The sequence below is a fragment of the Harpia harpyja genome, chromosome 5, assembly GCF_026419915.1.
Source record: "Harpia harpyja isolate bHarHar1 chromosome 5, bHarHar1 primary haplotype, whole genome shotgun sequence".
NCBI lineage: Eukaryota > Metazoa > Chordata > Aves > Accipitriformes > Accipitridae > Harpia > Harpia harpyja.
This window is the reverse complement of record NC_068944.1, coordinates 46,750,652-46,894,830: the sequence shown is the minus strand read 5'-3', so window position 1 is coordinate 46,894,830 and position 144,179 is coordinate 46,750,652. Positions and strand designations below refer to the sequence as shown.

General features: G+C 39.8%; 2 protein-coding genes and 1 long non-coding RNA gene across 3 annotated transcripts; 1 reads left to right on the top strand and 2 right to left on the bottom strand.

The window, feature by feature from the left end:
* Nucleotides 1-71,972: 71,972 nt before the first annotated feature.
* On the bottom strand, nucleotides 71,973-77,052 carry LOC128142304 (uncharacterized). Its single transcript, XR_008235340.1, has 3 exons — nucleotides 76,485-77,052; nucleotides 74,944-75,096; nucleotides 71,973-72,319 (listed from the first exon to the last, which is right to left on the bottom strand). It is a non-coding gene; the product is annotated as an uncharacterized LOC128142304 (long non-coding RNA).
* A 1,856-nt stretch (nucleotides 77,053-78,908) lies between these two features.
* IL7 (interleukin 7) lies at nucleotides 78,909-89,162 on the top strand. The gene is made up of 5 exons (XM_052788467.1): nucleotides 78,909-79,335; nucleotides 82,200-82,342; nucleotides 85,636-85,722; nucleotides 86,502-86,654; nucleotides 88,112-89,162. The coding sequence occupies exons 1-5, from the start codon at nucleotides 79,326-79,328 to the stop codon at nucleotides 88,262-88,264; spliced, it is 546 nt and encodes a 181-aa protein (XP_052644427.1). The 5' UTR covers nucleotides 78,909-79,325; the 3' UTR covers nucleotides 88,265-89,162.
* A 2,831-nt stretch (nucleotides 89,163-91,993) lies between these two features.
* Nucleotides 91,994-129,831, bottom strand: ZC2HC1A (zinc finger C2HC-type containing 1A). Its single transcript, XM_052787476.1, has 10 exons — nucleotides 129,707-129,831; nucleotides 116,677-116,750; nucleotides 115,862-115,978; nucleotides 115,516-115,651; nucleotides 112,032-112,180; nucleotides 110,969-111,068; nucleotides 109,944-110,052; nucleotides 103,457-103,579; nucleotides 98,559-98,666; nucleotides 91,994-97,851 (listed from the first exon to the last, which is right to left on the bottom strand). The coding sequence occupies exons 1-10, from the start codon at nucleotides 129,720-129,722 to the stop codon at nucleotides 97,665-97,667; spliced, it is 1,119 nt and encodes a 372-aa protein (XP_052643436.1). The 5' UTR covers nucleotides 129,723-129,831; the 3' UTR covers nucleotides 91,994-97,664.
* Between the last annotated feature and the right edge of the window lie 14,348 nt (nucleotides 129,832-144,179).

The window sequence follows — 144,179 nt, the reverse complement described above, 5'->3', positions numbered from 1 at the left end:
CAAGCCTTAAAAGCTGATGCTGTATGCTAAATTTTAAATTACTCTCTCAAATCCACAGTGCAATTTAAATCCTACCTGCTTTTTACTATATTGAATTCTTTGATCGTGAGGAAGTCCAGTCAGTGTTTTATATTCTTCAGTTGTGTGATGTAATACAAGGAAGAATGCTTTCCTGAAGGACAAAAATTAGAGTTACGCAGTACACAACTTTCTAAAAAGATGTGCAACCATCATACTCTAGTAATCTTCCTGGTTTTGTCACCTTGTATATGTAGAAGATAGTAAGCATGGAGCCAATCACTTGGCTCAGCAATTGAGTCAATTATATAGATTTTGACTTAGCAGAGGTAGAATTCTCTTATGGGATTTCAGTCTTAAATGGCATCAGAGTGTGGATGTGAGAAGACTTCACCTCATTTACTTTCTAGACATTGAAAACTGAAAATCTGTTACTGATTCAGGGAAGTGAGAGGAGGGAGTGGAGAACTGCATTTCAGGGCAATTTTTCTTAAATCAGTCCAAGACCTAGAAACTTCTGCAGTTCTGCAATCCAGCAGAAGATTTGATTTTCAAAACTAGGCATGTCCATTATGAGCACAACAATTCATTCTGTCTGTGTGCCAGCAAATGTATTGCTAGCAGCATAATTAGGCTTTTAGTTACACAAACACCAATACATACATACAAAAGGAAGCTTGGGTTTGAAACCCTCTGTGTTCCCTAAAATATCTCCAGCTGTGATCAAATATATCTGTTTCTACCCGACATGAATATCCAGGTAATTTGCTTAATTTTTAGCTATATTCCTTCACAAAAGAAAATGTAACCTACTTTTTGAATCAGCTGTATTTTGCAGGTAATCCTGGAAAGAGGAAGCACATGATTTTACAAGTTCAGTAAAATCATGGGCCAAGAAATACACATTTTTACTCATAAATTCTTAATGAAATTCACAGCTTTCCACTTACTCCATAGTAACCTTGTTCTGGCTTGCATTTCTTTCCTTTCCAGGACAACTGTAATGTGCTCCACCCACCACCTCTCCTTCTTTGCCCATTGGCACACGGGAGAAGAAACAGGAGCCCTTTGGATCTGTATAACTGAACCCAAACAATTCACATTTCCCCGTCAACTGGAAATCTAGATGTTTTCATCTTCACAGCCATGAGGACATCATCCAGAGACACCCCTTTACAGAGCTGCCAGCGCCAAGAGCAGTAGGGCCTCTGCCCTGGGGAAGGAAACCACAGAAAGTTCCCCCAGGGCATACCATAGCTTCAGCAAAATTCTGCTCACTACGAGATGTTTTCATTGAATTATTCTCTGCTGAATGAATAAGCTTTCTCCAACAAATCATTTTTATCACAACTTGCACAACAACTGTAAGTGGAGTGCCTAGATCATTGTACTATGAAGAACCACACGATTAAGACCAGAAGGTTAAGGTATTTCAAACTTTAAATCCCATGCTTTTGAAGCTACATTTTAATTTATCTCTCTTGTGCTATCCTTACAGGGCAGAAGTTATCTAAAGATGCACTTCCACACTTCTAAATGTTTTCATGCTGATAATGACATTTACTCTGACCTGTAGAAAGGTACCATCTCTCTCAATTCCATTTTAACCTTTGAGCTGTCTAGGAATTTCTTTCTCTTTCTATTAAAATTTTGTAATAATAATAAAATTATTAAGAAATCTAAGGACAATGTTGCCACATTATTTTTATTTTATTTTTGAATTGCACAGTTCATAATCACTTAGCAGTAGTTAAGTGCAACCAGAGCAGGCTAGCAAACAGTACCACGGTTCACCAAGCAGCTAGATCATGCATCACTTTTATCTTTTGCAACAAGGATTGCCCTGTGTGCATTCCCTTTCTTTGCCTTCCTGTTACACACTTACTATTGCCCACAGGTATATTTGTTTAAACATGCATGTAAATTATACCTGCACAATTGGAAAATACCTATCTAGGGGGAATAGTCACTTTTGCCACTGTTTTCAAAGCAGCTACTTGACAGCAAAAGCTCACAGCCCTTGAGGTTATGACCTGTCTAGTGTGAAGGTGCTGGATGGCAGCAGCGACCATCTTTGACGAGGGAAGCTTCTGGCTTCATTTGCATCAAGTGCATTGGGAGGGAGAAGCTACTTTTATACACAGACAGAATCCTCACAGAATTTAGTTACACTTTGGCCAAAGATGATGTTTGTTCTCCCGCAGAACATTTATTAGTGTCCTTCAATGCTTTAAAATCCTTCCAAAGCAGCCTGCCCATAAGGTAAGGCAGTTGCCCAGGCGCAAACCACGGTTTCATTGCACTGCCTACAAACAAGCATTTGCATTGACTTCAGACGAGTCAGCTTGTACCAGAAAGAAGTACAACCATCTTTGCAGGTCAGTACTCGCAGCTATTGAAGTTAACATTGGCTCCCCATTTTTTTTCTTTTCTCTATGACAGCCTCATTGATGGAATATATATCTTAGTTTAAATACAGTCTGTGTTCATTCACGCAACTCTTTTCGCATGTTATTTCAACTAATTGAGACTTGACTATATATGTGTTTCCAGAATATCTAAATACATTCTGTCACCTAGGGTTACATTTCTCATATGTTCAATTGCTAATTAAAGCTAGAAGCCAAGATTGCTGCTTGTTCATTTTCTTTAAGCTTTAGAAATAAGAAGCAGAAATCAAGCAGTTTTTTTCAGGAACTGTTTCCTGGATAGGGACAGACTAGATATAAACCAAAAATGTATTTGATATAAATAATAGTTCAAAGTAGCCAACCCTAACCACAGTTTACCTATTCCTTTTTTGCTATATATCTCAGTAAGAGATATTTATCATGCCCCATTTTTATTCATATTAACATTGAAGACAGCTTATAAATATCTTGATTTCTCAGGATTTTAACTGTAGCAGCTACATAAGCACTGTAAGTTTTGTTGGTAGTAACAGCAAAAGGATTTTGGTGTTTACACTCCTACGGATTATGCTCTAATACACCTAGAATGCAAGCAGCCACTCATGTTTTAAATTAACTCTAAAAATTGGGATAGAATAGCAACAGTAAAGTGAATCATGCTGGTATAGTGACAGATTCCTTCCTTAAGATTTCCTCTTGATTCCTTCTTCATGCTCTTTATGAGTGCACCCCACTCACTTTATCTCTAGCTGTGATCTAAATTGTATCAATCAGAGAGGAATTCTTTTTAACATAGAGATTTTGCTTTCAGAATGTGCCATGTCTCTAAAGAGTGAGAACAGGGTATTATCACAAACCTAAAAACACCTGGCAGTACATTTCTCCCCTTTCACTTTAAATGGATAACTCAGAGGTTAATTTTCAAAGGGCCTGAACAATGCAGCTCCTGAGAAAGTCAAGCCTTTGTGAAAGCAGGTCCTAAGTCTTTCAGGAGACACATTTTGTTCTTTGCTAAACAAATATAACTTTCAGTAATACTACTTTTATTACCGATTCTAAATTGGGAATGTTTATTGACAAATCCAGTGTTTTCTCTGTAAACAAATATGACATTGCAACATCTGGTATACTATTAGGTCACCTAGTCCTCCACCGACTTGTTTAAAACAACATACTCTTGGTTTATACAGCTGTCCTTTGTTGTAATGCTGCCTTTAATAATAGCACATATATAGAATCTCTTCTGGCTACATCTTAGCTCTCAAAGCCATTCTAGGACCTTCATATTAACAATTTGCTTTGGTCGATAGCTCTGGTTGTTGTTTGAAATGGACTTTAGCTGGCAATACATGCCTTATCTTCTGGATGCTTTCAGAGTTGGGGTGTTTTTCTTAGAAATATAAGTCTTTGTCAAAGGTGGGTGTTTTTTCCAAATAACCATTCCCAACTTATATGCTTTAAAAAATAACATCTGATGTCTTTTTCTCAGACTGAAATTCTATTCATTTTCACAAATAACATGTGTTATCATTATTCTTCCTCTGACAAGCACTCTAATTCCCCTGTCATCTGTCCAGACTCTTGGATGAACATTCTGATACTTGTTTCTGTTGCACTTTTAGTCCGCTGCCAGCAGAAGTTTCAGGGTGAGGGGAAGAGGCTGAGCTCTTTCAGGAAATCTGAACATTTCTGGTACTACTTCTGTAGAAGTTTATGAATAACAATCAGGAAAGGCACTTGACAATTCCATGCAATTTGTATTTCAGCCTGGACCCACAATGGCCATTTCTCTATCCAAATCCATATGGCAGAACTCCAGTTAGAGCCTATCCTACAGAGCGAGTAGCCTAAACTTCCTCCAGACAAGCTAGATGTAGGGATAATATTCAGCGTTTGCTGTCTCTCATATTAAAAAAGCCACATAAATATTAAAAAATGTTGTGATGAATATTGGTAATGGAGTAATATCAAGGGCAGAAACACCAGCTACCTGTCTGTTTCTATTATGAGGAATAATGAGTGACTGCAAACAACAGAAGTCAAAGATTATAATCGTAAATGAAGAATAATTTTCTCAATATCAATCTGAGAGTGAAGGAAAGATTCTCGGTTGGGACCTTGTTGGCTGCTTCTACTGTGTCTTACTATTTCATCAGATTTTTGGAGGGTTTTTTCACAAGAGAAAATTCCATGGAAGAAAATAATGTCAAATAGCAAGGCTGGAAAGAATTAGGTTTTTAATACAGATTTGACTGAATAACCATCAGCTGCCATTCCGCTCTTGCTTTGGCTTTATTTTCAGGTTATGGTTTGCCTAAGTGAAATTTTAAAAAGTAAATAAATCTTCAAGAATGCATTCCCTTTATATGCTCATTTAATGCCTGTTTCTCAGAGTCAAGCCAGAATTTTATAGCCTGGTCCAACTTTTTCTTTACTTCTACACTTCCTGAATGACAACAGTACTTCTTTCTGGAGATTTTTGAACGTCCCATTAAAAAAAAAAATATCAGAACAGTGGTCATTGAACATATGGCTATCTATCTGGCTACACAAACATCTGCTCTAAGCGTAAGTAGTTGGGTGGTACTGACTGCTTATTAGAAGGGCTCCCTCACCCCTTTTTGAGAGTTGAAGTGGATATTGTCAGGACACAGCCCATGGCAGATCTTACAGAAGGCAAAGTTTCTGGACACAGGGTTACTTTTTTTCCCCATGGATGGTCAGTACTCTTCACAACAGTCTGCTGCCCAGACACTGTGAAGCGCGGTTACAGCTTAGGCTACAGAATCCCATGTTCCTGCTATGAACAAATGGATTCAACCTGGACCCCATGCCAGAAGTCTGCCATGAATTTCACTTGGCAGAGCCTTCTGGCAAGCCACCCTGGTCTTTGGTATTTTTGCAAAGTAAGCGATCAAGACCAGACATGACAACAGTGGTATGGAAGGTCGTTTTTGTAATATTTTTCTGTCTTCACTTTAGAAAGCAAGAAAAAAAGCCTGAATGTTTTTCAATTGGAAACTTTGTTTTCCACCTCACTGTTTAACCAGTTTAGTGTTTAACCAATTCCCACGATGATATATTACTCTCCCGTAACCATGCTCCCACATTTTTAATAACAAGGGCAAACACTGTTGTCTGTCTCACTCCCTCCTCCTTTTTTGCTAGTAATATGACTGGAGAGGAAATACAGAGAAAACAAATATGAAACACAGCATAAATAAAGGATAAAGATGTCATTACAGAAGGAAATGGTGACTTATGAGTTAGTCTGACAGAAACTGTAAACACAGAGCTTGGGTAGAACTTCATCCAGTTTTGGAAGGCTTAATTCAAGTCCTTACTAGTACATAATATTGTTAAACTTACTAATCCCTATATAATACATGTGGAAGCATTATTCCTCTTACAAAGGATAAATGCCTTGTTTGCATATTGTAGGTCATTTTCCCCTGAAAAGGCAATGCAAATACATATTCTGATAGTTTTAAAGGAGAACAGAAACAGTAGGAGAGGACATCAAATGGTTTGGATTAGGGATTGCGAAATGGAGTCTGTAAAAAAGCCCTTTTGTGTCTCTAATCCTCAGAGTTTATCCATGCAGCATAATTTGACATGTACGTGAAACATTTCAGATTGGCATTCAGAGCATCAGGCATTTAATGCAGCACCTTTTCTTTACTGAGAGTTAAAAGATTAAACCAAAATAGTTATTTATCATATGGGAGTATCACCCTGCATATTTTTCACTACAGTCAAGCTCTAGTATAATTCTCTCATACATGTCAGCATTTAGAACTTGAAATGTAAAATGGTGAAATAATTGAAACTTTTAATAGTTTAGTCTATAAAACACATAACCTGTAAAGAAAATAAAATTAAAAACAAGATAAAACAATTTTCTTTGCTTGCTCCAATTAGTAAGAATTGAAGAGACTGGAGGACAGAATTGGGATTGCTAAATCCCAGTGTTTAGATGTCAAGTTCCAAAATAAGTTAGAATTTATAACTGTTTAAAACATGACTCATAAGATGTGCAAGAGCATGCTTCCTTTTGCTCTAGTTAGATTAATTAAAGTTACATGGATCCTGCATCAACAAGAAACTACATAAGACATGCAACTTCATTTAGGTTATTAATAGTTCTACACAGATTAAAAAGAAAATGTTTTTATTTGGCTTGAACAACATCATTCTCTTCTCCTATGTAAATTAACATAATGCTATAGTACAAGACTTTAAATGGTAACCTATGTACTCAGACCAGAAGTCACATGAGACTCCTACTTACATGATCCACATCACCTGAAGCTAATGGGATGCAGTAGAGATTTAAGTTTGCATGGAACTGAATGCAGAAGCAAGCTCTTCATATTGAATATTTTTTGCTTTTTGTATAACAGCAGAAGATATTCCAGGCTCTTTAGATATTCACTACAAAATGTACTAAGCTAGACCATGCCACTGCTGCAAAAGTGAGTACAGCAGTAGAAATTCCCTCTCCTAGGATTGTGATTGTCATTGTTACTGATGATTCTTGTTCTTTGTGCAGGAATCATAATGCAGACGTAGGTTCAGCTTCACGATGCCAGCCATGCCTTCTCACATCATTCATGGCTTTCTCTGTGACAGAGGAAGAAGGAGGTGCCTATGAGTCTTGTTCTTCATGGTAATTTCGTTAGAGGCAAAACCCATCTAAGCGTTTCCCATTCTTTTAACCATTTACTCTTTCATAGAGAGAATGACATAAGCATAACTGAAGAGGACTGCAAAATGAATGAGTAAAATGAAGAAGAATGACTAGCTAGAAGTAAGCAAAGATGACAATTTTTTTTTTAACTGGAATAACCACTCGGAAAATGTTAACGTTAAACTGGAGCCTGAGCATGGGATCCACAAAGGTTAGCACACTGTACATGGATGCTTCTTGTAAGAGATGGGGGATTTGGAGAACCTTGCTTTTCTCCAGGTTTTGAATTCAAAGCTCTGTACAGGAAGGAGACATCTTCTCCTGCTGAAGATTTGAAAGCATGGACTTCCTTATCGAGATAATAAGTTCCTCCTTTTTGTCCAAAGCTCAAAAGAAAGAAAGATGCCGGTCTTTATACCAACAGTTCAGCAAATCAAATGTTCATTCACAAGTAGAGAAATCCCCTACTTGTCAGAAGAGGGCATTGAGCTCTGGGCTAACGGGGTGTCCTGTTCTGGACCACCCTCAGCTGCTCTTGTTAAAGCTCATCTATTTACTGCAAATTTCCACTGAGACAAAGAATGGATCATGAGTCATACATACAACTGGCTAGCTATCAGGCTGCAAAATTCTTGGCCTTCCATATTTTTGGCTCAATATTTTTGACACATGATACTGCTGTAAAACATAAAAACTGAAGGACATAGCTTCCCATAGCTCTATAATACAGGATCCCATTACTTTCTACAATGCTTACCATTGTTATTACAATCTTTAAAAAAAAAGAAGAACCAACCAAAGTACTATTTGCCCCTACAGTTGCCATCCAACATAAGGAAAATGATGCAACAGTCTTAAAGAGCAGAGTTCTAAGAGGACTAAGAGGAATTTTATTTGTATCTGTTGTTCAGAGTTGTACTCACAGTGCACCATTTTAAAGCCTTGTACGCTGGAGATCAGACATTTCCTAGAAGATCCAGAGAAGCGTCTGGTGGCTTCTCACATGCCTTCTGTTCTCAAGGTGCTTGTGATTGTGGGGAATTGAACACGAAGATTCAGATGGCACCTTTCAGTGCTATACTGAAAATGAGAATCACCTTCACTCAGAAAGGCAGCAAAAACACGTCTGGCAGCACTGATGGATTTTAAGGTCCTTGATCAAAATTTCATCTTGCTGTTTGCATTTCTGGCTCTGCAAAGAGTTTGTATTAATTGCCTGAATTTCAGTGTCATTTACATTGTAAACAACACATGAGATGCAGTTGGAAGATTATCACTCAGAATATAATAACGGTCCCAAAGAAGGCAAAAAAAAAAAGGCACAGGCTTTAGCATTACATTTTCACTGAGGGTACCCTGTTGGTTTTAATGATCTTTATAACCTCTCAGCATTAAAGAGAACACTGCCATAAGAATCATGTCAAATGATATAAAATATCCTTATGCTTAAAAAGTAGATTTGAGGAAGCTAAAAGAAACAGATTTTGGGTTTAATTCACTTCACTTTCCAGTGCAACAGAAATCTAAAGAACAGCAAATATCTATAATAAATGACAGTGGAAGTAGGAATTATTGGCATTGATTATGGAATGCAAAGTAAATCGCATTCTACTGCACTCTTGATCTTTTTTAGATATATCGACTGTAATTTGTATATACTACTCTTTTCCTCTAGTATAGTTCATTTTCTGTGGGTTTTTTTTTTTCCTGTTAAATGTGTTCTAGTTACCATTTCCATTGCAAAAGTCTATGTGTTTGTAGCCATACAAAATTACCAGTGATACATTTTGGGGGGGGGGAAAACAACAAAGAAACAAATGGTGTTTTGTCCACGCATATAACATGCAAGATTTTGCAGAAGAGGTAACTTCTTTGTTGCCATTTGGTTTTGGCATCTTTTATAATCTTCCTCCAAGCCCTAACCTCATTTAACATCAGCAAACACCATTTCTGCCTGTAAGCACTTAGTGCTATACAGAAGATTCCCTGACATCCTCCCAGAGCAAAGCTCCTTCCACAACCCTGCTGAACTCATGCCTCCACGCCAGCGTTCTCTAGCAGAGAATTTCTCGTGGTCATTCCCGTATCATGTCACAGATGACATCCTCACCAGAGCATGTCTAGATAATATCCTCCTGCTACTGGAAGAGTTTGCCTCTCTGTCCATCTTTTTTTTTACTTTGCTCTTGATAACATATTATATTAACAAGTGCTTTATTTTGCATTCATCTCCAATACCCTGATTTCTAAAGAAACAAAGATATCTCCATACAAAGATATGAACATACCACCACTGCTGCCAATACATGGTGCACTGGGATGAAAAATTAATCCCCAGTTATGACAACTACCGTGGTTAAACAACTTTTAGAGCTGTTTTAGTGACAATTAACAATCTGCCAGGTTTTGATCAACTGCAGCTTCTGAATAGATTTAAGCTCCTCAGTCTATATATCTTTTGGATCTTGCAGCAATTTAAATTCAAGGTGAGAGGGATATGAATAACAGAAGCAATCTGAACAAATGGCTGCAGCCTACTGATCAGTTGATGTTGAAATGTTACTTCCTGATGACTATCTCCACCTGATTATCAACTAAGTGGTGAACCAAAGCCACTTGTACCTGTTTTCACCTAACATAATGTAATTACAACTGAAGGTTCCACAGATTTAGACACAGGAAGGGAGAAAAAAATAAAGGCACTGTATCCACAGATAACCAGTTTCTAAAATTCTAAGTATTGACAACTCTTTATTGGCTGCCCTGAAATTAAAATATCATGCATCACAGGTGAGAGTCCACATGAGTTATTTTTAAGTTTTGTTCTAACTCTTCCTCTCAAAACTTCCTGTCAAACTTTTACTGTGAAGTTCTGAAGGAAAGATCCACATCCAAAAATTTATTTTTCATCCACTTGAGAAGGTTTTTACACCCTTTCTATCCATTTTCTCAAGAGGTACACTGTAGGATAATTTTAATCATGAATACTTCCTTCTGATCACTAGGAGGAGAAAAGCTTCACAGGGAAACAAATGAGGGATATAGATTATCAGGGTTAGAAGCAAACCCTAAGAGTTCTACAAAGTTCACCTCACATTTTGTGAAAGATTTTTTTTTTTTCATTCCTAAATCTCTCTATAAAGAAGGGAAAAGGAAACAGCAAAGTTGTGAAAGGAAAGCAGAATCTCAACCAAGTAGGTTTTTTAAATATAACTTAATTTTTCACATAGAGCAGACAATATTTAGGGAGATCAAGAAAAATGCCACTTTCACAGTAGCTTAATCTCAAAATTCTAGGGTCTTGCATCACAAGCTTTCTAGTCCTATGTACAGGTATTCGTTACCCAGTACTTCTGTCTTTAATTATTATTGAGCAATGATGGAAGATTTTTATGTAAGTTTTGAGCTAATTAGTACTTTTAGAAAAGGATTAGGTTTCACTTGGCTCAGGAATACATATTGGGATTTCTTTTTTCGTATTAAAAAAACCCCCAAATGTGCAGACAGAAGCCTTTGGCATCCATAGCTTTTCAATTGTTATCAAGGAACAAGGAAATATCAAGGAAGTTGGAGAATGAATCAAAGGAAATCATGTACACTATTGCATATATATGTATCATTCTGACTTTTCTGAAGGCAAAACAGGTGAATGCGTGTACAGTAGAAAGAGAACACAGTTTAGAAATATGCAGAATAACAGGTAAGTATGAATTTCTGAAAAACAAAGCAATGTATTGCCACAGTTATTTTTGCATTTATTTGAAATCAGGAGACAAAAGAAAGAACAAAGTATACACATTTGTAAGAAACATTCTGCCATGCAAAAAGATGGGTCTACCAAGCTGACAAGTAACATAGGAGAAGAGAGCTACAGATATGCATTAAAGAACAGGTTCAACAAAGACAACAGAAAGCTAGATTAAGGGATAGTGCTTCAGGGTTCTAGAAATCCTTACTTTTGTTATCAGGTACATAAATGATTTTTAAGAGGCTATACTTTCTAGACAAGTAAAATGCACTGATGGTCACTCACTGTGAAGTAATACGTTTGTGAATCAAACATGATAAAACCTGCAGAAACTTACATTTAAAAAGTGGCCATATACCAACTCATAAAAGATTGAGGTACTCTGAACTGTATTTCCCTGTAAAGCTAGTTAGGAAGCTTTTTGGTTTTTATTAAAGGATATTGCTTCTGAAAATATTAGAAAGCTTTCATCAAAAGAAAAATGCTTTAAGTAAATTCCTATGGGTACATGGTTGTCATATATTGAAATAGCCCATCTTTACGCCAACCAGCAGAAAAATTAACTGAATCAATAAAACTACAAGGCACTGTAACCTCTTGTTCTTAAGGGCTAGTTTCAGTTTATCAGAAAGTTAACAATGACAAAATGACGTGGAGTAGGTATGTGGAAAGGTCATGACATTTCATCAGAAGGAACCTGTTGTTCTAAGGCAATGGGGCCTGTAAATACATGCCATTGTGGGAATTTCTGCTACTCCAGTAGCTGCCAGTTTAGGAAATGTTCTTAAACTCTGTTAATCCCTATTCTAGTGTCATGGTTTAACCCCAGCCAGCAACTAAAAACACCACCCAGCCGCTCACTCACTTCCCCCCCCACCCAGTGGGATGGGGGAAAGAATCAGGAAAAAAAAGTTAAACTCGTGGGTTGAGATAAAGACAGTTTAATAGGACAGAAAGAAGATAAAAATGATAATAATAATAATAATAATAGAAGAATTGGAATATACAAAACAAGTGATGCACAATGCAATTGCTCACCACTTGCTCACCGATGCCCAGTTAGTTCCCAAGCAGCAATCCACCCCGCCAGGCCAACTCCCCCCAGTTTATATACTGGGCATGACATCACATGGTATGGAATACCCCTTTGGCCAGTTTGGGTCAGCTGTCCTGGCAGTGTCCCCTCCCAACTTCTTGTGCCCCTCCAGCCTTCTTGCTGGCTGGGCATGAGAAGCTGAAAAATCCTTGACTTAATATAAACACTACTTAGCAACAACTGAAAACATCAGTGTGTTATCAACATTCTTCTCATACTAAATCCAAACCATAACACTATACCAGCTACTAGAAAGAAAATTAACTCTATCCCAGCCAAAACCAGGACATCTCGTAAACCTGTTTCTATAAAAACAAGATTCTTACCGAAACATAATTTCAAAGAAATTGATCAATTTAGATTAGCAACACTAGCCCAGAAATCTTGTATTGCTGTCAAAACTTTATTTATTTTGTTTATTTGATTCCATGTTATTTCTGGAATGCAATTTTACATTACTACATGTGTATTTTAGTCCAGATGATAGAGCCTGATAACAAACAGATAAACCATTTATGAGGCTAAAAAGCCACATACCTTGTAATATAAGGTATTTTATTCTTTTCATTTCTTCCTTTCACACTCTTCAGAAATTTGGGAAAGTGTAGAATCATAAGAAGGGAAAATTTAATAGAGATCAAGTGGGCTGCAGGCAGGTTGACCAATGGCATAAAGTTTTTGCAAGGCAATGAAGGCCACTTGTCATGAACACTGAGGAGTGTTGCACTGTGGCATGCTCTGCTCAAGAACTCATTAAAACCCCACAAGATGTTTTTTCCCATACAGGGCAAAAAAAAAAGAAGAAAGGAGAAAAAAAAGCAAGCTCAGGTTAAAAAACAATTCTTCATTCCTGCTGATGAATAGGATTCCATAATGCTGCCCCTCTGTTTTTGATTTCTGTGCTTCCATGGATCTGTAAATGTAACTATTTGGGGAAGACCTGTGGCTAGCTCTTCAAAGCAGAAGTTACATTTCATTAGGGCTCAGGGAGAAATGCAGTCACCTTTAACAGAGGAAAAACGTGAACACGTATACAAAAGACACATGCGCCCCATTAATCGTGCTCTTTAAGGCATCAGGAGTTCTCTGTTGCATCTAGTACCAGCCATGGGGAAGGAGAAGGAGGTAGTGTGTGGCTCTAAACTCAGCTGGGCCTTGGGAGCCACTGCCTTGCACCACAACAGGCTCTCTCAGATGGTCTTACCTGGGCAGAGTAGTGGCTCTAGTGAGTTCCCTGCGGGCACCATGGCACAATTGCTCTCGTCCTGTTGAAGGTTACCATCAAGTCGGCACGGAGCGGTGCCCTAGTCCTGCTCCTGGCCAGGGTGCCAGCTCACACCAGTCTCCTCCTCCACAACACCCATGGGAACTCAGCGGAGGCTGGATCCTCTTTTCCCCTGGAGAAGCCATCTCTGGCTCCATGAGCAGCAGCCATTCCCACTAATTTCCTACAGGCATTCAGAAAACAAACTATTGCCCCCCCACTCAAATGGCAGTGTGGTGGTACTCAAAGCACATTACCTCTAGTGTTATGAATCAGCATACGATATGAAGGAGTTTATGGGGGTAAAAGAATATGGACAGATCTGCCACAAAAATTCACTTGTAGGTTAAGCAGGCAGAAGAAAATAGCGGATATAAGTGATAATTTTTTTAGAGGAAAATATATCATGCCACATCCAACAGCTCAAGAGAAGTGAGGCTACTGCAGCTCCATGTCCCCAGGTCCAACCAGCAGCGAGGCTGAAGAGGTATTCCCAGTAGGTGCCTGTACAAAGAGCACACATATACACCACATATATACACGGTTGGCCCCACAGATCACAGACAGGTGCTCAGAGCACCCACACGAACACAGACAGCACCAACAGCCTCACCCTGCTCCCTCTCTGGCTCACCAGGATGGAGCTCTACTAGTGAGAATATATATGTACACATATGTAAAAGGTGGATCCCTGCAGCAACTGGCCAGTAGCTGGGAGTAGGTACTCACACACATGCTCTCACTCCCAGAGCTGGCCCTTACAGACCCACTCACCCCCTTGGCTCCCAAGGCCACTTCACCCACTCACTGGCTCCATCTTCGTTGGTGATCATTCGCTCACTTGTACACCCACACTCACTGCAGTTGCTGCCCCATGAACACATGGGCCCTCCAACTCATGGTCTGGTTCCCATTGCTGCACTCAGACCCTCACGCACACACAGGCACACAGAACAGAAATGTCCAGGAAAGCATTAGAAAGGAATTTAGTAAGAAGATAGTACAGACTGCACTGATCAGGCACAGGGCACAGGCAGACAAGCAACAATATTAACTTTTTAAAATGTCAGGAAGTGTAATAGCAAGAATTCTACCTACACACTTCTGCAATTATTAGCAGTTCCAGTGATGGGCACATTAACTCATAAATTTAATGTATCTTTCCTTAAATAATTGGCCTTGCATGACTGATTTACTGAGTGAGGCCAATGCTATGGCTTAACACAGCTGCCTACAGACCAAGAATGGTAATCTCTGCCATATAACACATCACTTGCAAAAAAATGCCTACTGTTATCAGCTGAACTGGAGCACAGCTCTAATAGTTCAGAGTAGCTTTCCTGAAGGGAGAAAAACTAGTTCAGTAGAGGCAGGTGGAAATTTTGGAGAAAAGAATCAGGTTCTGCCAGCTTCCTATTGACAGCACAGTGCTCTGTAATTACTTTCATTGATCAGTGGGACTATTCATGCAGTAACATTCTTTGTGTAATGGAACAAAACTGGTTCCATGTAAATTCAAACTCAACACGGTTAAGGTGTACAATCTGGCTCATTTGTTTTGTAGCTACAACCCACTGGCTTTCTAAATTATTATGGAAGTATCAACAGCTGTTGTCTCCACCCAGCTATTCCACGTTGAGCTGGAATGCACACTAATCCATCAGTAATGAGAACCAACCCCTTCACACAATATGAATAAGCAAAGAAAATCTCATTGGAAAAACTGGATATGTAAAAAGATACTTAGTGATCAAAATATCCTGTGTCTTGGAAAAAATAATGCACAGATGATTCACATGAATGATCACCCTTGTGAAGAGGGGAAAAAAAAGAATGTTTTGTTTCTATGCTTTGTGTTTGAAAATCTTTGTGAGATTTGTGGACAGCTTCATCCATCCCCCTAGGGTGGAAAGGTATTAGCATTCACACACAAAAAAAGACAGCTACTAATATCTGAAACTCATAATTTCCTTCTGATCCTTAGTTGTCAAGGGACTTTACAGATAGTCCAAGACAGAAGGATGGTACAAGTGCAATGAAGAATCCTGCACTGCACAACAATTCACAGCAAAAACAGAGCTCTCACAAAAACATCTTTACAGTAATTGAAGGTGTGAAATAAAAGGAAAACCTGCACCTCTGATATTCAGCAGAAAGACTGTTCAAGTCCAGGTTCAGAAAAGTATTCAAGAATAATTTATTTTTGAAAGGACAAGGTTCTCTCAATTTCAGTTTTCAATATGTGTGCTATTCAGGTAGGAAAAGGGGGCAAAGAGCACCTAAAAACTGCCAGCAACCATTATCAGGACCATTGTTTGCTCTTGACAAGTCTTCTCTCAAGTCCATTTTTCTCTACTAAATTACATGAGTTAGAACTGAGGTGGGGGCTCTTTGACTGTCCTACTTCCTTCCACTGTAAGTCCCAAAGGTGGCTGCATAAAAATGTCGTCATCATCAGCAACAGCACCCAGCTCTGCACTTGAGTGTAGCTTTAAAGCCATAAACAAAATTTAATTTAGAAATTAAATTTAGAAATATGCAGCATTTGACAATAATTGGTAAGTATTGGGGTATTTGTGGCAGAATGCTTAAAGGGCCCTCAGTGACTTGGAACTGTGACAAATAGTCTTGAAGAGCCTTTGTTACAGCAACTCAAGTGAGATCTTACCACCCTCAGCTGTCTACCCCCTGCCTCTTCTGATGCAGCCACCTCCGTAGGACAAGGGCCAGCATACACACAGCCTGTTTCACCTGATCCATCCTCTGGATGTAACCCATCTCAGTTATTCACACCCCAAGCTGTGACAGTTGGGATGCAGGCACATGGTTGGAGAGAGAAAAAGGAAAGAAAGGAAGGTTCTGTAACAGCTTAAATTGCTGCAGCTTTTCAGCTCTGGGTTTGTGAGGGGTGATCCTCAGACATCAAACCCAGAGGTCTGTTAGTGACTTTGACAGGCTAAAAGGGGCCTTGTCTCTTAAAAGAAACATCAGTCCCATGTTAAGTGCCCACCATGCAATTTACAAAGAGATTTATATGAGTATCGATGAACAACTTATACAATAGGAAATACTGCAGAGAACAGTCCAACTATACTGACCTGACTACTTTCCCCACCACCACATTTTTCTCTATCAGTGATGGACTTTAGACATATTTAGCTTGGACATGAAGGGCCTTCAAGCACATGAAGGGCTGAACAAAAGTTGTATGGCGTTTTAAGGATGCCAATAGTGCCTGAAAAATTACCTTACACAACTAAAGTGGTTATTACATAAACAAAGGACTTCTGTAGATCTCAGCTGTGTGATCAGATTTCTAAACATTGTTTAAAGGTACAGATAAAATCCCTGACAGTGTTTAGAAAAGTGCCTGGGTTAAGTCATGTGTCTGATTTGTTTTGACTTTCTATGGAAATTCCCTTGGAAATCAATGGTAAATGCCTGCTTTACTCCAGCCACTTCAGATACACCATAAGCTGTCTTACTTTAGGCTTTGGGTACCTTTGTAAGATATTTCTTTGTAAATATGACCTGTTGGGGTTTTTACTTTCACCCTTATTAAGGTACAATTTCAAATCTTCATTAACAAGTTGGAAAGGAGCTCTTCAAGACCTTGGCGTATAATGCACATTCACTCTGTGTATTCATTTCCTGATAGTATTTTCATTTGAACTTCTGTGTATTTTCCTTTGAAGCATTTACATGTTGTCACTGCCTAACATACATATTCCGGTAGTGGTTAAGTACAATAAACAAAATCAGGGGATGTAGGTACCATATGCACTGTTTCAAAAAGCAGCCCATTCCCACTGAGATACCACCTTGAGACAAAGAGCGTGTAAGTGGAAATTGGAGGGAAATGATTTGTTGAGAGTCATATAAGACTTCACTGACAAAACACAGCTTCTAGCTTTTGGGTCTCCAGAAACTCTTCCCTGGTCTGTTCATCAGATTACTCAGTCTTCTCTTTATGGTATATTGAAAAGGATCATTTGTAATACACACAATCAGACCTAAATTTTAGTCATTAAAGTCAGAAATGTTGCATTAGTCTATCCCCAGCATGATTTGCTGGCAGTAAAAGAGGGGACTCACAAGATACACAAGAAGATGCCTGAGTGGACCTCAGAGAAAAGGGGTGGTAGCAACAGTCATTTTAAGTACAAGCTACAGCCAAGGTCACACTGATTCCTCCTGAGATAACTCCAGAACTGGAGGCAGTGCAGAGGCACCCAAGCTTACCACATGGAAATGCCCACAGACACATTGCAAATGGCAGGATTAGTCAGATACCTCTCCTTGTTGGCTCCTCCATCACTTGGAGAAGGAAGTTGTTATCAACACATTCCAGGAACCTCCTGGATTGCTTACGCCCTGCCATGTTGTCCCTCCAAGAGATATTGGAGTGGTTGAAGTCCCCCATGAGGACCAGGGCTTTTGAACATGAGGCTGCCTCTATCTGTCTATAGAGGGCCTCATCCACTCGGTCTTCCTGGCCAGGTGGCCTGTAACAGACCCCCACTTTAATGTCACCTGTCCCTGCCCTCCCTTTAATCCTGACCCATAAGCGCTTGGTTGGCTCCTCATCCATCCCCAGGCAGAGCTGCATGCACTCCAGCTGGTCACTGACATAGAGGGTAACACCACCTCCTTGTTGTCCTTGTCTCAAGTGGGTCAAATTGTAACCACTTTCTAGTTAAAAATGCATTATTGCAATAAAAACTTCTATTTTTGCCATGGTCTTCAAAATCTTGTTATTTGTTACTCACAATTTATGTCTATGGGTTCTAATGAAAAAATATGCAGACTAGCTACTCATTAACTCATCAGTAATCTCCTATAATACATACTAAGTTGAGGAACAGCTTCACATGATTTATGGTTGTATTACTTACAAAAAGTTCTAAGTGTATATAAAATGCATCTGATAATTGTAGTTAATGTTTTTCTATATACTGTCAGTTGTAACAGCCTTATGCTAACATTACATTATCCTGCAGTAAACACCAGGAACACAGCTAATGAACTTTTGCACTCTTTAAGCTTTAAGTTGTATTTCCAACCTGTTTGCAGGCCATGGAATAACAGATGAAGACAACAGAGTACATACTGCCTGCCTGGATTAGGAGGCTATCCTTGCACCAGATAAGGCAGGTAGGTGTAGATAGTTGTGTAGCATGGCTACTCAATATTGGACAGGGGCAATGGTAGTAGGTAAGCTAAAGCTCTCAAGCAAGTACATCTAGGCTGTGATTTAAACAATCGTCAGCCTGTTCTTGAAGCCAAATGTGTCTTTTCTTCTCCATGATGGAATCTTTAGCTGATAATTGGAGATAACGAAGGAGAAAGCGTGGATCCTTGCTACTCGATGCATGCACGTATAGCTGAGGCGGGGGACAATGGCATTATCCATCACATCTGCCCTTGTTGTGTTGATGATGATGGACAGGCATTTGGTTATGTAAGCTTTTCCAGAATTGCCCAGTTCTGCAAACTGCCATAGTGGTGGGATTTATGGCCAGTGCAAGCTAAAGCTGTCTATGAACAATACAGGGTCCTAAGTGCTTAGCTACAGGCACCACAAAACTGGCAGAGTGAGCGGCAGTGCAAGAGCTACATTAGCAAACAAGCAGGCACTAGCCCAATCCGTTATCCAGTATAAAAAGATGGACATGCAGATGTGGTCCAAATGACCACTGCTTACTGTCCATCGTTGCTAACAAAAGGAGGAGTGTCCCATAATCAGTGGTTAGAAGGATAAAGAGCAGTGAGTTACTAACTGTTCTTTGCTGCACCCAGCTGACACAGGGCAAGATGAAATGAATCCCTCAAGCTAGGCAAATTTATAAGAAAATTATTTCTGACTGCAAGACATCTGTGGCTGTAACTGTTCTGTGAACAGCAGTTTTTACAAAACATGTTTGAAATTACTGAGTAGGTTAGCAAGGCTATTTGGCCTCAGGTTTCAACAGAGGATTTTTAGCTGAATCACTGAACTGGTCTGCCAGTTTACTGACTCCATCCAGCATTTCAGTCCTCAATACATTCATAGGTAATGAATACCAAATGCTCAGAGCGAGACCAGCACAAACAACAGTAGGATGAAAACCGGAAAGTAGCAAAGCTAATTAGAGAACTAGGAACTTCTTACAAACTATTCCTAGGAAAGCTAAGAGCTTCAAAAGTCCCAAGATACCCACTGTCATCATCTGAGCATTGCTGATGCTTTCCAAACTGCCATTCTGTGGTCAGCAGTGCCAAACTGAGGGAGGTGTTCATGCTGCCTCACAGATCACTGCCTGCTCTGAACTCTTACCCTAGAGTAGAATGAGTTAAAACTTCCTTTTTCCACACAGGGGAAAGTCCAACATTGCAAAACATGGTCTTGTGATGATGCGGAATGAAAGAAATTATCTTCAGCTTTCCCTCTGAAATGAACATCCAAAAAATACTGGGGAAAAAGAGATTCATTATGGAGCTCTGAACATTCATTCTGACTTTTTGTATCATTTTTCCATTATTTGACAGCATGCCTCTCATGCATATTAAGCACCCAATGCTATTGCAGGCTTTTTATTTATGACAGTTAAAATGGTTAAAATAAGCTATGCTTTTGTTGTTTAAAAAAAAAGTCAAACCTTTAAGACAGCTGCTACCTAACAGTGATTGAAACATCTTCTTTTCTAGATCAAAATGTCTTTGTGTCAATATTGAAACAATTTTCACAAGCAAGAAACACTTTAGTGGTAAAAAAACCCAATGACTAAAACCATTTTTAAGGGATAGATATTGCAACAAAACCCAAAATGATGCGTAAGTTCTTTGAAGATCTGAGCCCACATTCTTAAGTTATGAATAGCTCAACCAGGAGCAGTTTTTCTTAGCAGTCCAAGTGTTTCTTTTCATCTTCTGTTTACGAAAGAAAAACAAAGGAAATTATTTGGCTGTCAAAACTTTTCCTTCTGTCTGGCTAGATGCCAAATTAGCAGTTACATGGTTTATAACTGTCATGAGATAGATTAGTAATGTGGATTAAAGTGAAGTCTGTCGTTCCTCCCTCCATTCACTCTGATGTGTTGAATTGACCTGACTTACATTATAAACTAATGATGGGCATTAGGGTTTATTAAGGAGGGACACTGAAGATATCCTGTATTTCTGTACTTCATGGAAAGAAGAGCTGCTGTAATACCATGTAATTTGATACACTAAGATTGTTAGAAACCAAATGTCAGAGAAAAGGAGAAAACACATCAGAAAATACTACACATTCATAAAATATTTGGTCCTTAATTCACTGACAACCTGTTTGTTTACTTCTTTGCATTGTAGACAACATCACAGGGTTTATTTCTCTCTCTGCATGCACACAAACACCCAACCACAGCCACACCCACACATGTTTTATAAAACTCCTCTTATTGATCTTCAATTTAGTGCCCTTTAATTTGTTATTGAATTTCACTAAAATATGCCAAAGTAAAAAGAAAAAAAAAAAAATTCTGAGCCCTTCATCGCTTGTAGTGTCTCAGTCAAGTGCTCTCTAATTCTTCTGTGCTCCAGGCTGAATAATACTGGCAATCTATTTTCAGTTTCTCATTGTAATATAATGATATTTTCCCCTACAGAGACCCATAATTCCTCTATTGTTCATCTAGGCTGTTATCTACAGGAGACTTCTTTTTAACCTGAGAAAGAGGAACTATTTTTGAGATAACTGATATTCAGTACCCGTGATTAGATGTAAACCAGATCAATGCAGCGATCATTAATGGTTACAAAGACACATTTTGAATCATAACAAAAGTTCACTAGAAAAACATAGAATAAATTAATTAATTCCTTATTTGTTTCTTGGAATTTTTGTTTGCCTTCAATAATAACAGAAAAGTCAAAGGAACCTAGAGACTTGTGGATGAAATAAAGTTGAGACCTGTCTTTGTTTTGGCTGTGCTTTCATCACTGCCTGTTTTGGTGATTTTGACCAAGTGACAATAGCATGCACTTGCATATAAATCCTCCAGACTTTCTAATCTAGATCCAATAGTACTATTTCCTTATGTCAGTCCTGTGAGTTTGGTTATTCAATATTTGTAAAGTTTTTTGTAGACAATTGCAACACCTAATCGTGCTTGCCTTGTCTGACTAACAGATATGTCATGAGCGACACTGGGCAGCCAAACGAAGCAAGTCATCTGCACAAGGTGTGAATGCCTTTTTCCACCACACACTGTGAGAAGAAGATGACAGATGCAAGGTTGTCTAATTTTCAAGCCTTATTGAGCTGAGAAGGAATCCCTTCAGAAAATGCCATCTCCTTCTCAAGTAGAAAACTGACATATCCAAGCCAGCCAGAACAGGGGGTGGAGACAGATAACTCCGTTTTCAGATTTTTTTACTGTCCTGAGAACTAGGGAAATGAACAATTTCTGTGACAAAGGAACAAACCCTTCATAAGAAGAGGTTGTGGAATAGGTTAAAACACACCACATGAACGAGATGTGTGGCTCATGGCTGTGATACAATATTCTTTGATGTGTCTCAACAAAATGTCTGAGTCATAACTGGGAACTGTGATGAATAACAAAGCAACAGCTAGAAAAGGTCATGAGAAAGGGAAAGAAACACATGGCTGGCTCTGGCAAAGTACTAATTCTGTCTCCCACTACAGACAGCCTCTATCTGCCTGTTCCTGAGGGTCTTTCACCCCAGTGCAAACCTCTTTAAGGCAACTAGACACTTTTACATCCTGAGTATTATTTTCTTCTAATAGCACCGGTATATACTGAGAAGGTGGGGTGAACTGCTCATGGCACCCAAACCTCTATTTCTTTTTTCAGTAAAAAGTCAAGCACTGCTATAGATGCTTTCCCTAGAAATAAATTCTGATGAAGGGTACCTTGCAGCATGAGTTACAGAAACGCTCTCATGGACAAGACCCAGGCTTGTCTGCTTGTTCTCTCCAGTCAACTAGTATAGCAAAGGGGGATGGAGAGGAAAAGAAATACGAGAGGGAAGAAATGCTCTCATGTCATAAAAAAAAAAAAAAAGAAGGCATGAGACTGTTCCTCGGTAAATCAGACAGAGAAAGCAAAGTGGTCACTGCCAAAACACATGAACCACGTTCCTTGCAGAGTGGCAGGGCAATGATACCTTCATTCATTGTGTGCCTGGGGACATCACAGCCAACAGCATGTTCCAGATTGATGGATTGTCCAGATACAAGATAAGTGCTTCTGTTAACACAGGGCTGCAGAAAAACTGGTGTATTATGTGTTCATCAAATTATCACAGGGTTTTTTGTAAAAAGAAAAATCACAGAGGTTGAATGGGAAGTCATAGTTTACTCTTTTTAAAAGTGTTATATAAAATATTAAAGCTTTTTTTTTTTTAAATTATTATTTTCTTGCTCAGTTTCATAGTAATCTATCACATCTTTAAACCAGGGCCAAAGCAGAGGCTGATTTATTCATGGATCAATAAAAATCAGATGCTTTTATAAATCATATCTTTTGCTGGAGAAAAAGCACCCTCGTAAGATTTTGAACACCTTTTGAGACAATATTGTTTCTTTTCAAAAGCAGAATACAAATGCAGACACTCAGAGTTTTGCAACATACCAACTTCCTGAGGTCTACTTTCTCCCACCTACAACTTATTTATAGAGAGGTCCAAGAGTGCAGATAGGGTTTTTGTATGAAAACTGCAACAGTTTAGTCCCAGATTATGATGCAGCTCAGAGATGACGCCCCCTGAATCAGTTTGTCCACAATAACCATTTTGCTTCTTTGAGCAAAATCCTTCTGAAAAAATCACCAGTAGTGACTTACTATCCCATCTTCTGGGTCAGCAACTCTCGCCAGTAACTTTTTAGGGATATTTATTAGGGATCCACGTCTCCTACGTCAACTCCAGAAAATGAACGGAGGAATGACAGGGCGGGGGAGATGGTTTGCAAACCTAGACAAGCTTATGGAAGATAACAGGGACTTTTAAAGCCATTCATATTCCTGTTTAAGCTGACTGAAAGTCTAGCCCAATGATTTTCAAGGATAGCCACCTGCAGCCATGAAGAATTTCATAAGTTTTACAGAATCACTAAACAGGTGCTATTAAAATTTCTAGAGCCCATTCACTGCAGTTTCTAGATTATGAACTTGATTTTCTTGCCTGTAAGCAAGCAGAGCCTTTCACCTTTCTCTGCCTCTATCACTCATTCCTGCCCTCCTTGCACATTTTGGTTAAGCATTGTTCTACCATTACTTGCTTGTCAGTTCTCCTTATTGCCCTCTGATCTCCTTCTGTGGCTCAGTTAACCTTCCTAGCATTTCATCAAATGAAGCACAGTGTCTCAACAGACAGACCCAGGCAGACAACTGGCAGACCCAGGGCCACCTGCTACAATGACAATTAATACTTTGTAGCACCTTTCATGCTTCACAAACCCAAATTAATATGCAAATTGTATATATGTGTGTGTATATATATATGGGTAAATGACATACGAAAACAATGCATGATATTTTGGGGTGGAACACAGAGAATGTGGTATTGAATTGAGGCATCACATAGAAATAAGGCAAAATCATGTTACTGCCCAATTTAGTATTTGACAATCACTAGTGCTCAGTATACGTGCCCCAATAAAACCTACTCTACAGCTATAACTGGCCCTAAAACATACTCTGTGCCTATGATGGTTTTCCCCAAACTTGCTGGTCCTCAGGCAACAAAAACAAGTAAGTAAAGCACTACTTTGCTTTCCTTGTAACCTAGGGAAGAAAATGCATCTGCAGAAAGCAAAATACCACAGTTTCAGAAGCTGTGGGTTGGGGCTTTCTGGTTTACGATACTGGCAATGAGCAGAAGTGGCTTTGCTTTACCTCTCAGTTAGCAAAGAATCTCCAGCAGCAACATTGCCTTTAGCATAGTGCTGACCTACAGATATACACTAACTTTAGTTCTGACACTGAAATGACTTATGGCAGTCAATGGGACTGCTTGTCAGTTGCTTACAATCACAAGTATCTAGGAGTCAGAGTAAAAAAGACCATGCAGGGATGACTACTGCTTTCCACTGCAGGAACTGCTTAAGTAAGCTTTGAAGACATTCTAGCCAGTGTGCTGGTCCACACCAAGCTTGCTTCGTTTGGAAGATTTGACGAATGTTGTTTCAAATCTCTATTGCTTCTATTCCTTTCAGGAGTTCTGATCCTATCACAGCAAGACCATGCCCAATGTGACAAATCTTGAGCCAGCATAGCAGATGTTCTTCACTGGATTCGAAGCCACCTTTGATCAAGCAGCATGGGTATTGTCAGAAAGAGAGTAAGCCTTCCAAGAGGACGAAGTTCACGTGTAATATCAGAACCACAAGCCAAAAGAACAATTCTGTTCTTGCCTCTACTCCTCAGCAAACTGATTTCCCTTAACAGTTATTACTGTTTTGCTGAATCTTAATTACAGGGCAAGTAGTTTGCAACATAGCTAAAGGAACACATATGGCTGATTAGTTTCTCCATATAAAAGTTAATAGCTTAGTCATTGCACAAGTTATTTTAGGGTAGCTGAATACCTAGATTCAAACATTTTCAGGAATGAGAGCCTGGCTACTACTCGTGGGATGATTTTTACTTGCAATCATCGTGACAACAGCTATTTGCAGGACAGTTTGTGAATCCTCAGCAACTTCAGACAGCCTGTATAAATGCTCTTAACTTCAAACAAGTCTCTGTTATTGAGTTATGTCTAAACCCTAGGAACTGCTGATAGCAGAGTATTTGCCATCGAGGAGCTAGGGCTGCTGCCTTGCCTCTTGCCAGCACTGCCACAGCCAGGGAAGCAAAACGGGACCCAGACTGCAATGCCAAATGGGAGAGTGAGAAAGGGACCGAGATACTTGTATGCATGTGTATCTGTTGGTGAACACACACATTGGACTTATTTGCCTCTAAACCAGTCTTTAGTGATTTAGTATTTCCAAGTTACACGCACTCATCCTGGACTTGCGTCACTAAAATAAACTGCTGGCAGAGGGACAGAATCAGGCCGGCATGAAAGCATGTTCCTAGCGCCAATATGCTCATTGACACACACAGTGTGTTCTCCACTGTCTACTATTTTTCCCATGGCTTGTTGGGATCTGTTTTTTATTAGAATGCAAGTTGCTATGGGCAAAGTGTGCATGTACTTGGCCATACCTACAGCATCCTGATCCTGGCTTGGAGCTTAATTGTTTTTGTTTTAAATCATGCATGATAAAATTAGTCACATAACCCAAGAGAACAAATATCACTAGGCATTTTCTAAACAACCCGCAGGTGGGAATTATTCATACAAACGATTTAGCAAGCATTCAGTACAAAATATTTGACAAAAATAAAAAGGCCTTATGTGTCGCTAACTATAGGCAAAGCTGTCCATGGCAAATTTAAACAGAAGTCTGTTTTGTGTGAAAAGGCTTTACTTCCAATTGCTTAGAACTTTTCTAAATGTTAACAGTTTTAAATGAAAGTTTTCTATTCTACCTATTAACTGAATTGTACCTTTCTTCCCCCTAACATTTCTGTCTGAATATTTCAACCATTTCTGAGAATGAGGTTGGGAGAAAAAAGAACCTCCTGTTTGGTCTCATATGAAAATATTTTAATACTATTCAGGGTTTTTCAGTTTGAAAGGGAACATCATGCTCTTTATCATGATCAAAAACCCAAATCAAAGACAGTTCTGCTAAGAAATATTTTGATGAAACCTATGCACATTGTGAATATTCTTTGAGTGTGTTTGTTCAATATATATTATTACTGTTAGAGAATTTAACCAGGGAAAATAAGTAAGTCATGTATCTTCGAAGTACATACACCTTGCTAATTATCAAAAATTAGGAGGATCCAAAGCATATTGTTAGAGCTAGTATGTTAGTGATTTGTATGTTAGTGACTACAGTGTATGTTAACAAGATCAGCTAACCCACAGTCTTGTAATATAAAATGAATGATCTTTCTTTTTGTCTTTTCCACAGAGGCAATTCCATATTCACAAACTTATTGGAAAATGTGGGCAAATCAATTTGTCTAAAGAAAAAGGTAGTCCAGCTCTATCCTGGTGGAGCTAGCATAGTCACTTACCTAAAAGTATAGTACAGTTATGAAAAAGGATCAATATACTTGTCTTCCGATCTCATGATCAAAATTGAAGGCATTTTCATTCCTCAGGAGGGCTTTGCTATATATTTCCTTAGTACAACTAGCAGCAATTAATGGATTTTACAAATTGCTATTTATGAACCTTGATATCGTGTTTCTTGTAACTCCTTCCCAGTCAAATCTATGATTAAAAGCAATCATGTCTGTCAACGCCTCATTGCATCTGACTCCTCCTCAGTAGGACACAATACCCAGAGGCCTGAATGTAAAGTTTGGGGCTACACCTACACCAGTAAATCAAATGAATTGCAAGCAACACCATGGCTTACATCCAAATGGCTGAATGCTTTTTTCCTTCCCATACCCTGTGCTATTCCTTTCCATGCGTGAGCAGAGAGATTCTTGGCATGAATATGGGCTAAAACTGTTCCTTGGAGCATGTTAACAATTTAAGAGAATAAACGATTCTGGGTAGTGCATAAGCCCAAGCATGGGCCATGCCAATTGTGCTGATAGAGAGGTAGCCCCTGTCCTGAGCATGAGCATAGCCCAAACCATAGATCACCCTTGCCAAACAGTTTCTGACTTACACCACATTTCTCTGCAGGGATGCGCACATCACTGCCTCCACACAACAGTTTCAGTGACTTGTGTTGCACTCAAAATTGTAGTTTATTTACAAGTCACAACCTAGCGAAGATGATTACCTATAGTAGAGTAAGATGTGTCTTCACTCCTAACATTTGTTACAAACATGATAAAGTTGTCACAGAAACTGACTTTATTCCTGATGATAGCTGAACCTGAAAGCAAGAAGCCTTCATGATTTAGACACGACTGGCAAAAGAAAGACACTAAGGCAGTATATATATATACTAGGGCACTATATAAATTTATATATCTTTTATTTTTATGTCTTTGTGTTATTTGCAACAAGATTTTACCTGCTTCTGAAAAAAAAAGGGTCCTGATTCTGATCTTACTGAACATGCAGGTTCATGCATTGCAATGACATAAAATATCAGGATTATAATTTCTAAAGTTTACGTAAGATAATTTCTAGAAGTGTTAATGAAAACGGTAGGACAGTTGTAGAACTAAAATTAGCATCTCAAGAACCACAGAATATACACAAAGAAATCAGAATTCTGTATTACATTCTTAACGTGAATGATGAATGACAAAGATCAGTAGAGTTCCAGATAATAGGTTTCCAGACACAATTCATTTCATGCAAAATATCATGAACAATGCAACTTAAATCCTCTGTCATTCTGGAGAGATGAGACAGTAGAGTTGGTTTGGTTTTAGGTATGTTTGTTTGCTGTACAATCTACTGTTGAAAGTTTGAGAGAGACACAGTGAGTCTATATTCAAGGCATGACAGAGCTGTATCAAGACCTAACAGTACCTTAAAGTCAAACTGTATTGTAGAAGGTCATCAAGGGTTGCATGGCCCTAAAGGGGACTTTAGGTGAAATCTCATTGCCTCACATACTTCGTAAGTCTAGCCCCAAGAACAATTCTATCAATCTTCCATAGTCTGCATTTTTTTTCCGGGCATGAGACATCACTTCTTGGTGCTTGGAGGACTCAGTAGAGGTGTTATAATTGAACTAAATGCTAGCAAAACAGATACAAAACACAAGTGACACAGAACTGACAGAAAAGTAGTTCTTCAGAGGAGACAGGCCACAGGAAAAGCAGAACATACTCTTTATTTCTTACCTAGTGTGGTGGGTTGACCCTGGCTGGACGCCAGGTGCCCACCAAAGCCATTCTATCACTCCCCCTCCTCAGCTGGACAGGGAAGAGAAAATATAACAAAGAGCTTGTGGGTTGAGATAAGGACAGGAGAGATCACTCACCAATTACCATCACAGGCAAAACAGACTCAGCTTGGGGGAAATTAATTTATTACAAATCAACCAGAGCAGGGTAATGAGAAATAAAACCAAAGCTCAGAACACCTTCCCTCCACCCCTTCCTTCTTCCCAGGCACAACTTCACTCCCGGATTCTCTACCAAGCCCTCCCAGCAGCACAGGGGGACAGGGATGGGGTTTACAGTCAGTTCATCACATGTTATTTTCTGCCACTTCATCCGCCTCAGGGGGAGGACTCATCACACTCTTCCCCTGCTCCAGCGTGGGGTCCCTCCCACGGGAGACAGTCCTCCACAAACTTCTCCAATATGGGTCCTTCCCACGGGCTGCAGTTCTTCATGAACTGCTCCAGCATGGGTCCTTTCCATGGTGTGCAGTCCTTCAGGAACAGACTGCTCCAGCGTGGGTCCCCCACGGGGTCACAAGTCCTGCCAGAAAACCTGCTCCGTGGGCTCCTCTCTCCACACAGATCCGCAGGTCCTGCCGGGAACTTGCTCCAGCGCGGGCTTCCCATGGGGTCACAGCCTCCTTCGGGCACACACCTGCTCCGGCGTGGGGTCCTCCACGGGCTGCAGGTGGATATCTGCTCCACCGTGGACCTCCATGGGCTGCAGGGGGACAGCCTGCCTCACCATGGTCTTCCCCACGGGCTGCAGGGGAATCTCTGCTCCGGCGCCTGGAGCACCTCCTCCCCCTCCTTCTTCACTGACCTGCGGGTCTGCAGGGTTGTTTCTCTTACATGTTCTCACTCCTCTCTCCGGCTGCCATTTCTGTCTGTCCCGCAACTTTTTTTTTCCTTCTTAAAAATGTTATCACAGGGGCGTTACCACTATCGCCGATTGGCTCGGCCTTGGCTGGCGGTGGGTCCGTCTTAGAGCCGGCTGGCATTGGCTTTGTCGGACACAGGGGAAGCTTCCAGCAGCTTCTTACAGAAGCCACCCCTGTAACCCCCCCCCCCCCCCGCTACCAAAACCTTGCCATACAAAGCCAATACACCTAGTGATTCCTGATCAAGAGGTTGTATCACAGAAGACAATTACAAAGGCAGTGAGGCTTTACAGATTTTATTACATTTCCTTCAGTAAAGACAGATTCCTTTCTTTTCTAGTTGCCAAATCACTGTAGACTTTGAAGTTCAGGTATAATCTGCCAAACATTCAGAATATACAGGCTCAGATACATATCTCCATAAAACTAACTGTTTATTTTATACTCTGGTATTCATAGGGAAAAAAAATCAGGACATTTTCAGAAATTTCTATTTCTGCTATGGGGACCAACCACAGAAAAGCTAAGAAACTCAACAATGATTCCCTTGGACACTGTCTGCTCTTTGCAAAGGTGAGCACTCAAAAAGATAGTTCATGAATGAGCCCAAATTCTTTATGTCTTCAGCAAGACTTCTTATTTTTTTAGGGCTTTTTTGGCTGGATTTTCTTGTACTCCTAAGAAGTTTTGAAGGTAAGAAAAAATAATAATAATAACTCCATATGCAACAGATAAGTGTCTGGGTTTGAAAAAATACTAGGGAATTTAAAATGTTTTTATGCTGTTAATATTAACATCAAATTACAGTATTATGAACTTCCTACATAATATTCAGTGCTACAATAGAAAAGATACTGTGTTCTTGGAGAGGTCTATTATTATCATAAAAAAAGCACATGCAATCATATGCAGCAGTTCTGAACACTACAATTTATTGGCCTTTATTCAGGATAAGACTGAAGTACATACCCACTAGGACAAAGCTTGAATGCTTTGCAGAGTGGCACTTCATTAAATTTGAGGAAAAGTGTAGCCTAGGGTTTTTTCGAATTCAAGAACTGTGCTACGAAAATTATTTTATTTTCCTTTAGCTGAATGGAGGAAAAACCACATGGAAGCTAGGATTTTCCTAGTTCATATAAACCATACATGAAAATATACGCTTTAGACTACATAATCTATTCTAAAACATACAAAGAAAAACATCTACGAGTATCTCGTTCTCTGTTGCTTTCCTCTCCTTTTTGCTTCCAAATACAATGTTTCAGTCAGGAGTTCTTTAGAAACTACCACAAAAAATCCTTTCGGGTTGGTGATGATTTGGCAATGCCTTAGTTCCCCATCTGGTTCAGCCTTTTTTTCTTATCTCAGAGCAGAATCACTAAGGTAAATTTCAATGCCATACTAACGCTCCCTGAGAGCACTCTGATAGTGCATATGTGACTAAATGACACATCTTACACTTTGCAAATTTCAAACTATGAGAACTAAAGGGATTTAATAGCATTTATCACCTGTTTAGAGGACTCCTTTTCTGTTTGTTCCCTCTTTCTAACCTTCCTTTCAATCCGTAAACCCATGCAGAATTGATAGATTGCAATTTTGCTCAGGAATATATCCATTGTTTTAGGAAAGAGTTATTTTTCAAAGCACTCATCCAGAAACTTGGCTGAGAGAAGCTGGATCACAATGGTACTCCAGGTCCCTTAGAACACTTCCCTTTTGTTCCAGAAAAGACAAGACACTAGAAAATATTTAATTAAAAACAAAACAAAAAAAACCACCAAAACCCCCCAAAACCCAAACCCTACATATGGCAAAGAAAAGCAAATAGACATTGGAATATTTCGCTTTTGTGAGTAATTATGTTCCTGAATTGGATACAAGTATGCTGAAGAGAGCAACTGGATGCTTGACTAGCTCTGGGTGTCCGGAATTAATGTCTTATTTCAGTTTGGGAGTGTAGTTCTGAAACAAATCTTCTGATCATCCCCACTTACCAGTTAGATTCGCACAGGGAGTGAGCTCTGAGTGCTCAGCCTCAATTCCTTTCAGATGAAACTAAACCAGAAGATGTGCTCCCACAGCATGCTCCTCCAAACCCTAAAATATGTAGTCCACAGCCTGTAAAGCTGTAAAGTAAACTTCCCTTAAAATACATATGGTATGAATGTCAGATCCTTAGCACACATTCATTGGCTCTCCAAATGCTTCTGTAGTGCTGTACTGATTGCCACTACAAACCTTGCCATTATGGCCACATTAGGATACAGTTTGTGCGCACAGTCATGAAATCTATTTGTGCAAATAAGAAAGACTTTTGCCTACGGCCATTCTGGGAAATCAGGTTCAATAAGTGCTCTTTCTCTGAAATAGTTACGCCCAGATGCTGCAGGTCAGTATTTAAAAGCATATGACAGAGACACTATAGCGGAGACCAATAAAGGCATAAACTTTGGGACTTTTTAATCTCAGAATGAAAATTTTAAGACCATTTTTTAATCTGTATATGAGGATGTGTCTAACAGAAATTACTGTGCTGAGATATTCAAAAGATGTCATCTTTGTCACAGTTTTCATTGTTGTTATATTGGTATGAGTAGCTGAATACTTACAACTATCTGCAATTGCAAATTGATGAACCAACAACCCATTTGATTAAAAAGACTATTTGCAGAGCTATTCACTGTGCTTCCATATGACTATAAAGGGAAAATCACAGCAAGTTACTGCAAACCTTGATCTAAATCTCCAGAAGCAATAAAATTCTTGTTTGTTGCCAAAACATGTGAACCCTGACATGAGGTACCTCAAGAACAGCATTTGGGACAAGTATATATTTATGAACACATGAGAATGATCAGAGAAAGCTGGATTAATTACTCTAGGAAAGCAGCAGTGTCTCATTATGTAAAGAAAGCAGAGTTTGGCATAAACAAGCATTTCTTCTTACAAAGAAATGGAAGATTTATGTGTGAGTTGTTTCAAAAGTTGAGGTCATGATAGTTGTATGTTATATTCCAGACATTTTTGTGAATAAAAAAGTATAGCTGTGCTGGTCTTAAAAAAGAAAGAAGTAGGTAAAAAATGGAGTCCACATTTTCACTGTCTTTGGGAAGCACACAGGTAAGAGCTAAAAATAGTTACTAATGAGAAAAGTTTTGTAAAAAGACTATTGCTCCTTGTGAAGAACAGAGATGGAAGACAGAACGGTATGACAGCATATCAATGTGCACAGCTAATTAGGAAGCATTTTTAAGTCAGGAAAACATCTTAAGAGTGGGAGGAAAAGTGTTGCTCTGCCGCAGAGTCTTCTCAGAGATGTAAAGCCCTAGATTTTTATGCAACAAATTATGAAGCAAGCAGTTAGTATACTGTAGAAATGAACCTGCATTTGTAGGAGGTTGAACAGGAAAGAATGTAATAGGTCTTTTTCTATACAAATATGGTGTATTTTTCCTTGCAGAAATTAATTTTGTAAAATAGGACTATAAATAGGTCTCTACGATGTTAGTATAGTGAAGTGATCACTGTTCCAGAGCCAGAGCTACAAAACTCAACAAAGAGTATGGTGTAGAGTACAACCAGAAGGATAGTTTACAATAGAAGAAATATGGTTTAATGTGACTGGCTTCTCCCTCTTTTTCAGAAGGATATGCTGAAATTATTTCAGACAAACTATATATATGAAGAAAGATCAGAACACTGAAGTACATTTGTCCTGGTTTCAGCTGGAATAACGTTAATTTTCTTCTTAGTAGCTGGTATACTGCTGTGTTTTGGATTTAGGATGAGCATAATGTTGATAACACACTGATGTTTTAGTTGTTGCTCAGCAGTGTTTATACCAAGTCAAGGACTTTTCAGGTTCTCATGCTGCCCTGCCAGCGGAGGCTGGGAGTGTACGAGAAGCTGGGAGGGGACACAGCCAGGACAGCTGACCTATGTTAGCGTCTTTGGAATATTGTTGTCTTTTTCCTCAGTGATGCTGTTGTATGGAAGCTGATCAAAGTAAAGAATAAACATAGGGTGATTACTCAAACTCTTGTGGCTTTGATGTTGGATTAGAACACAATTTCAGTGGCAGACACTATATAAGAAACACTGTTGTATACAGTGATTTTATCAAAATGGAGACAAAGACTCCAAAGGAGTCCCCGGAGGTCTTCAAAGAAGAAAAAATCTTTGTATTTTCAAACATACCAGATTTGTCTTTTTGATTACACTCTAAGGTTCATTTGATGTAGGCAGGTCCTACATTTGGCCCAGTAGACTGTAAAATCAGTTATACAAGAGTCCAGTCAGACCCTCAGGCACCAGAAAGCACATCAAGTTTGCTCCCTTAGCCTTGCTAGCTGCCTTTGTCCTCCATCCCCTCAATTTATTTGGGCTTTGTTTACATGAAAGTCTGTGATAGGGAGCATGTCACTTTATTGAAGTGATATTTAATAGATTAAAAAGATTAAATGGCATTTTGGTGAAGATGGCTTTGACGGCAATTCATATATGGTGACTGATCAGGATCAGGGTTTGGGAACAGAACTGGTGAAATAGCATGATTAAAAATGCTCCAAGGTGACTGGAATTATTAATTAAGGACTCACATTAAATTCAGCTTTCCCTGATACTGAAAAACATCAGTCTTTATGGAACTTTTTTGTTTGGTGGGCTTGCAGCTTTTTTCTTGCAACACTTTGTTGCTTTTAGGTTAAATACTTGCACTACAATATCCTAAGTTTATAATGGCATTCTGGAAGGAGAGCTGTCAGAAAAGCTAGGGCCGTTTGCTAGTTCAATGACAATATGTTTTGTTGAAAAGCCTTTTAGGAGTCTGTGGAAAACAGCATCACTTGTATCTGTTCTGCTAAGACCATAATTGTCTGTGTCCCACAATACTTTGTCCTTCAAGGCTCTAGTATGGTTAAGTCTGGGTGATGCATTTCCTCTTAAAACACAGCAATAGTCCAACAGTGGAGAAAAAAACTCCACCACTTTATCAAAGACATACTTAGAAATAAATATGACTTTTCAGAAATGCTGCAGAAGACTTAAGTGTAAAACTCAATTTAAACATAATCATAAAAAACCATATTCTTTATACTACACATTAATGATTAGCCAGTCAAAAACTTTAGCCTTGTTTGCTCCGAAGAAAAAGTACAGATTACTTCCAATATTTTGGCAATGCTTTTTAAGTACCATGTTTCACTTATTTTGGCAATGCTTTTTAAGCACCATGTTTCACTGTGTGAAAATAAGTTTCACATCAACAAAGCATTTATCACAGGTTCACCAGTACTGATTCCATATTGGTGATTTATACTTTTATATGAGACTAACTAATTGTTGCCATCTCACGTTTCATAAATATATGTAGGGTTAAAACTTCATGAGATAATTTTTCAGGTGATGTTTCAATTGGCCATGCAATGATATTATTACCCCTGGAGGTATTTAAAAGACATGTAGACATGGTACTTAGAGACATGGTTTAGTGGTGGTCTTGGCAGCATTAGGTGAACAGTTGGACTTGATGATCTTAAAGGTCTTTTCCAACCTAAATGATTCTATGATTCCATTGCCATAATGGCTTTGCAAAGGCAATCATTCTAAATGCTCCTTTCTGGAATTTCACTCTGACCAGAGTCCACAGTTAGGATTATTTGGTTAAAAAAAAAACAAAAAACCCAAATATTTTTCTCTTTGGATTCATTCCATGTGGAACAATTTTTGCTCATGAGGTCAGAGCAGCAGGAGAACTGTGGATCACAGGAGGATCACTCCGTCCACTGTGATACAGCAGCCCTGCTGATGGGGTGCAGAGACAGGTTGGAGCTCCCTGCTAAAATGGTGCACAGCTGAAGAAGCAGCATCAGAGCCTTTGCAGATGGAGTATCAGAGATCATGACATTGGCCACAGGAGTATTGCAGGAGCTGACTGCAATGCAGCTCCTCCACAGTGACCTCCGCAAGGCTATTTTATCCTACTTGGGAAAAAAAAAGAAAAAAAAATCACTCTTCATTCATATTGAATAAGATGGAGCCTTTTCATTTCTGATTCTCCAGATTTTCTATGTTCATTGTTTAAAATTGGTCACCCAGCACCAGCATATTTATAAAAACTGATTAATCACATCAATCTAGCAGTTGGTTTGTCTGTGATTCACAAGATAGGAAATTAAACTTGGCATAGTGAGTAAAATTTGATTGTTACTATTCCAATCATTAATTGTATTTCACTTGTTATTTTCATACTGTCAAAAATATATTCCAGTTTGTAATTAGTTTAATAGCTTTTGTTTATTCCATCATATCAAGTTTCCTCTTAATTTTAAAGAATGTTTACGTTTCCTAATCTGAAGACTATAATTTCATGATAGAATTACGATTACAGTGCTGCTAATCCTTTCCAAGGAAGTGTTTAATTATTTGGAGTGGATTGAACCAAGTGTTCTGGAAGAAAAACTGAGGACAGAGAATACAGTTATCACTTACTTACCTGATATTTTGGCATCAATATAGACTTCAGTTACTTATTCTGACCTGGATTCTCAAACAGTACTACAGATACAAAACATGCCTGATCACATACAGCCTGGATATTCCACATGCAGAAAGAGAAATTTAAATGTATAACCAGTTCCACACATGTACGCTGCCTACATACATCTGCAGTTACTTAGCCCTAATGTCCTGGTTTCAGCTGGGATAGAGTTAACTGTCTTCCTAGTAGCTGGTACAGTGCTATGTTTTGAGTTCAGTATGCAAAGAATGTTGATAACACTGATGTTTTCAGTTGTTGCTCAGTAGTGTTTAGACTAATGTCAAGGATTTTTCAGCTTCTCATGCCCAGCCAGTGAGAAAGCTGGAGGGGCACAAGAAGTTGGCACAGGACACAGCCAGGGCACCTGACCCAAACTGGCCAACGGGGTATTCCATACCATGTGACGTCCCATCCAGTATAGGAACGGGGAAGTGGGGGCAGGGATTCGCCGCTCGGGGACTGGCTGGGTGTCGGTCGGCGGGTGGTGAGCAATTGCACTGCGCATCATTTGTACATTCCAATCCTTTCATTATTGCTGTTGTCATTTTATTAGTGTTATCATTATCATTATTAGTTTCTTCTTTTCTGTTCTATTAAACCGTTCTTATCTCAACCCACGGGTTTTGCTTCTTTTCCCGATTTTCTCCCCCATCCCACTGGGTGGGGGGGAGTGAGTGAGCGGCTGCATGGTGTTTAGTTGCTGGCTGGGGTTAAACCACGACACCTAATCACATCAGTCTAAATCTACTTAGAAAATTACTTACCTTCTTGTGTTGCTTGTGCAAGCATAGGAAAATGCAGCTATAAATGTCCCCTTACCTCAGTAGTTTGGACACATGATATGCACTTACCATCTATTTTCCCACAATTTTTTTTGCACCTCAGTATGAAGTACAACTCTGTTACTTTAAGAGTCAATGTATTTTTCATACAAATATCATGCAAAAGCAAAATATTAAAGATATTTTATGAAGTCCCATCTTTAAAATGTAAGTGAAATTGGACAGATTGCAAAAAATTAAGTGAAAATATTGACAAATATTTCAGCTGTACGATATTAAAATTAATCCAGTGGAGCAGAATAAATTAGGATAGGAGCTTGATTATTACTCTCTGATAATTATTTATGAATGTTACATAACCTGTTATGTACAGGTGCCCTTAATACTTTTTAAGTATTCATCCAGCACCTCTAGCAGTTAACATGTTTTATAAGGAAGGGCAATCCCAAAGATTAAGTATCTTTACAATGGTTTCATTCTGCTGAAAAGAAATACAGTCTATGCTACTGTATGTCAAATGTTCATACCCAGTTAGGGTTCTAGTACTGGTGACTTCTGAGTTACCTCAGTTCTAGAAAGTTCATCCATTTCTTCCCCTCCTGCTCTGTGAGCTGTTTCAATGAAAGATATTGCTTCACCCTATAAACTCACCTTCTCTCTATAAATAACTTACAGGTACACACTGGATCTTATTAATTTCCTTTTTATAACAGAAAATATATATGAAAAACCTGGGTTTGCAAATTTAGCTTTATCTTGGATTAAACTGGTTAAAAATAATTTTCAAGTGGGCCCATTGCAAATACAAAGCGTTATCACTTAGCACACAAAGCAGCACAATCTTTCCTGAAAAAACATACAATTTTTATATAAGAAGGTAGCATTCATAGCACAGAACACAAATTATTGGAAATAAAGACAGTCAAACATGTACAAAGGAACTCCTACCTTCTGCATATTTAACTTTTGTGTCTTAAGCATCTCCTATGCAAATTCAATGGGTTCTCATGATCTCACTTAAACCCTGTTCTCTTATGGTCCAGGAGCACAAATTCCACCAACTTTGAAGTCAAAACATGTAAACCATCCAGCTTTTTGACATACTACTTTGTGCCACACTCAGTCTTTATGAACCCGTATACCTTTGAAATCATGATTTTGAAAGTTTTACTTTATGTGTTTATGGATAGGTACCTTCTCATAGTTACATTGGGAAAAGAATGGGCAGATTTATCTCTCCTAATTTTAACTGCTTCTAACTACCATTTAACTACCACTACTGCTACTTAGCCCTGCAGTTAAAGTCAGTCATCTGGAGTCAATGCAGAAGCCAAACACCTCCAAAGGAGTAATTTATCACTGGCTGTTTCATACAGTTCTTTTGGGCTGAGATGAATCAGCCTCTGATGGTGGTGGATTTTAGACAACTGGTCTAAGTTAGATGCCTAAGTTTCAGGTAACTGAATTTAGGTAAAATGAGGAGAACTTTAATTCTCTTTAACTTAATACTACAAGATCTTGGTTGATAATATCTAATATAAGTCAGCTCTTCCAATTGTTGAGGTTTCTGAATGTAAACAGTCTGAATTTATTTTGACCTCAGCATCTCCCACTGTCACATATTATAGACTGCTCAGATGAATGTGGTTCTGTTCTACTCTTAAAATATTCTTCAAAACCATTTTGCCATAGGGATATATAACCAATGTGGAAGTCATCTCGTTCCCCCTACTATTTCTCTTCCAGTACAACCTAGCCTATTGTTTTCATTTAAACAAGGCTGATGATTGTTAACTAAAGTGTCTGTAATGACTCAATACTATATCACCACTTCATTTAACAGACAGTGCTTAGATTAGCAACTACTGTTAAAGAGCCTTCATAACAACTATTGGTACTGTTACCTCCTCTGAAAGGCACCTTGTGTAGATCATGTATTGCATCTAAACATTCAAAATCTCTGAAATGGTACTAGGGAACCTGGAAAAGAATCTAGCCAATATAGCATAAACACTTACACATTGTTATTACATTTTAAAGTTTTTATCTCCAGCATCTACAGTTTCATGTAAGACATTCAGTGGGCACACTGACATTAACGTAGGTAGAATATAAATGTTTGCTAGACAATTCTTACAGTTTTCGTCTTATACATCAGATTATCCCCAACAGCATTTGCAAGGTGTAATGAATCACAGAGACTGAAGTGACTGCATAGTTGGGACAATAAGAGGAGGCAGGATCTGTGCAGATACCCCTGAAGTTATCATTAAAAAAGTGTTCATCATCAAAGAGGCTGACAAGTAATTGGAATGGGAAGGAAAATCAAAGCTAACTACTTCTATATGATCAGATGTAGAACTGAGTTTTTAAGGGATGACTTTAGTTGCTTAAATCTGCCCTTTTGGGCCTCTCAGCTTGGGCCTGTTGAGCTACAGGTTAAATATTGCTTTCTTGAGTTGGGGGTTTTGATGAAAACTGTCTTGGTCTTTTTGCATATCCTGGAAGTTTTACAATGTTTTGCTTTGCCCTGCGTGGGCTCATTCAACTCCTGAGCAAAATGTTAGTGTTTCCTGCAGCACAAACCAACCATAAGGACTAGTTAATGGGTTTGTACACAGTGTTTGAGATATTGAGAAGCAGGGAAAACCTACTCAGGTAGTTGCTATTGCTTATTGTATGCAACTACGTAGAAACTTAGCACAAGGTATTAAAAACAACTTTTGAAGTTATCATCCAAAACTATTAGCAAACAATTTTACAGGAAAGAAACATTACAAAGAGAACAAAAGGTAACCATTACTGACATCTTAGCAGCTATTCCTTGTTTTGCTGTGAGTGCACAAAGTGGCTAATAGCAGCCATCAAAGCAAAATTGCTGAAAGCATTATATTTTATAAATGTTATCCTATATGCTTGTTCAAAGTCTCAATAAGAGCTGGGCATTGTAACTGTGCTGAGATAGGGCATCACAGAATGGACTTGTACAAGTAATTTAAAACAACTGGGTGTTTATAACTACCTATCTGAAGCTGTAGCAGTAGCTGCTGGAGAAACACTGGACCGATTCTCCGAAGCCTTTCAGTCTTACTTTTGTTACTGACTTCCCATACAACATTGGTCAAGTTACTTCATTTTTCTCTGCTTTGAGTCCTCCCTCTGCAAAACAGAGCTAATCATGCCTATAACATGCTGTAAAGCATGTAAGCAAATGATGAACTGCTCACATGCATCATGCCAGATGTGGACAAACTGGCTTTCCTGGGGAGAGAAATGCTACAGAGATGCAACTGGTATTCTTGGGGAAGGTACATGCTAAGTCACTTCCACGCTCTGAGCTTGCAAGAGAACACTTTGTTAAGCTCAAATGGCATAATTTCCTTAAAGTTTCATGCAAATATGTGGACTTAGCCTTTTTGTGTAATTTCTTAGTCAAAAGCATCATGTTAAAGATGTTCTTCACTTCTACACTAGCCTTGGCGCATTGGAGTTCTGGTCTGGTTTTGCAATGAAGGCTTAAATCACATCAGTGTTCTTGGTAGTTGCAGGGATTGTTTACGTATCTTTCTAGTTTAGGCTGGTATGTAGTTATTGGCTACTGAAGCAGAATAAATACAAGCACCTGAAGAGGTGGTTTCTTCTGGTCCTGTCAGCACATGAGGAAAAATATGTAATTCATAAATGAAAGGTAGACCTGTCTTCCTAAAACTGAGAAATACAAAATTAAATGGAGATGTTTCTATTGATCTTAAGGCTGACTTGGAGGAGAAACTTTAAGGCATTTCAAAAGCTAATCAGAACATCAGAAAATGCTAAAATACTTCTAGCATCCACAGGATTAACATTACCATTAATTAACCTTTGCTGTATACACTGATAAATTATTCAGTCACTTAATGGCATTTAAATTTAAGTGCACTTGTATAGGTCCCTAGATTGTAGTTAGAGCTGGTTTAAAATGCAGGGTCTGAAATGCACTTAAGTGGAGCAGTGAACATCAATGAAATCTGAAAGCCTAAAACCATGCAAGAAGGCCTGCAGTTAGGCTGGGAGTTAGTGAGCAAAAGGGATGCTCTGCTTTCACACTTCTAGGCAAGATGCTAGCCATTTACAGAATGGCTTCCCAGCTCCTTTCAACTCTTGAAAGAGTAATGAACTCTTCTACAAGGAGAATTCATGGCCAAGAGTAGATACAGAGCTATGGAGGGACTACACTACTTTGGGTACCTCCGGAAGATGAGTGCCTCAACAGTACAAAGAAAAGAAGTGGTGTGACCTGAAGATACAAAACATACTATATAGGGACATTGTAAAAATGTGTTGAAACAATTTAATACACCTGAATGAACACACTGCCTTGCAATTTAGTGTCCTGATCATGCTTTCCCTCCCACCTGGGAGGCGTAGGGGCACAACATAACAGAGTGGAGCTCAATCAACCTTTTGCCTGTATATTTTTCTCTGATACAAACACTCTGCAAATTAAAGTCCCTATCTGCATTGCAGTTTCATGCTAGAACAGCAGATCCTGACTGAGACTCCTATGTTTATATACTATATTTTATTCAGCCACTTTTGTCTGGTTTACAAATAATTTGTAAAATCTAATGTTAGTCATGCTCCTAAAAATTGAATAGTACAGATACAGAATTTGGAAAACTAAGCTATGAGACTTCTGAAAGGAGAGTTAGTCACTTAAGAATGTGTTTGTTTGTCGTTTGGCTAAATCAGACCCAGACAATGTAACTATCACCATCTGGAAAGTATTACTATAATAAAAATAAATTTTAAAAAAAGAACTCCAGAGAAGTATATTTGAGTATGCACTGGCCTATATTGCTACTGAAACACTCAAATGAAAACTGTGGAACTAAATATCCATATAGGGTCATCCTGAAATTTGCAAGAGCATGGAGAAGCCTTCACTGAAGGAGTTCAATTTCTTTTGAAAGACAGTGTTGAAAACTCCAGCCAAGTTTTAAAATGGCTGGGTGAAACAGTCACAGTAACTGAATCTTTCTCCAGCATAAAAACTAGATGGCTTGTAATCCAGTATTACTGCATCTGGCCATATGTGCTGGATCATTAAAGGCAGCTAAATTAAACAGATAAGCAGGAAATCCAGACCGGCTTTACAAATCTAAAGTGCAATCAGCTACTCCCACAAAGCTAGTATAAGTGGCCCAGAGCTTAGCAATCTGAACTATGAAAAATGTTTATGCATCTTACTCATAAATTGTGCTTCACAGAATGCTGGGACATGGGAATAAAATGTGTTGCTTGTAGGTTTGTGACTTTGGGAGAACAAGTATTCTTACTCCATAATAAATATATATTTTTGAGTCTGCTCTTTAAAAGGCTAAATACATTAACAAGGAAATAAGGGCCATTACTGAAACAAATAGGGCGGTATGGACATGCAATACTAAAAACAATGGCAAAAGTACTGATGTAAGGTGAAAACTGAACTCTCACTTGTCTGGATCCAAAATTCTTGTAAGGGGATCATGCAAAACCTGAGCTTGTCACTTCTGAAAATCCAGTCATGCCTGCCCTACAAGAGAGTGGTCTGCAGCTTGAACCTGCCACAGCTGGGAACAGCCAGAATTTCAATAGTAGAGGAATGAGGTCCTCCCCGGGTCCTCAGAAAGTCAGGAACTCTCCACGGCTTCAAATGCTGTTCCTGCATGCAAAGGTTTCTTAGGAGAGCTGAGTTACACAACAGCCTTTACAGGCTGATCCTGGGAATCAGCCACAGAGATCAGCCTGAAAGGCTGAAGTTAGAGCTTGGTGAAAAAATGAAAAGTTTACCATAAAAAAAACCCCCAATGTTTGCATCAACTTAAAATTTTGAAGCTGCTTCTTGGTGGAACAAACCCCTCTCCACTTCATTTTGGGCCCCATTCTCTTTCTCATCCAACTCTGGAAGGAATGTCTTGCTTTTTTTCTCTGCAGCCACCAAAAAGTCCTCAGAACCTGGAATACTGTTCTTATTTCAGGTCATATCTGCAGTGACATCCCATGAAGGTCTTTTACCAAATGGCTAAGCAGAGATTTATATTCTATTACAGTACAGGGTATTCATGGAAATCAAGAAATATCAGTACTCTATTATTCAGTGATCTTTTTTTAAGGATATTAATGGAAGAAAAATATTAATTAATGGAAGAAGCACTATTTTTACCTAATTTAATGTACATTCAGCCAGGTAACATATCTAGGTGATATTTATCCAGAACGCGTGGTCTTGTTCAAATGGTCTGCTGAAAGCAGAACAAAACCTCTAAATCTGAGCCAAAAGTACACATTCTGAAGAAGAAACAGAAACCAAGCTGATTATTTAAAAGGTAGATGTTATATACTGGTATTTTTAACTGATCGTTATTTATTTTGCCTAGAAGCAAGCCTGCCATTTTCATACAGTTTGTTGGGGTTTTTTTAACAGTTTTATGCCACTGGGTAGTATCTACTGATGAAATGCAGTCAGAAGAGCTGTTTGTGTAATTGCACTTTCAGTGAAGCAGTTAAATCCTCTCCTTCAGCACTCGCTTGCTCTCACACCCACATACTCTTATTCGTATGCAGTGTCTTATCTGTTGCTGTCTGGCCTGTGAATTATGTGTCTGCTTTTACGTTTTCTGCCAGCGTTTGCTCATCACTGGTTGGTCATTTTTCACCTCCTGAGATACAGTCATCACAGTTACCAGTTGTACTTCCATGATAGAAAATGAAAAGTATGTCCCTCCACTTCAATATTTAACCCTGTTTGTGCTAAAAGAGGCTGAGGACTACTCTAGTCACAACATGGATTTTTTTCTAACTGAGATCAATCTGAAGCTGAAAAATTAGGTAATGTTTCATTAGTATTACATTACTAAAGTTACTAGAGGCAGCAGCAGTCCTGGCCTCCGTCCACAAAATACTGGGCCATAATAGATCACTGTGGGGTTAAGTCTGCTCTTCCATGTTATAGTACATAGCAGGCTGAGTAGGGGAGAGACAAATTAAATGGAGATGCACACAAGTGTGTGCAAATCAGAGAACACTGCAGGGCAGCAAATGGTTTCCTAAAAGGAGCAAGAGGCACTTAATCAGAGGGACCATGTGAGTGGCAGGAATTACTTGCTCCCTAAGCCAGGAGACGCAAGAGCATCTGGCTCCAACACCGTCATTAAGCCACCGTAACTCCCCCCGCATGCAGTGCAAAGAATCAGATACTGGTGGATTGACTGTCTTCCTGGTATTGCTGCCAAAAATACTTCAAGGGCATGTGTGAATAGAGGAAAAAACCCAACAGGTTGCTTTTCAGACTGAATTACTGGCACAAAGACACATGCATTTTAATGAAAATCCTGTTCACAGAACAGAGTGTTCAAGAAATTCAAATGCCTATGGGATTTCCAATAGCATATCTTACGGGGATTCCTCTATTTATTGTGACTTTTATTAAGAAATTAATTGCTGACAAATCTATCACACATCGTGGGCACAGATCTTCAGTCATCTTTGGCTGTGTGTTTTTACACAGTGCTTTGGTCTTGACAATATCAGAAAAGTCTCTAGGGGTGCCAGTGATAGTAATACTTATGCAAATTGCTTGGCCCCAACTGGATGTCAATGGTAAAAAGACAAGTTAACACTTTGCTAGTAAAAACACCACTATTCCTTACAAAGGAATAAACAGACTTAAATAATTATCCATTTACGAAGTGCTGAATCATGGACCCAGATATGCCAGAAACCTTGCCAGGATATGCTTCCCATCCTGTTTGTTTTTTTCAGTAGGCTTTAAGGGATTGATAGAAATGAGTACTTTCTCCAAATCATGGACTCTTTGGCAGCAGTCATTAGAAAAAGATTTATCACATGATAACAAACCTGTCTCCACTTAGGAAATTAGTTTGCCAGCCCCCTCCCCGCAGCAGCTCCCTGTCCCTCTGTGGTCTGACAGAGGTAGGACTCCAGCTTCAGAAGTGCGAAGCTGTCCAACCTGAACCGTGCCCAGCCCAAAACAAGAGCGGTGGGTATCTAAGTGGAGAGGAGGTGCTCACCGACACCAGTAGTACTGGTCATGGCTTCACCGCAATACCAGGAGAGCTGCAACCCAGCCAGACCCCAGGGGCAGCAACCCCCTAACTGGGGGTTTTCCCCTCTGGGGAAAAAACCCTCCTTGCCCAGCCAGGGCACTAGCAACCCCCTAACACAGGCGAAGCTGAGCTGATCAGAGGTGCAATTACATGGTCAAGTACCACGATGACGCTGCCCACACCTCAAGAGAGCTACAGGTTTTAGTAGGGCACGTGCTGGAAATCATCGCTCCTTGTTTCTAGCAGGCACTCAAGGAAGAACGGCACCTGCGGCAAAGTTGGGGGAATGCCAGACAGGACAACACTTCTGAAATGTCTCTGGTTAAAGTTTACTTTTATGACACAAAAGAAAAGAAGTAAAAAGTTGCTTTTCTGCAGACTTGAGCTAAATCACAAGAGGTTTGGCAGTTCGTTTCCCAGGAGGGCTCCAGGAACAATCAGTACATTTGCTGCTAGAAAGTATAAAAGGCAACATATTCCCAACTATGGTTACAATCCCTGAAATGGCTGTGCTGCCAGCAGTGATCTATAACCTCTGTATATTCAGTGTTTAAAGTGCCCTTTCTTTCATAAGAGCCAGAATTAGTGTGAGAATGTTAAGGCAAAGGCTACCTGGTATGAATTAAAGCCATATGCAAACAACATTGTAGAAATGAATATGCAAAAATTTATGTTCTTGTCTTGCAGTGTGCAGCACTGTAAGTATACATCTCTGACCTTGTAAGCCTGAATATGTACTGGAAGGTCAGTTGAGTAAAACAACTGTTGTAGAGCATGGGACAGTATCTTCTACTGCTTCAATATATAGTTGTGTAGCTAAATAGTGCTGCCAGTGGGACCCTGTTCTATAGAACCAAAACTAAATGCTGGGAGCAACCTGTGGACAAGACACCTCAGGTTTTGCCCAACTGACCTCTGCTGCCAACACTCTTCTGACCACAGACTCATTTTTTACTTTATGGAGAGAAAAGCATGCTAAATGAGGCATGCTCCTGGCAAGCAGACCTACTTTAAAACCTAGGAATCTCGGGGTTTACAAAGCAAAAGTCTAGACAAAGCTGGGAATTTTAATATGGCTTGAAAGTTCCAGAGGGGACACATATATGCCTTCTCTCCCATTCAGGACCTAAGAATATCTCCCATAGTCACAGTAAAAGGCCTTATTTTTTCACCTTCCAGCTTTTTGGAGTACAGATAGGCCACTTTTTAAACAACGCACATTTACATTTTGTGACGCTCTGATAAAACAAGACGTTCCATTCTAGTTATCTTTGTCAAATACTCGAGAAGAACGTCCTAAAATTTGAAAAGTTCTCCTCATTTGACACATGAATTTTCCTGAGGGCTGACAGATTTTTAGGACATGTCTTTTAAATGAGTACTCTATTGACAACTATCATCTTCTGCCATCTGCAATTTTGGAGGATGTGATTGAGTTCCAGTGCCCTTGAAGAGATGAAAAAAAGCTGTTTTTCTCTAGCTCTGGAGACTGAAACCACTGAAAGTACATGGCTCTCTAATGCAAGAGCCAATTTCTATAATGAATATCTAGAAAAAATAACCCCAAGCCTTTCATCACTTTGAATATATTCTAGAAAAAGCAAACCTAGTTTATTTCACACTTGTTATTTTGACTTCACAAACATTATGGGTTCAAAAAGTGGAGCAGGTGGGAAAATAGAAAAATTAGAGAACCCAAAAAGAAAAAAGAAACCACAGAAAACAAAGGTGACGGAATGTTCAGTTGTGCAAAAATCTAGAGAAAAGTGGAAACAACCTCTTCCCTACCCCAAAGGGCTGATTCCTGGTGCCTGGGTTTCTGTACCAATGGTGACCTTTCCAGCTTTGCAAGGGATGCTAACGCAGTCAGCCCTTGCCTTCCCCGTTACTCCGCAGCAGGAGTGACAGTCATGGGGGGCAGATGGTAACACACCTCGGGAGGCCTGTGGGCTGCCTTCGCATGGGAAAGCCCTCATCTCCTCCCCAGGGATGCCTCTCTCAGCTGGCACCCCTCTGAAGGGTCCCACTCTGCCTCCACATCAGTCCCCACCACTGCTGGAAGACTCTCAAATGCTTTGCTGGGGGCAGCTAGCAGGGTATCACCTCCAGGAGGTGAGCAAGGGGCAAAAGCTATTCCACATGAATAAGGCATAATTTCAGGTAAAGTCCTCTGTGCTGCTGAGTAAACAGCCTGGCTTACGCTGTGCAATTGCTTCCTGTCTCCCTGTGTGATAAGGATTGTGACAGTCCGTTGGGACAGTGACCCAAGGTCTTTTCCAATGCACAATGGAGAAGACAAACAAGAAACTGAAAGAGATTACATTTAATTTCCTAGCTGCTGCCAGAAATTGTGATCCAAGGTAAAAGACTATATGTGTGTGCATAGGTATACACGTATATATCCTCCATGCTATAGGGAGCAGTCAGTATCTAGCGTTCCCAGTAATTGCTGTTTCTGTTGGCTTTCAGGGCAAAAGCACCAGAAAGGAGAAGGCTCTGAAGCATAATTTTGGTCTGAGGGATGTAATTACATACTTTGACTTTTTCAAGTCAGTAGCTTTCTAGCAGCTTTTAGAAGCGCTATAAGTTAAATGCCAAATCAACAGCATACAGTTGTGGACATGCTCCTCTGAGAAGTGAAAGAAGCCCTTATTCCTGATCCACTTGATGTGACCAAAATGCAGAAAGTAGCTGCGCAAACTCTGTTAAACCACACTCATTCTTACAGAGAACCTTTAAATGGTCTATTACTTTTCATTACCTAAAATTATAAGGTTAAAATCACAGATGTAATAGGATTTGCCTGATTACTGAAAAATAACCTTTCTCAGGCAATCACAGAAGGTTTTGAAGAAATTATTACTGCAAATGCTATGTATGCTATTCTGCATTTCTATTTCAAGCTTTTTCATATAAATTGACTTTTATCATTTCCTTTTTTAAAAAAGTACATCAGGAGTCATGAATACTCTCAAATAACATGAAGGTATCTTTCATGTTTCAACTTTCACCTTTCAGCTACTCTTAAAAAGAGCAGAAAAAAATCTCTTGCACAATATTTAATTAAAATGTGACATTAATATTTAAAAACACAAACAGGAAAATACCCATTTCAGATTAAAATCCCACAGACTATTATAACTTTCTCTGATTCAACAAATATAAAATAGTGTAATATAAAATTAATTTCATGCAGCCAGATAAATCAATGTGTGCACGCTTACATGTTACTACATATACTATTACTACAGTTAAGCAAATGTTCACTTGAAACAAAGTATATGCCATATTATAAAAAAAATGTATGTACAAATGTGTGTATATACATTATGGTGGCATTAGTCATAGCTCTATAATAAAACTGAGCTGTATTTTGCATGAGAAGCAGGAATTCACCTAACCTTCAATACTCTGCAAAAGTAATTTCAGCCTGCAAACATCAGCCCGACAATCAAGAACTCACAGGCGAACTTTATATCAGGGATTCAGTTGACCCATCATTTATTTTCACTTCATCAGAATATTTTTCTTAATTTGCAGTAAGGATCCAAAACAAAGAGATATATTTCCAAACAAACAGATGAAGTAATTTTATACATCTTTACCAGCTATCTCCTTTTGTTATATGCATCAGTAAAGATGGCTTTCTGGCTTAAGATTGTTTTCACTAATCATTAACAAATGTCATCCTACCTAAGATGTTATTCACTAAATATGTACTTTAGAGTTTTCTAGGGAATATTTATTGGGAAATTTATTTAAAGCCATGCTTTTCAATAACATTTATTAATATGTACATCAATGAATTCAAGACTAACAAGGAATATTCTGCTGCAGTTTTCGTTACCTTTTTAAACTTTTGCCTATTAGTCCTCTTTTATTCCTGAATACATTAAAGCAATCTATTGAGTCATTATTTATACATTCCAGAAAAGCTTGTTTTCCCTTATCTCCTTTTGGATAAAAGCTTGTTTTCCTTACCCTTTTCAGATTCAGTGGAGATTTTTTTTTAATTTTAAGTTTACCTTAATTGTTCATTTCAAATTTTCAGATGACTTGTATTCAGTGTTATTACCTGTATTCACTTTTCAGATACTTTTACGCCATGCAGTCAAACAGTTTCCGATTGTATCGACACCATTGACAGGTATTGAAGTCCCGTTTGTTATCACAATGACCATTATTAGTTTGTACTATTCCTGTGAAAATTCCTGGAGGAAGCCCAGATTCTTTTGTTCCTATACACAGAGAAAAGAGAGGGGCTTTTCTGCTGTAGATCAACGGTAGTTTTTGAAGAGTTCACCAGTTTCAGTGTACAGACAAGATATTCTCTTCAACTCCCTTTCAGCCTTACTTTCTGTGGTTCTGTGTGTTAGCATCTGATTTTATGTAGGTATGTATATACATGTTCATAAATAATATATACAGACATTCCTTTGTATTTGGTTATTACTGTCATATAAAGAAGATAGAATATTTTACTTCAAATCCTGAATTTCTCTTATTTCATATAACCATACATCTCTATACCGCAACACAACTGTTTTTTAGTAGGTCTGTTTCCCTGGAAGGTAAACTGAGATAAATATTTTGGAATGATTCATCTATTTTTATACAGTAATGATGTTTTCCCTGTCAAATATTTTGCTTGTGGTAAGCTAACCATACGGGCTCTGAACAGTCAGTTCCTAAATTCTAATTGCTAAAAGGCACTGAATTTACACCATCCCCAGGCACCACCATGAAATCTATTTGCAACAGTATATATTTACTTTCTTTAGGAAATACAAATCTTTAGCTACGTATGCTCTTTGCAAATCCATATCGCCACAGGATTACGTACAGAAACACATTTTATTCTAGCAATGGGATACACTGATGGCTATGATGTAAGGCTCCATACAGTACTACCAGGAAGAGTTTGCTCAAAATTTACATTGCAGTTACACTGGCCTTCCACTAGATGCCAACGTATTACAGAAGATATTATAATGGCCGTCAAGTCATACCAATTCAAGAATAAGGAGAATAACATACATTTTTTCATATATGCTCTTGGCCTGAACTGGATTAAAACTTCTACAGTTAACACTCCATCAGATTTGTATGAGCTGCCAGTCCTTGCCACAGTCTTAACTGGAGTCCATTCTGACCAAATGTAATTTAAAGATTCTCTAAATTAAGTAAGTCTGGGTCTGTAAATTCAGCAGACACCTAACCAGACGGTGCTCTGGAGCCTTCTGAACAACCATCAACCTGCTTAGCGAGCCTGCGCAGAACTGGCACAGGCGATCATGTTTCCATTTAGCCCAAATTTTAGGTACCATTTGCTCTCATGGGATCGCTGGTGTGCCTTGCAAATCATGATGAACTCTATCCATCATACAGATAACCAGTGAATTGATGTTTGTCCAACACTATCCACATGCAGCACCACTGAGGGAACCTAAGACATTTCATACTGAGCATGAAATGTATTGTGGAAGTGATTACAGGCTTTGGTTCCACAATATTTCATTGTATTGGAAACTCCTAATTTAAGTACAACTCATAACCTTTCCTGAGGAGCCTACACACATGAAAGAAAGACTTACGATACCCCTTAGCAACTTGAAGCCTCCCGTTTGTCTTACAAAACCATGGCGCTGCCCTATTCTACAAATTGGATTTTAACTCTGCTACATGACTGGCAATAAACAGGTTGGGAACTACACTTTTGTTACAGACCAACCTCTGAAAGCTATGATGCAACCTTTACATTGGCTATGTCTGAAGACTTTAAAGAGCACAGTGCATGGCAAAGGCTCCGAAGTATTTGCCTGCCGATTGCCATTGCTTGGGGAGGTTACGTTGACACTGTCTCACCACCAGGACGTTAGCACTTCACAGCACTCCGCAATATTCAGCTGCCACATTCTCAGCCTCTGACTCCTCTGCTTAATTTGTTTTCTCTGGCTGGCTGTGACAGTGGCTGGCGGTGCCCAGGCTCCCCAGCAGCAGCAGCTCCCCAGTTGCTGGTGACCAGGAGCAGCATGGGGTCAGTGAGGAGATCCATGCACTGCGGGGGCTCGCTTCAGGGGAAGGGACCGCGCGTCCCACCTACCCCATCCCCAACCTGATGGCAATGGAGAAGTCACAACGTGTGAACTAGAGTGAGATCCCAGTTACGGGACCCGTGACACATGGGATGCTCTGCAGACATCAGAATGATCTGTACCAAAACGCTTTTAACTTAAGCTGCTTAACTGGAGTTACTTTTAACTCTACACTTTGGTTTCACAGAAGAATGCACTGTTCAGTTAGATTTCAAAGTCAGCGTGGGAGAGCTAGGCTACCTTCCCTCTTTGTATTCTGCTCACTATCCACCGTGCTGGGTATTTAGGCACTGCAATTTCATTTTTATATTGATTCAGCTATTTTCTTGGGAGTTCGCATCTTCTTATCTAGCAATGTTCTTCTTCCCCCCCCTTCAGTTTTATATGAGTTTCATTTGAATTCCTTTGAATGAGAGCACTGCATAACACAAATGAAGCCACAGTCTCATTAATACTTTTTAAAATAATGACTTATTGCAACCATAGTGTTTTGACTGGCTTTATAAGAGAAGTTTTAACAAACAAAAGAGAAAATCTGTAGTCAGATTGCAATCAGATTGTAATCTTGTATGATTGTAATCTTGTAAGGAAAACCAAGGAAAAGAGACAAGCTGCTAACAGGTATCTACTACTCTGGAAGTTTTCTCTCTCATTGTATAAACTTAGGATGCCTTTTTTATATGATATGCATTTTCTTTTTCTGTATAAAAATATGTACCACAGAGTTTGGGGTTCCTAAATTTCAAAGGTTAATCACCTATCCTACAGTACAATCATTTGCATTTACATAGTGAGCTGCTATAGTACTGTCGTCTGTACTATGATTACACCTACATCCATCAGAGATTCCTAATTTTCACTCTTCAGTTTAGCAAATATTATCTGTAACTATTTTTGATACCCACATATGTGATGGGAACAAGAAAAGCTTTTTGCAGAAGCAGACAAAAAGCTTACTTAAGATTTTTTAAGTGTAATACAATGATTAACAGAGCGCCTTGCAATATAGAGCAGACATAGAGATTTCTGTAGTATAATAATGAGAATATGAAATTTGGGATTATGTGCACAGTGGGAAAAATAGATATTGAAAGAAAAACAGCAAACATTTTAAACTAAAAGATTACTTTGAAACACTAACAGATAGCCAGCTTATTGGATTAAACTAACTGCAGCAGAGTTATTTTGTAGTTTCTGTAAATGAGATGTTCTGTGTAAGTATGCCTTTAGCCTTAGAGAAACAACAGCCCTGAGGCTGCACTTCACTCAGTGGGATAACAGATGACTTAAACATCCTCCTTCACTACCCTTAACTGTTGAGTAGGATAGCTTCCCGTCTGGCATAAAAAAACCTTCTTTCCCCATGGATCTGTTCTTTCACAAAGGTCAGCACAGCCTCTGCTTTGCCTTTGTCACTTAAAACAAAAAAGAAGTCAGTAAGTATACTGGTATATTCTCTAACCCTTGAGTTCCTAGGGGTTTTTTTGCCCTTCTTTCTTAAAGAAATGTGCTGAATATATTGCCTTAAAAAAAAAAAAAAAAAAAAAGAGAAAGATATTTCTCATTGAAAATGTTTGCTTTATGATTTTGTAATATTTATATAAAAGCAATCTTTCAAAAAAAACCATATTGGTATTTGGCAAGTATTTCTTCCCTTGCAAGACAGAAAGTTATTTTTACTTAACAATTAAGGCACTTGCTAAGGTGCTGCTTCAAAGATATTTCTTCCCACACAACTATTTTGTCATATGACTGCTAACATCAAAAAGAGAATAATGGTACTGCGCTGACTCTTAAGGGATGTTTTCAATAAAACAAGCTGGCTGAAGAAAAATCTGAGTGCCGCTTCAATTGTTGGGCACTAGATATTTTAAATGCATTTTGGTGCTATACAATGTTCCAGTTGTTTGCATTAGCTGTTAATATTAGCCTTGATTGTAAGTTTCAGCCACACATTACTTTGTGTCTGAGCTCTCTAGTGATGCACTTTGTCTTTTGAAGAATCAGTCATAATTTATACAGCATGCAAAGCTAACAGAGAAGCCTGAATTATAACCTTGCTCAGTGTAATTTGAAGGGACACTGTAAGCCACATGCAAATGTCAATATTATTCTCTATATGCAAATATTGCCTTTGTTTGCATAATCCTCAGGAGTATCATGTTTCAGTATTTGGCTGCTTCTGCCAGACCAAAAGGCAAAGTGGTGGAGAGACCAGCAGTAATGTATATTATGAGAAGCCTTTGGACAAAAAAAAGCTTTTTGGCCTTGGCAAAACCAAAATTACCAAAGTTAGTCTCTGGTTATGAGTAGGTCAGTTTTACGTATGGCAAGTGAAGTTTTCAGGAGTCAAACAAATGAGATACTGCCTTGCGCTTCACCCTCCTCCCACAGCCCCCGTTACTCTCAGGCCAAGTAAGAGGAAGACACGCTCACAATTCCACCTTAGGGCGTGATACGGCAAATCTTTGTACATCCACACACATACACACACCCCCGCAAATAAATAAAAATACTACTTTTCAATCCACAACATATCACCTGCCTTCAGTCAATTTTTTTCATTCATTCTTTTAACCAGCCATTGGGTCCATCAGACACCAGGCTCAGGCCAACACGACTGACTGCACACACAGGCAAACCCAGCACGGATCCTAGAGGCGAGGCAGCTTTCTCTCCACGCCAGTCTATGTACTGACCAGTTATTGTGCACAGTAATCAAGGCGTTTTGCCTCCTGAGTGAACTGTGAGCGTTGTACTTTCTCTCTTCCACACACACATACATGCCAAATCCTGAAATCCTTCCACTTCATGCCCGAAGAAGAATGGTTTTTGGTTTGTAACATCCAGTGATGCAATAAACAATAGTTTTCACCGCAAAAATAAGACTGTTCTTGCTTAATATTGCTGACTTGAAAACAAAGGTACTTCTATACTTCACCCATTTAAAAGTTTTCCATAATTTCTCATTTTCTTTATGTACCTACAGGTTTTCATACTTGCAGACCTCTGCCTTTGATGTTGGATGCTTCTCTGACCCAGGAATCTCCCTGGAAAGGCTTCTTCACAGGCCTCCCTCCGCATACACCCTTGCTCAGTTAGCTCCACGTTTCCAGCATAGGATTCAGCTTAAGCTTCATGTGTTCAACCAGCTGTTCCAGCTGACCTTCTTAAGGGACACTTACTTGCCAGAGGACCTTTTCTAGCTGTAGTGGTTTTTAGTATCCCCAACTCTTCCTTCAGACATTTTTTTTGCAGTCGATTTCAAAACTCCGAGTCATTCCAAAATCCATTATCATCCACTAACTGATTTTATAAGTCTGGTTTTTTTCCATGTTGTACACGTACTCCAAGAAGAAGGCTCCAGTTAGTGGCTTTGTTGTTTTGTTTGTGTTTAAGTCAGTAGGAAGTACAGCTTTACACATCCAGCTCAATGATCCAAAAACTATTCTTACTTTTTATTGCACAGCGAGGTGCTGCATATTTTATTTCCAGTTTGACCCCCCAGCTTATTGCCTCGGATATGCAGCACAATAAACTACGCTTGCAGATAAGGAACTGCATTTTTTGCTAATTATCCAAACAGGGCTAATAGCAGTGAGACACTTGCATCTCTGCACTGCCATAGCAGAATTTCTTTGCACTGCTGATAATTCCTTGGCACAGTACACATGGAGTATACAGAAGAAAAAAAGGAGGAGGTGGTGGCGATTGCAGTTTGAGGGGATCAGAGCCGTTCCCTGGCTGTTCCCTGGCTGGGGTAGCGCGGCTGCTCTGGCGTGAGGGTGGGCAAAGCCCATACAGGAGCAGCTCGTTTCGTACGGCATTTGAGCTAAAACACTTGCTTTGTCAGAAGATAATGTAAGCGCTTCTGGTCGAGTTTAGGCTGTATAATTTGACAAGCTTTATTGCTAATATTTTAAAGACAGTTCTAGCTCCCTCTCGTGGACGATTTGCCACAGGCAACGTGTTCCCTATGAACCCCACATACTGGTCACACATTTATATATTCCTGGCCCTAGAGTTTATATACTAATAAGATAAACTCTTTTATTAAACAGATTAAAAGGATCTCACACTCTAATTTCTAAAAAAATAGTTCCTTTATCTGCACTACCTTCCTACACTAAACCACCCCATTCATCAGCACAATACTCCACTTCATCAGACTTCAGCAAAGATATACAAGGCTCCTTTCTCTCCTCAGTGCTTCCCCGACTCTGCCTGTGTGATATCCACCTTGCCACCCGACCTCTAGCTCCTGCTTGCACCGTACCTGAAGATGGAAGATGCTCTTCTTGCCACAGCTCTCCCTCGGCACTCAGCATCATGCCAAATGACTACCTCTAGCATAAACTGAACCAACTGAGCTCTTTTGAAGACAGTATTTATACTTCACTCCTGTGGTTGTTTTCTGAGCTGTTTCAAATTTTTTTTACAGTATCTCCTTCATAGCAGAGATATAAAATGTGAAACTGCAATCCGGTAAGAGAATAGCTGATGCGACATACAGAAGTAATACCGTTTCCCTGTTCTTCCTTCATATTTCCATTCAGCTCTCCATGGATGCATAAAATATGAAGATGACATCATCTTAGTAAGTGCTCATGTTTATTTGATGGTCCTTCATGATCTGAAGTCCTTTCTTTCCTTCATTAAACAGAAGAAAAAGCAAAGTGAAACAAGAACCAGGGGGAAAAAAAGCATCACCTAGACTTAAATCCTTACAAGATGCTCTCACATTGTGTATGACTGGTGAGAAAGTTCCTTGCTGTTTCATTTTTACATGACATTTTCTATGTGATATTTATATAGGGTATTAATTGATATGGCATATCAAAATAAGCAATATTTTCCACCACGTGTCATGTTCATCACTGCACTTAAAGTACAGACCACACGCAGGAAGTCAATTTTTTGTATGAAAACTATTTTTTAAAAAGGAAGTTGTACAGCCTTATAGATACAAAAAGTGATTGCATAACAGTAGTGTTCTGTAGCACTTAAAATGCCATTCACTACTCCTGCTGTTCATTGATAAACTAAACCAAGTAATTTTTATATGATGTGTTTTATTTTTGTCTATATAGTGGTAATAGATGCAACTGATATGTAAAAAACCCAAATACTCACAAGACTGTCATAAGAGAGGTGGATGGTTTTACACAGAAGCATCCCTTAGAAAAGGGTTACTTGCATTTTTCCCAGACTCCACTGGCCTCCACTGAAGCACTGAAATTGTTCCAGCGCAGTGAAATGCTGTATTTCACCTCCACGGCTGCAAAGAGAACAAATACAACAGCTGCTTCCTACGAAAGTGCAACCAAAATAAATAATACGGATGCTCCTGAAAAAAAACAGTGGACGCCTCCTATGCCTCCCACCTGTACTCTATGACTGAGTATGTCTATGGAGTCCCAATCCAATTCACAGCAGGGTACTTGACTATCCCAGGTTCAACTGTCTGGATAGCCTAATCTTTGCTAACTGTGTGAACGCTCATGCCAGCAATAAAGTAAATAATAATGCTGAGTACAATCTTGAGAGAATTTAATAATTTTGATTTGAAACTTCTGTACTGGTGAAATCTGACAGAAAGAATAAACATCTTTTGAAAATTCATGCTCCTCATAAACTGAAGATGATATGGTGGTAATATATCTTCTCTTACATTTCTCATGTGTCTTCTTTTCACTTCAATTTTCAGAAAAATAATGACTCCTTGTAAAGAATGTAATTTGCAATACCATCAATCTGCAGAAGTATAAATGAAGCTTAGCAAATAAGAACAACATACTTTCATTACAGTTCTTGTGACTGGTCTTTGAAATGCCTTATTTCAGTATTTTGAGGCAACTCACAATCAGCGAATTCACATCCACCAGGAATTTACCCTCCTACTCAGATGAACTGGAAGAAATAAGTGGCAAACACTGATTCTGCCAGTGTCGGTGGTGCTCAGCCAGCCAGAGCTCCCAGCAAAGATGACTTGCACAGAATTTTTTTTTTCTCCAGCAAAAGTATTTTTTAAAATATATTACAGGTTGAAAAAAACCAAAACAAAACAAAACCCCAAGTGTGCCTCCTTATTCTACCCTTGAACATAAACACAAAGTACATAATGCAAATTGTTCCACACATTAACTGAAATTTGCAAGAGGCTTACAGGAATGCCAAAACACATCTACGTGTTGTGTTAAAACCTCCAAAACTCTGATAAAATCATAACTTTAGGCTTGTTACCATCATTACAGGCCAAGATAATATTTTATTTGTACACAAGTAATCAAATTATATCTTAACTGCTTGTCTCTAGGCAACCATTGATTTTAAGATGAGTGATAAATTCTTGGGGACAAAGAATAAGCTAAATATAACCAGGAGTTACCACTTAGCTGTTTAAATAATCATTAAAATCAAGGAATCACTCTTTTCTCTCCCCAGAAAATGACTCTCTTTAACTCACAGCTCCAAAGAATCACAGCAAGTCTATTTATGCAGTTCTGCTAAATCAATCCCTGCTTTTAATTATGTAGGGGATATAAAAATGTTTGTATAAAAAAAAAAAAAAAAGAAAGTGAGTATGAGGGACGGACTTTAGTGCATTGCAAATCTTTTCTAAAGCTCAGGACTGAGAGGTGCTATTGGGCCATTTTACCATGTCTCCTACAACATTCTAGCAAGAGTATTTTGCATATTGTTACTACATTTTTTTTTTTGGTCTCTTCTTATCTCTGCCACAACATAACCTAAATGCTTCTTCTGGTGGAAACTGCTCAAGAAATGTGTTTTCTCCCTTGGTTAGCAGTCATCTTCCAGTGTCCAGCCTGAAGTTATTTGTAACCTATTGTGGTGGGTTGACCCTAGCTGGACGCCAGGTGCCCACCAAAGCCGTTCTATCACTCCCCCCCCCTCAGCTGGACAGGGAAGAGAAAATATAACAAAGGGCTCATGGGTCGAGATAAGGACAGGAGAGATCACTCACCAATTACCGTCACTCAATTTATTACCAGTCAACCAGAGCAGGGTAATGAGAAATAAAACCAAATCTCAGAACACCTTCCCTCCACCCCTTCCTTCTTCCCAGGCACAACTTCACTCCCGGATTCTCTACCTATCCACATCAGCGGCGCAGGGGGACAGGGAATCAGGTTTAAGGTCAGTTCATCACATGTTATTTCTGCCGCTTCATCCTCCTCAGGGGGAGGACTCATCACACTCGTCCCCTGCTCCAGCGTGGGGTCCCTCCCACGGGAGACAGTCCTCCACAAACTGCTCCAATGTGGGTCCTTCCCACAGGCTGCAGTTCTTCATGAACTGCTCCAGCATGGGTCCCTTCCACGGTGTGCAGTCCTTCAGGAGCACACTACTCCAGCGTGGGCCCCCCACGGGGTCACAAGTCCTGCCAGAAAACCTGCTCCGTGGGCTCCTCTCTCCACACAGATCCGCAGGTCCTGCCGGGAACTTGCTCCAGCGCGGGCTTCCCATGGGGTCACAGCCTCCTTCGGGCACACACCTGCTCCGGCGTGGGGTCCTCCATGGGCTGCAGGTGGATATCTGCTCCACCGTGGACCTCCATGGGCTGCAGGGGGACAGCCTGCCTCACCATGGTCTTCCCCACGGGCTGCAGGGGAATCTCTGCTCCGGCGCCTGGAGCACCTCCTCCCCCTCCTTCTTCACTGACCTGCGGGTCTGCAGGGTTGTTTCTCTTACATGTTCTCACTCCTCTCTCCGGCTGCCATTTCTGTCTGTCCCGCAACTTTTTTTTTCCTTCTTAAAAATGTTATCACAGGGGCGTTACCACTATCGCCGATTGGCTCGGCCTTGGCTGGCGGCGGGTCCGTCTTAGAGCCGGCTGGCATTGGCTCTGCCGGACACAGGGGAAGCTTCCAGCAGCTTCTTACAGAAGCCACCCCTGTAACCCACCCCACCCCACCCCACCCCCCCCCCCCCCCCGCTACCAAAACCTTGCCACACAAAGCCAATACACGTATTTACATGCATTTGTTCTGGCATCAATCACCCATTAGTTTATCTAGCTCTTTCCCATTGTGCTCAGTCTCCAGATTTACCTATGAGTAACAACCCCATTCTCTATCTTTGGTAGGCAAAAGAGATCAGCCTGTTAGCTTCCTTTTGCACCAGAGTATCTCTGGCCCCTAATTATCAAGTGTCTGCATCAGTTCTTGTCAGTTGTTATTTTTCTTGAATATGCTTCCATCTCCTTCTTCCAGATCTATATTTGAACAGCTCCTTACCACTAATATTTCCTCTCTTCACGGGAAACGTCTTTCCTGATGACCTGCCAACTATATCTGCCTAGAAGTGAGAAAGACATCTGGCATGATTATTCCTTAAAATAAGCCGAACAAGGTGGCAAGGAAACAAAAACAAACAGTCCTTCTACAGAACCCTTCAGACATCTGTACCAGTGAAAGAAATGTAGGAAACTGAATCGAAGACCCTGAACATGTTAAATATTAAGTGTGATGACCTATGCCAATTAGCATAACTAAGAATGGATGGGGTAATTCGTGCAGGCTGGATGTGCAGCAGAGTAAGCCTGGTCAGTAAGACAGCTGGTGTGGGGGAAGAGACATGCTGTTGCCTTGTGCCAGGGGAGCTCCCCCTTGGCACAGGGGTAGTGGAAGAGTGACCCATATAGTTGTCCAAAAATCTGTCTCCTAGTGTTGGGAAAAAAAAGCAAAATTCTATTAATGATTGCGGCGGGGGGGCGGGGGGCAGGGCGTGCAGGGAGCAGTTTGGCAGAGAAGGTGAAGAAAGGAGTGAGAGAAGGAGACTTCCAACCGTCAGCAGTGCTTCTAGGAGAATCAGCTGTGCATACATAGGCAGGCCAAGTAGCAGAATCATTACATGCTAGTTTAGCACTTCTAGGAAAAGAAGAAGAACAACAGTGGACACCAAGACAGAAGACACCAGTGTCAAGGAACTAATTATATTTCACTGGCAGAAAAGTAGTACACTCCAGAGAAAAATTAAAGCAATTACTCCATCTGAAAAAAAGAATGAGGAAACTTAAAAAGAAATCAGCTTGACAAAGTGGTGCGTCCTCAATTATCTGAACTCAAGAAGAAAGTATACAACAGGAAATGAATGAGGAGAAAAAAAAATTTTGAAGCATCAAGGACAGCATGAGGCTGTCCAAGGCACAAAGGCAGATCCAACAGGCAAAGGTCATAAAGGACAGATGAAAACACTCTGTCCACGCATATCCACACATGTTGTAAGGGGAAAAGCACAGAAAGAGATGGTACAGAAAAAGGCAATGTTTATTCATTGCCTGCTTTAGAGTCACATTCCCAAGTTTGTATTTTGCTTTTGTATTGGCTTACTCCTACCAGCTGCATATCTTTCACATCTTCCTATTGAAATGCTTATTTCTCTTCTCCTGCCCCCAGAACTACCTTAGCTCAAGGTTATTTTCAATATTTATCCTGTCCTCCAGCATGCATTATATCCCTTCCAGTTCCATGGCATCTGAGAACTCAATAACACACTCTCCAACACCTAGGCAAAACATGGGTTAGTATGCAACACAAACCAGACCCTTGCAAGACCCCACCCAGTATGTATTCTACTTCTTTGACAGTATTCTCAGTGGCAAGCTTGTTTGAAATCTGAATTCTAAGTCTTGCACCCAGCTAGTTATACATTCCCTTTGCCATATTTCTCTAGCTTATTTACTGTACAAGCATGTCATAACAACAGTATCAAAAGCCCTAATATGCCTAGATTAAATTCACTGCTTCCTCTCTGTCCTATCCTATCAAAGAAAGGAGTAATATTGGCTCAACACTACTTGTTGATTATAATTCATCTCATCTTGATCTTTCAAGTACTTACATGTATTTGGAATTTTATTGCAGAATTTATCTAGAAATTGGAGTTAGTTGACTGGTCTACACCCACCCCTTCTCTTCCTCCTTCCCTTCCCCCTCTTCCCTACTACAAGTAAGTACCACATCTGTTTTCTCAGTACTTTCCCTGTCTTCCAAGTTTGCAGAGAGTGCAAGGAGCTCTGATTTTCAAAGAACTTCAAACAATTTTAATTTGGGAGTGCCTAAAATGTTGGCTGACGCAACATCTTGCCTCTTCATTCCTGCTATGAATTGGATTACTGGAGAAGGACAATAGGTCTTAATAGTATAAATTACAGACATGCCTCCCTACAAAGGTTATTTCCAAATAGCTCAGAATCAGAGGCAGAATCAGAGGCAAACAATCAACCCACTGCTGAAATTAGACTGTTGGTATAAAGTCCAGAAGTTTGCACTTCACATACAGTAAAAAATTACAGGAATATGTTAAAATAATCAGTAAAAATTCTGTTTATCTTTTATGTAAGTGTGTATCAGATACCCTAGTTTAAAAAAATAGAAAGAAAGAAGACTGTGAACAGGAAGTGAAAAAGATTAATATAGTACAATATTATGTTTACAGTAATGAAGATCATAAAAAAAGACATGGATACTATATAATTTATTTCATGGCACATTTTTGTTTTCTCTCCTCATTTCTGAATGAAAGTACTTGATTAGGCAGATACTTCTAACCACTACGTCCCCAAAAGTAGACCACAACATAGCCTGAGAGAGTCTTGGCTGAAATCAAAGACAAGAAAGAAATCCGTATCTCATAACAGATGTCTAGTCTTTGACATATAAAATATTCTTTCTCCATGCTTGCTGATTCATTTCTTGACTCTCTTTCCTGCAAGTCTTAACTACTCAGTGTCACACCCTTCACTCGTACGTCTTTTGAAAAAGAACATCTTTTATCCAGTGCTAACATCTTGTCATCTTTCTCCCAAGAATTCACACTGAGAGACGCTGATCTTGCGGTATATCCAAGACTGAAAGAATCTGCTTTTGGTTTTTGCTTAACAAGCTAAAATCTATAAACAACTCTGGTACATGAGGTTGCACTGAAGTACCGAAATCCATTTTTATTTATGCATCTTTCTTCTCAGTGCAATTCTCTATTTTTTAATCCTTTATTTAAAGGAAGCTTGTCAGAGAAATCCTTTCCTGTTTAAGATGAATTTGGAGGATTAGAGCCTAGGGTCAGAAGGACAAGGACCCATCCTGCCACAGCCCAAGCATCCCTGCCTGGAACCTTGTTTTGCAAAGCTGGCGCAATACAAAGAACTTGAAGGGGGTTACGCTACTTCTTCTAGTTACTTGTAACAGCAGTGTTTGACCTCATCTCGGGAGAAAGTCCCCTGGAGTAATTTTACTGTTCCTCTTTCCTCTTTCTTTCTCCAGTGACGGGTTCAGAAATAAAGGGCTAGCCTACAGAAACTCTGGGTTTATATTGTCACCAGTTGTTAAGCCTGAAAAGTTGTTAAAAAATTCCACATCATTCAGACATGGCTATACCCAAAATCATGACAATAGAGGCAAAGACTCAGCACCTTGGAGTTTTACTCATATAAAATAATCCTCACTAATGAGGCTGGGGAAAAATCTATTTAAAATATATCTTATGTGTTAGACCACCACAATGCCATGTCATACCTCTGAAGATGATGAAGTCTAATAAAAAAAAAAAATCCTGAGAGTAGAGCTGATATGTGAAAGAGCAAATAAAATCATATAAAATTAATGGTTTGTTCAAGTTTGTTTAGTTGCTTTTTTTTTTATTGAGAAGGGAGCCTTGGGTGGCTGTAATTTTATTGCAGGGGGCGTTACCCTTATTTAATATTAGAATGGAAGTTCTCAAATGCTTTTATCACGCGGCTGTATCTCAACGGATATACAGAGCTCACTACTTCCATTTGCAGTCACAGAAGATCTGTATCTACCCTGCAGAACTGCATGAGATACCATCCTGTAAGCACTTAGTGTCTGGAGCAGCGCCTGCTCAACATGATCTGCCAGCTGTCGTAAGGCCACCAACAAGTGTTCTGCAGACCGGCAATTCCAAAACCCTTCAATGAACAAATATTTAGAGCATTCATGTCTGCAAAAATGTTTTCTTATTACATTTTTCAAACCCACAGAATAACATTCAGTGAGACATAAAGGCGGCAAAAGGGCTCCAGAAAACACCATTTCAACAGCAGTACTCCTTTTAAGCTCTGCAAAACTCATACATGCACGCTCATACAAACTCATACATGCTCATAAATGTAATCTATCATAATTTGTCAAGGCAACACAAACCTGGGGACAAAACTGTGAGCACACTATAGTGTCATTCACTTTTGACCTTTCCTGTTTAGAAAAGGGCAAACAACTGGTTCTGCTCAATTAGGAAAAACCACCACAAAGAATCATACAGCTCTGTTAGGACACTTCAGACATACCCCTAAGCCCTGCTCCTGCACAGAGTGGTGGTAGTACAGCATCACGTACAGAAAAACCCCACCCGCAAAGGCACAGGCACCAAACCATGCTTGGTTTTCTCCAGCTTTGCCTATCAAGTTGGCTGCAAACTGCAAGGTTTCGTAATTCTCTGTCTCATGTTGATTTCCTGATGTACAACGAAGTGGTGCAAGTTTGTATTAAAGCCACTCCTTCAGTCAAGGCACTGGGTTTCTTCCACCCAGCTGCTGATTTTCTCAGAACTTGGAGGAATTGCGTATCTTTGTGATTGCTGACTTGCTCCTCACACCAACCAATGAAACCAGCATTTTGGGATAAGAAGGTACAAATCCAATGAAAGCACTGCTGAAGAGGTAGTGTTAGGCTAAGAAGAGGAGGCTGCAGTGATGATGTAGTGAGTAGGGAAGGACTCCTTGAACTAAATGTATTTGCTCACAAGCCAAGTACTAACTGGCTCTAAATAAGCTCTCTTTTACTAAAGTACTGACAACAATTAAATATTTCCAAAATTGGTTTAAGTTGATTATAGTTCTAAGGTTTGGAAATCTTGGTTCTAACAATCTTACTCTATTGAGCCTTTGAAATTTTTTTCTCCTGACCACAAGAACTAATATCTCATTTATTGTCAGAGAAAAGGGATGATAATGGGGGTTGTCTAATTCTTATATAACCCTCTTACTAAAAAGGAAGGAGCTCTAAGGGAAAAAGTAAATATTATAGATGTTTTATAGTCTGAGACTACACACAAAATATTACTAGTACTCTGGCAGTTTTGGTTGCATATTGGTAATTGGTTTAAAACCAACTGTAGAATAACTTAAAAATACATTACATATATAAAATCCATAACAGGATTCTATGAAATAAGAAAGTAAAACCTGTGCTTTTTAAAAGACAGTGAAGGACACCTTTGTGATATTCAGACAGTAGGTATTGTTTATGGTCTAACTCTGAAAGAAGCTTACCAAACCTATGTCCAATAACTGCTGCATTATAGCATGACCTAGTGCTACACGGAAGTCAAGTATTTAATAAACGTTTGAATCACTAAAGTTTATAAAAGAAGATTTTACATCCTTCACTGCCAGCACTTCACACCCTCATATATCAAAACATTTAAAAAAAAAAATCATTAGGGCACCATTTCTCAGAGTAGCAGCCTGAATAGATTTGTAGACCAGAACTTTTAAGATTAATTAGGAAGACAGTAGGTATTCCAGAAACTGACCAACTTCTGCACAGGTTATTTTGTTTATTTTTTCTAATTGCATTCTTTCCAAGAATGCAGAATCTAGATCCAGAGGAGACACCTGTAAAATACGGCACATTAGGAAATTTGGTTCATTTAGAAGGAATTAATAGAATTTAAACTACTATGAAAATTCACCTAATCCATTTATGAAGCACATACAATTTCACATAGCTACATACAACAGGAGGTCAGACTGTAATAATCTCAAATAAACCAGCAGCTATAGGAATACTTACTAAAACTTCTGGAAGTACACAGCATGTCTGACCTTATTAAACTGGCATTCATTAATGATACGGCCTAAGCCAGTGATGAGCTACGTGGAAAGTTTCACACCCACTGCAGAGTACAAATTCGATGTGTAAAACATCAGCCACTTAAATTTCCAAATTGCTTAGACTACAGCTCCTGTTATCAGACCACAGTATTTGATGTAATCCCCCAAACATGTTTTGTAGCTAACAAAAAGGTAAACATGTCTACACAGAATTTAACTTTGCAGCCTACCTAGACTGCCAAGTTTCAGCTGGTGTGTGTTGGCCAAAATCTGTCACAATAAACAAGCATCCCATAACACATTTCTCCCAACCTCTGAGCTGGGCTCTACTCAACTGAATTAGGAGACAGAAGACAAGGACTCAGACCGACTGTCAGGCATTTGTGGCTTTGGAGATGAGACTGAAGATATATCCTAATTTTTGCAGGTCGCTGAATTTAGGCAACTTCCTTTGTGAAAAACTTACTCAGAATTCTCAAATGTGATTTCAGGCAAGATCAAAACTGCATTCATCTCTACCATAGAAGGGGGGTTGTCAAAGCAAAAAGCGTATTTGTTGAATAAGTCTTTTTTATGCTGACCTCAGAAGTTTTTGTTCTACAAAAGCATCTGAAATAACATGGCATATTGAGATGAACAATTATTCACTTCAATTAAAAAATATGAGGTGCTTTATGACCATCAGCATTACTCAATACCTAAGTGGCGGAGTTCAGAATTTTTTGGCTTACTGACCTGTTTAACTTGAAGCTAAACCAGAGATAATATATGCGTATCACAAATAATTCTGGTTTCTAACAGGTCTTCATATCCCATAATTATCTTCTACTTTGTGCAACTGTAGAGCATTACTTCTACCTAATGGGTCGTTTTCTTCAGGGCAAGAGGCAAATGACCTATTAGATAAAAAAATAATTATACCTGCATGCTTCTTTTTCCATGTCAAAGGAATGATCAGGAGGACACTTAGCAGTGGTAGTTCTGAGCAGGTAGCCACCACATTAATGGTTAGTGACAGTGGCACTTAGCTGAAGAAGTTAACTGCACAACAGTCACTGTGGTGCACGCCATTGGATTCAGTTAGCATTACACTTATCAGTTTATCACTCTATAAATCAAATAAACTATCTTTCAGCGTTGGCACTTCTACAGATACTTTTTTTGCATATCTTATTCAGAAGTATGTATCTCTGAAAGCAATCTGTATTCATGCCCCTACGAGGGCAAAACATTGATTGTCTCACAGATGGAACAGAAAGGGGAAAACAAACAAAATCTTCATTGGTTATTGAAAAGGAGGAAGGGAAATCAGATTGCTTTTTGATAAAGGACAAAACAAATAATAAATTACATGAGAAACATCATGCAAATGTTTCCATCATATGCAACACCATTGATGTTGGCCCTACCTATGAGGAGCAATGAATGAAGTGCTTTCCATGAGCCTTTGCCACATGCTTTCCACGCTGCTCCAAAGCAGAGGTCCTTCTTTCCCATCTGCTATGGGTTTGTGTGGCACAGCTTTTTTTTTTTGGTAGCGGGTGAGGGGCCGCAGGGACGGCTCCTGTGAGAAGCTGCTAGAAGCTCGCCCGGCTCCAGGTCGGACCCGCCTCTGGCCCAGGCCGACCCAGTCGGTGACGGTGGTAGCGCCTCTGGGAGAACAGATTTAAGAAGGGGAACCTGCAGCAGAGAGGCGAGTGGACTGTGAGAGGAAGGAACCCCTCTGCAGACACCGAGGTCAGTGAAGAAGGAGGGGAGGAGGTGAGTGGAGGAGGGGATGCCCCTGCAGCCCGTGGTGAGACGGCAGGCTGTCCCCCCCCAGCCCATGGAGGGGAGCGGATGCCCACGAAGATGGCCGTGACTCCATGGGAAAGCCCACGCTGGAGCAGCGCGTGACTGAAGATCGGCCCACAGAAAGGACCCACGCCAGGGAAGTTTGTGAGGAGCTGCAGCCCATGGGAAGGACTCACACTGGAGACGTTCGTGGAAGACTGTCTCCCGCGGGAGGGACCCCACGGCGGAGCAGGGGACGAGTGAGGAGTCCTCCTCCCCCTGAGGAGGAAGGATCGGCAGAGACAAGGTGCGGGGAGCTGACCCCAACCCCCATTCCCCGTCCCCCTGCACCGCCGGGGGGAGGAGGGAGAGAGAACCGGGAGTGGAGCTGCGCCGGGAAGGAGGGAGGGGTGGGGGGAAGGTGTTGTCAGGTTTGGTTTTTACTTCCTAATACCCTTGTTTTGTTTTGATTGGTAGTAAATTAGATTGATTTTGCTTCTTTCCCAAGTTGAGCCTGTCTTTTGCCTGTGACCATAAGTGGGGAGTGATCCCCCCCAGTCCTTCTCTCGACCCACGAGCCTTTCTTTCTATTTTCTCCTCATCCCACTGTGGCCAGGGCGGGGGGGGGAGTGAGCGAGCAGCTGCGTGGTGCTTTGTTGCCGGCTGGGCTTGAACCATGAGACCATCCTACTGCAGGCACCCTCTAACATTTGCACACACAGGCAGAGCCAGCAAACACAGACAGATATTTGCAAAAGCCAGCACAAACATGTGCTACAGCTGACAATCGTATCGAGTTTTAACTGGAATATTAAAAATGCTTTGTGAGAACCATGCCAAATTTTCTCCTGCTTGAGGGCAGCTAGCGTGAACAAGTTACATGTATCTTAACAAGTATTTTTCTTCAGCATTTGTCCTCCCTTCAGAAGTCAACCAGCCTGTTTTTACTTAACTTTTCCTCGAATAATCTGTCAATAATATCGTCAGGCTAGGAACAGATATGCCTTTTTTCAGTTTAAAAGTAAAGGGATACAAGAATAAAGCAGCAGCCAAGAAGCTGTTGGATTATCAATTTTACGTATCATTAAAACTAAGCATTACAGTTGTCCTGGGGGGGTTTTCCACCTTAAAAACTCTACTCCAGCCCACTTCCTCCCCTCCAAATAGCCTTGGAAGGGAAACAAAGACCTTCAAGCTTTTTTTGGTGAAAATATTTTTAGTAAGGAATGATTTATCCTGACAATAGTATGAAGCTAGAGGTGTCTTTCTTACTTTATTCACTTTTCCCATACCTGTATTGTGTAAATTTGTTTAATCTCCTAAGTCTTCAGCACTTATTACAGAGATATTCAAAAGTAAAAGCTGTAAGTGAATCCCAGTTGTCACTTCCAGGAGTACTTCCACATTGTAAGAAATGGACAATTTAATTTTAAAAAGCATGAACACTGTGGGGAGCACCAGAAGCCAGATCTCTGCTAGTGAGCAAGGCATCATATAAGCAATTTCATTCTCCTGGGGCCAAAGTATCCTGCATTCCTGGTTGCACCTCTAGCTTTTCCAGACTATCTAGCTTATAGCCTTGTGCCGGAAATCTCCACGGGGTCCATAAAATAGTGCAGTACAAGCTGCACCTTCTCATGTCGTACATGCTAGCAATGCCTTTCCAGCCTGCCCCCTTTTCAGGTACATCTCACACCTGACCTACTTACCATTTTGTTTAGCCGCTGACTCTGTTGGATTGACATGCAGCATGTGGCAGTCATTTTCACACGTAGCACAACCAAAGCCTGTCTCACCTCCAGAGCAACATGCAGAGAGCTGCCGGCTGGGGTGGAAGATGAGGGTGATTTCCAGCCTACCCACTTTTTCCCCTCCTCCTCCTCCCATTTGTCTCATGCCCCCGTTCAAACAGGACCAGTCAAATGTGGTGATGTAATTTAACAAGCAAAAACCTACATGGGAGCTGGCTGTGGCTGACACCCGTGGTGCCAGCTAGCACTGCACACATATGCATGGTTTTGTCATTTTCTTCTTAAACAAATACTTTTCTTGTTTGCTCTGAGTGCAGCAATGCCAACACACTGTAAGAGGTCAAGGTGCTGAGCGGTGGCTCAGGCCCCGACAGGCACACGTAAGCCTAGGATCTGAGCAGAGTTTCATCCCAGCTGTTACCCCTGGGGTTGTCAGCACAGGCAAGTCATGAACTGACCCCACCTCTGTCCCACCCAGCTGTCAGCCCATCTCCTGCCATGATAGCCAGGCTCTCACCTGTGTCTCAGGTTACCTCTGCAGAAGGAGTTTATCACCAGGCTGATTTCGCTCTGGCAGGCTTCCTAGAGACAGCTAGGAGAGCTGACTAAGGAAAAAGAAACAGGCTAGCCCTTGAGTTTACTCAAAAAGGATCTCCAACATTTTCAGAATTAGTCCTGCACAGGGAAAGTCATGCCCACTTCACCTTCTTGCTATTTTTTTTTTAAACACTATTTTAAAAGAAATATCAATCTGACATATTTATGCTCTTCAGTTCCTGTCTGTGGTGGGGCAAGTTAAGTATTCTCACAAAGTGTTTCTGGAGGGAAAAGCAAAATGCTGTAGCCTTCTACTCCCCTGTGCCCATAGATCATGCAGACAACCTGGGAAGGGAAGGTTGTCACACCCCAGCTCCCTGTGAACACCAGCCGCCTTATTCATATGGAGCCAGTTCCTTCTCAGCACTCTCAGGCTGCATTCCCGGTGCACGCCCTGGGTGCAAGGCTGAAAAGGGAGGGAAGGAATCCCTGAAAAATGAGTAAGTTTGTTTACCAGCTGGTCTGGCCCTGTCCTGCCTTTGCATACTCCCCCTGGTTCTTCCTAAGGCACGCATCCAAGCTGTGCTCCAGGGCTTAGTAGCAGTGACTGCAACCTTAGACAATCCTGAGCACTTTCTACTTTCCGGACCTGGAAGCTTTCTGAAATCCTTGTAGAAAAGGGGGAAGAATAGATTTAATTGGCACCAGAAGGACCTGGGAGGTAGGTATCCCACTGAATTCAGAGACCCAAGGGATGGAAGCAGGCATCCCATTTGATTCTCCACAGATGTGCCTCGGGGAAAATGCCTTGATCGCTTTCTGAAGCTCATGTTGGAAACACCTCCTGGGCAGGGAGCAGAAGGATGTCCTCCTGATCCCCCTCCCTGTTGGGGCTGCCCTGTCTTGGTCTGACCACAGCAATTTCTTGACTGCCTGGGTAGATCTCCATCTCGGCTTTAGACAAGCTTGAAAGGTCACTATAGGATGTAAGTTTCCTTGGCGGGCTCCTAGGTAATTTGCCTACCAAAAGTTACCAACAATGGACGACTTCTTTGCAGGGCAATGGCTAAGAAGTTATCTTTTGACAGAGTCAGTGAGAGGCAGGTTTCCAGCAGCTTAAGCCTGATTCCAGCAGGTTAAAGGTTATTCCAGGATTCTTCCTCAGTCTAGATGAACAGAAGACACTTGTTACAATGGGGAACACAGCCTTGTGCCGCACATGGACTCCAACCATTGTGAACAGGAAGGACAGAATAGGAAGAGGCTGATAATCTTTCAAGGAGCAAAAGTGGAAAAGCTGGTAATTTCTAGCTCTTCCCATACACTAGACAACTGTTAGTAACCTACATGCACACTAATATCCACATGCCAAAGCGCCCTGAGAACCTAGCCCACGACAGATCAGTCCTTGGGAGATGTAACTGATGGTGATGACAGTTCATATTGTTCTTTATATAATCCAGTTTCAATGGAGAATACTTCTGATATTTCAGTCCAAACTCTTTTTATAACGTTAGCTTTGCAGTCACATACGCACTGCTGTATCAGCTAAAATACTGCTGGTGAGACAGACTGGCTTTTTAACAATTTTGCAACCTGCTCACATAGTGCAGGTTTGTTTCTGCTATTTTACTCAGCCATGGTGAGGCAGCAGGAGAGGCCGCTGCTGCCAAGGGGTTCATGGTCACTGGCTGCTGTGGGGCCAATGGAGTTCTCCATGCCACACTGAGACCTCGAGTCCTACTTTCTATGTGTACATTCTCTGTTTACCATCTCCGAGTGCTAAGAGCCAAGGTGTTGCGGTTTATACAACAGAAAAGATTTTTTTTTCTTTTACCAGAATTAGAACATTTGGTACTTCCTTTGTGTCTTGTCTCCTAGAGACTCACTTCCCTAGAACCTCTTTTCCTAGAAACACACAAACCCAGGAAGTTCCCATGTCTTCTGCTTGCCAAACTAAGAGTAACAGTGGGCTCCGATTATAGACTAGAGGCTGTTCCCGCTGAAGAAGAGAGGTTTACATGCCAGGGAAATGGAGGGCACAGCAGTTTTAGTTTGTGCCCCAGGATCTGCAGCTAGAGGAAGCTGTCCATACAGCTCCTGAATGCCTCACTCCAAACCCACAGAAGCAAATGCCTGAAGTTTTGACACGTTAGTATATACACCAATAAGCACCCAGGGAAGACTTTTCACCCAGGTTCACAAGCTGTGTTATATGCACCACTGGGTAATGTTTGCATTCACATAAGACCCTTATAAGCAGAGCAGGGGACAAGGAATCTTGAGTTGGGGCAGGATAAGTGCAAGAAGGATGCCACACGGATTTGAGACTGGTATTTTGCCCAGGAGTACCCCAAGTAGGGGTGTACCAGCAGTACCAGAAATGCCTTAAGGGATCATAACAGAAGTGTGAGAACACTATGGCATGGGGATCTCTTTCTAGGGTGTTCCTCAGAAGCAAATGAGGACACCATATATGATGTCATGATGTCTGCAAGACTCTGCCTCCATGGAAGAAGATGTGGCTGTTCTACCACCTTATAAAACCACTCCTAATTTAGGGGCCCAGGTTGCCAGTAATGGACTAGCACTCCCAAAGAGGCCCATGTCCCCCTAATGCAACCCCCATTCATCTCCTTAAATGCCCCAGTCACACAGTCTTACCTAGACACATCTTTAGCTGCCTTGCTCGCAGCCGTGCCCTAATCTTAACCATACACAGAAAAAAGGCACTGCACTGTATCATCTGGGTCAGACAAGATAACAGACAACATTGGGTGTGACACACGCTGAAAATGCCACAGCTTCTCAGTACCCATATAAAAACACATCAAATAGAACAGGTGCCAAAATAGAACTCTGCCTGTGAAATGGCCTGTGAATTTTACTAGCAAGTTATTTTTCCTTCCAAAACTGTATGGCCCAGAAATCAAACAAGGAAGCCAGTGATAAGAAGTAAGAGATGTACGGTATATCTCTTCAATACTTCTAGAGAGGAAGGGGCTAAAAACTGCTGAAGTCAGGAAACCTTTACTATTGATTTACTAACCTTCATTAGCTGCATCTGCTATTGCTGTGGTTCCTTCAAAATTAAATGCCTTTTTATAGGAATCTACCTTGAAAGAGACTCAAATCTTCAATGCAAAGTGGGGCATTCTAGCATATGTTTCTGAAATCACAACAGCTTATTAAAGACTGATTAATTAGACAGTAGTAATTGTGGTGCGAGGCAAAGAGAGCCTGGGCAACCATGTTTAGCTTTGGTCCTTCACCATCATTTTGAAAAATGTGACTTGAATATTTTGAGAACAATTTCTGAATGTCATTTAAAACAATAAAAAAGCCACCATTGACCCTTCACTCATTTCTTCCTTTTAGTTTTAGAGTTTGCATCATTATTTGATCATTTTTTGTAGGTTATAACAATTTATAGCTCTTTACACATTTTCATTTCAGGTCACTTGCCATCTTTGAGAAGCCAGTGTTATTACCTCTGCTAAAGGAGAGAACATAAATCGAAGACACTGAAAGGCTCAAACACCACAGAACAAGAACACACGTGTCCATTCGCTGCTTCAAAGTCAGCCCTTTAAAATGCTTACAATAAAGCAAAACCCACAGTACCTGCACACTGTTCTTATGAAATACATTTGATAGGTCTTCATGTAATATTTAATTGTACTTTCTCTGAAAAAAAAAGAAATTCAAGTCTCAGCATGCACCAACTGTTTTGATTTGCCAAGTGGTGTTTATCAGGTAAGTTGCAGTAGCACATCATATTTTAATTGTAATTTTGCTTCCTTCTTAACTGCCCCTTCCGGCTCTAACCACGTGCGTATCTCACACACACTGCAAACAAGGGAGAAAAGTACATTTGTAATGAGGGTCTTCAAAGATAGAAATGTGTTTGGAATTATTTTAGAGTAACTCCAGACAGCAGCAAAATAAGTGTCAGAAATAAGTCAGAGCTTCAAAGTGGAGATGCTCTATTTTCAGCTGAGCTTCAAACTGCAAACTAATCTTTTGCTTAAAAATAAGCATGTAAGTTAGGCGTGCTGAAATCAGGGCTAAGCAGGCACATGCTTGCAGGATTAGGCCAACATTTACAGTAAGTGATCTCTGTTTTAAACAATTTCTTTGTATCGATTGATTTTTTTTAAAAATCAATTTTAAGAACAGACTTCCTCTTCAAGATAGTTTACTACCATGCAATAAATGCAGGTCCTTGGTAGTAAAGAGTGCATTTCGTAAGATTTTTTTATGTGCATGGATTTAAACACGTTGCTGGACCAAACAAGTCAAGTAAAAGTTGTAAAGACTGAGAAGGCATGGTTAGCAAAAGAAAAAAGCCCTGAAGTTCACAGAAGTCATCACATTTAAGTTTCTTTTCACACTTGGAGAAATGAATCAGCTTTTTGTTATGTACGAAAGATGCAGAAAATCCTCTCCTAAAATAAGCATTTATTCAGAGAAGGGATTTTACAAAAAAAAAAAAAAATCTTTCAGATGAAAAAAAAGTGTTTCAATGAATTTAGTAACACACCTAAACCCTTCGTCAGAATGGTTGTAGTGGGACACACACATTTATTAATATACATCCAAAGCAAAGAGAAAATAACTGTTAGCACCTTGCAATATATTTCCAAGATTTAAGACCTGAAACTTATTCCTTGGGTAGACTCTGGTTTTACAAAATTGCAGATATTTAATTTTACTCCCTGGCACAGTGGCTCCACTGAAGTTGCTGTCACCATCCAGGGTGACTCTGTGCTTGCTTTTAAAACCAGGGGGAAGACTCCCAGTTCTCTTAGAAAAAAAGAAAAAAAAAAAGGAAAAAAAAAAAGAAAAAAACAAAGAAAAAAGAAAAAAGGAAGGAGGAAAAGAAAGAAATGGAGTAACATTGCAGGGACAGTTTGCCATGGGTATTACTCACCAACCACATTTTCTTAAGATAAATAACGGGCAATGAAGGAGAGGAGAGGAGAGGAGAGGAGAGGAGAGGAGAGGAGAGGAGAGGAGAGGAGAGGAGAGGAGAGGAGAGGAGAGGAGAGGAGAGGAGAGGAGAGGAGAGGAGAGGAGAGGAGAGGAGAGGAGAGGAGAGGAGAGGAGAGGAGAGGAGAGGAGAGGAGAGGAGAGGAGAGAGGAGAAAATTAAAAAGAAAAGTTCAATAAATGCTTTTTTGTACTGGTATATGTAATATTGTAAAAAAAGAGCCACCACTGAAAGACATGTAAGTTCACACAAATCATAAAATATAATTGATTATAATTTTGGAAAAACACTCTTAAAAGCACAACACTAAAACCAAATGAACCTCAAAGACCCTGAAATGCAACGAAATTTTCATCATTTCAATATGGGTGAATATCTGCAAAGACCACTGCTGCTACCAAACCTCCCCCCCTCCCTGAAACTGCACTTTCTGAAGTAGGAAAAGCAAGAGAAAATGCATTGACAGGACCCCCCCCCCACCCCCTTCTTTCTTCTGTGGCTCACTAAAGCGGAAGCAGGATTTTCATAATTTGTCCTGGCTGAAATATGAATTTCTCCCACATTCGAGAGCCTCATCCGAGGCACCGAAACAGACAACAACTGGCTCGCAAACTTCCACTCGCTGAAGAGGACAACCCCACTAAAGCCTCTCACTGCCACCAAGTTGACGTAAGTGGACGATGTGACCCACGGGCACAGTAAGGGCTGGATTGCAGGCACACCCCGGGCACCAACAAATGGAGACCAGGAACAGTTTTCGTGCCCGAGGGATGCTGCCCAGGTGCCTGCCGAACGCCTTGCCAGCAGGGCAGCATGGCCGGGAGGAGGAGGAGGAGGGCTGCGTCTGCGCTCAGTGCCCAGCGATTGCCGCCCTTGCGTGCAGCCTGTCCCAGCACTGGGTGAGCGGGGATTGGAGCTCTTGGAGAAAGTGTCGAGGCTGCTCTGCTTCATTTAAAGATAGCTGTTTGGGAGTGCATTTCCGAAGCCGAGCCTTCTCATCGGTGAACTGACCTAGCACCCCTCTTCCTACCTGCAATCAAACCTCAATTACAATAATTCAACAGCAAGTAGGAGAGCTCTAACCCCAAGGAGGAGCAGTGAGACCCCAGAAGGTGGTGGCAAGGGCTGTTTCTTGCTCCTCAGGTTGAGCGTGCTGACCCACAGGCTGGAAGCCCAGAGGGCTACGAGGCTCCTCATGCTGCCGGACCAGCACGGGCAAAGCCTGACTTACACACAGGGCTCAGGGATGGATTCATGGCTGGGGACATGGGCAGTGCCCCTGGCAGCCAGGAGCGAGGAGCTTGATTCCCACTACTGCTGCCTTACGCCCCACCATCTCCTCAATGGTGGTAGTGCTGCTCTTAGGAACCTCCCCCTTCCCAGTGGTGGTTTATCAAAATCCCTTTATTTGGCATGTTGGTCTTGATAAAATCTTTATTGGCACCTTCCTGTACTGAGAGACAGGAAGGTAAAATAATTACCTCATTCTGTTGAAGAAATAAGCTTTTCCAGAGCTTGACAACAAAAATTTCCTGTGAGCTTCCCACACTTCCACAATTCTTATCTTAATAGTTTTCCAGAAAATTTGTTTTTATTTCCTAACCTCCATTGGGAAAATTACCTTGAATTCTCACCTAAAAAAGAGATATATGTATTACATTTGAGTGAATGTAAGATATAATTCTTCATTAAAAAACAGTGTAACAGTCAGTTCACGTCTTTTTCAGCACACACCCCAATGACAGGACAAATGATTTGTGCAGAAAAAGTAGCAACAATAATTCAACAAAATGGGTGTTCAGGTGCAATGACAAAATTAGGTCCTTTGGTCTTGCTTAAATGTGACAGAAGATTAGAACTTCCCAGACCCGAGTACCAACAGGAGTTCTGGGTGCACAATAAACTTAACTCCGAATCCCAGTTAAGTAGAGATCCTCTTGTGGTTTTGGGTTTTTTTGGACGGTGGGGTAGGAAGGAATATGTCTCTTCCTCTCCCCCGTCCCCCAGAGTTAGATGAGAATAATTTAAGTACCAGACACATTTATTCTTAAAAATAAGAACATCAATAACAGTGGCCATGCTTTCCTGAGTTCCACCAGTTTGTGACAACTGCAACACGCGTTTTACTCCAAAATAAAATAAAAAAATTACAACTTTTCAACTAATTTTATCCAAAAATACAATCATTCACTAATGGTACTATAAGTTTGCAAGCAGCCTAAAGTTGAATCTAAAGTCATGAGCAAAAGGTCTTTTCAAGATGACAAGCAACAGCTGCACAAAGACAGCAACATTCCCAGAAGTAATTAGACTTTTGAGGATTGACTCTTAACAAGAAATCATGTGCTTTGCAATCACGTAGCTACCCAGGAATATTGGTATTCTGGTGGAGGTTAATATGTAATTCCAAAATAGCTGTTTTTGTAAGAATAAATCTGACCAGGTCAAGAGACAATTGCATCTTTAAATTTAAACTTTTTTAGAGAAACTATCCCCGGAAAATGTACCGAACAGAATCATGGAATATGTTCATCCATGAACAGATAAAATTACTGGTGCCTTTCAGTTGTTAGCTATGCAATTTGCAGTACCTTCTTTTACAGTTTTAAAAGTTATTTTTGAAAGCAGTGTGAAAGAGAAAATGGCACACCTTTGCACTAATGCCCTGCATTAGACTACATCTTTCCAGAAGTCACTTATTTGTAAGTTTACTTAGTCAAATTATTTACATAGAAAAGCTAATATATCTAATATATCTCTTACTAAAACAGACAGCCCTATAAATTGTCACGGTATTAAAGAGAAGTGTGACACTCAATGCCTGGGAAATTCTACAGAAATATTTCAGTTTTATTCTCTCCCCAAAGGTTTCACCCACAGCCACAGTCAAGCTGCAGCTTAATTCAACTCCAGAGGGAGAGCTCTCTATTTACAGCTCAGCACCAACTGCATGTTGCAAAATGGGCAAACCGGTATCAGTCATTTAGAGTAGGTAAGTCTCAGATGGGATAAACTTTTATACCTTTAAGACTCCTTTTGTGAGTTCTTGATTAAAATGGGCTGTTAAGATGGTACTCATATAATCACTCTTAAATTCTTTCTTTTAGTATTTCAACTGGTTGGTGTCTGGTTTTTTCTTTAAAAAATAGGCAATTAACATCTGCTGAACATAGTCTTCTGAAGAGTTACATTTGATCTTTCTGCAGGCAGTCTTTTCAGAAAAAAAATCATTGCTAAATCACTAAAAGAAGTACTTGGAAAACAAAGTGCAGATAATGATTAAAAATATTTTAAAAAGCACATAAAAGTTACAGTCAAGCTTGAATATTTAAGCACCCTCCACACACAAATCCATCAAATAACATCTGTATCGTAAGTGTATGTCACAGTCCAGGGTTAGGTCACATAACAGGGAGTGATTGGGATCTAAATACATAATTAGGGCCAAAGTACAAATCACACCCTCTGTTTGTCACTTTGACTAAAGAAAAAGTTCCACATACATTCAAAAGACAGACTCTTCATCTTCTAAAAAAACAGCAGTCAAGACCCTGCCACTACCGAAGAAAAGAGCAAAACTACTATTAACACTCCAGCATCACCTTTCAGTCATGTTCCCATTAATGCATAAAGCTACTATGCTGACTTTTTCCATCAATCACGCTATTTTTTAAAAATGTAAATTAAAGCAATTATCAGTCTTCCTGTTGTTTCAGCCAGAAAACTAGCATAACCAAAGCAGCTGAAGAAATTTTCCTTTATACTTTACACCCTGACAATTTACTAGCATCTGCATAAAATACCTCATTTTGTGAGCATGCATGTACTACCATAACAAATTGGAAGACCTACTTGCCTAGAAGGAAAGTTGATCTTGTGGATACAGTTTTGCATGTCTGGACCTTTATAGTGCAGCTCTTTCAAAACCTTTGAGTTTTGAAAGTGCCAGTCTCTATGTACCAGACCCTAGAAACAGCTAGTCACAGATTTGCTTGCATTACACCAGGTACTATTCCCCACTAAAAAGAGGAGTCCTGTGGCATTCTCTGACCTGCACACACCAGCAAATTCAAATGTGCACGGAGGGATGTTTTCAGACAGTATTTGGCAGAAGAGGGAAAAGAAGACAATAAATGAGAAAAAGAGTGACAACTTAGGACACATGTAAGAACTAGATCATGTAGCTATTAGTGAGGCAAAATCCTTGTCCAAATTCAAGATCTGAGCCATTCATCACATCCAGCCTGGCACACATTAAGGGAACAAGCAAGGACAGGTGCTTGCTCTTTGTGTGGAGCTGTGTCGATATTGATCACTGTCCCTTGCCCAAACAGTACGGTAGTGATGCGGAATTATTACTAAAGTCAACCCATTCAAAGCCAAAGGGGTGGAAAAAACCCTCACTCTTGAATCCTGCCAGGAATCTCCTGAAGAAGGATTAATTTTTTTTCCAAAGAAAAACTCATGAGAAATGTATACCCAATCCAAAGCTGAGTGTAGTCCACAGACAAGTACAGAGGGCTAAGCACCTCCTCGTACATGAATGAAGCAGCACAATTCCAGTACGAGAGAACAGGAGGAAACCACCCTGAGCAGTCTACACCTTAGCCAGCTCCATATATCTGCTCCTTGATATTCACACCCCAGTATCTCTCCCCCCTTAGATAAGCACCCTTATGAGAAGGGAGAGGGGTTATGGAATCAGCTCTCTGTCTCATGCAGAGCAGCAAAAAGTGTAGAACTCAAAACTCAGAATGTTGGGTGGGAGCTGTGAAGGGGATGCTACGAAGACATTTCATACCTATTTTATTCCAAGCCTTTTCACCTGCACCAAAGCATCAATGTTCGCATTCTGAATTTACCTAGAAAACCACATCTAGCTACAGCTCTGTCTTTTAGAACTTGAGCTTCTTCTACCCTAAACCACCTTCCTGAGCCATTCACCGCCCTTTCTTAATCCTCTCGGATTTCTCAAGTTGAGCTGGGGGGGGGGGGGCAAAGTCTTCGGAAAACCATCCACCTTGCGCTTCTGACCCGACGCCAACAGCCTCAGGTAACCCCGGACCTGAGAAGGAGCCTTCTTGGCAGTCCCGCCTCCCACGACAGGGCACTGCGGAGCAGCTCAGAAACCAAGTCCCTCTCCTCCAAAAGAGCGACTCCAGAACGCGGTTGGGGCTTGATTTTTTTTTTTTTTTTTAAGGATTTCCTCCCCGCGGATGAGCGGCTCTTTCCACGCGCACTGCCAAGGTCCATCCTTCCCTCCCTGCCCGCGCACACGGCACTGGGCGTGTAGCCGGGGCTCTATGTAACCCCCGCCGGCACGGCACGGCCCCGCCACAGCCGCTCCGCTCCGCGCCGCCCGCGGGGATCCCGACGGCGCCCGCCGCTGTCGCCCTCCTCCGGGCGCGCCCCCCCCCCCGCCCCCGGCCCCGGTGGCGGGTCCCCGCCCGCCGCCGGTCCTCTCCGCCCGGCCCGGGACCCTTGCCGACCTCTCCGGTGGCGGAGCGGGGATGCCTCCTCCCCCGGAGGCCGGCCAGCCGCCCGCGCCCGCCTCGCCGCGCTGAGGCCGCGGAGCCCGGGGCCGCGGCGGTGAGTACCGCGGCCGCCGGCGGAGCAGAAAGTGAAAGTACCTGCCGCCGGCGGAAGCCCCATGGGAAAAGCAAAGCCCGGCCGGCCCGCAGCCGCGTCCCCCCCCGGCAGGCGGGCGGCGGGGGGCTGCTGAGCGCCGGCCGGCCGCCGCGGCTCCTCTCGCCCCCCCACCCTGCGCGGCGCTCCGCGGGCTGCGGGCACCATGGGCGAGACGGCGCCGCCACCATGACCGCGGAGCCGCCGGCGCAGCTCCCTGACACCCCCCCCGCGGACCATGTTCCATGGTAAGGAGCGCGCACCCCGCCGAGCCGCGCCGCGCCGCTCCGCGGGCGAGCAGAGCCGCGCGGGGCGCCCCGCTCCACCTGCGGCCGGGCCGGGCCGGGCTGGGCTCCGCCGCGGCGCTCCGCGACCCTCCGCGCCCGCGGCCGCGCTGGCTCCTCACCGGCTCCGCTGTCTCCGCGCTCCCGGCGCCGCCGCCGCCTCGCCTGCTGTGGCGGCGCGGTGCCGCCCGGTGCCCTTTTAAACCCGCGGTGACGGCCGGGGAAATTCCCAGGTTTGCTGCTTTTTTTTTTTTTCCCCTTTTCCCCCTCAGAATGAAAGTAAAAGCGCCCGGTTCCCATGCCGCCCGCTGTCGGGAAGCGGGTCGCGGGAGCGGCGGAGGCAGCGGGACGCCGCGGGGCGGGGGGGGAGCCGGGAGGAAGCATTGCTCGGCGCCGCTCCGCGGGCACCTGCCGGCCCGCGGGCCGCGCCCGGCGCAGGTGCCGCGCAGCGCCGGGGACGCCTCGCCCTCGGGCCGGCGGAGCGCCGTCCCCTCGCCCGGCGGGCGGCAGGGGGGACCCGCGGAGCCGCGGCGCTCCCGCCCGCGCCTCCGCACGGGTTGGGCGAGGCAGAGGGAGGAAACGCGGGCTCGTTAACCGCTCCCCTCGGGGACTGCGGGCTGCGGAGCGGGGCTGGGCGGCCGGGGCAGCGGGCGCCGCCGGCGGAGATGCGGGCGGGGGGGTGCGGGCGGCCCCGCAGGCGGGCTGCTGCAGGGAGCCCGCCGGGGCCGGGCGGGAACGCGCCTCCGGCGCGGGCGCGCCCGGAGTGCCGCTTCCAGGCTGCCTGCGCGGGAGGGGTTTTTCGATGGAAGAAACAAGAGGGGCTTTTTCGTGTTTGGAAATACTGGAATAGTGACTCTTCCCGGCTTTCCTGGGAGAATGTCTTGGGGCTTTCCAGAGACGACTTACGAGTTTTGGGGAGTTTACTGAAAGGATGGGGTATTACCAGTAAGACACGCTCCCTTTCTTCTGAAGCGCTGGTCGCGTGGAGCGCTATCAGTGCCGCTTCTTCTGAAGCTACCTAACTTTCAGAAAAATCCTTTCGCTCCTCAGTCCAAAGCTCGCGGAATTTTTTATGAGATTCGTCTAATGGGTTCCAGAGGACTCATTCAGGAATATCTGAGCAGGTTTCATCGCGATCCTGCGATGGGTCAAGGGACCTCGTGAGTGTGCAACATCTCTTTCAGAATTATCTGCTTTCATTCTGTGACTTCCTCATTTAAAAAAGATTCACAATCTGTACAATACGGAAAAAGTAAAAATAAAAGAAGTGACTTTACAGTTTTCCCCTATTATCTCCACTTGTTGCTGGACAAACCAAGTTTTAAGTAATGGAGTCTGTTAGATTGATTTTAATTTAGAAGATTGTTATTTGTGTCTTTTGAAGCATGTTTTTGAAGCAGCATATCCGAGTTGCTTCTATCACTGTTATTTGGAAACAAACAATGCAGTTCTTTTTTTGCACTGGAATCAAGAGGTGCAATGCTATACTGGGAAAATGTTGTCCTGTAATTGAGTTCTTGCATTTTTTTGTCAACTGCTTTTAAAATATTAAATCTCAGTTCTACAAACTGATAATTCGCTTGGCACAGATATAGTTAGCATAGAGATTTACAAAGGTAAAGCTCTGTGTAAGTCAGGTGTCCACTTGGAGCTTGAAGATCATGATAGATCCGCCTTACCTAGTTTTTATATTTACTACATGTAGGATCCATTTAGGATCCATTTAGCTCTTCAGGCTAGATTTTTTGAGATATTAATAGACCTCAGTTGATCGCTATATGAAAAGGTTGGAAAATTTGGTTTGCAGGCCAGCAAATTTCCCATTAAAATTTGGCAGGCAGCTTGCACAAGAAGAATTTTGGAATTCAGCTTGCACAGGTAAAAATTTTCCAGTCCTGTTTCTAGGACAGAGGTGTACACCACAGCAAGTTCTCAAGTAATCTATCAGAAAAGAAGGCTTTGGTAGTCAGGAAAAGTGGTAATGCGTTCTGCTTTGAAGCAGCAGTGTGCAGTGGGAGTCAGCTGGGATGGGCTGTGAGGGACTGTGTTCCTTTGAATGGCAGATGAGCGCATGGTGTGGCTGTGGTTCTTGCATCATGGAGGTTAGGTGGCTGCCCATCCTCACAGAACTCATATTTTCCTGGATGTCATGCAAGGACAGAAGACCAGGGTTCTGAGCAAAGCATGATGGTCCACTGAAGGGAGAAACGAAGTGAGGGGCAGTGAGATTTGCTCCAAAAATGGCAAAAAGTCTTGCAGAGAAGGTTGTGTTGCCGCCTTATCTCATGTTATGGCCTTTAGTATCCATTTGTACGTTTGGTCAGCCCAAAAATGTGTTTAAACACACTTTTGACGTAAAGATGTATTCATGGGCATTTGAAGAATTTATCACATGAAAAATGGACAATTAGGATGAGATTCAGCTGCAGATCAAGACACTTGAATGTCTACACCAATTCGACTAAGACACTTAACTTGTCTACATATGTACTAGGTGGTTACAGTCCAATTACGGTCAATGGAGAGACCTCGTCAACGCTTGCAGTGAAGCCTGGAGATGAATTCAGCCCAAGTAGACACCAAGTGGGTGGTCAGCTCAGTAGCTGTAGGCTCTTAACCATGCTGGCTAAATCATCCTTGAGTTTGAGGGAGTTTAGACACCCAAATAGCGCCTTATTCTGGAGCTGAATCATTCCCTCAAGGTACAAGTCATTTGGTTGTACAAAGATCCCTTTTAAACTATTTTAACAGATTACAGAATGTGTTTGTTAATACAGCATACAGTCTATGGCATTTATATGTACTTAACTGCTCTTGTTGTAATCCAGCCTTTTTTAGATCTATCTTTCGGGTTCTGCCACTGCTCCTTGTTCTGTCTCCAGTGAATTCATCTAGTTGTGCAATGGGAAATAAAACAACTGAAATCCGTGTGAAGTATGAGAATATACTAAGCCACGACGTCGATGAGCTGGTAGGTAATACCTCTTGGGCTTTCAAAAAATAGATGATAGCAAATAATAGTTAAAAAAAGCTCTAACGTTAATATACAATAAAAGACCAATTTTAAATCACCATTATCCTGGAATGGTGGCTTTATTTGAGGCAGTATGACAATTCAGTATCTTTAAGATCTCTGAAATATGTGGATGCTGCCTATTTGCATGTACAAATATGGTGATACAGGTATTTGTGCCTGTGCACCATGTAGTTAGACACATGTACCATTTGGCCCTAAATAGTATAGTACATTAAAAAGTACTCTTTTGTGAAGTAATTTCATGGCTACTTCTATTTATATCTTCTTACCAAGAGAAGAAAGCATTATACAATCTGTATTTTGTTCTACTAATTGTAGACTTCTTGACTGAAGTTTTGTTGTCCATTGAATACAAATGCACAGAGGCACAAAATCCATAGAACAATAACAGTTTATTTGTATTTTACCTATTAATCTGTCTTGTTTAGCCAACAATCAACTTTTCTAGATGGCAGCAGAGAAAAACTTAACTTTCTCAGTTGTAAATCTCCTCCATTATGGCTTTATCAGCCAGATTTATTACAACTTTGCAAAACGGTATCGTAACAGTTTACCAATCCATGCCCAACACCTACCTTCCAACTCTTCATCATGAATTATTAACAATTAAATTAATCTGTCAAGAACAATTTCATGGGAGAAAGCACTTTTCGTAGTTGGATTAGCAGAGGCATTTCTATGAAAATGGGATTTCTCTGAGCTTGTCACTAAATGAGAACTCACCATGCTGTTGCAGTCTTAAATCAAGATCTATTTGAATGAAATACAAACGATATACAGTGCTTTTCCAAAGGTGAAATCAGGAGCCATTGTATTTCTTCACACTTACAATCCATCACCATCCTTCAGAGCATTATGCCAGTGGTTTCCAACCTTTCTCTACCAAGACACATCAGCCTTCATCTGGAAACAAAATACCTTTAGGGTCAGGGAACGATCATTTAATCTTCAAAAACATTCTGATCATGTTGTGTTTGTTGAGATTATGAAGAGAGAAAGGTACTTGTCTGTAGATAAATGACCTTATCCTGAATAAGGCACCAAAGCTGGGGAAAATAATCACGGCCATATTAGAACAGATAAGTAGCCCCTCTAGTTTGTCACCTTATTTCTGACAAAAAGACAAGTGTTTCCTAGAGAACAAAAATAAACCATCTTGCTGAGTAGTTAAAAGATAGCTGACCTATAAGAGAAAACAAGATGACAGGACTAACAGCCTCTGTGAAGCAGATCCTGCCTGACATTTGGAGGCAGTTATGGAGATGACCAGTGGGTTATATACTAGACATCTGTAACTTAATATGATCTTTACTAATGCCTTTTTTGAGGCCAGGATTTCCCTTAGGTTGCTTTAGTCACAGCCAATTAACTGCCTTCAGAAATGTTATACATTATACTAAAGATGATCTGAGGAAGTCAGTGAGAACGGATAAATCCCTTAGCAGTTAGCAAAGGAAGCCACAGATATATAGGTTTTAGGGTGATGTCCTGGTTTCAGCTGGGATAGAGTTAACTGTCTTCCTAGTAGCTGGTACAGTGGGGAAGTGGGAGGGGGCAGGGATTCACCGCTCGGGGACTGGCTGGGTGTCGGTCGGCGGGTGGTGAGCAATTGCACTGTGCATCATTTGTACATTCCAATCCTTTCATTATTGCTGTTGTCATTTTATTAGTGTTATCATTATCATTATTAGTTTCTTCTTTTCTGTTCTATTAAACCGTTCTTATCTCAACCCACGGGTTTTGCTTCTTTTCCCGATTTTCTCCCCCATCCCACTGAGGGGGGGGGAGTGAGTGAGCGGCTGCGTGGTGTTTAGTTGCTGGCTGGGGTTAAACCACGACAGGTGATTATTTATTTATTTATTTATTTATTTCTAAATCTTGGTGCTGTGGGACTGCAGCAAAACTTCATTCTGTTGTGATACAAGCAGAGATGTGCATTATCTTCCAAACGTCCTTTTTTTTTTTTGTCAGTGAATATTTGACTCCCTAAACTCTTGGTTTTGAAAACACTTCCTGGATGAAGTTCTATTCATCTTGGGTGAACTTCTGAAATACAGGCAACGATACACAAAAATCTGCAGAAAACCTTCAAGAATTAAGTTGTCTAATGTGTTCATATGCATGCCTAAGCGAGGAGATCTAACACAATATTGTCATGAGCTGCCTTTTTTAAAGCCCTTCTGGTTGTATTAGGTTATCTGGATACAGGCTGAAGAAGAAAGCGAAGGAGTTTTGTTGAGTTGGGTTCAGTTGTCAATGACAAGTGTCAAAGTAGAAGAACCCCCCCCACACACATTGATAAAAGATTATGATCATGTAAAGGGAGCAAGTGATATTGCTTAGGACATCTTCTGTTAGTGCATATGCAAAGTGAGTGCTACAATCTGTTTAGATGCCTGGGGCGTGTACGTATTGAAACAAACATTGACAAGCATTGTATTTGGTGGCTGTGTACGATTTAAATATTCTTGTATGTTTTAAAATGCCAAAGAACCAAGTAGTTCAATAGAATATGGAGGTTTAAAATGAATAGATTTGTGTACAGGTCTGTGCTCCCCAGTACGAGAGAAATACAGAGCTACTGGAGAGAGTCCAGCAAAGGGCCACAAAGTTGATTTAAGGGACTGGAGCATCTGTCCAATAAAGAAAGGCTGAGAGAGCTGGGACTGTTCAGCCTGGAGAAGAGAAGGCTCAGCAGGATCTCACCAATGCCTATAAATACCTGAAGGGAAGGTGCAAAGAGGACAGAGCCAGGCTCTTTTCAGTGGTGCCCATGGCAGGACCAGTGACAGGAGGTTCCCTCTGAACATCAGGAAATGCTTTTTCACTGTGAGGGTGACCGAGCACTGGCACAGGTTGCCCAGGAATGCTGTGGAGTCTCCGTCCTTGGAGATATCCAAAAGCCATCTGGACATGGTCCTGGGCAGCCTGCTCTGGGTGTCCCTGCTTGAGCAGGAGGGTTGGACCAGATGACCTCCAGAGGTCCCTTCCAACCTCAACCATCCTGTGATACTATGTAATTCTGTGAATACCTTTAGAAATTGTAGCTGGATTGGGGTATTCTTTGCCTGCTTGCCAAAGAATAGCTCAGAATTGTACGCTGACCTTGCTACACATAAGGAGATGCTACAGAACAATTTAGTGTTGACGTCGCCAGCTGTTAGTGAGAAACTTGGCTCACTTGATTAAAAGTACTTCCATGTTTAAACATATATGATATTTTACAGGTAAATATGTCTGCAGAGTATCGTGACAGGTGCTGCAAGAATAAAAAACATGAAAATAGCAAACTGTTTTTCTGCAATGATACTCAGGTAAAATTTAACTTCTCAGAATTTACTTTAGAGAATACAAACTCAAATGGCTTCTTTGTACAGTCCAGTCCTGAATAACATATTGTGATAGAACGTAATACTACCTTTTAGTAGTCAAATCATGATATTCAGGGTTGTTCCTTTTTTGAATTTGGAATCACACAATTTGTCAAGTAAATTGATATTTTAAAAATTAAAATATTAAGCAATTCCATATCCAAGAAATGCTTTTTTTTTTTCTGCTATAAAGATTCTTTTATATTTTTAATCCAAAATAGTACAGAAAACTTACTGTATTTTGCCAATGGAAGTAAACATAAAAATTTTCCAACATCTGTTTTCATTTTTCCACAGAAAATCATATTAGCTAAGCTTTTCACTTCAGATCGGAAAGCTTGAATAGTTTGGGCAGATCTCAAATGACAGAAGGCACAATTGTCAGCTGTTGCTGCAAATTTTATCATGACTTGATAGAAGAACTGACTCCAAAAATCATTCACTGTTTTCCTAACTGCATCAGCTGATTTCATTATGGCTAATATTTCTCCCTAACATCCTTACGCTGTTACTATTACTACTACAAATTGATACTTTAAATATTTTGAAGAGATGGCAGGTAGGTCAGATTAGCCGTGTGTTTTATTGGAAAGGATTGGCACTATGAAAGCAAAAGAAACTAATGGTAACTGATGGAGCTTTTTTTTAAAGACAAACCAACATTATAAGGAACTAATGGTGCACAGACTTTTCAGGACATATTTGTCTTGCTCTCTTTACAGGAGATAGAATCACTACAGAGTATGGCATGCAACATGCTCAGATTCTTTCATAAGCAAAAAATCAGCAAAGACTTCAGATGGAAAGCAGCATTAGTCTCATGTGGGACATTACAGGTTCTACAGTGCAAATGTGAAAGACATAAAAAAGAAAAGGTGAGTGGTAGTGATGGTCTACAGTTTATTGGAAGTATTGTGACTTATTCCGTAGAGCTCTTCAACACAGACTATCATATCTACCTCTTAAAGGTACAACTATCATGCACATGTTATATGCATGATGAATTTTGCTCTGAATAGCATATGTCTTGTAGTAGACATTAAGCCCAGTGCAAAGACTATGACAAATGAACTGGAAGTCTATAGTGATGATACATACTCTGTTTCAGTACTGAAATACCCGAGTTAATTCTCCAGTAAAAGAAAAAGACCACACTTGTGCAAAGAAGGCCTTTAACTTCTCTAGTGTATAAAATCATAGTTGTTACTTCTCATCGGCGTTCTACCCTAAGATTAATGTTTAATTCGGTTTGTTTCAACAAACAATTAGTGGGAGTTTCTCTCCTTTCCGTAATCCCTTTGATCTTTATTTTAAGCGCAATATCTCAGATTCAACAAGAACAGTTACATATGAAAATATTTGAATTTTTAGTCATTGGCAGAATCTGCTCTTTGATGTGTCACTCAAATCTAGCGCAATGATCTACAGACTACCATAGCAAAGGAAGAGCGTTCTTCTAAGTGTGGCTCACAGTTAACTACTGAACACAAAAATATTGACCAACATCAAAAAGCCTCCCCATAGGCACCAAATGATATAATTCTTTATGACTGGCTTAAATAGTTGGATTGAAGGCTGCATTTAACTCATTCTTTTTCTCCTTGAAATGGAGAAACTCTTATAATCTAGGACCAGCTCTTCAGAGTAATGTTGGTTCTATATTTTGCTTAGCCACCTGTAGTGAATCCAACATTTGTCTTACCATAAAGGGTATCCCAGTTAAGTCATAGAAGTCAAAGAGTGTCACTCTTGAAACTCCCACCTAACCTCATGGATGTCTGGTTTTATTTAAAGACCAATTAAAGTCAGTTGGTAAAAATCATGAACAGTCATTGAATACGGACAAGAACCACGGTCATGTTGTCACTTGGTGAGATCCTGAACACTAGGCCACAGCACCAACCCCTGGGAACAGGTCTGTCTTGTTCCACCCATCTCAAGGTACCACAGATGCAGCCGCATCTTTTGAAATTTGGCTCACAATTTAATCGCCTTTATTTTTCCAGTCCTTCAAATAATGGAGAATAAATTTTAAACCACTGACAGAAGATGTACATGTTCTCAGTTGCACACACTGGTTTCATAATTGCTGTGTGCTGAAGCTGCATTCTCCCAGTCCAGTGGGCAGGGGTGGCAGCAGGGCTGTGCTCAGAGAGAGAATGTCAGAGTGATGCAGGCTGTGTACTGCCACGGCACGTTTTGTGCCTTAATTACCATGTAAGGCACCTCCATTATTTATTGAGATGTCAGGGGAATCAGTTTGTTTTAAAAGATGTCTATAGGAAAAGAATAAGCCCTTCTCAATTAACAATAACAAACTATTCTTTTTCAGGTTTGCACACAGGTAAATACACATAATAAAGAAGATACAGAAACAGGTGACCAGTCCAAAAAGAAATGTAACCAAGAATTTTGTGAACTGAAAGAAAATATATCTAGCCTTCGATCCTGCTGGAATAAATTTGAAAAAATAATTTCCAGGTGATTCTAGGTGAATCCTGCTCTTTTCTTTCGAAGTGGCATTACTTGGTATCTTTGCATTTTATATGCATTCTTCGAGTAACTCTCCTCGCTTATATGAACACTTTATGCCAGAATTCTGATGGAAAGCTACTGTACCTTGTTCCTGGAGATAGAATAAACAGAAACGGCTAAACCAAGCTGCTGAAGTCCAAGAAGTGGAAACAAAAGACTAGCGTTTGAAACAAAGAACTCTGCAGAAGGCTGTGTCCCACCTTCATGCTCTGGATTTTCTGATCTTTCAAGTCACTTTTTAATACTGTCATATGAAAGCAATCTACTTACACGTCTACAGCAATTTATAAAACCAGCTTAGAAGCTGCAGGTGAAGAAAGCAATATGGAAAAGTAGCTGGTTTCTTTGTATCTATGCAAAATGCATCAAGGACCAACAGGACTGATGTACCAAACAAGCAGCTGATCTTGTGGCTGTTCTGCTGATGCATTAATGTTTTCAGTGTGGGTATCTAATAGGTCTGCAAACCGATTTAAGTTTGGAAAAATAGGGAAAAGGTTAACTCTTTGAAAAACTTAGGAAGGGTACTGATTTTTGAGAGATGTAGCACACTTCTACCGGCTGAAGTAGAGGCGAGACAGCGAGAACTATGGAAGGTGAAAAAGGAGATGCCTGAATGTAAGTTTGTTCAGCTGACTGGGAACAGCACTAGCCTTATATATATGGTTATCCTAGAGTTAGCTGCAGGAGGAGCTAGAATTTCTTACCTTCAGATTGTGATTTCTTATATGCAATGATTTTATATAATGTGTTTAACATATTAGACAAACGTGACTTAAAATGTGTGAATATTTTCAGAGAATAATATATTGGCATTTAACTAATAAAGTGTTCATATTTAATTTTGGATAAATAGAAGTATTTTTATAGTTGTTTATAACTCTTGCAGTTTCTTACTTTGATATTGTAACTCCTTTGGTAATAAAATGTTTGTCTATGGAATTGGGCTGTTGAATTTTTGGGTGTCATTACTCCTTTTTTAAGCTTTTTTTCACAGCTAGTCATTAAAAGCACAGCAGGTAATGTAACCTCCAGCTGCTTGGGACTTCATGTTATAAAATACCTATCTCTTAGTTGCTTGTAACCTGGCCAATTTAGGTAAACATTTCCATACCAGGTATCTGCCTTGGACTAAATACTGTGGGAAATCTTTAGTTAAGTCAGCCTGTTGTTTCTTGGTTCAGAGTAAGGTAACATATTCTTTTATTTGTGCTAAAAGAAATTTTCCATGGAACTAGTATGAAAAATTTTTGGTATTCTGAACAAAGACCTGAAAAATTGCTTTTTTTGGTGGGATGTGCTTCAAAGAACTGTATAGGTCTCCTTTGAGTGAAATAAGATCACTGCACTGAATCCATGAAACCCAGTGTACCCTACTGCTAATGCTAAGGGAGGAGGTTAAGAGCAAAGCAAACATACTGTTATGCTTTCCTGCAATACAACCCCTCCAACCCCCCATCATTTGTGGTGAAGAGACTTTTTGAGGTAGGAGTAGTATCTTTGTCAAACTGTGATTGAGACTTTCACATATTCTCTTTAGCTCTTGATGTAAGAGATTGCAACTCTTAACTCCAAACAACACTGAAAAAAACCAAACCCAAACCCAACCCATAACTCTTACATAATAGGAAAGGGAAACAGATTTCCCAATATCATACTGCAGATAAGAGAATGTAACCACTATTGTAAAGACTTCTCTGGAAATCCCTTCTACTGAAAGAAGTCCCAGGAGTCTAAGGATTAAATTTGTCTCTGAGACTGAAGAACAGTTGCTTTTTTTTTTTTTTTTTTAAAAATTCAGGAACAGTTGAAAGCCAGGATTTACTTCCTAATAACCACTTGGCAAGGAAAGGTCAGTGGGAATTAAAAGAAAAACACACAGATGCAGTATTAGCTACTACAAATCTGGAAGTTCAGTCAGCTTAAATGACTTAAGCAGCAGCCCACAACTTAAATCTTGAGACAAATCAAGCGGTTTCAGGCCTATCCTGAGGAAAAGGCCAAGGTTAGATCCAGAGCAGAAATTCAAATTGAGTTGTTATGAAATTGTGGGGGTTTTCTGATTGCTTCTCTTAATATCCTGCCTGCCTGATTCTTGTTGCCAAATTTCTTGAGTCATCACTTATACGCAAAGACTAACTGCTAAATGCAGTGACTTGTGCTCTTTGATTTGTTCCTTCCATTTGAGAACCTTCTCTGGTCTCTCCTGAAATTACAAATGTGACAACAATAAACTGCTCTGCAGGAATGGTCAAAGGGATGAAAATCTTGCAGGGTATCACCACCACGCCTACACCTTGCCACTTCCGTTTATGTATTTATTTATTTGGCCACAGCAAAGAAGGAATATGAGTAGGTCAAAACCATGATTTAGAAACACATGGAATTAATGGGAAGGTGTCAAGGGAAAACAACTTAGGTATTTAAATTAGTAAAAAGAATTTTAGCACTGTTGTTGCAAGGGATTACGAGAAAGCAGAAAGGGGTGACCCCTGTGAGCAAGATAATGTTGCACATTTCTAACAGCAAGAATAAGTTAGGTGCTCTGTGGTTTATAATGAGAAGGAAGAACTTCTGGTGTTTAGGAAGCCAGATCAAGGAAGGCCACTGGAAGACAATGTTCAAATCTCACTTGACACCATCAAACAGGTGTGTACAGCTGTAGTTCTTTAGCTAAAGATGCAGCAGTGAGCCTCTCCTGGCTGGTTATATGTTTCCTTCCAGTTCCATCTCTTCAGCTTTGTGCTGAGCAAAAGAGATGTTGGCTTTATGACAGGTTTCATTCAGCAGCTACTTAGGCTTTCACTGGGGTTTATTTTGTTGTTTGTTTTTTTTTTTTTCTCCCGCTATCTGATTGGAATGGTTCATGGTAAACTAGAAAAAAAGAGGAAGCCAGCATGAGGAGTATCATGGAATCTCAGTGGTGACAAGAGATTTTGCAGACTCTTAGCACATAAATGAATTTCATCTGGAATGAAGGGAAAAATATCTGCCTTCCTCTGAAGAGGGTGTGGTGAAGTAAACAAAAGAGCCCAGTAGGAGGAACTTTCCCCTAAAAAGAGGAAAGAAAAGAGGAATTGGTCGCTACTCATCTGTATTTAACCGAAAAAATCAGGAACCCAAGCCCTTATTACAATTTCTGCTCACACCAGTGAACTTTACAGGAAAAATATAACTTCTGCTTTTTTTCCTGCTTAATCATTTCATCAACAAAACAGTGCTCTAATCTCATGAAGGAGAATAAACCCAGATCAAGCTCAGGTTATGTATTATACCTTACAGCCTTATTAAAAAAATCAGAATCATTTACTACAGGTATCACAGTGATAGGCTCTATATAAACTAAACTCTCCATATAGTTGGGAAAAAGAAGAGATACAGAGTTAACTTTATAAAAGCAGATCACACTGACTTAAATACCTGCTATAGCATATTTTTCAAGGTGACTGAGGAAACCAAATCTCATCTTGGAAGTCAATTAAAAAACCCTATCCTTTGAAAAGAATAACTAAGTGGTTCTCTCCCAACCACTAGATGACAGTGGATGGTCCTCACATCAGGTCTGGTGTACTTGAGACCAAAGACATCACAATATTTGTAAGGTTGAAATGATGTTACCGGTCCCTATGCTATTTTAAGACAATTTTACATTTGGCTACAAAAATGTGTGCATCACAAGAAGTTTTATTGGCATATTTGCTTTATTGTTAACAAGTGGCAAATTAGCATCAGGTGGTGATTTACATTTATTAATTAAAACAGAACTGACACTTTAAAATAAACATAATATACCAAATAAGATGCAAACCAACCCAGGAATTCTGAAAAAAACCACTGGATGGTCACAAACACAAATATTCAATGTACTGAGGGCCAAGGCAAACATAATAAATGCAATGCTGACAAAATTAATCACCTCAAACACAGGAATGAACACTTCATTTAAAAACATGGAACATTAATAAATAAACTTAGGAAGATACATACTAAGTATCATATGAAGGATGAACACCAAGAGTTGGAGCAATCGTATAAAGTAGGTATTGTAACAGTCTAGAATACTCAGCACTTTACAGATAGGACCCAAATCCATTCATGCTTCTGCCGGAAATCCAAATACAAATACAGAACTATGGTAAACCACGCACGACTATTAAGAACTTAAGTTCAATACTCAGCAATATTAAACTGAATATTTGATTTGCTGACTCAAAAGCTAATGTTCACATTGGAGAAATACATTTTTGCTATTGATTATTTTTGTAGAGAAGAAACACTAATTAAGAGAAAATCTGAAAAAGCTTTTTTCTCGCAACATGAAATGGAATGGAGCTAAGTAGGATCCTCCAGAAATGTGTATTCTGGAATGACATAACAAAAACAAACCCCCACTAAACTAGTACGCAAGAGTAATCTCTTCTATTGTGAATACTGGAAAGAAAATATCAACCAAGTTAACCGCTGAATACAGCTAGAGAATCTTTTACCTAACATTTCTTCCACCACCGCAATTAGGTTAACTCAAACCTTACTCAGTGGGTTGAAAAAAAACCAACCAACCAAACCAAACCAACCAGCAACAAAACCATCACAAGTTGGAATGAGCTGTACTTGAAAGACAATAAAACTATTTTCAGAGTCACCAAAACCAATTTCACCAAAGATGAAAATTCTACCCTGCCATACAACCCATATAATTATTCATAGCTTAATCAAACTGAAAAGAATTAAAGTTGCAAAAGTGCCAACATTAAAAAAAAAAGCTTGTGACAAGTTTGTTCTTTACATGTATACAAAGCCTATGTGATGGAAACTAGCACTTCTTGAGAACCTTGCAATAACATAGACAATACCATTTCATTTTATACTCAGACTAATTACATAGCCTACATCAGCACTGCTACATGCCTTGTTTATTAGCATTTAAACTACTGCAGTCATACCTCCTTCCACTGATTTGATAAGCGTGCGTCACGAAACGGTTCTCTTTGCACACTGCATTTCAGGCACTAACTCTCAGTTGCAATGGTGAATTAGGAGCTAGTCTCTCTCAGATGACAGAGAACTTCCATGACACTTGAAGACTGGGTCAGGTCTTAAAATACATTTTGGAGTTACTAGCCTGCGAACCTCGCTACCTGCGGCACTCGTGGAAGAGCCTGAGCAGCTGCTGCCTGCGGCACTGCAAGAACAGGTTCTGCACCCAGAGCACCATGGAGAGCTCCCCACGTGCCACCGCCTGCTTCCCAGCCAAGGTTGAGCCTTTCAAATCCACTCAGGGGAATTTAATGGCTCTTCGAGTGTCTTTGGCAAATTTGAAAATTTCTGCCTAAACGTTCACTTCATAGGTACAAGCTGAAACGGTGGTGAAGCACCTCCCCATGCCCACTTCTCTGGAGCGGTGTGTAAGACTGAGGGTATAATTATCCATACAACCATCTACTTAAGTTACTGTGTATTTAGAGATTCCAGTTCTGAACCTACCTAGGATGTGAGTACCATGCATAAATATAAACCTGTGTAAGATACATCATATAAAGATTAAGCCTTATGCTATGTTGGTTTTACTACTGAAGCTGGTTTTTTTTCGTAACTCCACTGCACTTTTACCAGTATAGTTCCAATGATCTTGCACTCCCTTCTGGCACAGAGGTATCCCTTGTGTAACAGATTTTCACAAAAGCAGAACGGGAATGCAAACACCCTCAGGCCAGACCTCAAAACCAGCCTTCTTGTTTCTTTATATGAAATTTTACCTTTGACTTTTTTCTGCCTTTTCTAATTGAATGGAAGAACCTCAGTAAGCACATTAGGAAGATCTAGTGGCAGACAGTAAACGAAAGTCTGTCAGAGGGTCAGACATTGGTATAGAAATCATTAAAACAATCACATCAATAAATTTCACTTTAGATGGACAGAAACTGCAATAGTCTACTGTCTCAGGATTCACAATCCTCCAGTAGCATTCAGTCCTGTTTTGTATCAACTCTGCTTTAGCAAAACCATTTTTTACATTTGTATAACTTACGAGTTCTCACAAAATACACGCGTGCGCTCACACGCACACCCTATACATATATATATTTACACACACACAGAGAACTGGAAAGACAGATGCAAAACAGAGTAATCATATCATCCTCGTTTTACACATAAAAGCCTAAATTCCTTAGAGTTCAAGTTAAATATCTGTCAACAAGGCATCCAGACAATGACACTAGCTAAGTTTAGACTCATCAGTGAAGTAGATCAGCAGTGCATAGTTCATCTAGGGGGTTTATCTTCACAATTACCAATATTTTGATTCTTAAGACATTTTGGAACACTCTTTTCAGTATATGTACCCATGTTTTTTCCTCCCATGAAAACCAAGGCATAAAGGCAGGGGGGAGGGTTAGGGCAAGTGGGTTTGGATGTAGGTGATTAATAAATTAAATTTGGGAACTTCCTGACACATCTAATATACCTAAAGATTCAAAATTCAGACTCCATCTCCCTTAACAGTTTCTTTTTTCTTTAAATATAACAAATTTGTTTCCCATATTCAGTTCTGCAGAGGCATTATGAAAACAAATCTATTTCCTAACAAACATTCCATTGAGATGGAATTACAGCAATCTGTGCTGATAATTTGTGTAATACCATCTATGGTCTGTAACATCAGAGACTTTAGAAACCCATGTCATTCAGTAACAGCTGATAAAGTGGAAATATACTAGGCCTCTGACAGTCTCACTATGCTGTAGTAAACTGCATAGTCAATTATATTTTCATTGTCTGTTTATATTTATTGTAGATTCAAAACACATACACATTATCCAATGTTACTATCAACAGTCATTTATGTTTCACTAGATCTTCTTGTAAGGCCAAATTAAAAGTTCAGGAAATCTTTTAAAAATTCTTCTTTCAGTTCAGGTTAATCCCCTGTCTAGTCCTTGCTATAAATCATAGAAGTGTAAATGAAGTAAATGATGTGTCACTTGAGTAATTTACTAAATGCTGCATTGGAAGCAAAGAGTTACACAAACAGCTCAAAAAGCAGAAATTACGGTAATTGTATGTGGATTGATCTGAAACTAGAAAACCTGCCACCTACATTTCGAAGGAGAAACAATGTTTTTTCTACAGTTACAGCAATCCTGGAAAACCTAGAAGGTATTTATTTCCTTACTAAACTTTCCCTTTGTAGAAAGCATTTTCAATAAATGGTAAAATGCATTTTTCCAGCAGAAACAAGAACTGGAAATTCATCATGTCAAAGGAATTAATTCCTCAGTAGATTCGCTAACTGATCAAACCTATTCTGGACTTGTATCTTTGCTGATGGACACTCAGCTTGCAATAATTCAGTCTGCAGACCTCCATGGCCCAAGTCCACAGCAAATTTTCTAAAGCAGGCTTATGTATGCAAAAGATGCAGGATTCCGATTTTTCCAAGTACAGATATGAATGTGCCAAAAATATGGATCCTAGAACCTAAACTACCTAGAACATAATTTGGCTAAGATTTGTCAGTTCTAATTATCATTACCAGTCATCCATCCTCAGTAGCCAGCTTATGCAAATTATAATAAAACAAGACTACACTGAATGAAGGATAATGTCTAAAAATAATTTTGTATAAAAAGTGTAAGACAATTCCACACCATTGAACTAATTCTAAAACATCAATAGTTTGTGGCCTGCAACATGACTACATCAAGTCTCTTTAAATCTCTCATCCTCCAAGACTGGTACCTGCTTTTGGAGATGCTTTTCCTCAATCATGCTTTCTTCAAAATTGGCCCCATTGATAGTAAACACAAGTTTTGAGAATGCAAACAATGATCATAGTACTATCATGGAACACTACATTATATTTTGCATAAGCTACAAAGAAACTATATTAATTGATACTAATGGTGTTTGTGAGCTGAAAGTAACAATTTCTGACAAAAAGAGTGTATTTATTGTGGGAAAGGCACAATTAAGTTATTTCAGATTGGTCTTTCACGCATAACTAAGATGGTGCCAGTACTTCAAAGCAAAACTTCACACAACAAATTACTACATTCAGATACAAGTTAGGTGATTCAGCTTGTGAACAGTTTTAATATCTTGTGTGATTTATAAAAAAAGACAACAACAACTTCCAGGGCCTGACCCTTCTTCCCAACGAATTAATGTGAAATCTGTTACTAACTTCAAGAGCCCGCTGTTCAGAGCCCAAGAACACACAAAATTGCAAAAAACCATGTAAGATATTAACACATAAACCTATGGAGCACAGTAACTCCATTATGCGGTCATATGTAACCTGTGCTATTTGCACAGGAACAAGAATAAAAAACAGTCACTACTTTAATCAAGTCCTACTGCTCTAATAGCATACATTTTTATGGAATTTTTTTTTTTTTTTGTATTGGATACATCAGGAAGGCTGTTTTCAAAATAAAAGCTCAACATTTAGGTAGGATAAGCATAGACTTTGTCTCTCATGAAATGAGGGAAGAGAAAAAAGGAGAGGGACCTTCGGAAACCTTTAAAGACAAAAAGCACAAAATGTGCTAGTCATGGTGGAGCACAGGAGGAGGAAGACTAGTATTTCTGAACAAAAGGAACTTAATAAAATGATGATACCGTATTTGTCCTTATAAATACATAAAAATATTAACAGGTTCTTATTAGAAAACAGAACATGGAAAGCCACAAACAAAAATCTTGCTTTTCTTCTTACATGTGAACACAATTCTCAGGTAGTTTTTCCACTTTGATTCTTTAAAAAAATCCTAGGAAGTAACTGTAAAGTCCAATTAGAAAATTACTGTTAAAGAGTTTAAAGGGATCCAGACTTTCTGCACTTTTAAGTAGGAATTTACAAGGAGTTGCTCCTGTTGTTTTCACTTAGAACATAGCATCTAAGTTACTGTCACATATGAAAGAAATGCCTCCACGGAGAAACTTTTGAAGCCCAAGTTCCTCATGGCTAGTTCCCTATGGGTATTATCCTACATAAGTGATGTAAATAATCCTTTATCTAGTAGGATTTACAAGAAAAATAACATTGAACCACTTCTGCTACCTAAGTTACTTAACACATTTTTACCTTAATTTTAAATATTTCCAACAGAGATTAAAGAGTATTTCCTTGAATGGCACAGTTTTAGGTACCTACTATTTTTATATACAGTATATATATTTGTTTATAAATAACCATGTAACCAGATTGCACTCAGAAAATTACAATATGATGTTTCAACATGTTTGCAGCATGAAGTCTAACTGGAAGGAGTGCTCTAGCTTTCCATGCAGCAGTACATAGCAGATGCTTCCAATTTCTCATTTTCTTTTTGCTTTTAAGAATGTGTTCACACAACCATTCTTCGAATTCCACACTCACAGCAAAACTTTGCCCATTCCACTGGATACCTTGTTCCACATTCATGGCAGAACTTTGATAACTGTACAGGTGAATTTCCTTCGCTGCTTTTTGAACTTCCTCCATTGACTGAGGATGTGTAGTCTCCACTGTCATACCCAATTTTACCGTCGGACCTGAAAATCCGTAGATAAAGAACATTCTCTGTAACTCAGTTCAGTACAACTTGATGCAAAATTATTCTAACCCTTGCAGTGAATTACTGCTATTGTTACTGTCATTTTCACACTTACACTTCCTATTTATAGTGGTATACCTTACAACTCTACCCAGACACCCCTACTTATCTCCAGATACCCACCTTACCTGCAAGAAAACAAAAAATGCCAAAATTTTAGGAGCAGAATCAAATATTTGATTCACTGGTCAGAATAACTGGAGTGTTTGAAAACTTAAAACTTAGTTTGTCAAAACAAGAAAGGCTAAAACAGCAATGAAATTTTTATCCTACTCTTTAAAAGGGCAGAGGGCAGACAATTTGTGTGCATAGCATGCAAATTTCATTCAATTTCAACTGCACCACTCACTTCCCATTTGAAAGACCATTCACTTATTTTTTCAACAGCTCCTAAGAGTTTTTTGACATTTCTAACACTGTCTTCTGTGCACATCTGAGAGAGCTGATGACAAAAGTGTTCTGTTAGACAATAAATATGCAAAATATACTGACTATCTTAAACATATGGCTATGTAGCTAAATAATATGGACAATGAGTTGTCTGTTAACTGCAGAGAACAGTATTTTCCCCAACTTCTTTTGTAGCAAGTACTCCCCTTTAATGAAGGTTCTATTGCTGACAAAATCCACAAAGTTAAAAGCTACCTTGAGTAACTGTCTGAATTGCTAGTTTTTCTTTTGTTTGTTAGAGCACCCGTACTCATGGTTCTTGCCACACTAGGAGGGGTTGATGTCCGTGTTTTTGTTGCGCCTCTAAAACAGAATAAATATCTGATGATTTATATACACACAGAAATATATACAAGAATATGCATTTACAAATGATATAAAAAAATGAGTTCAACAATCTACACATCAATTAATTGTATGAAAAATGTAACTTATTTCCTACCAAGAGCAGACAGAAGAGCTTTGGCATGAATTTACACGGTTTGGACTGAATATGACTTGAATCTCACAATGACAAGCTAAACGGAACAGCAAATCCCTTCCTGTGCATGTATTTACTTTCTATCACACCAAAATACAGGTAGATTCTGCACTACTGGTTGCTTAGTATGTTCTAATGCCTACCTTGACAGACTACAAGTCACTTTTTAGGAGTGGCAGGGCTTTCAGAGAAATTGAGAGCAGCTGACTGCAGGTCTTAATAGTTTAAAAAACAATGTAAAAAGGATACCATATTCTCAATACTTTGTGACCAATATGAAGTGAGTCACAAGACTTTTTCTTCATAGCCACAGACTTTATTTGGGATGCATACTTCTCAGGTAATGCTGTAGATCCTCTTTCTTCAAAGCATAAGTATTATATTTATAAATATATAGAAGCAGGAGAAAAAAGAAAGTCTACCCAGCTGGGCATTAGGGTCTGATTTTTTTTTCTAGCCTGTCAGTGTTCTTAAAGTTGGCTTCAATAGTACCACCACATAGCTGTGAAAGCTGCTTTCCTCAAGACTCATGGGTTTTATGAAAAGCCAGTATGCAATGAATAGCACATCCTAAACATACAGAACATCTCACTGCTTGCTTTGATGAGAACATCAGAACCCCCTGAAAAAAAAATTGAGTAGCACTAAGAAAAAGAGATAGGAAGGGACATCCTTTTATCATCAGAGACCAAGGACAGAATTTTTTGTCATTGCTCAAAAGAATTACCATTCACTGGGATTTCTTCTTCTTTGGCAAGACTTCAGTGACTATGACATCTTGTGCATGACCCACCAAGTTTTTGTGTCCTCATTCCTGAACACCGATGTATAAACGAAATTTAAGTTGGGACTGGGTCATGGGACATTAAAAAAAAAAAAAAATTAAAACAAGACTTCATTTAAAAAATTAGTCACCAAGAGCCCATTCAGCAACAAAAACCCAAAAGTGATTTTTTTTTTTTCTTCCCTTCAGATGAACCTAACTGCTCCTTTCAGCATTATAAACTTAGTCTTGGTTTGGTTTTCAAAGTATATATAAGGAAAAGCATTCAACTCCAGTAACTTCAAATGCAACACTGACAAAACTGAGGAACAACATAACAACTCCTGAATTTTAGACATGTTGCATAAAACATTTCTTCTTTCATGTTATGAGCATAGGCTAAAGATGGCTTTTCAGCTCCTTCCATCACTTAAACACTTCAGTAGCAAAGTGATCAAATCATTAAACACAAAAGTGGAAATTCGGAACTGAATTTAAGATTAAATCAAGTGAAATTATATCTAACTGAAGTATTCAAGTTTATCAAGAATGGCTTCTACATGCAACAGGTAGAGTGGAACCATCAAAGATTCTGGCTCACTGGGCAGAACACCAATGTTCAAACTTCTCCATTAGTTTTCCTGTCTGCCCTCCCATTTAGCAAGGAGATTCTAAAGATGGTTTTATTTAAAACTAATACTGTGCAGACTGAAAAACACTACCTAAGTTATATCAGAATTAAAACCTATCAAAAGTTATGTCAGTCTTTCAGGAGTTACAGAATTTCAGGATAGAAGTTCTAAATGTAACCTAAATTACACTGTTAGAAGTGTGCACAACAGTACAAATGCTAAATACTCTATCTTGTGTTATTTCCCCCATCTCATTTTAAACTGGACAGACAGACCTTTGCTTATAATTGAGTAACATTCATTAGAGCTCAATAGTGGAAAGAACATACTGGACTGTTACTTTACTTGTTATGGAAACTAGAAAAGCATATAAAGAAAAATTCAGCTGTAGACACAGAAAAGGTATGGATCATCATGGATCAGGGATGATCAGACAATAATGCAAAGAAGAGAACTGTGTCTCAATTTCTGTTTAGACAACTCCAAGTAATTTAAAACAATTTTTTCAAAAGTATTACTGACTCAGTTTTCTCTGGATTTTCAACTTTGGACCAACACACTACTTTTTCAAATCTAACAGCATTAATTTCTTAAACTGCAATTTTTTCAGGGTGAACTTTGAATCAATTGTTTTTGACCATAATGCTAGGAGTCCTAGATATTTGAAAGAAATTAACATGAAAAATTGTCCACTATTCTTTCCTGTATTTCAACTGTTCAATTCTCTAAAATAATGTATAATAAACCCTCATACTTTGAAAATTCACCTTATGCTTTAATACTAGGTGTATACTAGAGAAATTTCCCAGAAATCGATGTCTTAAAAACATGATTTGTATGGTGTCTAGTACAGCACACAGGCCACTGATTGAACCAGGGGGGGCAAAAAAAAAAAATATTGAAAAGCCACATTGAAAGTACAGTGTCCACCTGTCTATTGAGGGAGGCAGAGTCCCATGAACAGACAAAACATCATTCCTTAAAGGTTTAACAGGATGTCTTAATTCTGAAGTGTTTAAAAATAGCTTTCTACAAAATTTCTGAAGATTTTTTCCCCAATTAGTTTTCTAAAAACACAGAAAAAAACCAAATCTATTTTCAGACTAGAAACTTTAATGAGTCTTATAGTTAACTGCAACAATTTCTGCAACGATTTCTGCCATTTTTTATGAGTAAATCAACAGAAGTAGCAGGCTGCCACTGTCTACAACTTTATTCATCCCAGATCTAGACACATAATTAGCATCAGGTTTCATGTATATTTGATGACAAATCTTGAAATTGCATCCTTAAGTTGCAACCTGATCTCTAGAGACAGATGTCTTCCAACAAAGTCAGACATTCTTGATTATCTGAACTTTTGCCACCAAAGCTTGGTCTCCTCCGATCTGTCCAACCTCTGCCACTTCTATCTACTTGTCCAGTTCTGTTGTTTTTTTCAGTTTGATTGGATTTCTTTCTTTGTTTTGTTTTTGCAAAGCTATATGAATCCCTGTTCTAAGTTGTATCATGTGAAGTGTTAATGGAGCCTGACAGCAGATGAAGCTGTGTACCAATGCCACCTTGAACTCTTAAAATCTGGACATACCTTTAAAGATGTTTATTATCCATTCTCAATTTCAAAAGAAGTAACACTGAAGGTGACTTTCCTTCCTAAAGCAGCTCATGTTGTACATCTAGTTGAACTACCACCGTGCAAAATGAAAAACTGAAAAAAATTTGTAAAAGCAGCTTGTCTTTTCCTATTTATGAATTCACAATTTGGTTGGATTTTGTCATAAAATACTGAAATATCAAGCCTGCTTCCTGGACAGGGTGTTTCAGATATTCTTGACAGCTATCACTGTCACAACAGCTCATAGTTCTGTGCAGAATCATAAGTAAGTTCCTTATGACTAACAGCATGCATGCCAAAGTCCAGAAACCTTTGCTGTGAACTGTAACCATCCACATTGTTATACTGAATTTAACAATGGCCAGTAGCTATTCATTTGTCAAATGATGTTGGCCCACAAGATATTGAATAACCTCCTGCAAAGAAGGTACTTTTAATTCAGAAACTCAGTGGACATTTGAGTAAGAACAACAGTGATGTTATGAAGAGCAGAACAAGTGCCTATACTCTTAAAGAAGTTCTCTTAACAAGAAAAATCAAATCACTGCTCTATGGATAGGAGCTATTGTAAGCACGTTTAGTAACTCAGCCAAATTTTCAACATCTTAGTAATATATTATAAAATGAAAAACTGACCTAATTTTTGATGGTTCACAGGATTTATAGCTCTAACCAAACATGCAAAGGAACAACAACAACAAAAAAATTCTGTTTGTCTAAAGAGAGCTCCATCTCCTTTCATTCCTTTTGCTTCTTAAAGTAGAAACCCAAGTTCAAATATTCTGGGCCTGCCTCAAAGATGTTTCAGCTTTGGTTATGACACTAAAACAGCACTAAGAGATTTAGACACATTTCTACTATTTAAAGCATTACATTCCATGTATGTGCCACATAGTTCATTACTAATTTCTCTATTGCAATATACTGTAAGGTATTGTTTATGAAGAATCAGCCTATTTGAATTTGGCATCTTCCAAATTATATCAAAGGGTTAACTACAATACAGTATTTATTTCCTTTTTAAAAGATTGGAATACCCTTTCTTCCAAACTTAGATCTTAAATTTTCTGAATATTCAGAAGTCTTTATATGAGGTAAGTTGGACTTAAATAAAAGACTTTACCTCTCATTACAAAGTCTGCCTGGCTTACATTCTTGGACCACCAGAGCTATCTTACAGTAGGAAAGAGATAAATATTTGACTTTAAGAGAATAAAATTACTTTGTCATAAAACATTTGCCTGCAAGGCAGATATCTGTACAGCTATCAGGCTTAAATGCTTACTTCAGCTTTACATGATGCAAATTCAGTTTTATCTCAGGTTTACAAAGGTAGAAGTTCATTACTTAGTCCATAATCAATCAGTGACAGAGGAAATAAAATCTGAGAAAAGTCTTCATCCTTCCTGTCCTACTATGAGGCTGTTTACCTGGCATGAAATAGATACTTATACTAATTACATTATATACTTTTCTCCCACAGCATTTGTATTGAAGACATGCTGGGTAGCAGATGTCAGTCAAGGTCACACTTTTACTATTCCAATGCTTTGGAGGAACATTCTGCAAAACAGATAAACCACACTGATTTGTAATACTTACTTCTTTACAGGCAACAACTCATTTGGTCTTTTGATGGTACTGTCTGTTTTTGTATCAGTGTCATAATACCTTTGCACATCTCTTCCAGTTCGCAGTGGTGGGCCTAACTTGTCCATCTTACTACTAAAATATATAAAGGGGTACTCATAAGGAGATTGCTAGATTGCTATTCAAGTTATCGCAAAAAAAAAATTACTCACAGTTAAATGTTTACATTCCCAAAGAATTCCCATTGACTAAAAAAATGTACAAATCCAGCTTTAATAATCCACCAAACAAAAGGGTTCTTTGTCCTTTGAAGACAGGATTTCAGAGACTTATATTTGGATTAGGTTTCCACCGAATATTTCTTTTTTTATTCTTTTTTAAACCAAACAAAAAATCACTGCCAGTTATCCTCACAATCTGCACAATGCACTCACATTTGGCCTTTTTTCTCTTAAGAATAGCTTTCATAATATCAAACTTATCACATCTAGAAAAGGGGGCTCATAATTACAAGTCATAGTAACTGTGTTAAGATGTTAGAAAATAACAGATGTAAGTACAAGCCTCCTTAACTTTAGAATTGGCAGGAAGGAAAATTTTTCCTTTTTCACTTTTTTTTTTGTGAAGGCTGAACATTGTGCCCAGAGAGAATAACATGCCTTCCATTCTCTTTTCCTTTATGGAGAAGAGAAAAGAACATAGGAAAGCCTGAAAGAAAAACAACTTTGTTTTAATATAAAAAAATTCACTCACAATAGATGGTAGTACACACAAAGGCAATACTTTAATACTTTTTTTACTATTATGGATAAAATTACCAAACCAAAAAGAATAAACCAAAAAAATCAAATTTTAAAAACATTAATTAAATAAATAATAAGAAACCCTGAAATAAAACACACCACCATCCCTCCCACAGATCATCATAAGGAGAATTGTAGCTTTTGAGAAATCACAAATTATATTAGAAAAACTAGGTCTTCAAGTGAAGTTCTGCATTTTTATCATCTTAAACCATAGAGTAAAACCTGCACCTCTACCTCAATAATGTAACCGAAGTTTCTTCTTCTTACAAAAAGCCTAGTAACTTAAGCCTTAACTGGAAAGTGATGACACTTAAGAGTATTTTTATTGATCCTTCTGAAATTAAAGAACTATAAAGAAACAAACCAATCAAGATCAATGGAAATGTCTGGGTAGCTGAAGCTTAACTCTTCTTAAGCTTCTCACCCCTAAATGGAAGTCATAAAGAAAAAAGCAACCAAGCAAGACCAACAGAACACACACTCACACGGAGAGAAATAATTTCTTAGAACTACTCTGCAGTTTTCTGATTCTTGTCATACAACCTTAATAAACCACAAGGCCAGGAAAATTACTGAACAGCTAACTGTTGTCAAGGAAGCATATTATTTTCAATATAGCTAAAGCAAAGGCTCTTGTGTATCTCCAACACCCATATCATGCTACTTTTCATACTCCTTCTGTAGTAACATCATATTAAAAGGCACAGAACCTATAAAGTTTGCAACATAATTTGGTTTTGGGGAAGCTTCTGGTGTAAGCCTTGCAATCCACATTACATCTCTAAAGCATCAAAGGAAATCTCCCCATAAGGAACAAAAATTCAGCAATGCTAAATGATGTTCATTCATTACAAAGTCAGCAGGGAACACTGAGATTTTAGCCTTGTCAATTTAGCCCCAAATAATGCAGGCTGTAAGACAAGTTCCCCTTGAGTTCCTCTTCCCACTCCTTATCCCAAACAGATGTTCTAGTTCAAACTAATTAACTCAGGAAATGCTTAATCAATTCCTGTTTGACCAAATACACACTCTTTACATATTTCCCAAGGACTGAGAATTAAGACTGAGGTCTTTGACACTGCAAGACACATACTCCAATCTATCAAGATTTTCTTAGCTCTTTTCTGAACCTTTAACAATTTATCAACATAATCTGTGAACTCCAGGCACCTACAGCATAGAATACCAAAGACAATAACCTAGAAGCACTCATGATATTGCCAAAATAAAGAACTACAGTATTCTTCCACACTTAAAAAACAAAACCAAAAAAACCAAAGCGGACAGCCCTTTCATGTACTAATGAAAAAAAGCACAATCATAAGAATCTTCTGAAATGCAAAGACCACAAAGACAACTTCTTATTTACCCTGATTTCATTGAAAAAGCTGTGTAAGTTATAGTCTTAATGAAAGCAACAAGCTATTTTAAAAATATAATGTTTTTGAAGGCTACACATGCTGTATGGCAAATATATAAGTGGAATTTAAAATTTACTGATACTGATTAGGTGTGCCATTCATATTGCATTTCAGCTGTAAGACTGGACTGGATGTGTAACTAACAGACGTGATTCCCAGAAGGCATAACTTTGATCAGCTTAACATTAAATAGCATGTTTTATCACCAAAATAAAATCAAATTTACAAAGTAATTCCTAAGGATTCATCTGCCATATTCAAAAACATCACGTAATTTTCCAAGTCCCAGTAAAAAAAAAAAACAAACCTGTTCATAAATGAAACATGCATAGACAATTAATCTGTACATGCAAAAGATCCCTGGCTGGCCACAAACTGTGGTGTCAAGTTCTTCTAGGCAAAACAGTTTGCATGTGGGGGTGGAGTTTGCCTGTTTGCTTAGCCTTAGGATAGGAAGAACCACCTACCCAATTTTTTCTCCTGAAGATCTGATTATTCCTGACAGCTTACTAGAATTGCCCTACCCCTCGAGAAATGTAAGACAGTGCTAAACTCTGTACTCTTAAAAAACATGTATCAAACTTAGTATCTTAACATGATTCACTATCAAAATATAAGCCTAACTATAATTTATGTAGAATTAATTTTCCTTTTCCCAGTTCTTCAACATCAAAAAGATGAATCCTATTTTCACACAAGTGAACGAAGGTTTTCCTACTGACTACAGTAGAGTCTCACATGCTACTCTTGCACTCTCACTTGCTTCTCTAGGACTCAGAAATTATGCCCTTATGCTACACTTCCATTAATACTTAAAACTGGCTGTGCTCTTACTCCGTCCAGGCAGAAAAAGAAAACTCTTACAGCTGAGCTCAGCTGACACATCCTTATCTATGTGTACAAAGTAAGACTCACTAACGCTAACCTAGCTTATGTTGATGATTCTGTGGTGCGCTCTCTCAGTAGTCCTCTACTTGGGAAGCAGAAGAGGAGAATTCAAATTAAAAAATAGTATAGCAAAAATTACTTAAAATAAGGGAGTTCATAAAATTTGGTTGCATTTCTGCTCATACAAAATAAAAATTTTTACTGTGATATTGAAGTTGAACTTTACATGAAATGAAGTTCAAGAATCTTTCCTTTACAGAACTAAACACCTTAGGGACCCACTTCGTTTTAGCCTTCACCTTTCACACAAATGCACGAACAGCTTCACATGCCTGTCACAGCTTCAGGCAGCAGTTCAAGAGTGCCACCTAAAGAGCAAGAGGAAAACTGCACGCCTGTATATTTTAATGACTTCTGGCTGTCACATTAGCCAGCAGATAGTCATTTCTTGCCCCTTTGCACATCCATCACAGAGAACAGGTACCATGATTCTACAGAAAGAGGCAGTGCCTGATTAAATTGCCCCCACCAACATACGTATAAATCATCCTTGATATTGCACAATATAGTTGTAATTCTACTGTTAAGCCTTATTACCTCTCTGCCGAATCTGGAATTTACAACAATCTAGGCAAAAATGAAAGGTTTCACTTAATTAATATGTAAAAAACAACAAAAAAAATTACAGTTTGCCTTAGGGTAAACTGCAGGATCTCATTTCTCACAGCAAAAACTGGAATTTAACCTGGTCAAAATAGTGTGTAGACTTAAAATATTTGCCAAGAAGGAAAAAAAAAAAATAAAAATCACACGATTGCTTAACATTCCATTTGAGAGATTGCCCTTAAAACAATACATGTGCAACACTGCTCAGTAAATCAGTTAACTAACAACTCAGAAGGAAGAGCATGACATCTTACAGCATGAGCTCTGCCTGACTTAGGTACAACAGAATCCCAGATCTCACGCTACGGCTTGTCATTTTACTGGTTAAATCATAAACAGAGCAAAAGAAATACATCTTGTTTCATCCTAATGAAGGTAGTTTTTATGAAATTTTAAAAGCGTTTTTATTTTATAAAATAATTATAGCTGCAATTAGCTATAGCCTAAATTATAAGATGCTTTAATGTTTAAAATCTGTGTCACTACAGTATTAACTGTTCTCACTCTCTGACTTAGGATGTTGACTGTTAGTGTCTCAGTCCCTGCTCTGATAAAATTTTGTAGGTATTTGAACAGAACCCTACATATTTTCCCCTCGCACCCCAGTACTAAGGCTGAGATGATTAAGGCCAAAACTGTCACTAGTGACTGATCTGAGGCACCTAACTCCTCCATATTGTAACTGGTCCTACACCTCTTTACTTCAACATAACTCCTGACAAACTTGTTCTCAGAAGCAAATGAAAAGTAGCTAAAAGAAAAAGAAAGAATTGCTAGGTCTCAGGTATAACACTTAGGAAAGAGACACATTTAACAGCCATCTGTGAGAAGATCTGGTTAGTACGACCAGCAAGAAATCACAAGGACTGGCTGGCAAAGACAAGAATAAAACACAATTTTTTTAGAGCAGACAAATGAGAACGACTGCAAGCAGAAACACACTGACCACATCCGCACTCTTAAAAACTGGAAATTGTGTAGGCAATTAAATGAGTTTATGAACCAAGCTAACATTCACTGCCTCTCAGCAGAGATCATTATCTGAGAGCTATGCCAACCAGAAGTCATCTATTTGCAGTTAACAGCATGTGTGAACAGAGAGAACCTGTGCAAACATCTCTCCATATATTAACTGCTATTTGGCTTGGTCACATCACAATTCTTCCACCAGGCTTCAGAAGAGGAAATGGAAGACTACAGAATACAAAGCAGGAAGTCCAGTGAGCAACTGACTAGTAAAATTAAATAGAACTTCCTTCTTAACAAGTGAAGATCAAAACTTGTGGCCCTTCACAAACCAATACAGACTGCAATTAGAAATTCTATCAACAGGAAAAAGCCTTTCCCAGACAGCTGGGATTCACCACTGGCGTCAGAAACATGCCTTCAAATTATCTCAGCTGACTTTTTTTACTGTGGTTTGCAGATCTACTTGTTTGCCACTCATCAGTAGGTGTTAATTCAGCTGCTGAAAACAGAGAAATGCGATATAAAAAAAAAATCAGTCAGTGAATAACAGAGGGTAGGATTTTCTAACAGTCGAAGCATAGATGCCTACAAACAACAGTGAAGCTGACCTGTAGACCAAGGACTACTAGGACATGGAGGGGGGTGGAGGGGTGGAATTTCTGACAGCTTCATGGACACTGCCTCCGGTCTGTGTCTGAAAGACTTGGTATGAATGGGCAGAGCAAGGAGGGACAGAACTGCATCCTCATGCTACATGGTGTTAGGAGGGAGGTATGACAGAGCTGTAATTCATACTTGTGTGTAACTTGTAAGACTTAAGAGTGATAAACTAAAAATCACTAGTTTTGTGTAATTAATAAAGCTATCCATCCCCATGAGTTCTTTCATAACGTCCTTTTTCTTCCTCACAAACTTAAACCGTTGTTTTTCTCCACCATATACAGCCTTCACCAATCTGATACTCATTTTTGTAGGAGTAAGTTGTCTTCAATCACCAATGTTACAACTGCAGTCACTTTGTTGTATTTTTTATGTTTTCTATCAGTGCTCCTTGGTGCTCCTCAAACTATAAAATTGCACTACTTTTCCTCAATCTGTTCCATACATTTTTTCTTTGAGATAGTGTGCACTGACTACGCCCCCAGAAAAATACCAGTAACTGCCTTGATCACACTAGCACTTTCACTGAACTCTAGTAATCTATAACTACCACTTCTTGTTGCTGTTGTAGCGCACTGGTTTTCATTGCCTTATTTGTGCTCATTCATTTGTTGTCTCTTGAGTATTTTAAGACACGAAAGGGAAGAGGGAAAGTATCCACCCTTTTGCGCTAAGAGGGAAGATCCTGTCACAATTGGCTTGTGGTCTGTGGCAGAGGATTCTCTCTTATTTGCATGAAATTATGCCTGATGTTCTCTCCTTTTTTAAGTCTCTTCACTTTTACAAAGAAACAAAAGTATAGTTCCAACCAGTTTGCATATTCTGTTACTTTTTAATCTCCTTTCTATCTATTTCTACCACTGGACCTCCTTTGCTGTTATTCTAAACATTAGAAAATGCATCTTTGCCTACCTCAGTGTTCCTTAAACATTAATTGTGTTTATAAACAAAGGATAAATTCAAAACACTACACTTCTGAAGCTCACGGAAAAAAAATAATGTAAATGAAACAGACCGCAGAGACTTCTAGAACTAGCACAACATAAATATGAAATAAAGCATAAATAACAACATTAAATGGAAACTTACCCTGCTTGTGGGTTCACCATTCCCAATGAGTTTTTATGAGCTGGTGATAATGTTTGAATTTTGCTCCCACCGGATCCAGATGAAGATAGTGCTTTACTTGAAGAGGCACCTTGCAGTTGAAAGCAAGCATGGAGATACAATAAAATGTAAAATTTTGCTGCTGGAATGATACAATTCATTTTTTTAATTGTAAAATTCAAAACAAGAGTTTTAGAAATATTAAGATATGAACAAGTCAAGATACTAGAAAAAGCAAGTATGTCTCCAGAAATTTACAGAAAATATGCAATTTAGACATAATGTTCTATTCTAATAAAAAACACTGGATGTCAATTACTTTCTTCAGGAAGAAAAAAAAAAAACAAAGAAAGAAGTCTAGAATGTCCAAGTATGTACAAACAGGACACGTTTAATATCTGATGATATCTGAAATCACAGTAAGACCAGTGTTTGCATAATTATAACATACATGGCTTGACTACACATTTTCACCAATTCATGATCATACTCAGCATATAAATTAGTTACAGAATTGAGCAACAGAAGAATCTCTGGTGAGAGATCAGTATTTGATACAATTATGCCTTACTACACAGAATGATTTTGCAGGTTCAATTCAGAAAAAAACTAATTTGACCCAATATATAAAACAGAAGAGAATCCTATGGACTCAAGAGACTTGTTGGATAGATGCCAATCGGTGCCCCTTCCAACTTTACTTTAAACAAATTTTTACAAACCACTATATCAATTTCAACAATAATATATATAGCCATCATATATGCAAGTAAAAAAAATCAGGTCATAAAAACATCGATTAAAAAAAAAATTGTATTATGAAAAACAGACACCATCTCATCCACTCACGTAACACTGAACTATGAATTTTTTTACTTCGACGGTTTAAATCACTGGGCAATGCTGTAGAAATCCTTCCAGCTACTAAAATTACACTACTATTACTGCATAGTTTGAGAACTAATATTTAGAAAGTAAATGGAAAATTCATATCATGCATTTCATACCTACAACAGTTTTGCTAACACCACTTGGCTGTGGTAAGCGTGATGATGACGACGGTGTTGATCCTACAGAAGGCATCTTCTTAACTGCAGCAGGTTTGTACTGTAACAAAATACAACCTAGAAATTTAAGCAATTAAATCCAACCGTCTATATAACAAAATAGGTAGTTATCTCAGGTACAGTGGGAAAACAGACGACGATTACCTACCAGGTTAACTGTTTCTGGTATGGGATCATGCAAATGGTTTCCGCTAGTCTGCTTTCTTATACATACAGATGATACTAGTAGGAAAGTTTATCTAACTCAGTGGTTTTGTTTTTTTCATTTAACTGTATGTCTCTGTGTATTTTCCACGCTTCTACAGCCTTTCTCATCTTTTTCCATAGCTGTCTCACAAGATTAACACTATCACCTCGTTACCAGTTAATTTTAAAAAGAGTACTCAAGGGCAGGATCATTTTTGTCTTTCAAATCTTACTTTCACCTATGTGCTCTAGACCAGTCCCAGCACTGATTCAGAATATAGTGCAAGAATCACTACATAACTGCTTGTGTCTGTTTAACTCTTCACAGCTTCCAGAAAATGAAAACACACATACACTTTAATCCTTCATTTGTGCCCATCATAAGTTAACTACTGCAACTCTTACCTTAATATGCCTGAATTCCTCTAGGCCTCTAATTAGCCAAAATACTGCTGTCAGTCATCCTGTAGTCATGTACCTTTGTCCACTTAAGGAACAGTCTTGAATTGGATTCAGAAGACTTGTACAATAGAAATTCAACTTTCTTTACAAATATCGCATCTCTACTTTCTGCTGCTACCCCTACCTGTCATTTTCATGAATCTCTGAATTACATTTATGACTGTTTTTGGCTTTGCAACTGCTGCCATCTGATTTATGGATCTCTGCAACTCTTCTAAGAAAGCAAAAACCTCTTCCATGCTTAGTGTCTAATTCCATACTTGGTGTCTAATTTCAGTCTAGCGCAAATAATAAAATTACAGCTTGATTTGATGTCGAATGCAAGCTATGAGTTAATAAAAATGTTGTAGTTCACCTGTGTTCGAGTAGGAAGCTTCCCTTTGGTATCAGCTGCCAATTTTCCCTTATTAGTAATACGTGCTGCTTGTTCCTTACAGAAATTGATGTGTCTGTCAGCTGCATTTTCATTAAATCTCCTCTGACAATACGGACACTGAATGTAATCTTAAAAACATAAAAACCTAATATTAATAACATGTTTTACAAAATAAAGTGTTTTAAAGTTTTTTAAAGACCAGCCCCAGCCCCACCCCCAGAGAAGATTAAGGCCTCTTGAATCTGAAAATGAAATGCAGATTGCTGGGGAAAAGAATTGTCCACATGTAACACAAAAGATGTTTCTTGTTTGATGGATAAGAATGAGAAGAGCGGTTGAGGATCAGAAATAACCTAAGAAAAATCAGAAACACTTTGAGAGATGCTATTCAGCAGAGAAGCTGGCCAAAGAGGTATAGGGACATGGCAGGGATATCAGCTGGAAGGAAGTGGAGAAGAGAAGAGCCTAAACAAAAAAATTACAAACACAGTTCAGTTTGTTCAAGGTATGAAAATGCATTAAAACCTTACCCATACAAATAGCAAAAGATGATAAAATCTGTTTCCTCTGGCAATTTTGAAAGGACTGAGAAATACTAACTGTAATACTGGAAATTATCATTTAAAAAAAAAAATTGGAAATTTAACAAAAAAAAAAAAGAATCAGAGGAAATTCAGCCAAAATTAGGAGATATCTATAGAGACATGCAAAACAGGGTAATTGGTGGCTCTATTATTTTTCAAGCTTAATTTAGTCACATTACAAACAGTATTACTTGCAGAAAATATTATTACTAACATTGGGGAAAAAACAGAAAGGCTATGTAAATGTTTAAAATACTAAAAGATCTCTCACCTGTATGCTGGAAACATACCCCTTAAAATACACTGCCCTTGGAAAGTAAGATGTTTCAACTGCGGTTTCAGATAGATATTTTAGTGTCTAGAGACATGGATGTTGAATTCCCCAGATTACAGTATTCAAAACCATGTAAACATCAGCTTCAGAAGAGCTGGACACTGACAAAGCAGGTTTAATTAGTATGTTCCTAGGTTACTTTAGAAATGTATCAAAGAAAATGAGGAGAGATTCAACAGTCACTGCCTCCAAGATTAGTTAGGTATTATACAATCCAAAATAAGATTTGGATTACATGTTACTACTCCAAATGCAGCAGATCTGGCTTAAGTAGCTATACCTTTAAATTAACAATTTTGAGTAAGTCAAATGATGTAGTGGCCACCAAACCATGAACTGTGACCCAAGAAGTGTGAGGAAAGGACACAGGAAGAACACAGGAATCCTTCAGAGAAGTGACAGCATGGGAATCTCATGTGATAACAACAATGATTTTTAAATTAATTTACATAAACTCCACTGAACATAAACTGTACCTCGAGAGATAAGAAACTTGAAAGCAGAAGAACTATAGTATCTATGTAGTCAAATAAGACAGGCTCAAAGTTAAAAAAAGTATAAAAAAAAGCAATATAGATGAATAAAGCAGCCATGGAAGTCCCTAGCTAATAAGAAAAGACATTTCTATCTGGCATACAGCTCAGTTCCCACAGAAGACTTTCAAAGCCCACTAAAGTAAATGGATGAGACTGTAGAGGATTAATACATACTCTTTTAAGATTCGGGGATCGTATCTTCATCCTTTTGTAAATTGCTTAGCACCAGTCAGCCACCTGGCTATCTGGAAGTACGGTCTGTACTGTCCAGAAAAACTATTAGGATTCAATATAAGCTTTATAAAATATAAACTAATCAAAATAAGAGGGCAGTACACATATGCAATCAAGTTCAATGCAAGTGAGGTGACTTAAGGTCCTTCTTAATACCATGAGGCTATTCTGCACTTCTTCTAAGGAAAAGGTGGAACAGGAGATCAAAGAACCAGCAATACTGTTTGTTTGCAAACTCAAAGCATGCAATTAGGTAGGAAATATTAATACAGAACTCTCTCCTTTTAAAGGAAGAAGACTAGCAGCTAGTTAGAAGTAGGCACGCCAAAGACAGAGCTGAGTAAGAGAGGATGGATACACTCGATACCATGCATAATTCTCCCTCTCTCCTACACGTAAAGTGGAAAACGAGCAACAGTAGCTGCCCCTGCTTTATTTTTGTTCTGTTCTATTTGTGAGAAGAGAATCCACTGATCAATTGGTGCATCTTCTCTTCATTCCTGGTTCCCTCCTCCTAAGTCTTACCAGTCTGGCAGTAGGATGAAGCCAGGAGACTAAAACCAGTAAGACTCAGCTTGGAAAAAGTAAAAAACGGAAGGAAGAAAAACTGAGGCACAGTATCTTTCTCTTCCCTTTACGTCCTATCTGCTTTCAAGTGGGCTGAATAGAGTTACTTCCTTCGCTTCAAACTCATTTGCGGTCTCTGGAACAAAGGGAGCACCATTTTAGTAGCTTTTCCAAGCTAGATTTAGTTCTGGGCTCTTCTGCTTCTAATTCAGAACCTATACAACTAGATTATTAACAATCCTTTCCAGGATCAAGCCTTATGTTTCTTATCCACAGCATCAGCTATTGGTTTTACTTTACTTTAAAATGCATATGGCATTTCAAGATAGTGTGCACTGAATGCTGAATAATACAACTCCACTTCTTACTATGAACACACAATTACAATCCTAATACTGGACTAGCACGTCTCCTGTAGAGAAACAAGGTAGGGAACACTCACATCCTCACTTGACCACAGACAGGCAGAAGCAAACAGATGCTTTTTTCCATGTTTCCTAATCTTTCTGAAAACAGCCATTGAGCTGATCAAATTGGTTTAACTCTCAGGACAAGAGAAAGAAATATATCCTCCACCCTACTAACACATCACAGAAGTTAACTGAAAAGTGTATTTCCTTCTCACTCACATCAGACTGCTTCAACACTTTACCCAGCCTCAGTTCTGAAAGCATCCAAGGACTGTCACTCCCTTATTAATACAAATCCCACACATCTCACATATCCAAAACGCAAATACCCCCACCACATGAGGGAGGATCACGTACACACTACAGCATACACTGCATACATAAAACTAAATGTGAATTCAGCAAGAAATGGGAGAGACTACATTTGAAGAATGTAGTTGACATGCATTCCTACAATGTAAATAGGTTGTGGGTGTCCATCATTGGCAGCTAGTTAAAAAGGTAGTCTGCTCTTTCTGAGCAGTTCCACTGCTGTGGACAGAAACAAGGTGTTGAAACAATATGTCCAGCCTATGGTTTGTAAGACAGCAGCAAGCTGCAAGTTGGTCACAACAACCTTTCAACGCATTAAGAACAAACCCAGGCTCACAAACCAGCATCTGCATAGGGATAATCAGATAGGCATCTTCAAGAAGTTGTGAATACTGTATTCCAACAAATTCCTTTCCAATTCAAATTTTTACAAATTAAGTTTAAAAAAAAAAAAAAATCTTTAAAGAACTCAACTGTTTTACATACCAGGGTCATATGATGGCGGAGGTGGTGGAGGGAGTTTTCCACCATCTTTAAGATTAAGTCCTTTGGCTGCTCGTATAGTTGCTATAAATTCCTCGTGCTTTCGTCTCCAGTTGGAAGGTTTTTTGGGTGGTTCTGGCTAAGAAGCCAAAAAAGAAAGAGCTTTATATGTTTGAAGCTCTTCCTTCAACCTAAGTACGTGCCTTATTTTAGTATACAACATTATAGTTAGATTTCTTCCAGATCCTAGTTGATCTAATTATCACTAATTGCCAGCAGAAATAAGCCTTATTATAATGCATACATAGTTTGCCTAAAATGTTCATATGCAGAGTAAATTATAACATACCCGTGGCTTAAGAGGTTTTACTGTGGGAATGTCAGTTCCTTCTGCTCTCTGTCGGCTGGAATCGAATGTCTTCCTTTTCTTGGCAGAAGTTTTTTGGCAAATGGGACCATGCTTTTTCTACAAGCAGAAGAAAAACAAAAGGAGAATATAAAACTTAGTTTTGAAAACGTAAGTTATTAACATGTTATTTCCCTCTTTATGAATAAGATCAGACTGCTTTCACTCAAACATTTATGCCAAACATTACTTTTAAAATGGAAATACAGGAATTCACGAATGCATATACATGGTCACAAAAACTTGGGCAATGAAGAAAAAAAAAATAGGAGACATCTGTATTTGCTCCTTGCAAATAAAAAAAATGATGGCAGGCAGGCAGCATTTGCATTGAGTGGCAATACAAGTCAGAGGTGTCCGAAATCTATATTCATATTTAAGGACAGACCAATTGCTATTAAGACTGCAGAACACAGTATTTTGAAGATGGATAACAAAACACTTCATTTACTAGCTGAAATTGCATAATGCTAGGCCTTACATCTGCAGAGGCAAGGAATGATTCTGTGACCCTAGAGAAGATGCTTTTAGAAGCATGTATTTTCAGAAAGTGATGGGATGCTGAAATAAAACTAACCTCCTTCTAAGGAGCTTCAAAACTGAGACAACTGGAATCAATAATTATTTTGGGAAAAAAACCCACAAAACCTCCACAAAACCCAAGCATCTAGATTTACTTTATTTAGCTACAGTGACCATTGCTTAACTCTCATATCAACTTCTCAGATCTAAAAGCCAATAGTGCTCATACCACTTACCAGTGCTGCTGGAAAGAAAGTCCTTCCACAAATCCTACATGGCAACAGATCTCCAGTTTGCACTGTAACCTCACCTTAAAAAAAACCCACAAAACTTCTATAAGAAAATTTGTTTGAATTAATGATAAAAATTTCTTTCTGGATTGCTAACCTCATATACTTAGCAATAATAATAGTTGTTACTGTAAAAGTATACATTCTTTGAACTGTGACGAGACTATGCAGATCAAAAATGAAAAGATGATACACAAGTCCTTACACAATTTTGGAAGCAGTCAGGCCCAGTAACGTCACCATAAATTCTGATAGTTTACAATATGAAACTCTGCACCTTTAACAGGACGGCTGTATGTCAACATGCAAATGGCAGATTCCCTGTAAGTCACAATGACAACCCAAGCACACACCAAGAATAATGATATTTAGTGGGTATTTCTGTGTCTTTGGAAGAGAATCACATGTTACAGTATCAAATCTAAGTCACAGTCCACCACTTATTTTTCTCTACTAAGTTAAACTATTCCACTTTCTCTTGTAAAGAAGAAAAAAATCTTTAATGCTATTTTTACTATATATTTTGTTCAGATTATTACTGACAGTTTACAAAAGCATTTCTGATGTTGCTATTCAATCATTGGTAACAAAAATGTAAATGGTATACTTGACATACAACAGATTCACAGAACCAGATAAAAGACCAACAAATCAAAGTATCCAGGCCTATGCAAACAAATATATTCATATAGTATGTATTATGCAATGGAGTCATGGCATAGATAAGAAACTCCACAGGGTTTCCAAATAACAAGCATCTATTATATTTAGTACTGTAACAGAGTGATACAGGGATCTTTTCATATCACATATACATCAATAAAGAGGCAGTAAGTTTGGATTAAGTTTGAGACTTAGTAGTTGCTTTCTCTGTACTCAGTCTGACTACTGCAGACAATAAAGCTCCCTCTATTTATACAAAGTTGTTGTGGTTTAACCCCAGCCAGCAACTAAGCACCACACAGCTGCTCACTCGCTCCCCGCACCCAGTGGGGTGGGGGAAAGAATCGGAAGGGAAAAGGTAAAACTTGTGGGTTGAGATAAGAACAGTTTAACAGAACAGAAAGGAAGAAACTAATTATGATAATAATATCAATAATAAAATGACAATAATAATAAAAGGATTGGAATATACAAAACAAGTGATGGACAATGCAATTACTTACCACCCGCCAACCGATGCCCAGTCAGTGCCCGAGCAGCGATCCACCCCCCACAGCCAACTGCCCCCAGTTTATATACTAGACATGACGTCACATGGTATGGAATACCCTTTTGGCCAGTTTGGGTCAGCTGCCCTGGCTGTGTCGCCTCCCAACTCCTTGTGCCCCTCCAGCCTTCCTGCTGGCTGGGCATCAGAAGCTGAAAAATCCTTGACTTAGTCTAAACACTACTTAGCAACAACTGAAAACATCAGTGTGTTATCAACATTCTTCTCATACAGAATCCAAGGCATGACACTATGCCAGCTACTAGAAAGAAAATTAACTCTATCCCAGCCAAAACCAGGACAAAAGTTAAAACAAAAACACTTTGAATGGATTTGTATTTTAGGCAAACTAGTGCCTTAAACTAACGAAGTTATGAACATAGCAACGTTCAATGATTTGATTAGGCTTTTTTCCCAGTTCCCCAGTATCTAAACATACATACCTGTCAATTAGCTGTAGGACCAGTCCTAAAGACAATGGATAATTTAACAAAATGTTTCATGGCAAACAAATGTATATTCAGGCAGCCATGGTTCCCACTGAAAACCTTTTTTTTTTTTTTGCAAATGTAAAGATTAAAATTGAGTGAGGTTTCTAGTTCCAATACGTAACTATTAGGTCTATTTCTGCCTTTTTCAATTACTTGAATGAATTACTTCATCATCAGTATGTAACTACGTATAATGTATTAATTGTATGAATATACTAGAGAGCACAATCCATTTTAAGAAACACAAATCACATGAAGTGTTCTGCAGTTGAAAATATTTATGTTCATATCTTTAACTAACTTATACACCTCTTCCACATAGACATGAATAGGGCCTTGTCACAGCATAGCAGGAGTGTACTGACAGTAACTGAGTCTCACAACTGAAGTCATAATCAAGCTTCCTTTTGTGTCATCTAAACATATGTGTGTTTAGATGTATACAAGTAGGGGGAAGTAGGAAAGATAGAAAACACGCAGATAAATCTTGTTTTGCTTCTATTCTTGCATCTCAATTATACTTGCATGTTATCAACATTTACCAGGAACTTATTTTTTATTGTTAACTGTATTTTTTCAATCTCCATTTTAAACAATCATGTCTTAAAACTTTTCCATAGGTCTGTTTTCTTAAATCCACAAGCCTGAGCATAACATTGTGCTGGTTTTGGCTGGGGTAGAGTTAATTTTCTTCACAGTAGCTGGTATGGGGCTGTGTTTTGGATTTGTGCTGGCAACAGTGTTGATAACACAGGGACATGTTCCTTACTGCTGAGCAGTGCTTACACAGAGCCAAGGCCTTTTCTGCTCCTCACCCCACCCCACCAGCGAGGAGGGTGGGGGGGCACAAGGAGTTGGGAGGGGACACAGCTGGGACAGCTGACCCCAACTGACCAAAGGCATATTCCAGACCATATGACATCATGCTCAGCATATACAGCTGGGGGAAGAAGAAGGAAGGGGGGACATTCGGAGTGATGGCGTTTGGCTTCCCAAGTAACCGTTAGGCGTGATGGAGCCCTGCTTTCCTGGAGATGGCTGAACATCTGCCTGCCCATGGGAAGTGGTGAATTAATTCCTTGTTTTGCTTTGCTTCTGTGCATGGCTTTTGCTTTACCTATTAAACTGTCTTTATCTCAACCCATGAGTTTTCTCACTTTTACCCTTCTGATTCTCTCCCCCATCCCACTGTGGGGGAGTGAGCGAGCAGCTGTGCAGGGTTTAGTTGCCAGCTGGGGTTAAACCACAACAAACATTAATCACAAGTAATAACATGCACACTGGTCATACGTAGCTTAGATGGCTGGAACCTGCCCACACTATTTTCCTCAGGGGTAAGCAGCAATGGGTGTAAGCTTTGCTCAATTCTCCCACTCAAAAATACAAGGTATGCACAAATTTATTTTGTTTGTTTTATTACTTCATTCTTCAGTGTTCTCAGCACTCTTAATAATGCTAACAGACATCACTGCAAACTCACTTCTGCTAAACAGTTCATCTTCCTTTTATCTAATACAACCCTCAGCTTTGCAGACAAGTGAGAGAGGCATTTCATGAAAACACAAAGTGACACTGTGTCTTTAAGACATTAGCTGAAATAAATCAGAATTAGTTATCTTGAAATCAGGTGTATAGTATAAGATTAAGGATTTGACCAAAAGAATTATTCTTTCAAATATCTGCCTTAGTAAAAGAAGAAATGCTACATTTTCCACCATTTTCTTCCATTCACTGATCTCTGAAATTCAAGCTTGTGTTTAAATTCACCATTAAAAGAAGTAGACTTGATAGATGCTCACCTGATCAAGAAGTATTTACATACAACATACCAATGCATAACGAATGCCAATTAGCACTCACTGCAGCTACAGTTACAGTATTCCTACCCTCCTCTGCTGCTGGAAGGTACTCAATCACATTTGCCAACAGCTCCTCCCTCATAATACAAATCACTGACCCAAAACACAAAAGGAAGTTATTTTAAAAAATTAAAGTTCCTTAAGTTTTGTTGAAAATGGGAAGCCTACAGTCCTTTAGATTTGCACACTTATCTCTTCAGTCCTCTATGATTTTTTTCACCCTTAAAGTAAAAAAAAAAAAACCCACAACAAAACAAAACCTTAACATTTCTTTCTAGGAGCTCATGAGCCTTCCCTTACAGATGGGTTAGCAATGTCATCAACATGGAATCTCGTAATTTAAAAATAAAACATGGGAATAAAATTGTGAAAGTTGGAAAAGAGTTGGTTTTGTTTGGGTTTTGTTTGTTGGGGTTTTTTGTTTGGTTTTGGTTTTGTTTTTTTAAAAAGGCATTCATGCATGATATCTAGTGCAGTCAGTCATTGACTGACAGAGTTTTCTTCCTGAACAAAATTTAACAGAAATGGTTGTTAAACTAGGATGTATTTGGGGGGGAGGAGGTTAAAAAAAAAAAAAAAAGGAAACACTCAAATCAAGAAACAGAAGAAGGATTTGCTTGGCAAATGATTCTGAGAATAGAAACTGGTAGTAAGATGGTGTCATGGCAATTTTCTTCAGTCGTCTTTAAGTCTAGCAACCATGCAGGGATTACCATAATTTTGGTTATACATCACAGAAGACCCAAGATCCAGCAGCTACACTTCATTTTCCTTTTACCATCTTTAATACCGCTACTCACCAGCGGTTTACACACTTGTATTAAACATGAATGAATACAGTTAACTTGGAAAAGGATAAACATTATTATTACTGTTTATCTAACCTAAACACACTTAGGCAAAAGAGAAATATGTTCTAAATGGTTATGTGAATACTGAAGGAAGAAGCAGTATTTCTGCTGAAGTGATGCCAAAACTGATATACAGCTTTACACCCTATTCTCCTACTGTCTGCCTGAGACCAAGTCTCAAATAAAAACACAAAGTTCAACCTACTAAGATGCTGGGTATCTGAATTAAACAACTAGATTGGAAGTTTTATTAGCAGCACTACGATAATCTCATCCCTTGTGTTTCTAAACTGTCCCTGTGAGAGCTCCTCCTCCTCTAGCTTACTTCCAGAGTACAAGCACATTCCAAATTCTATTTTTCTACCTACACATAAGTTATTGCACACATTCCTTTTGAATATGGTCACAGTCCAGCTACCCATACTTTCTGATCTTGAAGTTGGAGCTTAGCTGTAAAGTTTGGGTGGACCTCAAAGTCTGACAGCATAGCTGTTGCAGTCAGTCTCCCAGACGTAGTCCAGTGCTTTCAATACTCTTACAGATGAGTTTAGACTTCCTTGAAACCTAGATTTTCAGGGAACAACTTTTTTTCTTTCTCTCCTCTCATGTTCAAATACAGCAACTGATTTACAGCGGAAAGTGCAAGCTGCCAGTTCTCAGATTTATCTTTCTCAGTAAGTGTGGATCCATCAATACATAGAAGTTTGATCTAGACACAGTCACAAGCATAATGCTAGCTCTTTCTGTCATGTTTACAAATTAAGCAGTTGTGTAAATAGACTCCACACCTAGAGGGAGCAGAAGTCTTCAGTATTGCTGAGCAGCTATTAACTGAAGTTTTATTACAGTTTTCTCTTTTGGAGAGCTTTGTATACCCAAATACATGTCTGCACCTAGATGTAAAGTGCAGAATGCTTCAAAGAAACAAGACTGCTCTTTGCCTCAGTAACAGTATTTTGTCATGTCTGACTGCCTTTCAAAACCTTTTATTTATCTGCAGCAGTACTAAATGACTTGGGCCAGACAACTGCGATTATCAGAACCATCAAGCCTCACTGAATTCAAACTTGCAGAAACACTGGTATGATTTCCAGCCTTGAGACTAGGTAACTATTTGAAACCAGCAAGTAATCTACAACTGCTTAAAGTTATTACTTGAAGAGTGCTTGCCAAATTCCTCTTCAAAATTGTATTTATTGCTTTTAACATAACTCCCCTCTTCTCTCCAAAAGCAAGGTATTTTCCACTTAAGAGTTCCATATACTTCAGGTACAAAAAAAAATGCAGAGCATCCCCACATTAATTGGAATCTGTATCATCAACCCACAGCATCTAGTTCTTTGGGGACTGTCAGTCTCCAACATTATGTCCACTATCAGTACTGACTGAGTTATATTTTTTAATCAACACATTAACTAATAATAGTCTGAAAAGACTAATGACAAATACTATAAACAAGAGTCACCTAAAAATGATACTGTTGCAGTGACATAGGTAGGGAACGCTTCTTTGAACAGCCAAATACCATTTCAAGCATTAATTTTTAAAGAGCAATTTTAAAGAGCATTAAATAAAATAATGAAAAGCTGAATGTACAAAAGTAGAAAAAAGTATACCAATAAAGGTGTAAGTTTTGCAAGTTTTCATTATTTTGCCAAAAGGAATTCTGAAATGCAAACGAAAGTCAGACAAATACAACATACTGCTTACCAACAGGGAGTAATTGCCATACTTTGGTAAAGTCTGCTTGATAACTGACAACATGCGTGATTTACCCCACCGAGCAAATCCCTTCTCACCTATGCTATTCAGCAGTTTGCCGAAGAGTTAGAGAAGAGGAAATCATAGTAAGCCTTGTCTCTTAGTATTCAACCATTCACGTACTTTGAAATTTTTATGCAATTAGGTTATTCGCAATTGTATAACAAATAGTAAGCCAATCTACTTTTATCTATCTACCCCTAATTTTAGAGGAAAGCCTCATGAATTCTCTTCTACTTCTGTATTGACAATGCAGTCTAATCTTGCATAAACCTGTCACTTCTGCTTCCAAAAAGATAACAAAAAGCAGGATAACTTCCATTCCTTCAAGCTGAAAAGCTTGAGTATGATTTTCATAGTACCTCTGCATGTTTTTAAGTCAGCTCTTCAGCCTGGCAATGCAAACGCATTATATTTGTCAAAATTACTGTTATTGCATTGAACACGAGTCTGATGATGGTGATTGTGGTACTACTTCCTTGAAAAGAACATAACAAGGAGAGTCCCATTGCCTCAAAGTGACAGCCTGGAGGAGGATTCTGTGAAGAAGTTTTTTTTTGTGACTGAGAAATGAATTGCGTGCAGTCAAGAATGGCTGTAATAGCAGCACACATACAACTCACATCATGGTGTACTCCCCTTTTCTAGAACTGTCCTTCTTTCCTCCCTTCCTCATATGAAGTGTAAGTTTTAATGTTAAAACATGCCAACGTCACACTACAGGTCCTTAAGAATAACCAGCTCTCCTGGACCCCCTCTCGGGCCTTAGCTCATAAGATTCTTCCAAGCAGATCCCTAAACAAGTCAAAGGCTGCTCTCCTTAAGTCCATGGTTGAGATCCTGCTTATTTGCCCAGCTCCCTCCTCTCAGGATTCTGAATTCAACCATCCCATGGTCACTGCAGTTAAGGCTGCTTCTGACCTTCACATCTCACACGTCTGTAGGTATTAATTCCAGCAGGAGCACCTCCCCTTGTCAGCTCCTTGATCACCTGGGTCAGGAATTTGTCATCAGTGCATACCAGAAGCCTCCTAGATTGCTTGTGCCTTGCTGATTTGTCCCTCCAGCAGGTCATCAGGTGGTTAAAGTATCTCATGAGGACCAGGGCCTGTGAATACAAGGCTCCTTCCAATTATTTGAAGGAGGCCTCATCTTCTCCCTGATCAGGTGGCTCGTAGCAGACAACCACAACAGCATTTCCCACGCTGGTCTGCCTGCTAACCCTGATCCATAAGCTCCCAGGGGGCTCCACAGCAAAGCTCTATGCATTCTTGCTGCTTTCCCACATAAAGGGCAACTTCCCCCCTTGCCATACAGCTGGTTCTTCCTGAAGAGCCTGTATTCATCCACCACAACACTGCAGTCCTGTGAGCTGTCCTACCACCTACGCATGATCCCAACAAGATCCTAGCCCTGCAACTACATGCAGCACTCAATTCCTCCCATTTGTTCCCATACTGTGAGCGTTAATGTACAGGCACTTTAAAGAGGCACTCAGTTGTGATGATTATCCAGAAAAATCTATGAGAGCTTCCCCTGTAATGCGGATGGAAGCACAACAAAACCGAAGGCAAATAAGCAGCACTATTCGATCGATCTGACTTCCAGATACATTATCTGATCTTTTGTTAATGAGCTTTAAGATCAATTAAAGCCACTAGAAAGCATGTGACCTGCAAAATCTGTGTACACGTTACACAATTCTGCTTTGGCATCATAAACTCACTATTCTCCTGCATCAGGCTACAAGCACCATGATGACTGTAAGCAGGCAGTCAAGCAAAGACTAGCCTTCTCACACTAGCCTTAGACCAAGACTGCTTTGCACCAGTGACCCCCAAAGCAATTCTGGACTTACGTACTCTTACTACCCAAATGTAAGTGGACAAAGCAATTCCAATCTAAATCTGCTTGCTTATCAGAATATTACTTGGCTAACAATAATGTGATAAAAACAATTTTGATAATAAACTTCACTTATAATATATTGATTCCTAGTCTGCCCCCTGCCCCCAGAATTTCTTTAAAAAGTAAGCCCACTTCTCACCCCCTCAACTGTTTAACATATTTCTGGAACTAGATTTTACTGAAATGCAACAACTGCTTTTGATAATAACCACATCAGCTGTGCATGTGCAGGCAAAATACATTCATCTTCCCACAATTTCAACCAATTCACTTACTAGATCAATCTAGTTTCTGCAATTTAAGTTAAAAATGAAAGAATTCTACAAAAACTATAGAACTAACAGATTTTACACCCTTTTCTAAGATGCTGAAGAAACTAGTCTGAAACACTCCAACTCCTGTCTACACGTATTTCACCTTTAAAGAAAAGGAAGATTTTGATAGTGCACTTCCCCTATCATATCAGCCTAAACCTAGCTTTCAGAATTTTTCCTTAAGTAAAACATTTAATTTCAATTTCTTCCCCCAAACATAAACATTAATCAAAAACAAAAACCATAATTGCCTTTGAAAAAGTAAATACCTTGACCACAATTACACAGTGTATTAAATGTCAAAATTAGATCACTTAACAGAGGTGCAAGTATGCCTAGTGAAACACAGCAGTTCAATGCAAAGTCATATTTATCACTGTGTTTTAATGGCTACCGGAGACAAACAACTTCTTAAAAGAATATACATTAATATTACTTTTGCATTTCAATCTTTAATAGTTTCCAACTTGCTGATTTAGGAACAGTCCTGTAAAATTAATTGTTCCTTCTGTTAGACAGATAAGATACCCCCCAAAAAAGCTGAAGTGTTCCAAAAACGCAGGAGCCTCTCTCAAATGGAGCTTAAGAAAATGGCTGCCAAAGTAAGGAAGCTGCTGCATGCATCCAGTGAGGCAAGACAAAGATGAACACTAAAGTGAAAGGAAGATTCACATTAATGTTATTTTTTGTTTTCAAAACTGAAATAATTTTCTACACTATTAGGAAAAAAAAGTAAGACTGGGCATTAGCTTATTCAGAAATTCTGTCAAAGCAAGCATAAGGACTTGCTTTCAACAGTCATGTTACTATATAAAATGCCAAACTAGAACACTTGCACTGTTTGGGGAGGAGTGGGGTGTCTCAGACATTATCAGTGCCAGTGAAGGGTCCAGGGACAAATGCTATTACAGCACAGATCTCAGCTCTCAGCAGAAGATCCTATACGGTGAGCCCTATTCTTATGAAACCTCGAGGGCACACCCAGACTCTCAGAGTCTAAATGCTTAATCACAGTAGTCCCTACTTGGCATCTGCAAGGGAAAGCTCTGAGTTTGAGACTGCAGGCTATTTCCTGACCAAGCAGCCACTCATCCCCTTCCAACCACAACCAGCCTTCCCCGGCTGCTAGAGCACAGGCTGAAGGAGAAGACTGGGTCTGGGTAAGCACTGCCATTACCTACCACAAAGAGCTGGACATTTGCCCTCAGATACAGCTGCCCCTCTGCCCTTTACTCCTTAGGCAGCAGCACTCCTGACCCACTGGGATGGGCTATGAACAAGTGTGGGAAGTGGCATTTAGTCGGCTCAAGCAGCTGTTGCCGGCATCTCCCAGAAAAAACAACAGACTGGAGAGAAGCCAATCAAATGCCACCATTGGACTGCTCCAGCTTATATGAAGTCAGGAATTCAGTGCTTGGATCCCCTCCTCCATCTCCTTCAAGCATGCCAATGTGACAGCTTTTTTCTTACCATGCAGCAGTGAAAGAAACAAGCACATGTTAACCCATCAAAAATGGTCCTGAGATTCAGCATATGGTGGACTACTCAGGAACGGATTTTTAAACTCACCTTAGAGAGCACTACATTTTCAGGGACAGACAGTCTATTGCTTTAAGTGTTTTCACGAGTAAATTTAATGAAAATTGAAAAACAGCACACAGGCTGCAAAGTAACAAACGCCGAGCTAATAACTTTAGATTTAACATCAAATTTGTCACTTGTAATGACAAGTGTGCACTGATTCCTTTTACAAAACTTTAAAAGTTATAGATTTGACTTTCAGTATCAATCTAGTAATATAACAATACAAATGAAATAATAAAGGAACAGACTTTAAAAAAGCAATAAAAGTAAATTTTAGAAGAAAATTAAGTCACACAGAAACCTGCTTTGCCATTTCACTGAACATTTAAACTTGCACAGAGAGAGAAAATGCAACTGCAACACTGGAAATATTATTTAGCTTTTTAAATGTCACTAATGCAGCTCCACAAGCCAACTAATACACATTCAACTCTCTGCATTATGGAAAGAATCATTATAAACTGGGTACAGTTCTTTCTTATTAATAGCAGGCTTAAATAAACAGAAATAAAACAGATCTTGCATCTATAATGCTGAGCTTCACAAAAGCAAAGCACCAGCTTCTGAGGGCGGAAAGTCCAGGCCAAGCATCCTGAGCCTGAGGGGGTCTTCCACAGTCATAAAAACACAGCAGCAGACTGCTGCCAAAAGACAAAGTCCTGCCCTCCACCATAATCATGTCCCTCACACACACACAACTGCCAGGACCTGCTGTACAAATCAGCTCTGGGAAATTATTTTCCTATGTGCTAATATAGAGAAGGAGCAGGCTGAGACAGATTTCAGAAGCAGCCCATACTTCCATGTCGGATGGATATGACTGTGCAACTGTGTTTCTAAACACAAATTTAATCTAAAATGGCAGCCAGCAACATTCTTCTGAGTTGCCAGTGGAGCAGTGACTGGAAAAAAGCATAATACCCAACGAAATAATTTATTATTGGTTTTGCGTACGTTTTTCCTGTCTTAGAGCCACCTTTCTACAGAAACTTCATCTGAGCCTAACCTAATGTGCATCAAGAGAGACAGCTTAAACTGAAAAACTGTAAATAAAAGAAAAACTACTTGCTTCAAATGTTTTGAAGCAAAAAAGGAAGTATTTTATGTTGTGGCAATTTGTTTAGAGAAAGAAAAATACAGCACAAAGTGACCCAGAAAAATGCAAAATACTATATTCTTCAGTTTCAAGAACTTTAGCATTCAAGGATGCTGGATAACGGTGTGGGATGAGAGTGTTTGCAATGGAAGGACATCTCAAGTTTTAGAAATGGCTAATTACCTGTGCTATTCTCAAATTAACGTCGAGTGTTCAGAAGGAACATTTCACATCACGGAAAAATGCTTCGATAAGCTCTAGGTTTTGAAAGTACTTTCAAGAAAAGGTTCACTGAGTAAACATGAGATTTCACCTATGATTTAGCAGCTCTTTCTCCCACCACTCCCCAGTACCTACTGAAACAAAATGTAAACCATTTCCAGCAAAGTCAGAAGCTGGACAAATTCTACTGCAAAAATGACATGTTTTTTCAGGCTTCTGCTGTTATCTGTACATCTACTTTCTTCCCACCCTCTGTTATGAAGGTGCTGGAGCTTATACAACACAGCTGGCATAGCTGGCCCCAGTAAGTTAGCTCATAGCCAAATCAATTGATGGATGGGCTGCAGATGACATGCAGTCCCAACTGCAGTCAAACACATAGCTCAGTCAAAATTAAAGCAAGTTTTCCCCTTCTGGACAGGCAACATATGATCGTCACAGGATTATCATGACAATCAGAGTACCTGATAAAGCATTATTTGATAAACACAGGGCACCACCTTTCAAATTTAAAAGGCATTAACAGTCAGCAAAGCATAACGAGTAAATCAAATGAAAGAGAACCTCTTGGGATTTTAATGCCAAATCATGTCCAAATTTATAGTCTTGATGAAGTCACTAGACATAAGAACAGTGTCTGATGACTGTAAAAAAGACAGGGTTTTGGTGAGAATTACTTCTGTTCTCCAACTGTCCTAGAAGGGATAAAGAACAAAGGCTAGTTTGTGCTCACTCCTATTTAAGCACTCAGTTACCTCTAGTGAAGCAGAGCACGGAAGACTTCACGAATGTTTTGTGATAGTTACTCAGAACACGTCTGTATTTTTTCCTAAGTAATATGGTTAAAGCAGCTTGCAAAACACAGTAATGACAGGCCTACCGAAATGCTCAGATAGCAAGCTGTAAATTCATAAACGCCAAGCTGGGATCTATGCTATGATGCATACTCTGGAGAGTCACGATATCTTCATTAGCGCAACTGGCACAGGATAAAGTTGCAAATACACTATCTGCAAATACATACCTAGTCTTCACCGCACCGAACACTTCCATAGCATTATAAGCGTATCCTTAGCCATCTGTTTGCAAAAAAAGGATGCCCGCACGACCCGATGCCGTCCCATCGTCTTCCCGCCCCCCCCCCCCCCCCCCCGGCAGGGCACTCGCCCCCAGCGGCGGATCACCGAGCAGGCTCACCGCGTTCCGAGTCCGGCCGCGGCAGGAAGGGGCCGGCGGAGAACGGCCACCACCCCGCAGCTCGGCTGCAGAGCCGAGCAGCTCCGCAGACAAAGCGCAGCGAGGCCGGCCCTGCCCGCCGCGCCTCCCCTCCCGCTCCGCGCCTCGCCCGGCGGCGGACCCCGGCCCGCCGGGCTCCGTGCAGGGGCCCGCTGCCTCCCGCCTTTGTTCGCCGCCCCAAAAGCACGCTACCCCCCTTCTGCGGCACTGGCGCTCCCCCCCGTCAGCCCCCAGCGCTCCTGGCCGCGGAGCGAGGCGAGGCCGCCGCGCCGCCTCAGGGGGCTCCGAGAGCGGGGAAGGCGGCGCCCGGGCCCCAGCTCCCACCGCCGCCACCGCCCAAGCACGCCCCGCCACAGCACAAAGGCAAGGCGCGGCCCGGCCCGCCCCAGGCGCCCGCCGGGTGCCCCCGGCGGAGGGAGGGGACGCCCCGCCGCTGCCTCTCACCTTCCAGCCCCTCCATGGCGCACCCCGACCACCGGCTGCAGCCCGAGCCCCAGCCCCGCCGCTGCTGTGGCAACGCCGCCACCTCCCGGCCCGCTAACAACCGCCGCTCCCATTGGCCGGGCGGCGCGGGCGGGCGGGCCCGGGCGGCCCCTCACGGCCGCAGCCCCGGGGCGGGCGGACCTGCCGCGGCCGCCGCCCCGCTTCTCTGCCAGCTTTCTTCCCTGCGCGCTCTGCCTCTGCGCTCCGGCCCCCAGCCCGCCCCGCCCTGCCTTACCGTCCCGCAAACCCGCTGCCCCCGGCAGCCGCCCAGCCGGGGCTCGGGGAGTCCCAAGCTCCGCCCCGCCCCGCCCGGGCCAGGGGGTGCCGCCCGCCCTTCGGCTGCGGCCCGCTGGGTCGGTCACCCCAAGGGAGCGGGGCAGCCGGTCTGAGCATCTTCCCGCAAGCCCCGGCCTTAGCCCAAGGCTGGCACAGTCCGACGAGTCGTACAGCGAGTACGTTGAGGTTCTGCTGCGATCAGGATCCGTCTCTTCCAAGAGCGGCGCTTGTACGTGAAGACCGAAGTAAAGGAAGGAGAAATACCCGTGCTGTTGAAAAAGCGGCAGAGCCGTCCGCCTCCGGGCGGGCGCGGGCAGGAGCTGAGATGGCGGCAGGGCCCCGCCGCCCTCAGGGCGCCTCTGGGCCGCGCGGGAGGGTGCTGGGGTGCAGCGCAGTGTAACGGGTGCTCCCTCGCTTGCGGGACAACCACGGGCAGGAGAAACTCAAAAAGTGGTTTTCAGGGTCGTGTCCTGGAAATAACCGCAGGTAATGGCCTCCTCCCCCTTTTTTCCTCCTGTTACTTTCTTAACGGAAAGAGATGCTGGTATAAAATTAATATCCGAGGGTATCTCCTGCTACAGGATAACGTTTCTTGAGTAATGGATGTTTTTGGAAAACAGTACTGCTAAATTGCTGTTGACTAATCAATATGAATAATGCTTGATACATACTGAAATTCTTCAGTTCCTTGTACAGGAGCTCCCCACATTTTTAGCAACAAAAGCATTTAAAGATTTTTTTTTTCTTCCAGACATTATTTTAGAATTAATCCTTAAGATCTTTTATTTGTCTTTCTTGTGGCAATATGCCATGAGCAGCTAATGAAGTTTTTCTATAAAAACTACAATAAATCTTAAAGAAATTACTACTGTCTTTACAGGCACATGCGAATCATTTCTCTTCATAGTCTAGACAGGTTGGTTGATACAGATTTGCTTGTCCATAGAATCACAGTTACTGTCCTAATCATGGTACATCTGGGAATGCAACTCAAAGAAAGCAAAGCAAATACATAAAACCTAAATTAAATCACAGATTATGATCATGTTGTCTTCTCTGCATCCCCTTAGCACAGGACAAGTAGATCCAGATGCTGCATGCCAAACAGCCAGCATGTAAACCATGATTAATATATGATTAAAATCATCCTTTGAGACCAAAAGCTTGAATATATATGGTTATTCTAGCTGCAATTTTTTTAGGTAGTTTAGAACCATACTAAAAATACATTTCAGATTTGCTTTTGATCTATAGAGCTTATGCTTATAAAATTACAGGCCATGCCAGAAGAAACTAGTTTGCCACCATGTTGCAGAGTCTTAAACTTTGCAAATTATCCATTAAATCTTTGACATAAAACTTAAATGAGCCCGTAGCTAGCAAGCATTTGCTGTTTAACTAACCATTGGGGTAGCGTATCAAAAGTGCATTTCCTTGTATGGTATTTCTGTACTTGGACTGCAAACTCAAAAACAGAGGCCTAGGATAATTTTATCTCTCAGCAGGCAAATCCTTTATAACAAAAACATAAACATAATTTTTATCTTGTGTTCTCAATTTAGCAAAGGGTTTCATATTAGAGGAGCGTTTCGTTTGGTTCGTTGTTTCTCTTTTAATTTGTGGTTATTTTTGTTAAAAACTGGGGCAGGATATAACTTCAGCTCACCTGTCTTTAAGTGTCCACAACGTGGTGCTCACATCTGAGCTACCTGTCAAGTTCCTCAATATAGTCTATAGAGATTTGTCTCTGTAGTTATATAGTCTACAGAATGATCAGAGCCCTGGAGCACCTCCCCTATGAAGACAGGCTGAGAGAGTTGGGGTTGTTCAGCCTGGAGAAGAGAAGGCTCCACGGAGACTTTAGAGCAGCCTTCCAGTACCTAAAGGGGGCCTACAAGAAAGCCAGAGAGGGACTTTTTACAAGGGCATGTAGTGATAGGACAAGGGGTAATGGCTTTAAACTGAAGAGGGTAGATTTAGATTAGATGTAAGGAAGAAGTTCTTCAGTGTGAGTGTAGTGAGGCACTGGAACAGGTTGCCCAGAGAAGTTGTGGATGCCCCCTCCCTGGAAGTGTTCAAGGCCAGGTTGGATGGGGCTTTGAGCAACCTGGTCTAGTGGGAAGGTGTCCCTGCCCATGGCAGGGGGGTTGGAACTAGATAATCTTTAAGGGCCCTTCCAACCCAAACCATTCTATGATTCTGTGATTGAGGGTGCAATCTGCCTGGCCAAATGTAACACCTGTTTCAAGATAAGAGACAAGTAAACAGTCAATGCCCGCATTAGAGTAGTCAAATCCTACTCTAGATTTCTTCAGGCTGAATCCTTTACTGAAAACAGACTTAATGCTTAGTTTTGCTCTGCAGGGGTGCCATTGATTGAATTTGTCATCCCATTACTCATCTAAGAAATGAAAGAAATAAGAGCTGGCTTATAAAACAAAAGGCAAGTGGGCATTCTGCTGCAAAGCTAAAAGGTTCTCCTGGCTCTTGTGGCTGGTGTATGAACATTCGTTGTGTAACTATGCATATGGACAGCATACCTTAAAAGACTCCTGATGCTGAAAAGTAGCTGTCTTTTAATTGTGGTGTCCGTGTGGAGAACAGCAGACTAGTCCTCTATTATCATAGCCACTGTGCTACATGAATGCCTTCATAATTTTTCCTCCATACTGAACAAAAACCCCAAGCCTATGTTATTCTGCTGTAGACCTACTAACCAAATGCAGGTCTGTTCTGCAATGACATTCTTATAACATTTAGGATATTTTTTTCCAAATTCTATGCTAAATGTATTAATTGCTAGTTTGCACCATGGATGCTTGTGCCAACATTGATTACTGGCTTAAATATTTTCCTTATTGTTTACCTCTGATCTATTTACAGGCAATTAGCATACATTCTATTTCAGTATTTGGCTTGTTAGCCTAAGCAAAACAGAGCTTTTCTCAACTGGCCTCAGAAACTATGCTTTCCATTTCCATAGTCATCATGGTACCCTTTATTTACACCTATTCCACGTTAGTTTATATTTCATAGATGATCAGCATCTTAAACTGTCCCTCAGAGGTGATCTTACTGCATTGCTTAGATTTCTCTGCCTCTGTGGGGAATATTTCTACTAATGCATCTTAGGTTACATTTGCTATGTTATGGTAAGCTTGTAGGCACCGTGTATATATTTAGCTCCTTTTCCATATCGGTTGTTTTGCAGGGGCAGCAATGATGATAGGAATTTTTGCCTCTAAAGAGTAATATAGTCTGAACACCTTCTGTTCAGAACCTTCAGTGTCTCTGAGAAGGACCAAGTAAATATAGCCCTGAACACAGAAGTCACATCTTCCTTGCTCATACTTGTTTTAAGGAATTGAAATACAAAACAAACATAGACGTGACTACCCGTGACCAAATTCCAGAAGGAATTCCAAAGAAGAGAGGTAAAAGGTAATCTGCAGTAAGCTCAGACATTAAGCAGGAGTATAGAGATGCCACTTAAGATTCAGACATAGTTTCCAAAAAGACTCAGATATTTTTCTGCTGGCCAGTAAAGAGACAGTTTTTCAGTTTTAGTTGGCAAAAAAGAAGAGTCTTCCCACAGGGATAAGTTGTGAGTGATAAGTTACGAGTTTGTGATAAATTACAAAGACCCATTTTCCCTACTGTTTGTGGGCATAGATAAAAGTTTCAGCTTAGTCTGGATCTTTGGTTGCATAAGACAACATATTCAAAAGTGCCTAGAGACATGGAATCTTGCTCTAAGGTTTGAAAGGGTCCTGAATTTCAAAACATGGGGAAGCAGTGATACCAAATCTTTCTGCCAGAATCTGTCAAGGCCTCTTGCAGAAGAACTGGAGGACTGTGCTCACAGGTCCCAGTTGTATTACTGATACGTAAGGTTGTCTCTTTGCCTGGGTGTGATGCTTGTGACTGGCAGAGCATGACTGGTCACACAACAAACTAACTCGAGCATCTCCTACGTGTGAGCCCTATTTGTCATGCAGCTCCTCGTGATAGAGAAACATGGATTTTTATCATCTGAAAGGCAGATAATGATTACAGGATATATTTAGTAAAATGCAATGGGGAGAGGATTCTGGCATTTAGAAACACTCATATGGCCAACAGTCACCTCAGGTAAGGATGTCTGCTGCGGGAAATGGGCTATGAGTCTTATAAACAGTTTAGACAGGCCAGTGGGAGCTGTGGAATAAATATGGCTTACTGTATATATCAATATAGAAAAACCCCTAAACTGAAGCACTCCAAATCATTAGTCACTTTAGAAATTGACTCCAGGATCTAGAGTTTGACAATACATTGCCCTGGATCTTTGCAAAGCTGTGCAAATCCTTCCTTTGAGGCAGAAGTGTCATAAAAGGACTAAGCCCTGTAAAATGATCAGAATTTCATTAACATTTCACATGCTCTTCTTCACCATTTGTATCCCTGTCACAATGACTAAAATTTTTATAGAAAATCAAAACCTGTTCACTATCTTTCATGTTAATAATGAACATTGGATAAAGAAGGATTTCCCAAAGTGGCATTTTAATTAATACACTTTGCACTGTAACTACCTTCTGGGAATTCAGATATGCTTGCACAGAGGGACTTTAAAATTTAAATATTCCTAATAAGCTTTTTCTTACAATTAACACTAATTGAAGACTACAGACAAGAATGATTACTTTACTTTCCTACTAAAATAATTCCTCGATTGACTTACTACAAGAGTGCCTTTTGTTCTTTTGTGAGTTATAGTCCCAATTTATATTCAGGATTGGAGTATTGTGGTTTTGCTATCAATCTTCTTAGCAACCCAGGTTTTTTTCAGTACACTTCTATAGTTTTGTTTGCTGTGGGACTCCCAAATTAGAACAATACCAGAGGCCACAATGAAAATTGGTGAGCAGTGCTGGAGTGAACCGTTTTTGCTCCCTCCAAACCTGAATTGCTCAATTTATAAAGCTGAGTGTAAACTGGAAGCGTTAGAGGAAATGAGATACGGTAATGCCCAAAACACAAATAAAAGAATAGTTTAAATTCTAGAATGCCATGCTGTTAGATGTATTTTCTTAAGCCAAGTAGCCAGTAATAGGAAGAGGCTGGGGACTGTGACTTTATCCGAGGCTGTAATTCTTCAGTTGGATAGCACACAACAAAAGAAAAACTGTTTTTTCCATCGGATGCTCGCTGCTGGAGTAATGACATACCTTCATGATCAGTAAGCCATCGCTGCCACCGAAACCGGTTGTCCTTCTCCAATGACCGTGGTTTCTCAGCTCTTCACTCTGACCTCCTTCTCCTCCTCCTTGTGCTGGCCCAGATGTTCATGTGCTCTGGTGGTTTGGGGACTTACCCAGCTCCAACACCCCCCTATCTAATCTATGCATCTTGCCAGCTACGTGAACCGCTGTGCCAGCACAGGGAAGGGTGTCTGCATCAAAACCAGAATGGGTAGCAAAAGTCTTTGGACAAGACAGAACTGACATTTCCATTGGTAGATATTGTTGGTTTAAAGAGCAGATAAAATCGGGAGTCACTTCAGCTCAGCCTGTTGGACACGACAAAATGTGGATATTTTTCTCCAACAATAAGCCTGGGGATTTGCAAAAAGACTGCAGGTTTCTAATCTCCCACCTCTGATGTTAAATATCCTTCCTGATCTCTGATTCTGTTTTTCAAATTAAAATCCCTTACCCATTAAAATGCTAAGGCTTTTTCTGATCCAGAAGCACAAAACCCCCAGCACTTAGAATACATCCCTGTGTGCAGGGTTGGGTTGTGCTGTCTCTAAGGTGTTACATGAAATCCTAATGGGTCCATTATACAAGTCTCACAGGAGCTAATTTTTTAAAATGATTTAAATAAGTTCAAATCCTTTAATGGTTTTGTAGCAGCCATTTTACAAACAGAAGGGACAAAATGAGGAAAGCAGGCGTTCCTGTTTGTTGCTTCTCAAGTGTGGCTGAAATATGAACTTTGGATGTTACCCTTTCTTCCTTCTGTTCTCATGAAATCCTGACATTTTGCTCCCCCAGACAGATGAATATTTAGAGGCTGCACCAAAACAGCAGCTGTAGAAAATGCTAAACTGTGAGAACAGTAGGAACTTCTGGAGAAGTAGGTTTCCCAAAATGTTTGTGCTTCTGCCAGACATGTTCTCCCATCAGCCTTCTTCCACTCCTCTAAGTACCCCAAACTGCCCAGAGCATGGGGGGAAAAACCAGAGCTCTGGAAGAGAGTGAGACCAAATCCTTGTTGTTCAGGGTATGGTGTCAGTCTCCTCTAATTAGGGTAACAGCTTTCTTCTGCAAACTAAGGTAACGCTTGTGGTATCTGTAGAGCTGTGGTACTGAGAAGCTGAAGTTTCAGGATTGAAGAAACAGGAGGATTATTAAGTTCTTTGCTTACATATTCCTCACATTTTACATATTTGCTTAGATTTTCTCTTTTAAAACAGGATTGGTTTTGTACCACCACCTCACTGCCCTAGCTGCACTTTTCTGTCTGAAGGAGATTTATTTACTTTGCATGATCCAGGACTCAAAAATTCAGTAATTTCAAATTTATGCATTAAGAATAAAATTCTGGTCTTTCATGACTCTGCATTTTTATGCTGAACTTTCAAATTACACAAGACACACAGTTTTTCTATATAATCTACTTCCAAGTACGGATTAGAGACATAGTTAAAGTTTCACTGCATGTAGTACCTCTGCTGTTTTCTTATTTCCATATATTGGCATTTGCAACCTATGTAACAGTCTTCAAATGTTGGGTGTTAGTTTTCACAGTTCTACTAGCAGGTTAGTTCTTAAAAAATGAGTGAGAAAATCAGAGTACAGAATATGTAAACCAAACAGATTGACTTTTAGTAAATCCCCTGCAGTGTTTGTGTTTCATTTCCAACACACTTCCATTCTTCAGCTTGTTGTTTTACGGCACAATCTTGTTTTCTAAGACACAGCACAAGCCACAGCTGAGAGATTACTGAGAAACAAAGCAATGCTACAAAGCTGATTTTGCAAAGCCATTTTATATGAGAGAGTTCCACAAAGCACTTTATGTGTTTCTCTTCTCTAAGTGCTTGCTTAGAAGATGGACTTTGCTGGGTAGGCTTGTAAAAATTGGTTGCATCTATGTATTGTATAAAAAAATTGACCACACAGCTGGTGAAATATTCTACTCTTCTGGAATTCTCCAAATGCCTTGTATGGCAATTAGAATTAAAATTATACATATGTACCATGGTCCTGTGGATGGGATGAGGTGGTTTCACCCTTTCAGGAGATATTTTTTTAATTGAGAAATTAAAATGGCATTACAATTTAATCTATATTGTAATTTTATAGTGTTTTTCTTCACTGTGCAGAGGAAAAGGTCATATTAAATCATAGTAAGAGTAGAATTTACTGACTGAACTTAGATTTTGTTTCAGAATAAAATATTCTGATATATTGGTTTCCTTTTTTATTTACCACTTAACATACTCAGCTTCTTGCCATTTTCTGTCCCAGAATGTGATATTGTGATCCTTCTATTCTTAGACAAAAACCTAGACAGATTATGCAGTGCATGTCATCCCTTATCACCTTGTGAGATGTGACTAAATTTGCACATTTGCAGTTCTTCTCCTTGGGAATATGTAGCCATGGATATGGTGGTAAAAATCCTTAAACCAAAGCATTTTTACATAGTAATTTGGCAAAGAAGGAAAACATTGAAGTTTCATCTAGTTTTAGATGAACATTTAGTTTCTTCTAATCCAAGTGTCATGAAATTGGATGTGCTTTCTGTAAGTTAAACAAAAAGAGCCCAACTAACGAATCCTCCAGGCCTGTTGTAGTTGTAGCTGATCTCCCAGTGATTGTCTCTTAGTATTTTGCCTTCCAAAGCCACAACTTACTCCATATTTGTCTTTGCCCTTTCTCCCTCTACCTCTCTTACCAGTAACATTTGGTGCACAGCCATGGTGAGAATTCTCTCTGACTCATAATGATTTGTGATTTTTTTTTTCCTAAATGCCAGATATCTGCAAGCCCCATCTTGTTTTCCAGTATTAAGAAATATCAATGATTACATCTACTTACGGTGTGGGGTGAAAATTGGCTCTTCAGCCTCTCTAACACCTGCCTCAAGAGGGTATTGCAACAAATGGCCTTTTAGGTATAGATCAGTATACTAAAAGTTATCAACAAACTGAAAGTTGTTGTGGTAAATGTGGTGGCTCTCAGTCTGAGCTACTCTGAGAGGGCTTTTTCTGTACAAGTTGGCTTTGCTATGTAGTTAGATATTTGGATAAAAAATTAATTTCACCATATGATACACCTCCACTGATACTTCCAGATTCATGTGAATAAGTGTGGAAGAGCCTTGACACATTTGGCACAGACTAGATTGTAAAACATTATTCATGGTGAAGAATAGTTGCTCATGAGTGACTTTTATAATTACTGCAAGTTCTAATATAAAGAACTAATAAAATGTTGGATTTTATTTTTTAATTTGGATTTACCATCTGGCGTGAAGTTTTCTTTTCCACATCTTTATAAAAAGTCACCAAGTATACATGGGCTCCAACAAGAAACACAGAAATATTAGCCAATGCTTTCACTTTGAGCAGTGGGCCCATCCTACTGATGGCATCATACTGAACTAATTCAACAACTGAGCTGTGGCACACTTGCATTTTTAATCATAGAAATCAGAAATAGAGGGGACGCATGCTAGCTGAGAATAATTCTTACAATATATTCATAAATACCTTGTGTTATTTGATCAAACTGTAGCATTCAGAAGTGCAAAAACCTTTGATTATTTGATTCACTGGAGAGTATTTGATTAGACATAGCTTAATGTTTCAATCTCTTCTTTGGTTAACTGTGAAATTTTGTATTGATCTGAAAGATTTACATACATTGGTCTCAAAACTGAAATTGAGTGAAGGTTTCTGTTTTTATCCAATAGTATGAGACACACTTTGAACTCAGAGCCTCAATTAAGCTGATCTTTGGTCTAAGATACTCAGTCTAAAAAAACCTATTTGGATATAGAAACTATTATGTTTGAAAATAATGGCCAGCAACTAAGGAAATCTTTTGATCTTGAACTTTCTGACACTGGCAATGTAAGACATGGAAAGGGGAAGTGCACAAAAAATCACTTGCAGAATGAGGAGTTGAAATTGTGTCCCCTGACTCTTACAATCACAATCCTTTTGCATGAAGAAAGCTAAATACTTGCAAAATAAAAAACTAAATATGTGAGTTTGGCTTTCATTTAATAGTGGTTACCAAAGGAGATTTTGAGAAGACAGTATTCCACACCGATTACGACAATCTTTATGATTGCAGTATGGTGGGGGTTTTTTTGTTTTCCTTATACCACTTTCATGTTATTCTTGAGGAATTTGTTGATTTTAAATGGGATTCAATTTTATTTTCTCAACAGATAGTATATAAAATAAGGTTAAGATAAAATGGGTAGGGCAAAATTCCTCAAATAAATATTTTTTATTTTGTGTGTGTGTACATCCACATCTCTTATGTGCCTCTTCTTAGTCTTTAACCCATGAACATGTTTTAAGTGCTCTGTTCAGTAGATTTTTATGTCCATTTGGGAAGGCCATTTAGATAGTAAATGTATCAGATGGTGCCAAGTATTGTCAATTAAAATGCAAAGGAGCTACTCAGAGGTCAACGATAGGCACTAATGAGAGAAAAAAATGGGTGTTTTGCTGGCAGGCACTGCTGGTTTTCCCCTTCCTTATTGATTCCTTCCTTTGATTTTTCCGTAAATACTTTTGGAGAACTGATTCTTTGAAGGGTCTGGTTAAAACTGAAGAGGAGAAACAAGGAAGTCAAACTGGGCTTCAAGCCCAAATTTGCATTTTTGAATATGATTTTTATGTGCATCTAACTGTCACTAAGCTAGCACAAATCTTGTACAGCTCTAGGATACTGACTTGTTACAGCTCCTGAGAAGTTCACAATATTCACAATACAATATTCTCTTTCCTGTAGCGCCAGCTGCCTCCCTCTGGTTCTAGGGACCACTTCATCCATTTTCCACCAGAATGTAATTCTTGCTTTTTGTGAACCTATGTTCATTAGCAATAGAACAGAAAGACGTTGCTTAGCAATGTCTTGCAACTGGCGGTTCAGGTAGAAACCCCACTGAATTCTGTTACTCCTTTGAATACCTTAAAATCAGTCTCTTGTGCTGGATTGGCTTTCTCTGAATCTTTCAGATTGTGCTATTTCCTATGTCCTCTGTCCACATTTTCAAGCTTTTGTCTCCAAAGCTTTGCTTACAAGAATTCCTCCTGCCACCTCAGTTTCTGTTCTGGGTTATGGCTTCCCTCTGGTTATTATTCCCCTCACTGATTTCTGTATTGTAAGCAGAACCAAATGAGGCCAGCTCCTCATTTGCATCTCTGATCTGGCTTGGATGACTATGTCTGTATTATCCCTTGTACACAATTTATACACCATAAACAAAATTTGGGAGAGCAGAGTCAGTAGAGACTTGGCTACTTGTACCTACTTTTACCTGCAAACTAACTTAAGCTAAAGCTGCATATAAATGTGATTTGACCTTGTAAAAGGAGATTCTTGGGCACCTCAGAGTACCCCAAGTTCTTACGTCTGTCCAGTGTTGTGACGGTCTGACAAATTCAATGTCTCAAACATCCGTTAAAGAGCTTTGCTGGAGAAAACGGCCTCTGTAAAAATGCTGGAGTTTTGTGAACAGGATAATGTGGCCAGAGGAGAGGGCCCCATGGAGGGTGGGAACGCACTTCTCCAAAGCCCCAATTCCTTATCTTAAGTGACCAGGAGAAGGAACACAATTTATGCCTTCATGGAGGAAGAAGGCCCCACGGAAGTTGGGACTGTGCTTCTATCTTAAGCGGTCATGCCAGCAGGAAAAGAGAGGCAACTCCACAATGAACACCCTCCCCCAAGCTCAGTGACTGATTCCAGTGAACCCCAGGTGTGGGAACTGCGCATGTTGAGATCATCAACTAACACACTATAAAAGAAGAGAGAACGAGTCCTCAGTGCGCGCCCTCCGGAACTGGATCTCTACGCTGGCTGGACCAATGCTGGACCCAGGACTGGTGAAACCCTTCTCTTCTCTCTTTCTTTCTTTCTTTCTTTCTTTCTTTCTTTCTTTCTTTCTTTCTTTCTCTCATTCTCTCTCTCCCTCTTCTCCTTCTCTCTTTTCCACAGTCCCTACACCTCATCCTTTTAAACATAAACCGTTGACCAAGTCTGAGACTAGGAGTGGATCTAGCCACCCCTGAGCTCCTCTTTGAGAAGGAGTCCAGAAAGCAAGGGGGTCTGCTCTGAACCTCATGACTCAACGGGAGGGCTCTCCTTCTGACACAGTTTCATGTTCCTTTTTCCATTTCATTTTTCTATACTTCCCTCCTCTTCTCAAACAGCGGCTTAATGACATGTTGCAAGGTTCATATTAATAAGTTCATGTGTACTGGGACAAAGTTAGCTAGGTGGAATAAATGTTGATTGTTGTTTGAACTCCCCTGGTGTCGTTTCACCTTAATTCTGACAAAGGAAATCCATGAACCTGAGTTGCTCCAACCTGGGGACGCGACAAGTGTCAGACATAAAATCACCACATGCAATTGGGATAGATGGAGTCTGTTCAGCCAGGCTTTGGGAGCTGGGGCTATTTGCACTTCAGATAAATATGTCACTAAATGCAGCATATGCAGACAAATGCAAAGTTTTGCTTAGGGCATTGTGGCTGAGTCACTGTAAAGCAAGCCCCATTTGTGTCTTACAAGTCAGCACTCTGCCTACCTGCCAAATTTAGCCTTTAGCCCATATTTAAACATAGACATACCCTCCCTACTGACCAGACCTACAACATCAAATTACCTCAAAGCTTGGTGCATTTGTCCTTGCGGCAAAGAAGGCGACTGGTGTCCTGGGCTGCATTAGACAAAGCATTGCCAGCAGGTCAAGGGAGGGGATCCTGTCGCTCTACTGAGCACTAGGGAGGCTACACCTGGAGTCCTGGGTCCAGTTCTGGACTGCCCAGTACAAGAAAGACATACTGGGGCATGAAGGGACTGGAGCACCTCTCCTATGAGGAAAGGCTGAGAGAACTGGGACTGTTCAGCCTGGAGAAGAGATGACTCAGGGGGGGTCTTATCAATGCCTATAAATACCTGAACGGAGGGTGCAAAGAGGACAGAGCCAGGCTCTTGTCAGTGGTGCCCAGTGCCAGGACCAGAGGCAAGGGGCACACACTGAAACACAGGAGGTTCCCTCTGAACATCAGGAAACACTTTTTCACTGTGAGAGTGACGGAGCACTGGCACAGGTTGCTCAGAGAGGCTGTGGAGTCTCCATCCTTGGAAATACTCAAAAGTCATCTGGACATGGTCCTGGGCAACCAGCTCTAGGTGTCCCTGCTTGAGCAGGGGGGTTGGACCAGATGACCTCCAGAGGTCCCTTCCTACCTCAACCATCCTGTGATTCTGTAATTCATTCCAAACATACAAATTCAGCACAGCTTCTGGCAGAGTCTGAACGTTGCCTCACACTAGTATTTCCATGTTAGAACTACAATGATTATGGATGAATAGGTTTCTCTTAGGTCTTTCAGTTTCCCTACAGTCAGACCCAAACTTTTTGGACCTTGGGCCTTAGATTTGAACTACCATTTTAGCTCTTCCCAGTTCTGATCTTCCCTATAAGCCCTCCATAGAAATCTCAAATGTCATTTCCATCAGCTGATGTGTTTAATCATCCAGTATCTTAATCAGTCATCTTTTGTGTATTTTATCCTATAGTTGTGTATATGCCAGTTCAGTTAATATGCTTGATGCATAAACATCTGGTAATTGCTAACAAAATGATTATTATTTTTGCCATAAGCAGAAATAAAAATTAGAAGTAAATGCTGCCACTGACATTCTTTGAGGTAATTGGTTTTTTCTTGCCAATGATGTACAATGACTGTGTAGTTATTTTTGTATATAACAGATTTCTCAGTTCTAGTAGAACAGCTGAGGTCCCTATTTCATATCTATGGAGATACGGATCAGCATGCAGTATTCTACTTGATACAGTAATTTACAGGAGCTCTGCGCTGTTCTTATTTGCACTGTGAATTCGGACACCTGTACTTGCTATCAAAATAACATATGCACACCCTGCAAGGCAAGTTCTCCCCTTTTTTGTTTGCTTAAGAGAACGGATTTCTTTCCAGGCCCCATCACGAGGTTTGTGTTTGCAGCTCTAAAACTCAGGCTGTTCCCAGTTTGAGGAAACACCATTTTAATAGAAAACATTGTTTAGTTATGAAACATCCCCATTACTCCTATGGATCATTAAACTACTATGAAAACAGCAGAGAGGCTGAATTTGTATGCTGCTGTGGTACAGATGACTGATGTATCCTGCTATCAGTAATTCTTTGGGGACTGATATTGATGGAAACAAGGCTTTCTACAGGTGTAGGAAACCATGCAAGAGGATCTGATTGTAGGACTTGACTTGGCAAGGAAACTATTTTGGCTTCATTTTCAGAAAGACAGATTCTTCCTTTTCCTGTACTCATTTTTAGCTACAGTTCTTTTAAATGACCAGTAGAAGGCATTTTTGTGAATGGAAGCTCTTCCTCGTCCAGCTGGATGCTACAGAATGAAAAGTACCGTCCAACCATGAAGCAACACTAGGTGACTCAATATGGGCATGCACTGTCATTGGGTATCAGAAAAATAAAACAAGCTTATTCTGCCTTTTTCTCACAGCAACTCCATAATTCCAGAAATATTAATAATGAGAGGGTGTAGATTTTTCTCCATGCCTGGACAGTAGGTGAGAAATATCAGTTTTATATGTTTTTATCATTCTGTTTATGGCTATTCATTTACGTGCTATAGGGCGGAAAAACAGACCGAGAAACCTTTTTTTTAATTGTCAGCTCTTTTTTTTAATGGCATTATGTTGGCTCTGTACAAAAGAACCAAATATGTTTATATACATATTGTGACTAATACAGAAATGCTGTGGAGTTTGGTAAATATATTTGTTAGAGGGTTTTTTTAATTTCACTTTCTAAAGAGGTGAATGACAATATTGATCTATTATTTTGCTTTGCCTTTCATTTTGCAAGATGTGGG

Excerpts from the sequence above, each read along its gene's own strand:
- ZC2HC1A (XM_052787476.1), bottom strand. Across the intron at positions 115,979-116,676 it reads CTTTCTTTCCAGCAGCACTG|AAAAAGCATGGTCCCATTTG; the intron begins GTAAGTGGTATG and ends TTCTGCTTGTAG. Across the intron at positions 111,069-112,031 it reads AGCTTCCTACTCGAACACAG|TACAAACCTGCTGCAGTTAA; the intron begins GTGAACTACAAC and ends ATTTTGTTACAG.
- IL7 (XM_052788467.1), top strand. Across the intron at positions 82,343-85,635 it reads GCCACGACGTCGATGAGCTG|GTAAATATGTCTGCAGAGTA; the intron begins GTAGGTAATACC and ends GATATTTTACAG. Across the intron at positions 86,655-88,111 it reads AAAGACATAAAAAAGAAAAG|GTTTGCACACAGGTAAATAC; the intron begins GTGAGTGGTAGT and ends ATTCTTTTTCAG.